At 38.8% G+C, this 144179-nt stretch overlaps 1 protein-coding gene and 2 pseudogenes across 4 annotated transcripts; 1 reads left to right on the top strand and 2 right to left on the bottom strand.

The window, feature by feature from the left end:
- Positions 1-50663: 50663 nt before the first annotated feature.
- On the bottom strand, positions 50664-105086 carry TAB3 (TGF-beta activated kinase 1 (MAP3K7) binding protein 3). Of its 2 annotated transcripts, XM_081043573.1 has the most exons (9): positions 104863-105086; positions 92833-92935; positions 79332-79523; positions 74165-75617; positions 73199-73359; positions 67932-68025; positions 64732-64815; positions 58493-58594; positions 50664-54653 (listed from the first exon to the last, which is right to left on the bottom strand). In XM_081043573.1, exons 3-9 carry the CDS (start codon positions 79431-79433, stop codon positions 54505-54507), a joined length of 2145 nt encoding a protein of 714 aa, XP_080899699.1. In that variant the 5' UTR covers positions 79434-79523; positions 92833-92935; positions 104863-105086; the 3' UTR covers positions 50664-54504. The 2 variants fall into 2 exon arrangements, 1 of the variants encoding a protein (XP_080899699.1); XR_013992979.1 differs by lacking the exons at positions 67932-68025; positions 104863-105086 and having other exon boundaries at positions 51473-54653; positions 92833-92936.
- Positions 105087-115413: 10327 nt separating this feature from the next.
- LOC308494890 (tRNA 2'-phosphotransferase 1-like) lies at positions 115414-116159 on the top strand (annotated as a pseudogene). The gene has a single exon. The product of its transcript is annotated as a tRNA 2'-phosphotransferase 1-like (transcript).
- A 2708-nt stretch (positions 116160-118867) lies between these two features.
- On the bottom strand, positions 118868-119467 carry LOC308495124 (homeobox protein NANOG-like; annotated as a pseudogene). Its single transcript has one exon. The product of its transcript is annotated as a homeobox protein NANOG-like (transcript).
- Positions 119468-144179: the final 24712 nt, after the last annotated feature.

Below are 144179 nucleotides of genomic sequence, written 5' to 3'. Positions count from 1 at the left end.
TCCAGGACCCATCAACTCCATGTCAAGTCGTTGTTTTCATTGTAGTTGTGGAGGGCACAGCTCACTGGACCATGTGGGAATCAAACCGGCGACCATGGTGTTATGAGCACTGTGCTGTAACCACTGAGCAAACTGGCCACCTACTGGAGGCTCAGCTCCAAGCTCAAGTCGTTTCTCACTGGTCCATATGGGAATTGAACCAGCAACCTTGGTGTTAATGAACACTAAGCTCTAACCACTGACCCAACCGGCCACGCACCAGTGGCTCAGCTCCAAGCTCAAGTCGTTGTTTCTCACTGGCCCATGTGGGAATCGAACCTTGGTGTTATGAGCACTGCGCTGTAACCATTGAGTCAACTGGCTGCCCCAAGATGGTAAATTTTTTTTTAAATTGGGGTATAATTGATATATAACTTTAGTTTCAGGTGTACAACATAGTGATTCAATATTTGTATACAGCATGAAATGATCACCACAATAAGTCTAGTTCGCTTTTCTCCCTGTCACTTTATAGTTACAAAATATGCAGTACAATATTATTGACTGTAATCATGCTGTACATTACATCCTCATAACTTTTTTGCCAGTGGAATTTTGATAGGGGTTGCATTAAATCTGTAGATGGCTTTATAAAGTATGAATATTTTGACAATATTAATTCTTTCAATCCATGAACATGAGAAGCTTTCATTTGTTTATCTTCAATTTCTTTCATCAAAGTCTTGTAGTTTTCTTTTTTCTTTTTTTTAATTGAAGTTTATTGGGGTGACAATAGTTAGCAAAGTTACATAGATTTCAGGTGTACAATTCCGTAATACATCATCTATATATCCCATTGTGTGTTCACCACCCAGAGTCAGTTCTCTTTCCATCAGCATATATTTGATCCCCTAAAGTCTTGTAGTTTTCATTGTATAGATCTTTCACTTCCTTGGTTAAATCTATTCCTAAGTATTGTTTTTGGTGCTATTGTGAATGGGATAGTTTTCTTCATTTCTTTTTCAGATGTTTTTTTGTTAGTGTGTAGAAACACACCTGATTTCTTTGTGTTGATTTTTATATCCTGCAACTTCCCTGAATTTTTTGATTAATTCCAACCATTTTTAGTTCTAAGCATTTTTTTTATTGTCTTTGGGATTTTCTATCTTAGCATCTGTAAATAATGACAATTTTTACATCTTACATTCTGATTTGGGTGCCTTTTATTTATTTGTCTTGCCTAATTTCTCTAGCTAGGACTTCCAATACTGTGTTGAATAAGAGTGGTAAAAGTGGGCACCCTTGTTTTGTTCCTAACCTTACAGAGAAAAAGCTTTCAGCTTTTGATTCTTGAATATGTTAGCTGTGGGTTTGTGATATATGTTTATTATGCTGAGTTATGTTCCTTCTATACCCAATTTGTTGAGGGTTTTTGATTATGAAAGAATGTTGTGTTTTGTCAAATGCTTTTTTGGTAACTATTGAGATGATCATGTTTTTACCTTTCATTCTATTAATGTAGTGTGTCACATTTATTGACTTCTGTATGTTGAATCACCCTTGCATCCCAGGGATAAATCCAACTTGGTTGTGGTGTATAGTCTTTTATGTGATGTTAAATTTCGTTTGCTATTATTTTGTTGAGAAGTTTTGCATCTATATTTATCAGGGATATTGGTCCATAGTTTTCTTCTAGTGTCCTTATCTGGCTTTGATATCAACGTAATGCTGGCCTGGTAAATGAGTTTGAAAGTGTTTATTCCTCAGTTTTTTGGAAGAGTTGGAGAAGAATTGGTATTAATTCTTTAAGTGTTTGGTACAAATTGCCAGTGAATCTATCTGTCCTGAGGTTTTCTGTGTTGGGAAGTTTTTGATTACTGATTCAATCTCCTTACTTGTTATTGGTCTGTTCAGATTTTCTATTTCTTCATTAATTCAGTTTTGGTAGATTATGTTTTAGGAATTTATTAATTTCTTTTAGTTTATTTAATTTGTTGGCATATAATTGTTCATGGTAGTCCTTTATGATTCTTTGTATCTCTGTATTATTATTTGTAATATCTTTTATTTCTGATTTTATTCTGCTCTTTTTCTTAGTCTAGCTAAAGGTTTGCCAATTTTATTTTTTTGAAAAACTAGTTTTTAGTTTCATTGATTTCTTTTTTAAAGTTGTTTTTCTGGTCTTTATTTCTTTACTAATAAGTGCTTTCAAAAATGTTTAAAATTTTTATTTTTCAATTACAGTTGACATTCAATATTATTTTATATTAGTTTCAGGGAGTGTTTTCAAAATTTTCAGATAGATAAACAGAAGAGGGATTGCTGGATCATATGGTAGTTCTATTAATTTTTTGAGGACCCTCCATACTGTTTTCCATAGTGGCTGCACCAATTTACATTCATACTAGCTAGTGTATGAAGGTTCCCTTTTCTCCACATTATTTCCAACACTTATTATTTGTCTTGTTGATGATAGCCATTCTAACAGGTGTGAGATGGTATCTCATTGTGGTTTTGATTTGCATTTTCCTAATAGCTAGTGATGTTGACTATCTTTTCATATATCTGTTGGTCATCTGTATGTCTTCTGCCCACTTTTTAATCAGATTTTTGTTGTTGAGTTATGAGTTCTTTATACATTTTGGATATTAGCCTCTTATTGAAAGTATCATTTGCAAATATCTTCTCCCATTCAGTTGGTTACCTTTTTGTTTTGTTCATGGTTTCTTTTGCTGTGCAGAAGCTTTTTAGTTTGATGTAGTTCCATTCATTTATTTTTGCTTTTACTTCCTAGCTATTATTTAAATACGCCTTCTGCCCCCTTTTTCCACCTCTTTTCCTTCTGGAATCCTGATTATTCTAATATTTGTTCTTTTGATGGACTCTCACGGTTCACATTGGCTTTCTTCTTCTCTAAGTGGGTATTTCAAAATTTCTATACATATTCTCACTCATTCTGTCTTCCATTGGCCTTCTCTCCTGCAGATGCTCTCTATTGTATTTTTTCATTTATTCATTTATTTCCTTAGCTCCAGAATTTTTGCTTGATTCTTTTTTAGGATTTCTATCTCTTTGGTAAATATCTCATTTTGAACATGTATTTTTTTCGTGATTTCATTGAATTGTCTGTGTTTTCTGGTAGCTCCTTGAGTTTCTTCAAAACAGCTCTTTCGAAATCTTTACTAGCTAGATAACAAAATTTTGTGACTTTCAGGTTGTGGAATTATCTTTTGTCATGTTTCCTTGATATTTTCATGGTCCTTATAGTTTTGAATCTCTGCTTTTACATTTGAAGCAGCAGATGCCTTCTTAAATCTTTGCTAGGTTGCCTTCTGATGAGGTATTCTGTTCGTTGGTGCTGTTATTTTCTGGGGTTTTCTCTGCTTTTGTATGGGTACACCAGCTCCACTCTTCTTGCTCCCTCTTGTGGCAGAATTCTTAAGCTTTTCTGTCTTTTCTGGATTTTACGATTTACCTGGCTGGCTACTGGAAACCTCTTATTTTCCAGAAGGTGGCGCTACAGTTCAAGTTTGTAGTTTCTCCCTTGCCCACAGACTTGGCCTGTTTTCTGAGCACACTAGTTAACTACCTAGCAGAGCTAGCGCCAGCTGCTGCTGCTGCAGCTGCCAAGGAGCCAGCGGCAGAGTGGGGGAAGGTGTGTGTTTAGCACTCAGGATATTGAGGGTGCCAGCAGATCTGGCAGGGAGTTTCCCGGGTATAGTACCCCCAGAGGCCCTCGGTTGGACTTCCTGCTGAGTGCAGCCAGCAGAACGGTGTCCTTTTAATGCCATTTGATATACTTATCTGCCTCTTTCCTGTTTTCTTCGCTACTCTCAGTCATGGAGTTTCCCGTGTCTGTACCCTGGGTGCTGCTTCAACTGCATCCCGTACTGGTGGAGTAGCTGGGCATTCACTCACTGCTCTCCTTTTCCACTGCAAGAGAGGTTGGCACCACCTGATTGTAAGCCCTGTGCAATGTTGCCTTGGGGAGAGATGGGTGGTGCTCGTTAAGTTCTTATGATCTGCCCTGTGTCCAAACTTTTATATATACTTTTTGCTCCAGTGGCATGCTGGAATCTCCCCTCGGAAAGACCGGACTTCTGCAGTTTCTCTCTCTTCCACGGGTACCTGTCCGGGTCAGCACTCTCCAGGTTTTTTCTCAACTGGGAAGAGAAGAGTTAGGGCAGGTTTGCTGCTCCGCTGGTTCTGCAGCCTGTACTGGGGTCTGTGTGCCTTTACCAGATGCATACGTGGGCAAGACTCCTCCCCAGTCCCTTGGTGTATGGGTGTTGGTTCCTACAACTCCCACAATGTTCTTATAATGTTCTTATAATTTAATAAAAATACATTTTAATGGGAAAATATAATGTATCTATTTATGGTTTTGAGATTATAGGTATTTAGATTAGGTTGAGGTTTAGCGAAGTGTAGGCTCTGGGGTCTGACAGATAAGGTTGAAGATCATCTATACCATTATTTAGTTCTTTGACATTGGACACTGTACTTAACTAACCAAGCTACAGTTTCTTTATAAGGTACATAGCATAATGCCTAAAACAGTAAATACTCACTATGTTTGGCTATTGTATATTAATTAGGCCATTAATAAAGGAAGCTTTAGGATATGAAATTTAGAAAAAAACCTCAGTCTATAAGAATATGTGTTAAGATACTAAAGAGGAGAAAGTATCTACATCTCTATATGATTTCTTTCTTTTGGAGTGAGATGAGTGTATACTTCAGTAATGCACAGGCCTGAGCCCATGACAGGAGCTTACTCTACTTAGAAGACACTCAGATTAAACAGGGTATTGATTTGGTGGGAAAGCTTTTGGTTGTAAGCAACAGAAACTACTGTGTTTCCCTGAAAATAAGACCTAGCCGGACAATCAGCTCTAACGCGTCTTTTGGAGAAAAAATTAATATGTAAGACTGGGTTTTATATTATATTATGTAAGACCCGGTCTTATTTTACTTATATTAATTTTTGCTCCAAAAGATGCATTAGAGCTAATTGTCCGGCTAGGTCTTATTTTCGGGAAAATGCGGTAGCTCTTAGCCAAAGGAAACAAATGCGTTTATTGGATAGACCTTATGGTGTATTTTGGATCCCTAGGACGGGAAGGTAGCCTCAAAGTTAGTTACATTGTAGCCCAAAACTAGATTATCATCAGGTCCCTGCTACTCTTTCATCTCTGCAGGCAAAGATCATTATTTTCTGTCACTGTAGACTAGCATTATCTCTTTCATTATCTGTTTCTTCAGGGTACAGATTATAACTAGCACAACTGCCCAATTTATACTCTACATTTGATGGCCAGTGGGAGACACTGCCTTACTCTTCTTGTCCCTGCTGTGGTGATTGTAGAACCAAGTGTCATGAAGGAGCCACCCTTGGCCAGAGCCCCTGAGGTGACTATTTTGAGCAGAGGCCGTACCGTAAATTTTTGCTGTATTGAGCCACTGAGATTTGGGAGTTATCACAGCATAACCTAACCTATTCTGGCTAATAGAATATGCTTCATGTTCAAGGCCTTTGTAGATTTTCTCCTTATCCCTCAACGACAGAAATACATGGACAGTTATGGGAAAGAGAACTTATACTGAAAACTAATTGGTGTCCTCTATACCAAAGCTTGCTTTCTTAGTTATTTTAATGTTATGAATAGCAAATCTATAAGTAGAGTTAACTAAAAACTGCTAAAAATTATGTCTCCTAGGGAATTAGTTTGCTTGTTGGTTACAGAGTATTACTTTTAGGGCATATTCTTGTCTACTAGTGTAAAACGCAGTATTTAAAAGCTGCATGCAAAATAGTCACTCAGAAGTTTGATTCACTTCCTACAATCAAGATTTGAATAACTTAGGGCCGGCCAGTGGCTCAGGTGGTTGGAACACTGTGCTCCTAACGCGGAGGTTGCCGGTGCGATTCCCACATGGGCCAGTGAGCTGCGCCCTCGCAACTAGAATGAAATCAATGAGCTACCACTCAGCTCCCTAATGGCCGGATGGCTCAGTTTGTTGGACCACGGGCTCTCAACCACAAGATTGTCAGTTCGATTCCTCAAGTCCCACAAGGGATGGTGGCAGCACCCCCTGCAACTAAGATTGAACACGGCACCTTGAGCTGAGCTGTTGCCTAGTTCCTGGATGGCTCAGTTGGTTGGAGTGCATCCTCTCAACCACAAGGTTGCGGGTTCGACTGCCGTAAGGGATGGTGGACTGCGCCCCCTGCAACTAGCAACTGGACCTGGAGCTGAGCTGCACCCTCCACAACTAAGATTGAAAGGACAACAACTTGACTTGGAAAAAAGTCCTGGAAGTACACACTGTTCCCCAATAAAGTCCTGTTCCCCTTCCCCAGTAAAATCTTAAAAAAAAATAAAATTTCGGAATATACTGGAGATGCCAAAAAATGTACACATATTAAGAGATGTTATCTATGTATTACTTTTCGAAGTTGAATTGAATTACAGTAGCAATGTGTAGCATGACGTTTGCTCAAAAGATAGCATTAATCAAATGAATGCTAGCATCATTCATTGTATTACAATTTTAATACAGTTTTTTCCTTTCTTAAAATGTGTATATGTTTTTTTTTGTACCCTCTGTACTTCAATGGTTTTGGTTTACCTGATATCACTCCTGTAGCAAAAACTGAATGTATGGAAGTGATCAGGTTTAGAAGCACTTCGAGGTCAGGCATCTTACTGCTAGTTTCAAAACAATACTCCAGCAAAGCTCTAGTCTAGCAACTTCTCTTTATCTCATTTATCTTTCTTTGAGATACAATAGAAAGTAAAAAATAAAAAATAGAGAGAATGTGATTATAAACAAGAATCATCAGAATACCACATCTGGGCTCAAATCATTAGAATACCAAATCTGGGCTCATGCCCCATGACCATAGAAAAGAGAACAAGAAAATAAAATGTGTTTTTTGTTTTAATCAGAAATTTACCAAGAAGTCTTCTCTATTTCTTTTAATAAATTATCCTTGAATTAAATTTTGTGCGCTAAAAGAGATAAATCTAATTATTAACTAAAAAGCATCGCATACTAGGAAGTTTATTTAATAATGTGCTGAAAAGGTACTTAGCATAAAATGGTATTTGAATCACTCTCAGTTTTTATTATGTGAAATGTATCTGTCTCTGCTACTTTTTAATATAGTTTAAAATTAGTGATTTGGATTCCAGTCAATAGATTTGTCCTTTTTAAAACAGGCAATTTGGCTTTAAAGGGCATTTTAATGATTATTATTTGCATACATTATGCTATCAGTAAGTTAAACTTTGTCCTCTTTGTTGATACAGTGATACAGAGTTTACTTACGGGAAACTTGTTTCATATCCTCCAGACTTTATTGCTTCCAGATTGTGGTTTTCTATTTTTGTGTAACTCTTGGTTTATAAATGACATCATTTCTTCACCACCTACCTAAAGTCATATAAATATTATTTTTTTAATTAGCTTATAACTGTCTTTTTGGTTAAATCAATACATTTTTTGTTCAAGGCATTGTCCCATGTGTTCCAAAAGTACAAATTATGTGTACTCACACATTTAGACATGTTCATATTCTAAGGCTTTTTATCACTGCATTTCTGTAAGCATGAATACTTTTGTTATTAAATGGAAAAGCACTCCTTTCTTTCCAAATAACATTTTAGAAAAAAAATAATGGTGAGGATAGCTATTGGCTGCGACACCATCTTCTGTGGCCAGAATTCCAGAGCACCACTTAAAGCATTTCATGAATATGTTAATTGGGGGTATCATTGCAAAGAGAACAAAGTGCTTTGGGTGGAGGAAAGGTGGAGCAGAAATTTTTCATCTCACGTAACCAACCAGCAGTGGCGCTAGATTCATGGACACAAAAGTTATCAGTGATATCCGCCTGTTTCCCCAACTCCCCATTTCTCTCTCCCCCCATTATCTTTGCTTCTCTCTGCCTGCTGGTCTCATCCTCTCCCACAGCAGAGGCAATTCTCCAGAGAGAGTACCAGACATGGGACATGGAAGGCCCTTGGCATGTGTCTGACCAAGAAAGGAAAGCTTCCTTTCCAGCGGCAATCCAGAAAAGTCTGGGGAAGAGCTTAGGCCCAGCTGGCACTCTTTACCCACACCTCAGACTACTTACTATGTACCAAGGGAAGAAGGGACTTCGGTTGTCAGTTCCAGAATCACTGGGAGGAAGTGAGGGAGGAATAGCTCCTTAAGGCAGATCATTATTCTGGTGAGATAATAAATGTTCTCCAAGTATAGTCTATAATCCAGTTGTGAGCTAAAACACAGCGAATAGAATACAATACAAAAACCTTTACCAAAGATTATTTTAACATCATCAATATATGATAAACAGTGCACAGTTTCAATTTTCCTAGAAGTTTTAACAAATAATAAATTGTATGTACTTAATACAAATGTAGTCCAATATACCGGGGTTCCCCGAAAATAAGACCTAGCTGGACCATCAGCTCTAATGAGTCTTTTGGAGCAAACATTAATATAAGACCCGGTCTTATGTTAGATAAGCCCCGGTCTTATAGTAAAATAAGACCTGGTCTTATATTAATTTTTGCTTTAAAAGACGCATTAGAGCTGATGGTCAGGCTAGGTCTTATTTTCAGGGAAACATGGCTTTATTATATATAGCCAATATATTATATATAATCCAAATATAGAGAGCAAAAATGGACAGAAATACAAGGAGAGACAAATCCACATCTGTAGTGGAAGATATTAACATTCTTCTAGTGTAATATATCAAGAAGATAAAAATCAGTGAGGATACAGACAATCTGAACCACACAATTAATCATATTTGATCTAACAGAAAGAAATACTGCACCCAAGAGTGGCAAAATACATAATTCTTTTTAAACACACAATTTATAAAAATTGGTCTGTAAAACAAATATCAACGTATTCCAAAGAATCAGTATCATACAGATCATGTTTTCTGAGCACATGTAATTCAGCCGGAGTTCCACTTTCCATGTGGACAAATAGTCCCTAATCAACTGACCCTACCACAGGCAACTAAAAACTCTGGACAAAAACCAACTACCTAAAGGATTCAGAGTGTGAACCAAAGCTAGCATATTTGGGATGGGAGTGATTGGAGGAAAGGATTAGCCTACAGTGACTTCACCATTTTTATGTTTCTATTGCTTTAAATTATTTTTTATTGTGATATAATAGACATAATACTGTATTAGTTTCAGTGTACGATATAATAATTCAATATAATTTCAAAATTATTACCACAATAAATTTAGTTATTCTTGCCTCACATAGTTACAAATTTTTTTCCTTGTGATGAGAGCTTTTAAGATGCACCCTGGGCAGACAGGTGGCTCAGTTGGTTAGAGCGCGAGCTCTGGGCAATGGGGCTGCCGGTTCCATTCCCACGTGGGCCAGCGAGCTGCGCCTTCCGCAACTAGAATGAAGTCAATGAGCTGCCGCTCATCTCCCAGGTGGCTAGACGGCTCAGGTGTTTGGAGCATGGGCTCTCAACCACAAGGTTGCTGGTTCCACTCCTTGACTCCCGCAAGGGATGGTGGGCTCCACCCCCTGCAATTAAGATTGAGCTGAGTTGCCACTGAGCTTCTGGATGGCTCAGTTGGTTGGCGAGTGTCCTCTCAACCACAAGGTTGCTGGTTCGACTCCCTCAAGGGATGGTGGGCTGCGCCCCCTGCAACTAACAACGGCAACTAACAACGGCAACTGGACCTGGAGCTGAGCTGCACCCTCCACAACTAAGACTGAAAGGACAACTTGACTTGGAAAAAGTCCTGGAAGTACACACTGTTCCCCAATAAAGTCCTGTTCCCCTTCCCTCAATTAAAAAAAAAAATGTACCCTCTTAGCAACTTTCAAATGTACAATACAATATTGTTAACTGTGTTTACCGTACTGTACATTAGATCCCAGGGCTTATTTATTTTATAACTGGAAGTTTGTACCTTTTGATCACCTTCACCCATTTCATGCTCTTCTCGTCCCCTGCCTCTGGCAAATATCTAAGTTTGTTTGGTTTTGTTTCTTAGATTCCATGGATAAGTGAGATCATACAGTATTTGTCATTTTCTGAATTACTTCACTTGGCATAATGCCCTCCAGGTCCATCCATGTTACTGCAAATGGCAGGATTTCCTTCTTTTTATGGCTGAATAATGTGTGTGTGTGTGTGTGTGTGTGTGTGTGTGTGTGTGTGTGTGTGTGGCCAGATGGCTCAGGTGTTTGGAGCCATCAAGATGTTTGTATTCACATCTTTATCCATTTATCCATCGAGGGACACTTAGGTTGTTTCCATATCTTGGCTGTTGTAAATAATGCTGCAGTGCACATATCTTTTTGAGTTAGTGATTTCATTTTATTTGGATAGATTCCCAGAAGTGGAATTGCTGCATCATGTGGTAGTTTTATTTAATTTTTTGAGGAACCTCCATACTGTTTCCATAGTGGCTGCACCAATTTACATTCCCACCAACAGTATATGAGAGTTCATTTTCTCCACATCTATCTCAGCACTTGTAATTTCTTGCCATTTTGATAATTGCCGTTCTAACAGGTGTGAAGTGATATCTCCTGGTGGTTTTGAGTTGCATTTCCCTGATGATTACTGATGAGCACCTTTTCATGTACCCATTGGCCATTTGTGTGTTTTTGGAAAAATGTCTATTTTGTTCTGCCCATTTTATTTTTTTTTGGGGGGGGAAGGTGAACAGGGTTTTTATTAGGGAACAGTGTGTACTTCCAGGACTTTTTCCAAGTCAAGTTGTTGTCCTTTCAGTCTTAGTTGTGGAGGGCGCAGCTCAGCTCCAGGTCCAGTTGCCATTGTTAGTTGCAGGGGGCGCAGCCCACCATCCCTTGTGGGAGTCGAACTGGCAACCTTGTGGTTGAGAGCTTGTGCTCTAACCAACTGAGCCATCCAGGAGCTCAGAGGCAGCTCAGCTCAAGGTGCCATGCTCAATCTTAGTTGCGGGGGGCACAGCCCACCATCCCTTGCGGGAGTTGAGGAGTTCAGCCGGCAACCTTGTGGTTGAGAGCCCGCACTCCAGCCAAATGAGCCATCTGACACTGGCCCATGTAGGAATCGAACTGGCAGCCTTCGGTGTTAACAGCACAGAGCTCCAACTGCCTGAGTCACGCGGCTGGCCCTGTTCTGCCCATTTTATAATTGGATTGTTGGTTTTTTTGCTAATGAGTTCTTTATGTATTTTGGGTATTAATTCCTTATCAGATATACGGTCTGCAAATATTTTCTACCAGTCTGTAGATTGCTAAACTATTTTCTAAAAAAACTAAACTATGCACAAAAACTTTTGGCAATGATTCTCACTTATTCACAGATTGCTTATGAGAGAAGTTGATTAATTTGAAGTAGAGATTTGCTAACTACTCGGAAAATGTCATTTAATTATGAAAGTATATGCCTAACCTCGTCCCAGCTAAATAATTCCATATAGTTAGCCAACATATGTACATTTTTTCCCATCCCTCTTAAAATCAATTCTGGTCCATGATCCTACTCCTTTGGCTGTGTGAACTCTGAACCCATTCCATCATGATTGTGGTACTGAAACTGAGTAGTCCTAGCTCACTGAGTTACCATCAAAAATTCATTCCAAAAAGGATGCATATTTATACATATAGACATTCTAGAAAGATGACCTAAACCTTCGTGATAGGGAAGTTAGAATTAATTTACTAGGCCTTCCTCCTTCTCTCCTCCTTCCCTATCTTCTTTCAATAAGTTGGTAAGAAATGTAATGCCTTTGAAATCATTCTGTTTAGAATAGTAGCAGGTCACTAAGTCAATGATGGGTTTGTAATTAGGGTAAAGTTCTTTTTATTTGCCCATATTACTTTTTTAACCATGTGTAAAGTCTCAGTAATGAAGTAGAAATCTGGTAAATTGAGGCCATTTAAACTGCATTCATGTGGCTCCTGTGTAACAATTTTGAATGGGAGAGACCCCAAGGACACACCAATACACTTGCTGCGAGTTCAACAAGAAAGTCAATGGGAAATTGGTCAGGGCAGCCAAGAGCTGAATAAGGAGCACGTGAAAACCCAGAAGCTGCTGAGAGAATAGAATATAGTCTGTGTAAAGAACAAAACCTCTTTAAAGAAGTGGAGCTGCTTTTCACTCTTGCATGGAGGAGGTACTCTTGGCACAGGGCCCTTGTAATGAATGAGTCAAGTAAAGGAAATGTTTTTGATTATATGAGGAATTTTTTAAAGAAAGAAAGTAAAGCATATTTATTTATAACTTGTCAGTTATTGTTAGTTTTGTGGCTGTGACTTCTTGTTTGCTGTCAAACAAGCAAGTGAATGTTATTCTGTATCCTGGCGATCTCTCAGTCACCATTCCTCGTGCCGTATTAACAAAAATTAAGTGATTTGTCAGTTAAGCTGATTTTTCTTTCAACACAAATGTTTTTAATTTTTCAAAGTGGGGGATAATTAAATCCATTTGTTGTCTTCAGAAGACATTTTCACTTTGGTTGTAAGCTATTTTTGTTTTAAATTGGGGAATATTGGGGAACAGTGTGTTTTTTCCAGGACCCATTAGGTCTATGTCAAGTCGTTTTCAATCTAGTTGTGGGGGGTGCAGCTCACTGGCCGGTATGGGAATTAAACCAGCAACCTTGGTGTTATGAGCACTGCGCTCTAACCACTGAACAGTCCAGCCGCCGCTGTTGTAAGCTATTAAGAAGATCGAAATCCATAGGAAAATCCATAGAAAACAAGGTGAAGCGGAATCTGATGAGATGTTATTGAGTGGTTCTCTCTTAGGAATGGAATTTCAGTTAATTTTACTTTAATCTTTATACTTTCCTATATTTTTCTACCATGAAGATACATTTTAAAATCAGGAGGAAAAAAAGACATTAGATCAAATATATGGTGATGGAAGGAGAACTGACTCTGGGTAGTGAACACACAATGGGATTTATAGATGATGTATTACAGAATTGTACACCTGAAATCTATGTAATTTCACTAACAATTGTTACCCCAGTAAATTTTTAAAAAAAGACATTAAAATGGAAAACAACTCTGACTAAGGCCATGTTAAAACCAGTGCATTTCTCAGGGCAGGTAGTTCATTTATAATAAACAGCAGATATTTACTAACATCCTTTGTTTATATTTATATCCTCCATAGTTCCTATTAAGGTCACATAACTAAGTGTAAGGCACTAAGCACTGCAAGCTCAAGCTATACTAAGAATTAATATGTAAATACATATAAATAAATAAAAATTATTTATCTTTACAAGGACCTTAAGATGTAAATGGTATCTGTATTTTACAGATTGAAGAAACTGAAACTCAGTAGGTGACTTGCCCAGTCATGTAACCAGGAAGTGGCTGGGCTAGATGGTTGCACTAATGGTTCCCCAAATAAGTACAACTTATATGCATACCCTTTTATCCACACTGACTTTAGGCCATGCAACTTGCTGTGTCCAATGGGACATTGGCAAAGAAGTGCAAAGGCCCTTGGGAAGTAGAAAAATGGGCTTGGAGAGGTAGCTAGGGCCTTGAAGATCATGACTGAAAAGGCTGGATCAAAAAATAAATAAATAAATAAATAAAATAAAAAATTAAAAAAAAAAGAAAAAGAAAAGGCTGGATCAACAGACTAAGAATGGGATTTGATTCAATAGTAAAACAAACAGATGTAGATTTCTAAGCAAAATTCTTGTAAGATGGCTCAAAAAGCAAGCAATCAGAAGTGAGGGGGAAAATTCAGCCATTTAGGGAACATGGAAGGGACGCTCCAGATTTAAAGCCTGCAGAAGCTGAATTATCAGGACTTAGTGATTAAGTAGATGTGAACGGTGAAATCCAGGGAAGAAACATGGGTTGCTAACATTTTGTAAAGTGTATGAAAGGGGAAGTAATTTTTGATACTTGCTGTGTGCTACGCACTTTACATTCAGTGTTTCCCTTAATTTTTACACCAATCCTAAATTAGATGAATATTATTCTTCCCATTGTACAAAAGAGAAAACCGAAGCTTGAAACAGTTTGACAAATGGACCCAATTTAAAGGGGTGGTGAAGTCAGAATTTGAACTCTGGTTGGGTCGGGGAATAGTGGCGTCCTGAACATGGGGCAGGGTAGAGGGAAGAGTTGAGTTGAGCTTGAAACCGCATCTGAAGAGCTGGCAAGCATTCAGGGGTGGATATTCAGCCCCCAGGAGGAATGGGGACTCCTGAGGCTCTTGGGAGAGGCCAGGAAGCAAATTGGGGTCAACTGCGGATGACTTGCCTCAAGCAATATGTACTCATATATACACTGATATTCGTTTAAAACAAATTAAAATTTAATTCTAAGTAAAACCATGCATTTCAGTTTGGAGTCTATGGAAGTTATCCAAAAATTCCATCTAAGCCAACCAAGTCAAATATTTATCACCTTGACCAGAGTGACTCAATTCTCTTTAAACCAAAAATAACTCAACTGTTAGTTGAAGCATTCTTTTTAATGTTTTCAAGGCAACAGTGGCACAAGTGATCAAGGTCTTATATTACTGATGTTGATTTATTGTCTGCTGAATTTTCAGGAAGCCAAAAACCTGAGAATCAGATGCAGGTAAAATATTTGAAGGATATGATGAAATAAGTAAGTCATCTATATTTTATACAAACATTCTTCTTTTCCCCCTTAGATAAGAGGCTGGCAAGGTTTTCCTGTAAAGGACTAGGTGGTAAATATTTTAGGCTTTGTAGGCTATACAGTTTCCGTCACAACTATTCAATTCTGTTGCAACTACTCAACTCTGCCATTGTAGCAGGAAAGCAGCCATAGATTTACAAACAAATGGGTATGTCTGTGTTCCAATAAAACTTTATTTATATCCAGACAATGGGCTACATTTGGCTCACAGGCTACAGTTTGCTAACCTCAGCCTTAAATAATTATGTAAGCTGGTAGTGATATTTTCTGATTTACATGTGCATTCTAAACCTTTTCTTGGAATGGATATTTTTAAAAATTATTTTACATTATCTGTGAATCTGGAATGTTAGAGATTCCAATTTTCAGGGAAGAAACCATTTCTTATTCATCTTTGTATCTCCTGCACCTTGCTCAGTGCATAGAATACATTAAGTGCTCAGTTAGTGCTCTATAAATTGCTGAATTAACTGTATCTAGTCAACCCCCTTGTTTCAGAGGCGAGACTGTGGTACCTTTGAAGTACTCTGTGGCTAGTAGGGGATGCTCAGAACTGGACAGTGAGAAGGTACAAGTTCTAGTTCTGCTTCTGGCCCTAACACTAAGTTGCTACCAGTCACTTCCTATTTCTGGACCTGTCTTCATCATCTGTAAAACGGGGGAGTTGGATTATTGCAGACTGTTGGCTGCCAAGCTGACTGCCATTCCCAACCTCTTCCTTCCTTGTCTTTCTCTCCACAGAGGCTGAAAATGCCAAATCCTCACTTATCTAGCCAACTTTGCAGTCCGAATTGGCTATATGACTCACTTCTGGCCAATGAGATAGACGGGGAATTCTAAGAGGTTCTGGGAAAGACTCCCCTCCCCCCATGAAATGAGCAAGGCATGTTAAATAAGGAAGGCTCCTTTTCCTTTGCCACTTTAGACACACTATCATGTGAGGATATAATGCCTGAGCTGTGGCAGCCACATCGTAACCAGAAGGCCATAAGCCTTTAGGAAGCCATGGACACCTCTAATTCGGTGCTGTTATTTTGTAGCCAATTTCATTTTAACCAATATGATGAACTTGAGAGTATCTTTCAGATCTGTGATGAAAGTCACATATGCAGTTAATCAAAGAACTGAACCTTGAACTCCGTGATCTTAATTCATGTGCTTTTATGAATGTACGAATCTACTTTATTTAATGTTCTGTTTTATATTTCACTCATCCATTCATTAATCTTAACTAAATTTATTGAGGCTAATCTACAATGTAGTCCTTCTCTGAGGCAGATGATGATACCTATAGTCCATAGATGGTGTATTGCATGGATGATCTCAAAAAGGACGTACAATCAACTGATACACGCCTCAATAAATGCTGCGGCATTTGGTTGTTGGGTGTTTTTTTCTTTTCCAGATATGTGATCCAATACAAAATCATAAGTGATTTTTGAAGACTTGAAGTTGGAAAACACTGAGTAGTGTCATTATATATTTGATGAAAACAAAACGGTTCCATTCTAATTAGGCCAAACAGAACACTTCGAGTTTGGCTGAGAAAAAGTTTCTGTGACAACCTTCAGAAACACATACTCTCAGATCACACCAGAAACATTTAGAAGCTATATGATAATCAAAGTTTATTCAATTGCCCTCAATTCAGAATAAATATTTTTCATTAGGTCTTTTCTTTCTTTTTACTATGAAGTCAAAACTACCTGTGTATAATAGTGAAGCATTTGAGACCAAATGCTTAGTGAAGATTCAGTTTATGCAGCCACTGGACCAAAGAGGATTTTAGAAAACTAGGGATAAACTGAGAGCTAGAGGGAAATTAATCAAAATCTGATAATGTGGGTTATTAGTGGGACAGATGTCAATGTCAGGAAATGAGAATATAAAAATGGTATTAAGAGTTAAGCTGTTGCTTACTATTGAATTAATGACAATATGGCATCTTGAAATAATTATATAATTTTCAATTGTAAGAAGTTTATGAAATAGACCAAAAAAATAAAAACAGAAAAAGGAAGTTAACCACTTCATGACTTATGTAGGAGTGACAAGTTAATGTTTGTCCTTTCTAAAGAATAAATTATTTGGGAAGAAATTTATTTTAGCAGAGAAATAAATTTAGAAGATATTTAGAAAATATCTTCACCAGTCGATCTTTCAATAATGACTCAATTTTATGGTTGCAATAATAAGTTTTTACCTGTTTTTAATATCTTAATTTTGTATTACATATTTATTATATGCCAAAATATTTGGGACAGTCATCTCTCATATCATTTATAGTATTATAGCATGTTTCTCTTTGAAATCATGTAACTAACCAAAAGTTATATGGTGGACTGGACTAACATTTGCATTGCCTCTGATATTTAGTCGTATACCTGTGGTCACTGGATATACATAGGACGTTCCTGTTTCAAAATTTAGAATGTGACCTTTTTTTAACTTAAACTTTTTTTCTCCACATTGTTTACCAAAACTCAAGGGTAACTTTTATTATTGGCTTATAAACTTTAACAGTATTAGATGAATACTGTTTAGGCTAGCTAAATTTTAGTCCAGATAATTTTATGTTAGACAATTAAGGTGCATGTGTCTGCAAATTTATTTTATTTTATTTATTATTATTATTATATTTTAAAGATTTTATTGGGGAAGGGGAACAGGACTTTATTGGGGAACAGTGTGTACTTCCAGAATTTTTTTCCAAGTCTTAGTTGTGGAGGGCGCAGCTCAGCTCCAGGTCCAGTTGCCTTTTTCTAGTTGCAGGGGGCACAGCCCACCATCCCTTGCCGGAGTCGAACTGGCAACCTTGTGGTTGAAAGGATGCACTCCAACCAACTGAGCCATCTGGGAGCTCAGCGGCAGCTCAGCTCAAGGTGCCGTGTTCAATCTTAGTTGCAGAGGGCGGAGCCCACCATCCCTTGCGGGACTCGAGGAATTGAACTGGCAACCTTGTGGTTGAGAGCCCACTGGCCCATGTGGGAATCGAACCAGCAGCCTTTGGAGTTAGGAGTACGGAGCTCTAACCACCTGAGCCACCGGGCCGGGCCCCCGATTGTTCTTTTAAGCCAGTAAATTTTGGGGTAGTTTGTTATACAACAATAGCTTACTGATACAATCTGCTTCTAAGGGACTTAAGTACAATATGTTAGTGCATTTTTCACTTTTATATTTCCATTTCTACATGTTTATTCTTTTATAATTTGATGAGCCTTAAAGATCCTGTAAATGATTCTGAAAAAGTTACTTAAATTACAATCTTGGGTATGACAAAAATAGACGTGTGTTGGAGTTTGAGGGAGATCAATAATAACTTTCTGTTAAATCTCCCACTCAAGTTGAAAACCAATTAAGTGACTGGCCCAGGAATAAAGCAGGAGAATAAACTCACTGTAATTACTGGTTAGGCCTGGCCTGGAGGAAATCGCCTGGATTCTGAGCCTGATGTTCCTGAGCTGCAGATTGAGAATTACACAACCACTCATTGAATGACTTCAGGCCACTCTCTGGAGGGAGGGGTGTGGCCACTGTGAAATTTAGGACTGGGGAGGGAGAGGGAGCAGAGTAGAGTAGTATATACCCTTTGTGGGAAGGAAGTGCCTCAGGACAGGGAGAAAAAATTGTCAAGATGGCAAGTTCTTTCTCCCAGATTTGCCAACAGATAAGTCACTGCCCTCGGTAAAAGAGCAGAGAAAGGCCAGGAATATTGCTTTAATGGACTGATTCTCCAAATATAAAGCTCTATCAGCAGAAATGAATAAGTATTCCTGCTTAACACTCTCACAAACTGAAAATGATATGAGGAACCTGAGCATCACTCAGAAGTTAGTAGATTTAAAATTAGAAACCATCTTGAGAAAAGGCAAAATGTTTTTCATAGATAATGATAATAATGATAACGATAATAGTTAATGGTTTTTGAGCATTTACCATATTTTGCTGTGTATAATGTGCATTTTTTTGCCCAAATTTGTGAGGGGAAAAATAAGGATGTACATTATACGTGGGTAGTACTAATTCTGTATCTATATAAATGTTTTTAATTCTTTTACTTATGCTTATGAGTTAAAAGTGTAACTCTAGAAATCAATAACGATATCTGTATGCAAAATAATACCCTGTGATACGATAATTGGTTTTGTTGAACTTACGATGAACTTGCAATGATGAAGAGTTCTTGGCCTTCTATGATGTGTAAATATCGTAAATTTATTACCGGTACATAAAAGTTCTTGTACCTTGTATCTGCTCTTGTGTTTTGTAATTATTTGTTACATAAAATTTCTTGTACCATAATATGTTAAAAAATAAATGCTGAAATTCCTTTTTATAATACAAAAACAAGTGCCTAAATGTAAACAAATACAATTTTGAATTAAACAATTAAAACAAAAGGTTGTTTTCCCCTGAAAGTTTGGGCCAAAAATGCGGGTGTGCATTATACATGGGAGCGCATCATATACGGCAAAATATGGTATTATGGCCAAGCAATATTCCAATGAAAATATTTTCATTTCTTCCTCATATAACCCTATGATATATTTTTGTTATCCCCTATTTACAGATGAGGACAACCTAAGGAACTGGCCCTACAATAAACAAGATGGAATGGAGTTGGGGTCTTTTCTAGATAGTTTCCATCCAAGAGTTAAGTATATTTTGGAAGACAGATAACAAGTGTTGACGAGGATATGGAGAAATTGGAAGCCTCATACATTTCTAATGGGAATATAAAATGTGGTTATTTTATTTCCTTTGGATATAAGCCCAGAAATGGGATTGCTGGATCATATGGGAATTCTATTTTTAATTTTTTGAGAAACCTCCATACTGTTTTCCATAGTAGCTGCACCAATTTACATTCTCACCAACAGTGTACAAGGGTTGCTTTTTCTCCACATCCTTACCAGCACTTATCTCTTTGTAATAATAGACATCCTAACAGGTGAGGGGTTTTGATTTGCATTTCCCTCATGATTAGTGATGCTGAGCACCTTTTCATATTGGCTATTTGTATATCTTCTTTGGAAAAAGGTCTAGTCAAGATCTTTGCCTAGTTTTTAATTGGGTTATTATTATTATTATTTTTTGCTTTTGAGTTATATGAGTTTCTTGTATATTTTAGGTATTGTCTCCTTATCGAATATGTGGTTTGCAAATATTTACTCTTTCTGTAGATTGCCTTTTCATTTTGTTGATGGTTTTCTTTGCTGTGCAGAAGCTTTTAAATTTGATGTAGTCCCACTTATTAGTTTTGCTTTTGTTATCTTTGCTTTTGGTGTCAAATCTGAAATATCATCACCAAAACCAATATCAAGTAGCTTATCCCCTATGTTTTCTTCTAGGAATTTTATAGTTTCAGGTCTTACATTCAAGTCTTTAAGCCACTTTAAGTTGATTTTGTGTATGGTGTAAGATAGTGGTCCAGTTTCGTTCATTTGCATGTAGATATCCAGTTTTCCCAGCACCATTTATTGAAGAGATATTCTTTCCCCATTGTATATTCTTGGCTCCTTTTTCATAAATTAATTGATCATATATACAGAGGTTTACTTTTGGGCTCTGTATTCTATTCCATGGATCTATGTGTCTGTTTTTATGCCAATATCACATTGTTTGATTACTACTATAGTTTTGTAATATAGTTTGAAATCAGAAAATGTGATGCCTCCAGCTGTGTTCTCAAGACTTCAAGACTGCTTTGGCTATTCTGGGTCTTTTGTGGTTCTATACGAATTTTAGGATTACATATTTTTTCTGTTTCTGTGAAAAATGCCATGCGAATTTTGATAGAGATTGCACTGAATCTGTAGGTCGCTTTGGGTAGTACGGATATTTTAACAATATTCTCCCAATGAATGAACACATGTCTTTTTATTTATTTGTGTCTTCTTCGATTTCTTTTGACAGTGTTTTATAATTTTCAGTGTACAGATCTTTTACCACTTTGGTTAAATTTATTCCTGGGTATTGTATTCTTTTTGATGCTATTGTAAATGGGATTGTTTCTTAAGTTTTTCTTTCTAATAGCTCATTGTTAATGTACAGAAATGCAACTGATTTTTGTATCTTGCAACTTTCCTGAATTCATTGATCTAACAGTTTTTTGGTGGAGTCCTCAGGGTTTTCCACATACAATATTTTATCTCTGAACAGAATGTCAACTCTGAACATAGACAGTTTTACTTTTTTTTTTTTTTTGGCTTGGATGTCTTTTATTGCTTTTTCTTGCCTAATTTCTCTCACTTGCACTTCCAGTACTATGTTAAATAAAGTGGTGAGTGGTGAGTGGGTATCATTGTTTTATTCCTTGACTTAGGGGAAAAGCTTTCAGCTTTTCACCACTGAATATGAGGTTATCTGTGGGCTTGTCATACATGGATGGCCTTTATTATGTTCAGGTACATTGCCATTTGTACCTAATTTGTTGGGAGTTTTCATTATGAAAGAATGTTGGATTTTGTCAAATGATTTTTCTAAATCTATTGAGATGATCATATGATTTTTAACATTTAATTGGCTAATGTGGTATATCATTTATTGTTTTGTATATGTGGAAACATTGCTTCCCAGAAATAAATCCCACTTGATCATGGTGTATGATCTTTTTAATGTACTGCTAATATTTTGCTGAGGATTTTTGCATTTATGTTCATCAGGGATATTGACTTGCAATTTTATTTTCTTGTACTCTCCTTGTCTGGCTTTAGTATTAGGGTAGTGCTGGCCTTATAACATGAGTTTGGAAGTGTTTCCTTCCTTTTTGTTTTGGAAGAGTTTGAGAAGGATTGGTTACAGGGGTTGTCACTGGGGAGAACTGGACAGGTGACGAAAGGTGGCGGGGCCAATTTTCATTCTATGCTTTTGTGTAACATTTGGATGATGAGCCTTTCCGTTACATTACCTATTATAAACTATAAATTGGAAAAGGAAAATTTCTAACCATTCTGAAAAGAAGTTAATAATTTCTTCTTTTTACAAGTTTACTTTGACCAAGGAAATCAAAATCAACAATGGCTCATAATTATCAAATCTTATATCTGTAGCATTATCAACATTTTGTTTGAGTACAACTCTTTTTCTCCTTCTTTACGTTTTGTTTCTAAGTCTTTTTTTTTTTTTTTAAAGATTTTTTATTAGGGAAAGGGAGCAGGACTTTATTGGGGAACAGGGTGTACTTCCAGGCCTTTTTTCCCAGTCAAGTTGTTGTCCTTTCAATCTTAGTTGTGGAGGGCGCAGCTCAGCTCCAGGTCCAGTTGCCAATTGCTAGTTGCAGGGGGCGGAGCCCACCATCCCTTGCGGGACTCCAGGAGGTGAACCGGCAATCTTGTGGTTGAGAGCCCACTGGCCCATGTGGGAATCGAACCGGCAGCCTTCGGAGTTAGCACGGAGCTCTAACCGCCTGAGCCACCGGGCCGGCCCTGTTTCTAAGTCTTTTTAATGAAACATTTTACTTTGAGACAACTGTAAATTCACATGCAGTTTTAAGAAATAATACAGAAAGAGCCTGTGTAGCTTTCCCCAGTTTCTTCCCATCTTGTACAACTATAGTACATAGTATATGCAGTATACCATAATTATGTCCCATTGCTACAGCCAAGGTACAGGATATTCCCAACATAACAAGGATCCCTCATTTGCCCTTTTGTAATCACACCCACTTCCTTCCCACCCTCACCACCACTTAACACACCTGTGAGCCCAAGTGTTTAAAATGTATCAGCGCATGTATATTTAATGAGACAAGAATATTTTTAGGAGTGTGTTCCTATGATAAAAGAAGTATAAGAGATCCTTTTCTTTTCCCTCCGTTAATATTACTAAACTGGTTAGAAAGTCTAATTCTGCTTAATACGAAGTGTGACAATTAAATTTGTGAACTTGTTGCAACGATGCTGCTAACCTTTTTTAGATACCAGAGGGATTATTCATTATGAATTTGTACCAACTGGACAAACAATTAAACAAGTTTACTGTTTGGAAGTGCTGAAATGGCTGCGTGAAAAAGTTAGAGGACCTGAACTTTCCACCAACATGGTGCTGTCTGTGAGGGAGTGTTTAGCTAGTAAACAAATCACTATATTGGAACACCCTCCCTACTCACCTGATCTGGCCTCCAATGACTTCTTTTTTTACCCAAATATAAAGGAAATATAGAAAGGAAGACATTTTGATGACTTTCAGGACATCAAGGGTAATACGACGACAGCTCTGATGGCCATTCCAGAAAAAGAGTTCCAAAATTGCTTTGAAGGGTGAACTAGGCACTGGCGTCAGTGCATAGCTTCCCAAGGGGAGTACTTCGAAGGTGACCTTACTGATATTCAGAAATAAGGTATGAGCAATGAACACTTTATCTAGGATGAGTTTGCAAACTTAATTGTCAGACATCGTAAGGTCCTGTGAATGGCAAATATTAATGATCTTCTGGAGCAAAGGCTAGTGGGGTATACTGATTTCCTTAAAAAACACAACTTTTTATTTTGGAATAATTTTAGATTTATAGAAAAGTTGTAAAGATAGTACAGACTTCCGTTATACCTTTCACTCTAATGTTAACATCTTACATATAACCATGATACATTTGTCAAAGCTAAGAAACAAATATTGGTACATTATCATTTACTAAATTCCAGACTTTATTTGGAGTTCACCAGTTTTTTTCACTAATGTCCTTTTTCTGTTCCAGAAGAAACCCTGGATACCACAGTGCGTTTAATTATGGCATTATTTTAATTCTAAGAATTCATCCAGTGTGTGTTTAAAAAAAAATTATACAATTCTGTTTCAGATCCTAAAATACTTGCAGGTTATGATGATATCCAAATCAAGCCATTTAATAAATAATATTGGTTTAACAGTTTTCCTGGAAAATGTGCCCGAGTACCCATAGAAAATATTGAACCAATAAGCTGAGGGGCTATTAGGTATTTCAAAACTGCTTAGGGAATCATGTTCATATTATTTTAATGGTTATTTGCTTGAAAGAAAATTAGAACTGGGATATTTTTAAAAAGCAAAGTTGAATATTCACAAAAACAAGTGCCATTGTTTTTCAACTTATTCCCACTTTCTGGGTGGTGGTAGAAATACAATATGGTAATTTTAGTAGAAGTCTTCTTTCGAGCTTATTCATTATTCATTTAATTGAACATTCTTTCATCAAATATTTGTTGAATGTCTACAATCTGTGGGGAGGAAGAAACTTTCCTTTTCCCTCCTATGTTCTTTTGGCTGGTCTAATGATTAAATCTACACGAGACATAGTAACAAGAGAAAATATCCAAATTTAATTACATACGTACATATGGGAACCTCACATACATGAGTCAGAGACCCTGCATACATTAGAGGTTTGGAGACATAAAGTTAAAATGAAGTATATATGACATTCTGAACTAAGGATGAGGTAAGGTACCTTGGGGCGTCAGAGGGGAGAAAGGTCATCACAGGAAAATAAGAGCAAATGTTCAGTAATTAGAGGTTTGCCCTGCCCCATTGATCGGTCATAAAAAGTTATTTCTGGTGATGACTCTTCTTTTATGGGCAAGGCCCCTAATTAAAATTTTCCTAACTAGTCAAAAGGTGGGGGCAGAAGTTTCTCTTGAGCCCTGGGGTCTCAGTTGCCTTTAGCTCAAAATAGTCCACATAGCACAGTGGCACAACTTGGGGTAACTTGTTTTGAACCTCTACGATGCCAAGTACTATTCTGAACCCTTAGGATTCATCAGTGCATTGTGGACATCCTGATTACGAAGGTTCTCCGTCTCCAACAAACCCCAGTGACTGTCTTAATCACGATAGCTTGTATCGATCCTATTTGCCTCTGCAAATAGATGCATGTCACACTGAAATATTAAGCATTCACTCTCCTCCAATGAGACTATACTTCTGACTGAATCCCCCTTTACAAATAAGCAGTGGTTTCCTTAGCTGCTATGAGAAGGGTTTTATAGCTCACCCTGGCTTTTTTGGTAGGAGAGCACTTCCAGAGTGAGTATGATTTGGAAAGGGACTCCTTATATTCTACTTTTCTTGAGTCTCACCATTAAATGTCCTGTAGGCTACAGCAATCTTAGTTTAAAACTGTCCTGTCCAGAGGCGGCCGGTTAGCACAGTTGGTTAGAGTGCGGTGCTCATAACACCAGGCTTGCTGGTTCGATCCCTGTATGGACCACTGTGAGCTGCGCCCTCCACAACTAGATTGAAACAACTACTTGACTTGGAGCTGATGGGTCCTGGAAAACCACACTTAAAATAAATAAAAAGTTTAAAAGCAAAAACCTGTCCTGTCCACCAGAAACCCCACAAACCATATGATTCCTTTATATCAAGGTCAAACTGGGCAAAACTGATCTATAATGATAAAATAATGGTTATCTTTTGGGGAGAACTAAGGGGCCTTCTTTCTAAGTGCTGGAAATGTTCCATATCTTGATGTTACATGAGTATCTACATACTGTAAAATTTTTCAGGCTGTGTGCTTAAGATTTATATACTTTTATAAAGCATCAATAACTCATGTAGGGAAACAGATCCATATTATCCTCTCTCATTAAAGTAATTCTTTTCTTGCTATCTGTGATATTATGATTGATAATGAGACATATATATTTGATCTTTGTCACTTTCCTGGCACGGAGATACTAAAACCTTTGGAATTAAGTGACAAGAATGATAAAGGTGTTTTTGTTATAATGAAGTGACTTTTGGAAAGCCCCTAGGTCACCTAAGGGTGGGGCTGGTTGCCAGAAGAATCAACCATGTGATTAGAGGGTTGGAACTTGCAGTCTCATCCACAAACCCCTGGGGAGAGGGGAGAGGGGCTGGAGTTTCCTTCAGTCACTAGGGGTCAGTGATTTAGTCAATCATGGCTATGTAATGAAGCCTCCATAAAAACCCAAAAGGAGAGTTTGGGAGTTGGTGAACACATGGAGATGTGGAGAGAGTGGTGCCCTTGGAGAGGTCACGGAAGCTCTGTGCCCCTTCCCCATACCTTACCCCACCCGTGTCTTCCATCTGGCTGCTGCTAAGTTATATCCTTTTGTAACACACTGGTGATCTCGTAAGTAAAATGTTTCTCTGAGTTCTGTGGCTGTTCTAGCAAATGAATCAAACCTGAGGATATGGGTTGAGTTTTCTTTTGTTCTAAGTTGCTCCTGAGCAGTGTGTAAATCAGGGAATGGAATTAGGTGGTAGAAACGTGTTGTTTAAATCTATCTACCAGATTCAAGTTCCAGCCCCAAGTCAGTCAAAATGCTCAGTTACATTTTTTTGTTTGATTTTTATGAGAAAACCTAGAATGTTCCATGTGGAAAGAGTGTCCATTACACAAAGGTAATGTATTTATAGCAGTCCCAATAAGTGGTTATCAGAAAACAAGCCAGAATTCTGAAGCTAAAATTGGAAAATAAGCATCGGGTGGGGGAGGTGGTGATAGAAGGTGAGGGAGAGCACTCTTTTTATTTGACTCTGTTGTCAAAAGGGGCAGGAAAAAATTTTCAGGGGGCGGCCGGTTAGCTCAGTTGGTTAGAGCACAGTGCTCTTAATAAGGTTACTAGTTCAATTCCCACATGGGCCACTCTGAGCTGCAACCTCCACGACTAGATTGAAACAACTACGTGACTTGGAGCTGATGAGTCCTGGAAAAATAAAAATAAAAATAAAATAGGGCAGGCAATAATTTAATAAATTATTAAAAAAATTTTTTTTTCAGAGTTGAAAAAGAGAGTTAATGATGTGAGGGTACTTCAGGACAAATATATCCTGATGACCAAGTCTATGGCTCACTTCCAATGAAGATACACGTAGAAGTCTCATAGGGAAAGAGCCCCAGTCTCACTGTATTGGGAAAATCAAATTGTTGAGACAATAGCTTCATGCACACAGAAGTTCACATATATCACAGAAGTAGGTGGTGTGTCAGGAGAACAAAATCCTAGTGCTTAGACGCTTTCTTTCTTTCTCTCTCTTTTAAAGATTTTTATTGGGGAAGGGGAACAGGACTTTATTGGGAACAGTGTGGGACTTTTCCAATTCAAGTTGCTGTCCTTTCAGTCTTAGTTGTGGAGGGCGCAGCTCAGCTCCAGGTCCAGTTGCCGTTGTTAGTTGCAGGGAGCACAGCCCACCATCCCTTGTGGAAGTCAAACCGGCAACGTTGTTGTTGAGAGCTTGTGCTCTAGCCAACTTAGCCACCCGTCCGCCCTTAGACACTTTCAACAGGCTAGGCTAGTCTAGTGCAGTGGTTCTAATTCTTGGCTGGAGGTTAGAACTACCTATGGAGCTTTGTGAAAATATTGATTCCTGGGCCCTACCATCCATGAATTCTGATTCAGGAAGACTAGGGTGAAATCTGAGCAAGAGCTAATCCTGTACAGCAGCAGTGTGCCTCAGAAGGTTGGGGAGTCAAATATCCGTCATCCATATTCGTTTGAAAAAATAATAAAGGGACTAAAACAACAATCCATTCATCAATGGAAGTTGCATGACTCGAGCAATCTTAGGGGACCCAATCATCAGGTATCATGCTCTAGGCAAACATCCTTAAAGGCCAAATCAAGGACAAAGGTCATCTTCTCAAAGCTGAGGTGTAACAATCTCATCAGTTTTCTAGGGCAGAGACAGTTAAGTTCCACTCCATTGATGGAGATGAGACATGGAGGTCCCTCAGAGGAGACCTAGAGACCAGAAATAAGATCAGCAGATGCTTTTGTCAAAATACCCACTTATGAGTGTTACATCAAACTCAGCAGTATAAAAAAGCAGTTCATTGGAGAGTCCTAACCTCACACAGTTGTAAATTCATCTGCTGCCAATGCTTACCAACCCTCCTTTTGTAAACAATCATAATCACTTGCGGCTTGGTTTTAGAACCTTGGACTTCAGTCATTGTTTAGAATTCTAAACTTAGTTTGTGTGTGTGAAACAATTCAAAAGACCCTAAAAATCAGACACATTTGAAGTGGTAATAACATTTCAAGATACATGTAAACACACACTGACACCTACAATATACGTTGCTTCATTTATTTCATTTCAGTTCCGTGGCAGAGAGTATGTAGAAGAATTAATTTCCAATTGGGGAAGTAAGACATGCTCTATAAGAAATTTTACTGAGGTACGCACTGATTCTGGGAAAAAGTGACAATCTAAGTAGACATGGTCCATCTTTCTTGTCCTATGTTTCTCTATGGATGGACAAAGATTCATATATCAAACAGCACAGGCACATGCAATTTTTCTTTTTACTGAGGTTTAAATTGACATAGAACATTATATTAATTTCTGATGTACAACATAATGATACAATACTTGTCTATTGTGAAGTGATCACATTAAGTTTAGTTAATATCTGTCACTATACATAGTTACAGAATTTTTTTCTTGTGATAAGAACTTTAAGATATACTCTTAGCAATTTTAAAATATACAAACAGTATTATTAACTACATAGTCACCTTGATGTACATTACATCACGATGACTTATAACTGGAAGTTTGTACATTGTGATTACCCATTTGGCTGACCTCTCATGCATACCTCCCCCAACTCTGTCAACCAACAATTTCTTCTCTGTATCTATGAGCATTTTTTTTTTTTAGATTCCACATATAAGTGAGAGATCATACGGTGTTTGTTTTTCTCTGTCTGACTTATTTCACTTAGCATAATGTCCTCAAGGTCCATTCATGTCACAAATTTTTTTCACGGCTGAGTAATATTCCATTATGTATATATACCACATTTTCTTTATCCATTCATTCATTCATTCATTCATTAATGAACACTTAGGTTGTTTCCACATCTTGGCTATTGTGAGTAATGCTGCAGTGAACATGGTGTGCAGACATCTCTTTGAATTAGTGTCTTTTTATAAGAGCCATTCTAATAGGTGTGAGATGATAGGTCATTGTGATTTTGATTTGCATATCTCTGAGTACTAGTGATGTTAAGCATCTTTTCATGTACCTGTTGGCCATCTGTATGTCTTTGGAAAAACATTTTTTCTGATCTACCCATTTTTTTAATTGGATTGTTGTTCTTTTGCTATTGAATTGTATGATTTCTTTATATAGTTTTAATATTAACCGTTATCAGATATGATTTGCAAATATTTTCTGCCATTCTGTAGATTACCTTTTCATTTTGTTGATGGTTTCCTTTGTCGTGTAAAGATTTTTAGGTTGATGTGGTCCCACCTATTTATTTTTGCTTTTGTTACCTTTGCTTTTGGTGTCAAATCCAAAAAATATCACCAAGACTGATGTCAGGGAGAGGACTGCCTATGTATTCTTCTGGGAATTTCATGGTTTCAGGTCTGATGTTCAAGTCTTTAATCCATTTTGAGTTAATTTTTGTGTATAGTATAAGATAGTAGCCCGATTTCATTCTTTTGCATGTGGCTTTTCAGTTTTCCCAACTCCATTCATTGAAGAAACTGTGCTTTCTCCATTGCATAGTCTTGGCTCCTTTGTCGTAAATTAATTGATCATATATACATGGTTTTACTTCTGGGCTCTCTATTATGTTCCATTGATCTATGGGTCTATTTTTATGCCGATACCATACTGTTTGGGTCACTGTAGCTTTGTAATATAGTTTGAAATCAGGATGTGACAAACATTCACACCCTCTATAGCACAAATACATGCAAATTTTAAGACCATAATTTTATTTCTACAAAGTAAATAGTTTTTATTTGTTTATATTTATTTATTTATTTATTTATTTATTTATTTAAAGTTTGTTGGGGTGGCAATGTTAGTAAAGTTACATAGATTTCTGGTGTACAATTCTGTATTCCATCATCTATAAATCCCATTGTGTGTTCACCACCCAGAGTCAGTTATCATTCCATCACCATATATTTGATCCCCTTCATTCTCATATACCACCCCTTTACCCCCTTACCCTCTGGTAACCACTAAATTATTGTCTGTGTCTATGAGTTTTTGTTTCTCATTTGTTTGTCTTGGTCTTTTGTTGTTTTTGGTTTATGTACCACGTATCAGTGAAATCATATGGTTCTCTGCTTTTTCTATCTGACTTATTTCACTTAGCATTATAATCTCAAGATCCAACAATGTTGTCACAGATGGTCCTGTTTCATCTTTTCTTACTGCTGAATAGTATGCCATTATGTATATGTACCACAACTTCTTTATCCATTCATCTATTGAAGGACATTTTGGTTGTGTCCATGGCTTGGCCACCGTAAACAAAGCTGCAATGAACATTGGAGCACACGTGCCTTTATGTATAAATGTTTTCAGATTTTTTGGGTAGATACCCAGGAGAGGGATTGCTGGGTCATATGGTAATTCTATTCGTAATTTTTTGAGGAACCTCCACACTGCCTTCTATAACGGCTGCACCAGTCTGCATTCACACCAACAGTGTATGAGGGTTCCTTTTTCTCCACAGCCTCTCCAACACTTGTTACTATTTGTTTTGTTGATGAAAGCCATTCTGACTGGGGTGAGGTGATATCTCATTGTGGTTTTCATTTGCATTTCTCTGATGATTAGCGATGTTGAGCATTTTTTCATATGTCTATTTGCCATTTGTATGTCCTCTTTGGAGAAATGTCTCTTCAGGTCCTCTACATTTTTCAATTGGGTTGTTTGTTTTTTCGTTGTTGAGTTGCATTAGTTCCTTGTATATTTTGTATATTAGCCCCCTATCAGAGGCACTGTTTGCAAAAATCTTTTTCCATTCAGTTGGTTGCCTCCTGGTCGATAGTTTCTTTTGCTGTGCAGAAGCTTTTAAGTTTGATATAGTCCCATTCATTTATTTTAGCTTTTATTTCCCTTGCCTTTGGAGTCAAATTCATAAAATTCTCTTTGAACGCAAGGTCCATAAGTTTAGTACCTATGTTTTCTTCTATGCAGTTTATTGTGTCAGGTCTTATGCTTAAGTCTTTGATCCATTTTGAGTTAATTTTGGTACATGGTGACAGATAGCAGTCCAGTTTCATTCTTTTGTACTTGGCTATCCAATTCTCCCAGTACCATTTATTGAAGAGGCTGTCTTTCCTCCATTGTATGTTTTTAGCTTCTTTGTCAAAAATTATCTGTCCATATTTATGTGGTTTTATTTCTGAGTTCTCAATTCTATTCCATCAGTCTACGTGTCTGTTTTTCTGCCAATACCATGCTGTTTTGATTAATGTAGCCCTGTAGTACAAGCTAAAGTCAGGCAGTGTGATACCTCCAGCATTGTTCTTTTTTCTTAAGATTGCTTTGGCTATGCAGGGTCTTTTGTGGTTCCAAACAAATGTGATGATTTTTTGTTCTATTTCTTTAAAAAATGCCTTTGGGATTTTGATGGGGATTGCATTAAATCTATATATTGCTTTGGGTAGTATGGCCATTTTAACTATGTTGATTCTTCCAATCCATGAGCACTGAATGTCTTTACGTTTCTTTGTGTCTTCTTCAATTTCTTTTAAAAATGTCTTATAGTTTACAGCATATAGGTCTTTCACATCCTTGGTAAAGTTTATTCCTAGGTATTTTATTCTTTTTGCTGCAATTACAAAAGGAACTGTTTTTTTTGTTTGTTTGTTTCTTTTTCTGTGATTTCATTGTTAGTATATAGGAATGCAATGGACTTTTGTACGTTGCTTTTGTAGCCAGCAACTTTACTGTATCCGTTGATTGTTTCTAACAGCTTTTTGGTGGAGTCTTTAGGGTTTTCTATATATAGCATCATGTCATCTGCAAAGAGTAACAATTTAACTTCTTCATTCCCAATTTGGATGCCTTTTATTTCATTCTCTTGCCTGATTGCTCTGGCAAGGACTTCCAACACTATGATGAAAAGCAGAGGTGATAGGGGACAGCCCTGTTGTGTTCCTGAACGTAGAGCCAAGGGCTTCAGTTTTTCACCATTAATTATGAGATTAGCTGAGGGTTTGTCATAGATGGCCTTTATTATGTTAAGGTATTTTCCTTCTATGACTATTTTATTAAGTGTTTTGATCATAAATGGATGTTGTATCTTGTCAAATGCTTTTTCTGCATCAATTGATATAATCATATGATTCTTGCCCTTTATTTTGTTTATGTGATGTATCACATTGATGGATTTGCGGGTGTTGAACGATCCTTGTGCCCAGGGGATGAACCCAACTTGGTCGTGGTGAATAATGTTTTTAATGCATTGTTCTATTCTATTTGCTAGAATTTTGTTTAGGTTTGCATGTTTTGTTTAGGTTTGCTAGAATTTTGTTTAGGAATGCATCTGTATTCATCAGAAAAATTGGTCTGTAGTTTTCTTTTTTTGTGTTATCCTTACCTGGTTTTGGTATCAGGGTAATGTTGGCCTCATAAAATGAGTTAGGGAGTACTGTCTCTTCATCAATTTTTTGGAAGAGTTTGAGCAGGATTGGTATTAGATCCTGTTTGAAGGTTTGGTAGAATTCACTAGTGAAGCCATCTGGTCCTGGACTTTTGCTTTTGGGAAGGTTTTGGTTGACTGATTCAATTTTGTTATTGGTGATCAGTCTGTTTAGAGTTTCCAGTTCTTCATGGTTCAGCCTTGGTAGGCTATATGTTTCTAAGAACTTGTCCATTTCTTCTAGGTTATTGAATTTGGTGGCATATAGTCCTTCATAGTATTCTTGCATGATCCTTTGTATTTCTGTGGTGTCCATGATAACTTCCCCCTTTTCATTTCTGATTTTGTTAATTAGTGTCTTCTCTCTTCTTATCTTAGTGAATCTAGCCAAGGTTGTGTCAATTTTGTTAATCTTTTCAAAGAACCAGCTCTTTATCACATTAATTTTTTCTATTGTCTTTTTGTTCTCTATTTCATTTAGTTCTGCTCTGATTTTTGTTATTTCCTTTCTTCTGCTGACCTTGGGTTTCGCTTGTTCTTCTTTTTCTAGTTTTTTAAGGTGTAACATGAGGTTATTTATTTGGGATTTTTCTTGTTTCTTGAGATAGGCCTGTAATGATATAAATTTCCCTCTTAAAACTGCTTTCGCGGCATCCCAAAAATTTTGGTAGGATGTATTTTCATTGTCATTTGTTTCTATGTATCTTTTGATCTCTCCACTAATTTCTTCTTTGACCCAGTCGTTCTTTAAAAGTATGTTGTTTAATTTCCATGTATTTGTGTTTTTTCCTGCTTTCTTTTTGCAGTTGATATCCAATTTCAAAGCTTTGTGATCAGAGAATATGCTTGGTATGATTTCAATCTTCTTAAATTTGCTGAGGCTGATTTTGTGTCCCAATATATGGTCTATCCTTGAGAATGTTCCATGTACACTAGAAAAGAATGTATAGTCTGATGTTTTAGGATGAAGTGCTCTATATATGTCAATTATGTCCAATTCATCTAATGTGTCATTTAGGGCTGCGATTTCGTTATTTATCTTCTGTTTGGATGATCTATCCATAGCTGTCAATGATGTATTTAAGTCCCCTAGTATAATTGTGTTTTGGTCAATTTCTCCCTTTAGTTCTGTTAGTAGTTGCTTGGTATATTTCGGTGCTCCCTGATTGGGGGCATAAATATTGATGACTGTTATGTCTTCTTGTTGTATAGTCCCCTTTACCATTATGAACTGTCCATCTTTGTCTCTTGTTATCTTTTTCACCCTGAAGTCTGTTTCATCGGAAATCATTATGGCTACACCTGATTTTCTCTGGGTACCATTTGCTTGGAGTGTCAATTTCCACCCTTTCACTTTGAGTCTATGCTTGTCCTTGTAGCTGAGATGTGTCTCTTGGAGAAAGCATATGGTTGGGGTTATTTTTTTGATCCGATCTGCTACTCTGTGACTTTTTTTTGGTGAGTTGTGTCCATTTACATTTAGGGTGATTATTGATACGTGAGGATTTCCTGTCATTCTATGTTTAGTTTTCTGGTAAGGCTGTGTCTCCATTGTTTCTTTGCCTTTTTGTTGCTGTCTATTATTTCTGTGTGGTGGTATTCTGATGATGTTTCCCTCTGTTTCTTTTCTACAGTATATATTTGAGTTCTGGATTTTTTTTGAGTGGTTACCTTTAAGTTTATGTAAAAGAAAGTTTGATATTTAGAGTATTTCATTTTCTTTAACACGCTTACTTTCTCCCTTCCCATATTCCGGTTCAGGCCTTTACTCTCCCCCTTTTTATGTTGCCACAAATTTTCCCTGTTGATGGTGGTCGAATAGTCTTCTTTAGTATTTCTTGTAGTGCAGGTCGTATATTAGAAAATTCCCTCAGCTTCTGGATGTCTGGAAAGGTCTTTATTCCTCCTTCATATCTAAAGGATATCTTTGCTGGATATATTATTCTTGGCTCATACTTGCTCTCTTTCAATAGTTTGAATATTTGGTTCCACTCCCTCCTGGCTTGTAGAGTTTCTGCTGAAAAATCTGCTGATAATCTAATGGGCTTTCCTTTGTAGGTTACCATCTTCTTTTCCCTGGCTGCCTTGAGGATTCTTTCTTTGACGTTGATTTTAGACAGCTTCAATACAGTGTGCCTTGGAAAAGGCCTGTTGGGAGTGAGGTAATTAGGTGTTCTATTTGCTTCTTGGATTCGAGGATCCAGTTCTGTCCACAAGTTTGGGAAGTTCTCATCAACAATTTGTTTGAATATATTCTCTGTTCCCTTCCCTCTTTCTTCTCCTTCTGGTATGCCTATTATTCTTATATTGCTCTTTCTGATAGAGTCAGAATGTTGTGGTAGAGTTCTTTCATTTCTTTTAAGTCTCAAGTCTCTTTCTTCTTCCATCTGTGTCATTTCCAGGTTTCTATCTTTGATGTCACTGATTCTCTCCTCCATCTGGTCAACTCTATAAGCTGGTTATTTCATTCTTAATTTCTTCTATTGAGTTCTTAATCTCCAGAAATTCCATTTGGTTCTTTTTTTAAATTTCACTCTCTTTCGTAAAAGCTCATGTTGTTCTTTGATTGCGTTTCTGAGTTCATTAAATTGCCTTTCTGTGTTTTCTTGCATCTCATTGAGTTTTTTCAGAACTGTAATCTTGAATTCTCTGTCATTTTAAGTCACATATTTCCATATCTTTAAGTTCTTTTTCTGGAGACTTTTCACTTTCTTTCTGAGCTGTCTTGTTGTCTTGGTTATTCATGGCAATTACTGATTTATTATTTCTCTTCCTAGGCATCTATAGGAGTGGCTTCTTCGACAGGTTGATAGGAAGAGGTCTTTCTTTCGTTTTCCAGTACTTGTTGGTAGAATGTTTTATTTTCTCTCCGACTGCAGCCTTTTTTTTCCTGTCTCACTCAGTAGTGCTATGTTTTCTCTGCACTATTCCAGCTTCTCACACAATGGGAGGATTCCCTGGGAGACAGGCTTCTCCTCTGTTAATAGTTTGCCTGGGTCACAGGGCGCAGTGTTTGTGTGGGGGTGCGGAGAGCTTTTGAAGTTCCAAAGCTCTTTCTGCACCAGATTTAGAGCCCGTATGTTTCAACAGTTCTGTTTACTCCTGCAGGGATCTGCCCAGATAGGTGGGGCCAGGGGCGGGGTGAGTTGTGAGAGGTGGCCCAGAGCAATGGCAGCGACCACCACCACAGCCGTTCCCGCTTCCACAGCTCCCTCCCCTTTGCCGGAACTAGTTGGGCTGCGAATCTGTGTCTTTGGTCCACAGTTCTCAGAACAGCAAATATTCTGTTCTTTTGATCTGACACTGTTACTGTTCCTTTTCTAGCACCTGGTGGGGGGGGTCGGGCAAGCTCTGGGAGGGTATGGAGGAGGCGGGTAGTCTCAGTGCCTAAGGTTTCCGTTCTCTGTTCGGCAGTGAGGGCTTAAACCACCGATTTCAGCCTTCTTCCCTCAGTCTTTACTCCGAGGTCTCTGTCATGAGCGTTGGGTTCAGCTGTGTTATATGCTGCCCCCTCAGCCCTGTGGGCCGTAAGCGGAGCCCTAGCAGTCCGAGTCCTTCCCTCTCCCGCAGCGCCGGTAGTCCCGGGATGCAGCGGGCTCCGAGCACTGAGCTAGGTCTGCGTCCTGTACCCGCGCGGCTCCGTCTCCGCGCTTCTCCCTTCCCTTCTCCCCCGCTCGCGCCATTCTCCCACTTTTAGGTGAATTCAGTAGTGGGCCTCTTCGTCTTGCCTGTCTGCTGTGCAGGGAGTCCTTTGTGGAGTTATTGTTGTCCGATTCGTTGTAAATTCCAGGGGAGTGCTACAGAGGCTCACTTCATGCCGCCATTTTTTTTTAAACATTTTTAATTATGGAACGGGGGACAGGACTTTATTGGGGAACAGTGTGTACTTCCAGGACTTTTATTCCAAGTCAAGTTGTTGTCCTTTCAATCTTAGTTGCAGGGGGCGCAGGCCACCATCCGTTGTGGGAGTCGAACCGGCAACCTTGTGGTTGAGAGGACGTGCTCCAACCAACTGAGCCATCCGGGAGCTCAGTGGCAGCTCAGCTCAAAGTACTGTGTTCAATCTTATTTGTAGGAGGCGCTGCCCACATCCCTTGCAGGAGTCTAGGAGTCGAACTGGCAACCTTGTGGTTGAGAGCCCGCGCTCCAACCAACTGAGCCATCTGCCATTGGCCTATGTGGGAATCCAACAGGCAGCTTTCGGCATTAGGAGCACAGAGCTCCAACTGCCTGAGCCACTGGGCTGGCTCCATCTGCTTTAAATTTAACACAGTGCATCATGGCTAGCTGATCAAGTTTTGTTTTTTCGAAATTCATATGTCCTCACAATTGTAGTTGAACGTTTTCTATATTCAGTTGCTTGTAATTAATGTGACACTTCTTAAGTCACAGTGTAAGGTATTCAATTCTGTAGAATAAAGTTTGTTATTCTAAGAAATGATATGGCAGTTTAAAACCTAATGGTACTCCTATACATTAATGTGTCTATAAATAATCATTATATTCACTACTTAATAACTGTATAACTGAAGTATATATAAATATTTTGGCAAAGCAGCCCATCCATGTGGATGGATGAACAGAGCTAAAATTTCCAGTATCTTACTTTAGGTTAATAGTCTATTCTGTAGGCATCTTAAGTTTGCCTTCCATGTGGAGGCATGCTGAGACCTCAGTGACACAGATTAGCAAAGTGGAAGAGAAGCTGAGAACTGTCAAGGAAGGCCAAGACCCAAAGAACGAATTTGATCACATACCTCTTCCTAGTGAGGTATATTTTGCATTTTTAAAGCACAACATTTTCCATTACTGAAGCTTTGAATATGTTGGTATGATCTGTGCATCTGTTTTTCAAGAGGAGGAAGAACATAATATTTTGCAGGAAAAGTTCCCAATTCAGAGCCTATCATTTGCTTTACCTTTTGTATCCAAAACAAGGATTAATAATTCCAACCACTTTTTTTTTAAAATGTGAGAACATAGTTTTTTAATGTTTCATTCTTTTTTGGCTAGAAGTTATAGCATTAACCTGAAGTAAGGAAAAATGATTAAATATCCCAAAACATTGTGGGGCACCAGGCTGTTAAAGTTTGTGTTGTTAGTAGTTAACCCGAGTAAGTTCCGCATTCATGTGATCATTTTCATGTTTCACCCAAGTGATGGGAAAAGGAATATTGTACTATGTAGTCAACCTTATTTTGTCTCACTAAAAGGACACTTGATGTAGGTACCCATTTGGTGATAATCCAGTTGGTGGAAAGTATAAGAATTTTAGATAAAACAATCTTAATATTAGAAATATTCTGTATTGGTTATCTTTTTCTTTAAAAAAATTTTTTTGGAATATTGGGGAATAGTGTGTTTCTCCAGGGCCCATCAGCTCCACGTCGTTGTCCTTCAATCTAGTTGTGGAGGGCGCCGCTCACTGGCCCATGTGGGAGTTGAACCGGCAACCTTGTTGTTCAGAGCTCGCACTCTAAGCAACTGAGGCATCCGGCCGCCCCTATATTGATTTTCTTATATTCTTCTTGAATACTGAATATATTGAGGGAGAAACAGGAAAAGGAGAGAAGCAGGTATCTTTCTTGCTTGACCATATTCCTTTTCCATTAATGAAAAGTATGTTATTTGAAGTGTTTAATAAAATGGGATCTTGACATAAATGTTAGGGGAAAGGGTGACTATGAGAAATGAGTCAGTACAATGAAAGGGTAATTGATGGATAAGGCAAGAAAAAAATGGGGATAAAGAAATATGAATAATTCTTTGTGCATTCCCTGTTTTGTCAGTTTTACTATAGCCACAAGTAGTCCTTAAACCATGGGGAAGGAGAAAAAGGGAGGTTAGAGGAGCAAAGGGAAAAGGAGTGAGGGAGGTTAAAGGGGGAAAAGATGGGGAGAAATGGCTGCCTTGTGTACTAGGGCCATTTCTGTCACAGCCCTGGAGTTGTGTATTGGGACGGCCTTAAGGGGTTAAGGTCTGGAGATTCTGCCTGTGGCTTAGCTGCCGGGGAGTGCTGATTCAGGCTAAAGATTTGTTTGGTCCCCATCTTTTGGAATAATTTTTAAAATGTTGCCCTTTCTAAATTTTATTTGATTTATTTTAATTTAATGTTATTGTTCCTGTTCTTCTTACCCTAGTTAAGGCTCTAAGGAAAATTGTTTGGGGCTAGTTCTGCTTCTTTGGCCAGTGAGGTGATTGAGAGATTAGTTGCTGAACAGACTTTTCTTCACTGGCTTTTCCTTTTCATTTTATAATTGTATATTCTGCTAATTTAGAGCGAGTTGTCTTTGAAAGAAGAATGTCACCAGGGTTATCATTCTGTGACGTGTAAGCCAAAGATGGGAGGCAGCAAAAGGTCAGGTAGACAGGGAGTTGTGTCCAGGCTTTGCAGCCCATTATTTGTGCGACCTTACCTGTAAAATGGTGGTAATGATAAGACTAGTGTGAGGATTTCCTTGAGGTAATCTAATCACAAAGCATGGTATTTTGCATATCGTGAGCACTCAATAAATAAGAGCTTACAGTATAAAGCGTGGATTGACTTGGATGGCTTCAGATAAAATACTGTGTTTCCCTGAAAATAAGACCTAGCTGGACAATCAGCTCTAATGCGTCTTTTGGAGCAAAAATTAATATAAGACCTGCTATTATATTATATTATATTACATTACATTATATTATATTATATTAACCAGGTCTTATATAAGACCCGGTCTTATATTATGGTAAAATAATACCGGGTCTTATATTAATTTTTGCTCCAAAAGACACATTAGAGCTGATTGCCCGGCTAGGTCTTATTTAGCGGGAAACACAGTAGCAAATTTTTTTTATTTTTTTATTATTATTATTTTTTTTTATTAGTTTCAGGTGTACAAGACAAGGTAATACTTAGACCACAGTAGTAAATTGGGTATAAGTTGCCTTTGGTTCTCTGCTTGCCGCCCTTATTCAAATCCCTTTTCTTACCTCAAGTATTATCCCCTTTAGTTTATTCGTTTTAGAAAAAGCTGGGGTTTGGGGTTCAGAATCTATAGAGGAGATAGACTGTCACATTGCATCCTTGCTTTAGAGTCCTAGTGAGACCGTGAGGAATTACTTGACGTAATCCTGCTAGCTCTACCCTCCTCCAACCATATTTTTAAGAAATAATCTTGGGTGGCCAGGTGGCTCAGTTGGTTAGAGCGCGAGCTCTGAACAACAGGGTTGCTGGTTCGATTCCCACATGGACCGGTGAGCTGCGCCCTTCACAACTAGGTTGAAGACAGCGAGCTGCGGCTAAGCTGCCGGTGGGACAGCTGGATGGCTCAGTTGGTTAGAGTGCGAGCTCTGGACAACAAAGTTGCTGGTTCAATTCCCACATGGGATGGTGGGCTGCGCCCCCTGCAACTAAAGATTGAAGGTTAACTACTTGGAGCTGATGGATCCTGGAGAAACACACTGTTCCCCAATAAAAAGAAATAATCTTTATATGGGAGCATTTGCATTGAGCTGATCTCAGCATCTTTGGGACAGTGGTGTGCCAACTGATCTGGCTGGAACTTGGGACATAGTCTGGCTCAAGTAAAAAATGTTTTTAAAGGATGGGGGAAATCTATTTGTTCTGTAAAGAAATCATGATGTTGATTTTGGGGGGACTATCGAAGTTCATATACATAACATTCCTTAGCATTTTGAAATATAGCAACTGGTAAATTTATTACTAGACGTAATAACTTGGATTTTCCAGGAAAGGAAGAAATGCCAGATGATGCAAGTTTAAGTCATCTGAAGTGGGTATTCCAGAAATTGTAGCAGTGCAGTTGGAAATAGAAACCACTAGTTACGCCAGCAGAAAGTTATTTCGTACAGGGAATTCGATGCTCACACGATCACAGTCATTGGGAAGGCTGGAGGAGTAGAAGTTTGGGGGGGTCCGCCATCGTCTTTCAAATCGCACTGATGGAACTGAGATGTAGAATGAGGCAAGTCCAGGAAACTCTAGATAAGCATCTAGTTTCCACACCCTTCTCCAAAAGCTGGTGACTAAATAGTGATGATGTGTGGGATCTGGTCACTGTCAAAATTCATATCTGTTACAAACTGTCAGCTCCCCCTGCTGCAAGATCCTTTGTCTCTCCTCAGTCATCCAAATCTCACATGAATTGACTGAACTTAAATGGCACCCAGTGCCTTAGTGGAAGGCTGCCGGGGAAATTTTCACGTCCTTGTAATAGAAGGAGGAATAGAGAAGGGATGAGAAAAAGCCAAGTGCTAATTGACAACATATGGGACAGAAGTGATAGGCATTTACAAATACCATATGTGTATATGTTATATGGTTCAGCGTGTCCCAAAGAGTATTTCATGGAACGTTCATTCTGCAGGTATCAATCAGGAAGAAATAGGACTCGTGATCAAAAGCATTTAGACAGCCCTGCATTCCCAAAGTCCTCTTCCTTTCTGGAGAGCACACAATATGCTACAACAGTGGTGGTCTCTGGGAAGTGGAAATAGGGCATCAAAGCACTGTTCCTTGCCACTTTCCACCCTTCTGAACAAACAGAATTTGATACAATGGTAAGAAATTGTCATCTTTGATAAAAGCTTTCCTTCCACCTAAGGTTCAAATAAGAATTTTAGGTGTTAAGATCTCCATAAAGGAAGGGGCTCATGTGATACTTAAAACACAGGAACATTACCAGTGCTTTTCAAAGAGAGCTCTTTGCATTCCCTGTAACAGAATCCTGTGGGGGGAGAAGAGTAGCTTATTCAAATGAAGATTCTGAGCCCCTCTTGAGTTCTACTGAATCAGAACTCCTGAGGGTGGGACCTGATTATTTGCATTTATGAAAGAGGTCCCATATATATATTTTTCCATTCTTTTTTTTATTATGGTAAAATAGATACAACAAAATTTGCCATGTTCACCATTTTTAAGTGTATAAATCAGTGGCATTAATTATATTCACAATGTTGTGCAACCATCCCACTCTCTGTTTCCAAAACTTTTTCATCACTCCAAACAGAAACTCTGTAATCATTAAGCAATTGCTCCCATTTTCTCCTTCCCCCAGCCCCTAGTAACCTCTAATCTACTTTCTTAATTTCTTAACTTGCCTATTCTAGATATTTGATATAAGTGGAATCATCCAATATTTGTCTTTTTGCATTTGGCTTATTTGATTTAGCATAATATTTTCAAGTTTCATCTATGTTGTAGCATGTATAAGAACTTTATTCCTTTTTTAAAAAATTTTATTGGGGAATATTGGGGAACAGTGTGTTTCTCCAGTGCCCATCAGCTCCAAGTCATTGTCCTTCAATCTAGTTGTGGAGGGCGCCGCTCAGCTCCAAGTCCAGTCACCCTTTTCAATTTTTAGTTGCAGGGGGCGCGGCCCACCATCCCATGGGGGAGTTGAATCGACAGCCCTGTTGTTAAGAGCCCGTACTGTAACCAACTGAGCCATCTGGCCACCCCCATTTCTTTTTTTTTTTTTTTTTAAGAAAACGGCTGAATAATCCATTGTATGTATGCACCACATTTTATTTATCCATTACTCTGCTGATGAACACTTCTGTTGTTTCCGCCTTTTGGCCATTGTGAATAATTCTACAGTGAACATTGATGTCAAAGTATCTGTCTGAGCCCATTTTCAGTTCTTTTGGGTATATATACACCCAGGAGCAGAGTTGCTGGATTGTTTGGTAGTTTAATATTTAGCTTTTTGAGGAACCACCAAATTGTATTCCATAGCAGGTGCACCATTTTACATTCCCGCTAGCAATATCTCCATATCCTTGCAAACATTTGTTATTTTCTGTTTGTTTTGTTTTTTTTTTTGTTTTCAGTTTTTAATAGCCATTCTAATAGGTTTGAAGTGGTATCGATTTGCATTTCTCTAGTGACCAGTGATGTTGAGCATCTTTTCGTGCGCTTATTGGCTACTTGTATATCTTCTTTGTAGAAAGACTCTATTCAAGTCCTTTGCCCATTTTCGAATTAGCGTTTTTGTTGTTGATTATAGGAATTCTTTGTATAGTCTAGATATTAAACAGTTATCAGATATATGATTTGCAGATATTTTCCCCCATTCTGTAGATTGTCTTTTTGCTTTCTTGATAATGTCCTTTGATGCATGAAAGTTTTTAATTTTGATGTTCACTTTATTATTTTTATTGCTCATATTTTTGGTGTCACATCTAAGAATTAATTGCCAAATCTGTATGTTTTCTTTTAAGAGTTTTATGGATTTTATGGTTTGGGCTCTTATACTGGGGATATCAAAAAAAGTGTATACCAAAAAAAAAAAATGTACACAAGTGGACACTTTGGTCAACATCGCTCCAACAGTAGTTCTCCATAATCAGAAGTTTCTGGATGCTGATGGTAACCACTTTGAGCACCTAATTGCAGAAGTCAAACGTGACTTGTGTTCATCTTTTGTTATCAGTATATATTGAGTATTACAATTTTAATACAGTTTTCCTTTCTTAAAATGTGTATACAGTTTTTGGCACCCTCTGTATTTAGGTGTGGGGTAGGAGTCCAAATTCACTCTTTTACTGTGGAAATCCAGTTGCTCTGGCATCATCTGTTGAAGAGACTGTTCTTTCCCTCCAGTTGAATGGATGTGGCATCCTGGTTAAAAATCAATTTACCATAGACACATGGATATATTTCTAGACTCTCAATTCTATTTAATTGATCTAATTGTCTAAACTTATGCCATTACCAGTCTGTGTTTGTTACTCTAGCTTTGTAGTAAATTTTGAAATAGAGAAGTTGGGTCCTCCAACTTTGTTCTTTTTCAAGATTGTTTTGACTATTCAGGCCCCTTGAAATGAAATATGAATTTTAGGATCAGTTTTTGCATTTCTGCAAAAAAAAAAAAAAGAGAGAGAAAGAAAGAAAGAGGAAAAAAAAGCTATTGGAATTTTGATAGGGATTGCATTGAATCTGTAGGTCACTTTGGGTAGTATTGACATGTTAACAATGGTAAGTCTCCTTATTAATGAACACAGGATGTCTTTCCATTTATATAGGTCTTTAACTTCTTTCAGCAATGTTTTGTATAGTTTACAGTGTGCAAGTCTTTCACTTCCTTGGTTAAACTTATTCCAAGGCATTTTATTCTTTTAGATGCTATTGTAAATGAAATAACTTTCTTAATTTCCTTTTCAGATTGTTCATTGTTAGGATATATAGAACCACAGTTGATTTTTGTGTGTGTGCTGTTCCTGTACCCAGCAACTTTGCTGAGTTTGTTTAGTAGCTTTGGTTGCTTTCATGTCTTTGGGATTTTCCACATTTGGGATTATGTTTTCTGAGAATAGAGGTAGTTTTACTTCTTCCTTTTCAATATGGATGTTGTTTTTTCTTGTCTATTGCTCTGGTTAGAACTTCCAGTACAATGTCGAATAGCATTGATCAAAGCAGGCATCCTTATCTCGTTCCTGAGCTTGGGGGGAAAGCTTTTAGTCTCCCCACTGAGTATGATGTTAGCTATGGGTTTTTTCACAAATGTCCTTTATTGTGCCGAAGAAGTTCCCTTTCAAGCATAGTTTCCTGAGTGGTTTTATCATAAAAAGGTGTTGTTGATTTTGTCAAATGCTTTCTCTGCATCAATTGAGATGATCAGGTAGGTTCCCCCCTTTGTTCTATTTATGTGATGTATTACACTGATTGTTTTAGTGAACTACTCTTGCATTCCTGGGAGAAATCCCACTTGGTTATGGAGTATAATCCTTTTAACGTGATATTGGATTCGGTTTGCTGGTATTTTGTGGAGGATTTTCACATCTGTTGCATAAAGGATATTGTCTGTAATTTTCTTGTGATGTCTTTATCTGGCATCAGTGTGATGGCAGCGTCATAGAATAAGTTAGGACGTGTTCCCTCCATTTCTGTTTTTGGAAAGGACTTGAAAACAATTGGTGTTGATTTTTCTTTAAAGGTTTGGTAGAATTCACCAGTGAAGCCATTTGGTTTTGGACTTTTCCTTTTTGGAAGGTTTTTGATAACAGACGTATAGCAAGTGACGACATTGTATCAGTTAAGATTTTCAGTTTCTTCTTAAACCAGTCAGGGAACTTGTGTGTGTCTAGGAATTTGTCCATTTCATTTAGGTTATGTAATTTATGGATGTGCAGTCATTCATAGTATGCTTTTATAATTCTTTTAATTCCTATAACGTCAGTAATATCCCCACTTTTATTTTTTAATTTAGGTATCTGTATCCATTCTTTTTTTCATTGTCAATCTAGCTAAAGGTTTGTCAATTATGTGTTTCTTTTCAAAGATGCAGCTTTTGGTTTCATTGTTTGTTATTTTTCTATTCTCCACTTTATTTATCTCTGCTCTGGTTTTTATTATTTCCTTCCCTCTGCTAGCTTTTGGTTTAGTTTGCTCTTTTTCTGGTTCCTCAAATTGTTACTGACTTGAGATCTCTGTGTGTGTGTTTAATATAGGCATTTTTAGCTTTAAAATTCCCTCTGAGCACTGTCTTCACTGCATCCTAAAAGTTTTGGTATGTTGTTTTCTTTTTCATTTATTTCCAAGTGTTTTCTAATTTCCCTTGTGATTTCTACTTTAATCCATTGGTTGTTTAAGAGTGTGTTAATTTCTACATATTTGTGAATTTTCCAGCTTTCCTTCTTTTATTGATTTCTAATTTCATTCTATTGTGGTTGAAGAAGATACTCTGTAAGATTTAATTTTTTAAAATTGATTGAGACTTGTTGTGTGGCCTAACAGACGGTTTGTCTTGGAGGATGTTCCATGAGCACTTGAGAAGAAGAAAGTGCATTCTGCTCTTGTTGATGGAGTGGTGTATGAGTATGTTAGGAATAGATGGTTTATGGTGTTGTTCTAGTTCTCTTTTTATTGATCTTCTGATGGATGTTTCATCCATTATTTAAAGTGTTATATTGAAGTCTCCAACTGTTTTAGAACTATTTCTTCCTTCAATTGTCACTTTGCTTTATATATTTTGTGATAATAGTTATAATTTTTAAATAATAACATGATGATAATAGATAACGGCTTTTTTTTAATGTGAACTTTTTAAAAATTTTTATTGGGGAATATTGGGGGACAGTGTGTTTCTCCAGGGCCCATCAGCTCCAAGTCAGTGTCCTTCAATCTAATTGTGGAGGGCGCAGCTCAGCTCCAAGTCCAGTCGTCATTTTCAATCTTAGTTGTAGGGGGCGCAGCCCACCATCCCATGTGGGAATTGAAATGGCAACCTTGTTGTTGAGAGCTCCCGCTCTAAAAAAATAAAAAATAAGCCATCCGGCCACCCCGCTAACAGCTTTTGAGCATTTAGAACATGCCAGGAACTATTCTGTGTGCTTCAAATATAATTCATTTGTTTTTCACAACAACCCAATAAGATAGAGTGCTGTTGTCCACATTTCACAGATGAGTGACTGAGAGAAATAAAGCAATTTGTAGAAGATCACACACGTTGGTTGTAGGTAGGACAGGTAGTCCCCCTCCACAACTAGTATCCTTAACCATTAATAGTCTAGGCACTTCTCACTCCTAAAATGAAAACAAAACACTGTCATAAGAATTCATGTGACATTAAAAAAAAAAGCTGTATGTATATGTGTTTGTAATTGAAGGAATATGTTTATTTTCGAAGAGTGAACACAAGTGGAAGAGTTAAGATAGTGCTTCATTCACTGGGGCTATTCAGATGGTAAACTTTTGATTCTTTGTATCTAAGCATTCATCCAGAGAGTACTCCATATGTGCCATTGAAAACTAGCATGCTAATGGGGTAGAAAGACACATTTATTCTTTTATTTATTTTTACTCTAGTACCAATTTTTCTAAAAATGAAAATATTCTGTGATACAACAGCACAGATTCTAAAATTTATGTCTTGCCCCCTAAAAGCTTCTGTATAAGAAATTTTAAAAATATGAATAAAATTGACAAGACTTGATAAGCTAGGAAAGCTACAATCTTCTTGATTATCTGTGTAGATCCTATAATTGTCTCTCTCAGATTTCTAATTCAAGATGTTTTCATACAGCATTACCTCTTCATTGTTCCTGAGACTTCTTGACACTGTATTTGTGATTGATTTGTTTCAGTAATTTTGAGATTTAATGTATTGCAATCAGAAACATGTCACCTGTATAATTGTTTTAAAAATTGAGGTTTTCTTGATTTTGTTTTGTTTTGGTTCTTTTTGTAAATGTTTGGGACATTTGAAAGAACATTTAGTTCATGAGAGATACAAAATTGTATTATGGAGATTTAACCAAGCTGATTATAATATTCACAATTTTGTCTGTTTCGCAGGTCAAAATCAGCAAGTTGTTTTCAGGTTTTACACAAAGATGTAGGAAAATTCTGATGTCAAAAAATTGTGTGGTTTTTTCTTTTTCTTTTTTTTTAAGAGTTTATTGGGGAAGGGGACAGGACTTTAGTGGGAACAGTGTGTACTCCAGGACTTTTTTCCAAGTGAAGTTGTTGTCCTTTCAATCTTAGTTGTGGAGGGTGCTGTTCAGCTTCAAGCTGTTGTCCTTTCAGTCTTAGTTGTGGAGGGTGCAGCTCAGCTCCAGGTCCAGTCGCCTTTGCTAGTTGCAGGGGGCGCAGCCCACCATCCCTTGAGGGAGTCAAACTGGCAACTTTGTGGTTGAGAGGATGCGCTCCAACCAATTGAGCCATCCAGGAGCTCAGCGGCAGCTCAGCTCAAGGTGCCCTGTTCAATCTTAGTTGCAGGGGGCGCTGCCCACCATCCCTTGCAGGGACTTGCGGAATTGAACTGGCAACCATGTGGTTGAGAGCCCACTGGCCCATGTGGGAATCGAACCGGCAGCCTTCGGAGTTAGGAGCACGGAGCTCTAACCGCCTGAGCCCTAACCGCCTGAGCCACCGGGCCAGCCCTAGAATTCACATTTCTTATGTGTTAACTCTTCATTTCTTTGTCCATTTCCTCTGAATTTTGGAATAATTTTTCTATTGACTCAGTTTTCTAAAGTTTCACTACCTGTGTTTGTAGTTTAGAATTTCGTAAAAGTTAATTTTCATTTGAAAGCACCCATTCCTGATCTGATTGCTCCTTTTTGAGAGATATAACATTAGTGTAAATCTTGTTTGTAATTAAAATTAGAAATTAAAGTTTTTGCTTCTGCTCCAATTCTGTAGAATTAGGTCCTTCTTTCAGAATACTCTTTCCAAATGTTCAATGTTTTTAAAGGAATTTGTAAAAAGATTATTGGAGCACTGCTCAAATGTTTTAATCCGTCACGAAAAAGAAAGCATAAAAGTTTTATTTTCGGGGCCGGCTGGGTGGCTCAGGCGGTTCCGCGCTCCTAACTCCGAAGGCTGCCAGTTCGATTCCCACATGGGCCAGTGGGCTCTCAATCACAAGGCTGCCGGTTCAATTCCTCAAGTCCCGCAAGGGATGGTGGGCTGCGGCCCCCCCCCCCCCCCCCCCCCCCCCCGCAACTAACAATGGCAAGTGGACCTGGAGCTGAGCTGCGCCCTCCACAACTAAGACTGAAAGGACAAGTTGACTTGGAAAAAAGGCCTGGAAGTACAAACTGTTCCCCAATAAAGTCCTGTTCCCCTTCCCCAATAAAATCTTAAAAAAAAAAAAAAAGTTTTCTTTCCTCCTCTGGCTTAATTTTTTTTTATTAGAAATTCCTGGTTTACAGAGTAAAGACCGGGAAGTTCAGTCTGTTGCTAAGCATTTGTTTTTAGCCACTCAATAAGCAAGCACCAGTGGATGCTGCGTTTTTAGGTCTTTTACTGTGCGGAGTTGAAAAATGCTCCCTGGAATCCTCCGCTAGGCCAAGCCAGGTTTTCCTCCAGGTTCTCTGTGACTGGTGCACCCCATCCTTTGTCTGTGTGGCCAAACCACTCCCAAGTGCCTTCCTCAGTTAGTGAGCTGTGGTGCAAGTGAGACAGAAAGCAAATGCTGTAATCTCTGTGCTTCCTGTCCAGCACACAGATCCTTCCAGTTGCCTGCTGCTCAGAGTTTGGGGGTCTTCATGGGCTCTGCTGGGGATCGTGTGGACCTTCTTTTGCAGATTGACTTTCACTGTTGGCTGGAATTGTGGGCTGGCTGACACTGGTAGCTACTGCCCTCCATGCACCCCCATCTGCCTTCTGTCTTTCCTGTTCTCCAACCCTTAAAAATGTTTTCATTAGTTATTTCAGTAGAATTGGGGAAGAGAAACTCAAATTGTCATCTTGCAATAGGAGTCCCCCTGCCACAAATGACCATTTGACTCACTGTCAACAATGTATAGGGTTTGCAAGCTATTTCAATGTTATACCAATTTTCTCCCCAGCCCCAAATGCCTTTCAAATAAAGATTTTTTTTTTTAAATCATGCACACCCAAAGCAGACTATTCGTAGTGATTTAAAATAAATCAGAATTGAGGGATGGGATTTAGAAAAGGCTGTAAATGTTAGTGGTTCTCAATCAAGGGAGCAGAACTACCTGAAAACAGCCTTGAGAAAATGCACAAATACAGCAAAACAAAAAAGTATGTAATATAGACTATAGCAATTACTGTTTCCCTGAAAATAAGACCTAGCTGGGCCATCAGCTCTATATATTATATTATTGTTATATATTATTAGTAAAATAAGACCAGGTCTTATATTAATTTTTGCTGCAAAAGATGCATTAGAGCTGGTAGTCCGGCTAGGTCTAATTTTCGGGCAAACATGATAGCATTTTGTTCCCAGATCACAGTGCAAACCTTTGGGAAGCTAGAGCTACATAACCTGACTTTTCCCACATTCTAGTTCTCTTAATACTGGAATGTCATGAAGGGTCGTCAAAAGCACACCCATCACCACTGTTCAAGGACAAATGACATGGTTTGACCGCTCTGAGAATCTGGAACTGGCAAACCAAAATCTCACCCACATATTACTTACCCTATTAAAATCTTTGAAACCTCCAAGGGAAACATCACCTGGGCAGTGTCCTAGAAAAAGGCCAACAGGCCAAAGTCAAGTCAGGAAGTCTTTGGAGAAAAGGCAGGTGGGAGACAAACACTGGGCGTCCTGCACCGGTCAGCCCTACAGTAGTGTGTGGAAAACAGCTAATCAACACCTAGAAAAATCATGCAGGTAGTGGGATTACAGATGATGTAGTTCTCACAGATGCCTCTCTAATTACCAAAATGAGCACCATAATGACTCACTATTGTGGTAACAAAATAGATTTGAATTTCCTATTTCAAAATAAATCAGTTGTTTAAAAGGGACAACCCAGGATGTGGGAAATGATGAGATGGGGATGAGGGGGGAATAAGAAAAATACTTCATGTACTATTTTTAAAGTTATCTTTGTCATTTCTATGCATTACTTGGCTGTAAGATGTGGTAGAGGGTAACCAGATAGCTGATGAGGGGAAGTTTCCTTATGATTTCTGACAGGGAATATATACAGAGGGTACCAAAAAAATGTATACACATTTTAAGGAAAAAAGCTATTAAAATTGTAATAGTCAATATATATACTGACAACAAAATACAAATACAAGTCACGTTTGACTTCTTCAATTACAAGAGATGCTCAAAGTGGTTACCATCAGCATAATTTTAAGTTTTTTTTCCTTTGTCAAAATGTGTATACATTTTTTTTTGGTGCCTTGTGTGTGTATGTGTGTATATGCAGATTATAGATGTAAGAGACAATTTTAAGTGTTCTATTTAGATGTGCTTGTACATTTGTGAGACGGGAAATTTAACACTAGAATCTGGTAATTATTTTTTAAGATGTGATCTGAGTATATGGTGCTTATGTTTAAAAAGTTTATTTACAGAATGACTTGCTATGATGTCTGAGATTTGTTTCAAAATAGGGTGGTGGTGGATGAGACTATAGATAAACTAAGATTGCTTATATATGGATAATTTTGGAAGTTGGGTAATGAGCAATTGGGGGCTCATTATACAGTTCTTCTATACTTGTCTATGTTAGCAAATTTTCACAGAGTAAACAGTGTAGTGGACATTATTTTGACTTTAAATATGCTTAATCACTGAAAAGGCTATCTACTATAATTCATCTGTGGTGCAAAAGTAGGGAAGGTTGACTACAGACCCTAGCAAAATCACGTTCAGGGCCTCTGATATTTGCCTTTGAAAAACTACAAATGATATAAAGGTGAAAAAAAGAAAATTACTTTCTTTTGTAAGTTAACATATTGAAGTGGAATAGAAAGTCATAAATTTCTAACATTCCACCTTTTATTATAAAACTTGCTTATACATACTTTAACCCAATTTTAAAATTAGAGTAATGCATGCTTAATACCTCAAATTTAACATTACTACATGTTCTAATAGGGGAACAGAAATGTGATGAAAGATTATGTTTCTGACAGCCTATATGAGTCCAGAAATATGAGTGTTGGAACTAGGACAAGTTGGATACTGTAAACCATTTCTAACAACACAGAAAAGATGCAGAATGTAATGTTTGCTTTTAGTTTATTAATTTATTTTGGAGGAATCGTTGACTTTCCAAATATGTACTGTTTGGAGGTACGATGCATGCATAGCCTTTGAAAATGCCTTTGTACAATTTCACCTCAAAATAATTTGATTCACAGCATACACAGAAATCTAAGAGAAATGATATTTACAAGATTTAATAAGTTTTTGCTGTTTTAATGAAGAAACTGATCAATTCTTTTACAGTAGGGAAACATGGACATTGGGTGTCATTATAAATAAGAAGTCAGAATTGCTCAGTCTCAAAGCAACTTTTCATGGCTTTAAAAATTAAAATTGTGTCATCGTTCTATTAATCTCTGAATGCCCAAGCCATGCAAAATCTACTTGTTTTAAATATTTGGGGATGCAAATAATACAGAAGAAAAAAAAAGTATGTCTGGTGAATGTGAAAACGTCATCATAATTAACTTTTACAATAAGAAAATACTGTTAATTCTTTCAAGAAGATACAGTAGTGGTGCAACACAGACAGTGCCTAAAGTAACATTTCAATTGTCATTTGTCTTTGTCTACAGATAATACAGACGCACACTGTAACATGTAACATGAACTCACTCAAAGTCTGAACAATGGTTACAATATTAAAATAAATCAATTTCAACTATAAAGGGACATCTTCACATTCCAGGATACATCATTGATATCTTCAAAGGACAATTTTTTTCTATGCCTTATACTCTCACTTTTTGTTTATACTGTCAAAGACATTACAATTATCTTTTAAAATACTATATAAAACTTGAGTTGCCACAGAAAGTTGGATATGAACCCTAGATAACTGAACCGGGACAAAGCAATGACAAAATAATTAAGTACTAAAATTGAGACCAGCTCCTTAAAAATTATTAAACTGTTCATCACTCATCCCATTTCTTTCAGGGAAATAAACAAATTAGCAACACTTTCCCCACCATCCTTAATCTGCTCTAAAACTACCTTTTTTTTTTTTTTTTTTACAATGCATTTCTTTGTTTCTTTAAAACTCCCTGCCTCTACACTCTCCCAAACAAGGTTATCATCAATTTGAAACATCTTACAATGCTTCCTAGAAAAGTTTCAGGCTCCTCTATTACCGCTTTAAACTTTTAAGACCTACTCCAAAATTTAAGGGGCCGTGGACTATAACAAAATGGTAAATGTGCTTTCTTCTAAAGACCCAGTTTACAAAACAGTGAATTAATTTAAAATGTATAGTCAGGTCTGTGTGTTACCAGATACATCAAACTAACATTTTAAGAAGAAAATAAGAAAACTTTTTACTAGAAAAAAGAACTGCACCAACTGATCCAAAGAGCACAGGCCCCTCAGGAGGTAGGCACCATCCATTTGTATCCCACACTTATATTGCCAATTGTCTGCACATGGCAGTGTGACTAGGAGCTCCTTTTGAAAAGGCACCTTGCAAGTTGACTGAATTCTTGTTCAAACTGGTCACAGACAAAAGTAGTTGATATGATACAATTGTCAGCCCAATAAACTTTAATTGAAAATACAAGGTAGTTGATATGAGACGCAGTTAAACATATCAAATAATTCTGCTTATTTTAAAAATGGGATACAGCCTATATTGGCATATGAAACTTGTGCACAAGCAGAAATGAACACACACAAAAAAACTTCCTTAAAATCAATCTCTGATGTCTCATACCCCACCCTCTCTACACCTATCAAATAGACTGGTTTCTCACTTTCCCTGGCAGGTGAAAACAATGATTGACTAGATATATCACCGAAGAACTGGAACCATGCGTTTAATGTGTAACAGCTTAGTAACCTGGATGTGTATGTTCATGCAGTAGTTTTAAAGTCATCTACGTGGTTTTCATAAAGCATCAAACTGTTTTCATACATGCTACTTTCATTCTCAACTGACAACTGCCAAGTTAATTGCTGCCACTTCAGCATATCACTAAGAAAACTGGTAAACCTTTAGCTGGAATACCCAGCAGTGTATGTTTTCCACCTGAATTGTTACTTAGTACCAAGTGGGGTGGACCATCGCGAAAGAGATCCGAAAGCACACAAAGGCAAAGGCATTGGCGTGTTACAGGACAGTAGGACTGATAGGCTGTTATTGGAGACTGACGGACACCAGTGTTACAGAAGCCTTTAAAGAATGCTGTTTTCAGGTCAGTGCTTTTAAGTCCAAGTACTGTTTTCTCACCAGTATTTTCACAGTTGTACTAGAGATGTTTTATCAGTGTAATTACATAGCCATGCTTACTTTGTGAGACAAGTGGATATTTGTAGGGAATTTTCCATGTGAAAAAAATGTTTTCAAAGTTGTAGGTAGAGTGTGAAAGTATGATTTTGATGGAAAACTAGGATGAGTTATTATGCCTTTGGTTTCATTATGTTATCAAGTGCAACCTATTTTTCTATAGGTCTGCCAGATTACTGCCAAATTAGAATGACAGCTTGAAGTGTGTGTGTACGTGTGTGTGTGTGTACGTGTGTGTATGCATTGATGTGGGAGAGTGGGTATTCCTAAAGTTATAACTGCAGGTGAAATCTTTAACGATTAGAAAACTTAGCGATTTTATTGCTATTTATATTCACTCAAATAAGGGGAAGATTTCCAAAATCCAATTCTCAGCAATGGTAGAGACCTTAATTAAATGTCCTATTACTAATTTTTCAGTGGTGCATTCTACTGAATCACACGATTTTCTATCTCTTCAGTTATTCACACCCTAAAGTTCTGGTTTCCTAAATAAAGGAGTGCTTTAGTATCACCTGAACTACCTGAACAAACTCAGTGTTATAAGTTCTTAGTTTTGAAGTCCTTTGTATTTACCTTTCTCTTAATCAAATCTCTTGACTAGCCTTCTCTTTTTCCCTAAATAACGCAGTGTGCAACTTTATAACATTGGCCAACTGTAATTTCCCTCACACTGGTTTGTTAACATGTGTGCAAATAAATATTTATTGAACAACTAATATTGATATTTTTTCATCTAAGTTAGGATTATGGCACAAAATATTATCTGTGCTGTAAACATGAATTCGTCACAAAATTGGAAAGAAAAAAAAAAGGCCCTCTGTAAATATTTCCTGTAGAAGCACAGCTGAGATCAGGACTTCCAGATGGATTTTGGAATGGATTTACATTTGGCATACAACCACTGTGCTGTTGGCAAAGCGCAGTTTTACAAGAAGGTCATTCATACAATCCTACTTTGCAAGGACTTGTTATTTTGAAAACCAAGGACCTAATAAAAGCATGCAGTAACTTAATAGATTTTATGTGGCATAATTAGGTCTTAGTTACCAGTGCTGATAATAGCTTGGTGAATCACTGTATAAGCAAAAGGGATCTTCTCCCCTCTGATTGTACTTTTGAACAAAGGGCACAATATGACTAATTCCTGACTGCTACAAATCACATTTTAAAACATCTTGTTTGTGTGTTGGAAATTACCCCTGAAAAAAGCAGCAATTACAAATACCCTTATTATTTTGCTCCCCAAATCATATTCTGGGTGCTTTTTCCTGTTCTTCTTTTTAATAGGAAGCAACGGGAAGAAGCATGGGGAGCCTTGGTTTTCCAGAGAGCTGTGACCAGGTAAGTCTGCTCTGGGAATTCACAGTTTGTCTGCATAAACTGTAACATGTCACGCTACGATTCAAAGTTCTAGTTTATAAAATAAGGGCCACTCAGCAGTAACTTGAACAATTGGGATTCCAGAGAAGAGCTCTTCAATTCTGTGTACATTCTTTTAGGAGTGAATCCTTTCTCTGTTTCAAGTATCCCTTTCGGTCTCTCATTTTGTATGTAATGAGTTAAGGGAAAAAACCACAAACCTCCCCATTTTTCTTTTTAGTGAGCTCACGCAGCCTCCGCGTCATTCCTCCTCCCCCCTGTGTAATCTGAAATGAAGAGGCTGGGCAGATGAAAATTCCCACGGTTTCCTTTTCTTCTTATGGGTGCGCGAAGTCTTTTCACTCTCCCCGCGGTGCGGACTCCTGTGCACTCAGGTGTACCGCTCAGGTGTACCGTGGCATCTCACACTGCTCACAGCGATTGAGTGCTGGGTGGTTCAGAAAAGTGCAGCTGTCACAATTCCACGGGGCCCCTTCGTAGTCCTCGTCTCGGGCTTGTGTCCGAGGACTCTGTTTGGAGCCAGGAAGATGCTCTGAGGGAAGTTGGGATTGAAAGAAAGACTGAGTTTTTTCCAAGTATAATCCAAAGGGCAATTGAAAACAACCCCCCCGAAGCAAGGGAGGGTTGCTTTTATCACAGAGCGACAAAATTTAAGATGTGACACCCTTCATATGTGACCTTCCACCTCACCTAATGTGAAAGCTACTGGAAATGCACAGCCAAACAAAGCTGATGATGTGTATTTGATGATATACCGGGGCTGCCAAAAAATTGTACACACATTTTAAGTGATGTTATCTTAAAGTGCGTATACATTTTTGGGGCACCTTCTGCATTTTTTGGGTGCCCTCTGTATGTTCTACTTTGTTCTAAACAATTTGTTAGGTCCAGCATAGACTACTTCCTGGTTCATTACCCACACATAGTAGATAGTTATGCTATATTCCAGACAAATTTTAAAAATGAGAATTGTTATATAGCACGTTCAATGAATTCTGCCATTTTCAGCCTGCCGTGACCCCCCCACCCCCACCCCGTGCCCACAGTACCAGCCCCACTGTATTTAAACATCTGATTAAATGTGTGCCTTCTTCCAGGAGACTTTCAGTGCCACAATAGGCACGTGTTTTATCATGAAAGGTTCTTGTATTCTCAGATTCTTTCCTACCTTTTTCGCATTACATTGTCCTTCAGATATTAGTTTAAAATGGCTATACCTGGCAATATAAAATGCTGGCAACCTTAGGTTGGTCTTTGGGATTTTATTAAAGCAACAACAACAGCAAAAACACCTTGAAACTTCTCCTCCTAGGTCCTCATTCTGTGGCGTTGTGCTCTCAAAGACTCTTTGCTTCTATAGTTTGTAAATCCTGCCTTTTAGGAACAGTCCCTACTGAAAGTGGGATCAGTGGCTAGAAGGCGAAAAACCTCCAGATGGAACTCACCCTGGAATCTGAAGGTCAGGAGGCTGCGAAAATCTACTTGTAAACATTGGGAAATCTTCCCTTTGAGCTGGACATGAGATTATGATCTAAGGTAAGCAGCCTCCTATAAGCAGGTAACAAAACAAACAGATCTGGGAAAGTTTTAATCAGTTACCATTCGGGGTTAAGAATATTTTCTGTTGTGGCTGCTCGCTCTCGGGTCGGGAAGGAATTCACCAGGCGGGTAGAGACAGAGAAGGTAGATTTATTAAAGGAAGAGGAGGGTCGGCTGGGAAGAGTCTGCTGGAGACTACTGCGTTGAGTCTGTTTTGCCTTGTTTTATATTTTCCAAAACTTTCTCTAACCAGGATGTAAATTTCTTTGGCTTGTAGTGGAATTTTCTATTGAGTTCGGCTTTGTCCATGGGGTGGGGTGCAGTTAAGGTGCTTGTTGCAACCTTTGTATGTTATGTAGACTTAAGGTCGGCGCCAGGAGGGGATCCCACACAGATGCAAAACCTCTCCGTTTCCGGGCCTGGCGAGCAAGGCCGGAAGTAAATAGAAACATTAAAACTGGTCTGCATAGTAAATACAGGGGTGCCAAAAAAAATGTATACACAGGACTTGTATTCATCTTTTGTTACCGGTATATATTATTACAATTTTAATAGTTGTTTTCCTTTCTTAAAATGTGCATCCATTTTTTTGGCACCCTCTGTATATAGTAAACATAGTCATTAAGATCTGATGGAAAGGAGGCAAAGAAAAGAAAGTTCCAAGCTCAATTACACTTGTTAAATCGAATTATACCAGAAGTCCAAATCTCTAAAGAGAAGATTTAGTGCCACCATTACAATTCCTCCGTCCTATCAAGCACCTTGTTAAAACCTTTTAAAAGAACAAAATGCCCCCCAAACCAAACACTGACAATACTTCTCTAGGGCAGATGACTTTTTATTTCATGAAGTATTTATCACAGAGTGACAAAATTTAAGATGTGAAACCCTTAATATGTTACCTTCCATCTTTCTATGCTAATTCCAAAAGTAGCCTTAAATTTTAGATTGTGGCAGTACAAATGTTTAACATGAAAAGGTTTTTCAAACTCCTCTTTTTTTGAAACTACATAACTGAAAAACCTCTTTTAACCTAATTAATTCAGAATACTTGGGAACTCTCTTCACTATTTAGTACTGTAAGTGAGGAAAACAAGTCTACCCTTCTGAGTTATTAGCTGAGGCCCCCTTGTAATAAAAGACAGATTAACAGGAGAAAAACAAGTTCAATAAACATGGATTATCGCCTGTGAACAAGGGTGAGACCCAGGAAAACTGCATAACTCCCGGAAAAGGCCTGAGGTTCTTCCATAAATACCATCTCCAGGTAAAGACAAAAGAAAGATGTTGGGGGGAACCGGTTATGGAAGGCTACCACGAAAAGCCCAGGAAATGAGGGTAAGGCTTGTTATGTAGATTTAACTAGCTGCCTTTCTCCATTGCTAAAATTCTTAGATTTAGTCACAAGACTCTTCTCAGGTACGAAGAGACACCCTTACAAATGGAGATTGCCTTATACATGTAAATGTCTCTTACAAAAGGGGAACTTCTACTTTGTTTTCAGAGCTGCTCTTGCACCTGCAGTTTCTCAAAATAGGCACATTTTGGAGTGGCACATTCTTCTACCCCTCAGTACTACAACAATTTAATTTGGAAAAAGAAATTATTCTGAAGTAACTTATCAAAAAAGATATTTAAAAGGTACCTAATTTAAATTATTGTTGGTCCTAAAAAAAGACTGCTCATTTCATCCTAGGAAAGTACTGTTTAAATAGAAGAATCTATTTTCATTTGATTTATAGGTGTGAAATCTTTTTAATGGAATATTTCACAAAGTTAAGATTTTCAGGCCTCATGGAAAATAAAAACAAAAGGCAATGTATAGTTATATGTAAATAAAAGCTGAAGTAAATAGGTTTTTCCTTTAATAGGTTAAATTTCCATAAAAATGACCATCCTCATAAATGTCACTTATCAATTTAATCAATATTGTTTATATTTATAGTAATTAAACTACAGAAGACAAAATGCTCAAAAGAATGCAACTAAAATTTTCAAAAATTCTAAGTATTTTCTAAGTTTCCAATAGAGCTGTTATTTTTCCAATAATAGGAAATATGCCAATGGTAAAGCAAGAAGAATTTTTCAACTATACAAAGTGTAATGTAGTTTCATGCTTGGTTTGCTCTGAGAGAAAGAGACTCAGACAGACTTAGAGTAGCAGACAGAGAAAGAGATACCCCAAAAAACAGACTCGAACAGAGAGAGACTCAGGGAGGGAGAGCTACTTGGTTTGTTCTTATAACTGGGTGTAAAGATCCCAGCCTAAGAAATATCAAGTAGAATACTTGCACAAACTCAAATATGTACAATATTTCTAAAAACCTTATTTTAACTGAATCACACGATAAACTTCAACAAGCATTAGAAAACTTCAGTGAAAAGTTATAAAGTCCAGAGCTTTCCAGTTATTTCATTTACTTGGCCTTGCTTTCTAGATACTATTATCTTAATCTGTTCACCATGGTGTCCACTTGAATTGTGGCCACTCTGAATTGAGATGTGCTGTTAAGTGTAAAACATACACCAGGTTTCAAAGATTTAGTATGAAATAAAGAATGGAAACTATCTCACAATAATTTTGTATCAATTTCATATTGCAATACCACCGTGTATATAGTAGATTAAGAAAATATATTAAAATTCACTTGCTTCACTGTTTAAAATGTGGGTTACTAGAATATATTAAATTATGTGTGTGGCTCACATTATATTTCTGTTGGACAGTGCAGCCTTAGAAACTCCGTAGAGAGAGTAATTTTTTAAAGTAAAAAGTCGGTCTTATAACTCTATGTGGGTTAACGTGTCTTTAAAGGACACACGAGTACAAACCATCTGCAGATGCTGCCTGGGTGTCGTGGATGTCCACCTGTACTCTGGACGTCACACTGATTCTTCGGGCTTTCCTCTCAATTGTGCAGGGGTCTGATGAGTCTGCAGAAGATGAGACGCCAGGAAAAAGGGATCAAGCCATTCATTTAGAACAGTGGACAGGCTCACAAAAATCGCTCCTGGGATGCGCACAGGTATTTACCCCTTCTAATACTCGATGTTACCTTTAATTTTCCTGTGGGGGCAAGTGCCATATTTAACACTGCTTTCACAACCTATACAGAGCAGTGGCTCTTTTCCCATCCTCTCCAATTGCTTGGAATAAATGCCTTATTTCACCAGTTTTCCACTTTATAGTGGGTTAGGGGTACAAATTCAGCAATTAAATGTCTATGTGAAAGCAAAATTTGGGAGATTACACTTTAGCAATTCCCTAATTAAGCAATAGTTATTTGAAAATTATGGGTTAGAAGTACACTACCCATATAAGGCTAACAAAAGAACCCATTTACAATAATGGTAACATTAAAGAACAAAAACAGTACTTAAAATCAGAACCAACTCAGAATAATCTATGTACTGGTAACATATGCTCCCCAATCATTTCATAAAGTCCAGTTACCTACCTGTGCAAAAGCCCAGGAGACACTTTTCAACAGACTACAAGCATCCCAATTTCTTACTAGAATATTGTGTCTATTAATTTATAGGTTATTAGTAAGTAGTCCTTTGTATTAAGTAAAAACAAAAAGTGGCAGACTTCATATTATTTGCCCTTAAGAACCAATAAAAGATCCTACATTTTGTAATCAGTTCTAAGTCCATAAGCAGCCCCTTAGTACAATCCACCTTTGGAAATCAGTGCTTAGGCACTAAAGCACTCCTTTATCAGACAGAGGAAACCAAAGCAGAGTTAAATGTTTCCTTAGGCTCCTAAGAGACTGTGGTAAAGTTCCTATTTCTTAGATTTGTAAAGTACTTTATAGCATCACATACCTCTTCTCATTGTCCCTTCTTACTTAGCTTGTGTATTTTATAGGGCTGATGACCTCGCTGGTGCACAGACTGGATCTGAACAAGGTCAGGTGGTGAAGACCAGCAGGACCAGCGCTCAACTCCTGGGACACCCAGGTCAGTGCTCTCAACGTAATGGCAGGGTTGAGGGTGGGGTGTGGGTCTGACAGCGCAAAAAGCTTTCTCTGTCTCCCTTCCTCTCTCTCCTTCTCTCTTTAATTATGGCACTTATTATTCAGATAAACATCCTGATTCCACTTGGATTTCTAGCATGTAACTGTAACAACCCCAAGACATTTATTCTAGCTGATAAAACAATTTTACCCATTATTTACATTTTATTTGCTTTTTAAATTTAAGTGGTACTGACAAACTTTCAGGAAAGGCCAATTTAGTTTTATTAAAACTTTACATTTAAAATTTTTAAAAAGCTTTAAATTTTTTGTGTTTAAAAGAAAACAAAATTGATTTCATACAGAAAACCAATTTAATACATCTGTTATTAGTTTTAGCAAATTTTATTAGAATTAAAAGTGCCATGGGGAAAAGAGCCTTTTTAGTGTAAAGGTACTTGTACAGAACTAGATGAAGCTTGTTATTAATGGCACATTAATGCTAGCCTTGCATAATTCCCAGCTGAGAACTATGCCAAACAAACAGGAACCTCCCACCTCAAATACCGTGTTTCCCCGAAAATAAGACCTAGCTGGACAATCAGCTCTAATGCGTCTTTGGGAGCAAACATTAATATAAGACCAGGTATTATATCATATTGTAATAAAATAAGACCAGGTTTTATATTAATTTTTGCTCCCAAAGACGCATTATGGTGGTTCCTCCTCGCTGCCCAGTCCTGCTGCTCTCATGTGTGCAGACAGGGCTCAGGCCGTTATTTAAAAAAAAAAAAAAAAAAAAAAAAAAAAGGACGCATTAGAGCTGACTGTCCAGCTAGGCCTTATTTTTGGGGAAACACGGTACATAGCGTTGGTCTCAAAGACAGAAGGCAGAATGACATATCTGCAACACTGTATCGCCACTGCAAGAAAACTGAGTACATGGGTTCCAGGCAGCTGATCTATCACATTACCTCAAGAAATTTCCTCTTTTAAATGTATCATTTTATGAGTTTTAGCAAATGCATATACCCCTCAATATTCCAAGTCCCTACCAACTTAGAATACTACCATCAGCCCAGAAAACCTACCCCTGCCCTTTCCCACTTAATCCCCAACCTCAACTTCCAGAGACATTTTTTTAATCATATTAATTTAGCTTGTTCTAGAATTTCATATAAACTGAATCGCAGTATGTATTGTATTTGATTTCTTTCATCTGGCTCTATGTGGTTGAGATTCATGTATCAGTAGTTCAGTCTTATTGCTGAGCAGTATTCCATGATATGAATAGATCACAGTCTGTTTATCCATTAACCTGCTGATGGACACCTGGGCTATGTACAGTTTTTGGTTATTATGAATAAAAGTGGTATGAATCTTCTAACATGTCATTTTGAGCCATACTGTAGATTCTCTTGATGGGCTATTAGGGCAGGTGAATGGTTTTTATAAGAAATGGCCAGGACATTATTTTAGCCATTCTGGTAGGTGTGAGATGGTATCCCAGGATTTTAATTTGCACTTCCCTAATGTCTGCTCAAGTTGAGCATTTTCATGTGTTTATTGGCCATTTATATACATTCCTTTGTGAAGTGTCTGCTCACATATTTTGCCCTTTTTTTCCACTGTGTTGTGTGTCATAGAAGTTCTTTATATAGTTGTGGTATCAGTTCTTTACCAGACACATGTTTTGCAGATATTTTCTCCCAGTCTGTGGCTTGCTTTTGTCACTTAATAGTGTTCAATGGAGGCTAATTTACCAATTTTTCTTTCATTGCTTCCTATGTCCTATCTAAAAATCTTTATCTACATCTAAGTTGCAAAGATATTCTATATTTTGAAAGCTTTGTAAGTTTAGCTCTTACACTTAGGTGTGTATGACCTTTCTCAAATTTTTGTGTATAGTTTGAAGTAAGGCTCAAAATTTGTTTTTGTTTTTTTCATATGGATATCCAGTTCTTCTGGCACTGGTTGTGGGAAAGACTTCCCTTTCTCCATTGGTACTTTTGTCAAAAATCAGCTGGCAGTGTAAGTGAGGGTTTACATCTGGGCTCTCTCTATTCTTTTCCAATTATCCATTTCTTTGAATCCCTATGCCAGTACCATACTGATTACTGTAGCTTTATAGTAAGTGCTAAAGTTGATTAGCATAAGACTTTCAACTTCACTCTTCGTTTTTGAGATTGTTTTGGATATTTTGTCTTCTGTGTTTCCCGTCAATTTCAGAAACAGCTTATTAATTTCTACCAAAAAAAGGAAAGCCTAGTGGAGTTACAATTGGTATTGCATTATAGCTACAAATCAACATGGGAAGACTAGGTAGCGTAACAATATTGATTTAATCACGAATATGGTATATTACTCTTTGTTTAGGTCTTCTTTAGTTTCCAGTGTACGTATCTGGTTAAATTTATTCATGAATCGTATTTTTTTGATGGTATCTTTTACTTCATTTTCAAATTGCTAGCTAATATGGTATAAAAATGTTTTTTTGTATACTGACCTTACATCCCAAGACCTTGTTAAATTCACTTACTAGTTCCAATAGTTGTTTTTCAGTACCTTTAGATTTTCTTGGCAAATAATGATACCATCTAGAATGGCTGTTGAATTTTGTCAGATGCTCTTTTGTCAACTGAATCTAGTGAAACGATCATATGCTTTTTCTCCTTTACTTGAATACTGCATTCCTGAGATAAGTCCAACTTAGTCATGACTAAATATTTTATGAAGGATTTCTTTGCTTTTATGTTAATGAGTGGTATTGATCTGTAGGGGTGGGTAGGTAATGTCTTTATTGGGTTTTGGAATCACGGTTCTGCTGACTCCATTAAAAAAAAGGGAAGCTTTCCCTCCTCTGTTTTCTCAGAGTTTGTGTAAGACTTATTATCTTTTCCTTAAATGTTTGCTAGAATTTACCCACTAGTGAAACCATCTGGGTCTAGAATTTTCTTTGTGGGAAAATTTTTGATAATAGACTCAATTTCTTTAATAGATATATAGCTAGTACTACCGTGTTTCCCCGAAAAAAAGACTTAGCACCAGGTCTTATATTAATCTTTGTTCCAAAAGACGCATGAGAGCTGATTGTCCGGCTAGGTCTTACCAGGTCTTATATTAATTTTTGCTCCAAAAGATGCAATAGAGCTGATTGTCTGGCTAGGTCTTAATTTTGGGGAAACACAGTATTTCCTATTTCATCTTGTTTTTCAGTTTTGGTAGGTTACATTTTTCAAGGAATGTGACCATTTCATCTAAGGTGTTGAGTTTATTGGCATATAGCTGTTCATCACATTCTCTTGTTATTTTAATGGATAACCCATCTTTCATTTCTCATTTTGGTAATTTGTGTTCTTTTTTTCCTAGATCAGTTGATATTAGAGCTTATTGATTTTTGTTTATCTTTGACTTTTCTTACCTTTACTCTCTTAAGGTGGAATTTTAGGTCATTGATTTGAGATCTTCTTGTCTTATACTAGCATTTGAAGCTGTAAATTTCCTTCTAAGGAGTAGCTTCAACTATCAGGTAGCAAAGAATTTGACCTTGCCCAAAGAGGTCCAGCTTTGTCCCCAGCTCCTGGGAGACAAATTTCAAGACTTCAAATCTTGAAATTTCCCAAGTGATAGAAATGTCTTTGTTATTTATGGTGGGCCCTTCAGACCATACATGAGAGTTTATGCTAATGAGGTAGCTAATGGTAGACATAGTGTCCACCATTTCTTATCAATTTGGTAAGGCACTCCCTTAAATAGGGTGGTTCCTCCATGATAGCCCTCGAATCACTTAACTGAAGTTTATCTGTTGGATTGCCAACAGGTACTAATGCTTCCTTAGTAGACACTATGTGTAAAGACTCATATATTAATCCAAGTGGATAAAGTGATCAGTGATATATAATCCAGTGACTTTCAGCTTGAAACTATATATAATGTTGCCTCAGCACCAAATCAGGTATTTGGTAGTCATCCACTAAGATTTTTCTTTGTACCATTTTTAGAAATCAGTAGGCTATTTTAAATGCAGATCAGATGAAATATTCATGGTAGTATTGAACAATAAAAAGAACAGATTGACATAGACAATAATAGTTTAGGGGTTACCAGAGGGTAAAGGGACGGGGGGGCTCTAGAAGAGGGACAACGGGGTCTAATATATGGTGATGGAAAGAGAACTGACTCTAGGTGGTGAACACAATGTGAGATATATAGATGATGTATTACAGAATTGTACACCTGAAATCTATGTAACTTTACTAACAATTGTCACCCCAATAAACTTTAATTAAAAAAAAGAACAGATACTGTGTTGCAACTTGTAAAAGAATGTACTTTAAAGCTCCGTACAGAGTATTTTACGTAATTTAACTTAGGTCAGGTAACATTATGTAGACAGAATTTATACATTCCCTCATTAATAATGATGAGATTTCTAACATGTTACACCCTAATGTTTTTTCAAGTAAGACATTCTTCCCTGCTGTATGTGTTCAGAGGTGTTATTAGCACCATGCTCTAAACAACTGAGTTAACCGGCCATCTGATGATCGATCTATTTTGAGTTGCTTAAATCCTAAGGATTAAGATCTGAAATGCATGCTTTAGCTCAGTCTTGAGAATTAAGATTGGGGCACAAAAAGTTTAAATTCAAATAAGAGCTTTGATACCTTTAATATTACATAGGAATAATTTACAATTATCCAACAGCAATTCCTCCAAATCTTGGGTTTATGTAGGATCTAATGGTTATGCTCACCTGTTGAGTACACAAGGGCTTTTTTGTAGCTTCTGAATTAACTAATAATCTTAGATCTACTGCAGATCAAATTTTCCATTCTTACATAATACTTTTAGGATTATAGCTTTTACAGTGCTGGCTAAATTTATAATAACTATATAATACACTTTTTCAACTTAAAAATAAATTGTATATCCCATTTAATTACTTTTGACAATAATTCCAGGAGCTATTAATTTTAGTGCTTTTTAGAAGTTTGGAGGCATTATGGTAACTTTTTGTATGCTGAACAAGTTAATAGATATTTCTTCAGCTATAACTGAACTCCCAAAGAACTTTCATATTTATGATGTTTGTGACATTTCCCTACTCACCTTTTTTAGATGGCTTGGGTGGTACCACTGGCCCAGGTTCTATGTTGTCATAAAAGTTATTCATGGCTTTTGGATCAAAGTTTCCTATAAAGAAAATAAAATTACCAGGCAGTTAGGGCTCTTTCTGTTATTTGAATTTTTTTGTTAAGGAAAAATAGGGAAATAAAGTTTTCCAGGGTTTCAAAACTCATTATACCCTCTTCCCACTGAAATTGTTTTCTTTATCATTGTGAGAAAAGACTCAAGCAAACTACCACACGTGTGTCTGTCTACAATGTTCACCTAAAGGAATGTTTTTCTAACTGTAAAGCTAGTCCCCTTTGGGCATGATTAAATATGTGGCGCATTCAGGGAGGTAAATGGAGGAGAGAAATGAAAAGATGGCTGAACTGTTTTCTCTGTTTGTTTTGATTTTAATAAACAAACCATGAGAAAGAAGATTTAAATAGTGAAAGCTCACTTTCATGTGTTTCATAATTTACCTTAAAATTTTATCGTAAATTCAACTGTGGAAGAACCCAAATATATAAATTTACAAAGATTTATCAAGTTGTTATATCAGCAGCTCATGGATTCGTATCGTCAAGACAAGGAGAATCTTAAGTGTCACCTACAGATTTATCAATGATAAAAGATGATACGGTGCCAATTTCAGAATAATAGAACAATCCCTGAGAATTCTGTCTTGCCACAAAACTTTCACTTCTCTTAAAGTGTTCACTCCCTGATCTAGTTAGTGTCTTCCCTGATATAGTGTCTGTTTCAACCCCATCTCTTGCCATGACTCCTCCAACGTCAGTTTTGATCCAGTACCAGCTTTGGGTCCTATACTCACGTCTGTGAACCTATCACTGTAACCTGCTTGTTCTACGCAATTCCAGTTAAGCTTCATAGCTGTACCCACACTATTTACAGAGGATGCTATATGGTACTGATAGTTCCAGACTTAATTTTTTTCCCAATAACAGTTTTCCTCACAATAACCAACATTAAAGCTGCTTTTTATCAAATCACGCACTGATTTACATCCAGTGTAAATGTCCCCGAAAATGTTTAGATTCCTTCTCTTGCTTAAAAGTTTAGATTGGAAATTCATATAAAATTTTTCCAGAGCATGGAACAGTAGAGTTTAGTATAAAATGGATACATTTGGACTCCTTATGAAAGTAGATTTAGAAATCCTTACGCACCAGCTTTTTGTTGCCCCATGGAGACCAAAAACAGCTCCTTGCTTATAAAATCTTAATCATGGTTTCCCTTGCAGGTCCTCTTACAAATGCTTTTACCCATTTGGATATGCTATTTTAAGATGACTTTCTGAAAATAATTCCTATGATGGCTCATGAAAACCACAATGCTATCTGATATATTAATTGGATCTTTTTATGCTTTAAGATGCTGCATATGTTTTTCTTCAATTACTTAAGTTATAGCTGATGATGTAATTTCTAGACCCATAAGGCTTACTATAAATATCCTAACCAAATGTTTGTGTTTCTTGTTTTGCTTCAAAGAACACAAGCAAAAAAAATTGATGCACTCTTTCTCCTAATACAGCAGCAGCAATAGTTTGTATAACACCCCACATTATGCATGGTAATTCTTTCTACAGCCTACTAGCTTTAAGCAATGAAAGAATTACTATGACTAGGCTTCTGGAAATATTTTTAAGGGCACCTGACTAGGTTGTTCAACTTTCACATTCAAATGTACTTCTATTATTCAGACAGTTCCATATCTTTTGGGTTCCCCTGCTTCTACTATTTAACCTTGCCTAAAACTGGCAGTGGAGTATTTTTATATACTCTTAAAATACAGTAGAAACTCTCTTAGCTTTCATAATTAAGGACAGTAAAAAAGGAGGGAAGATCATTTATAAAATGGAATTGTTTAGAAAAATTACATGTCAACTTTACTGTAGCAAAACATAGAAACATAGCAGTATGTGTCTGTTGACTGACGAATCTATATTGTGTTCTTTATATAAACTACACCCGTGATGACCTAAAGTGGGTGGGCAAACTTTTTCTGTAAATGTCCAGATAAACATTTTAGGCATTGTGGATAATACAGCCTCTGTTGCAAGCCCGGATTTAACTGTAGTGTTGAAGCACAAAAGCAGCCTAACAATATGTAAACACTATGTAAACAAATGGGCAATATGTAAACAAATGGGCGTGGCTATGTTCCACTAAAACTTAACTTTGCAAAACGAAGCAGGCTAGTTTGCAGAAAACCCTGATCTATAACATAATTTCCTGTTTTGACTTTGTTAGAATGGAGCAAGAAAGCTACTTTAAGAACACTTAATTTGAGGACAGAATCTTTTTAGATTTTTATGATTTCCCCCCCTTAACTCTTCAGTTATTTTCACTCTAGCTAATTTAGTCCCTATTTGATTTGCCTGAGTCTTGAAAAAGCATTTGCCTTTGGTTTTTATTTCTCCTGCATTCATGTCAGTTTAAGAAACATTAAATTTCAGAAGTATAGTAACTGGCATAAAAGGGTCTAGGAACAGGCACAACTGACTTTTGGTAAGCAGACAATTCCACTGATGGGAACAATAAATAGTATACGGACATGCCAGAATACAGCCTCTTATCATGAGTGTGCAGCAGCTGTGGACTCGGTCAGTATATTTTGCATCGGAAATGAAGAGCGTCTCTAACCTGGTGAGCTGAGTCAATGAAAGTCAGTTAAGAGAGCTTCTACTGTAATAGTTAGTGCATTTCTATAACAAAGGCAAAACAACAACAACAAAAAACCCAGAAAAGATAAATTAAAAATGGCATATGAAATTTACTTTCAAACAGAAATTTAATATTCTGATTTGGGATCCCTGTTTTTTACAAGTATTTTAGATGACTACCATATAATATGAACCTACTAAGTTTTAGAATTAAAACCCATCAACTTGTAAAATATTTACAGTAAATGACTAAAAGAGGATAAACACAGAGTAACAACATAGAACAGTCTAATGATAAGAACTTGATGAAATTGCCAAAGTAAAACTATTTTTTGATCCCCCAAATCTGATCTTTGACCCTGGATGGGGTGGAGAGATCTTTTTACCAGGACTATCATCTTACAATGGATAAAAACTACCTCTTAAATCTTTAAAACCAAAATGATCGCTATTTAAGCAGCTTAAAACACCACACTATTACTTATGGTTTACCAAATAATCAAGTCTATACCTCTAGATTGAAGGAGGTCAACTTCTTTCAGTGTACAGTCAACATTTATCTGGAGTTGTCTGTTCATGCTTCTCAATCTTGTCATTTCCTCAGGCTAGTAAGAAAGGACCCAAAATAGCAATTGTGGGAAAGTCATTATCAAGCCCAACATTTAAGAACTGCTATTCATGTTAATTGTTCTGATTGGTTATTACCAAGAATATGGCCTTAGTCCATAAGAGGGCATGTTTAAGAAGTCCTATATGTTATACTTTCAAGGAGTAATCAGGTAAAATGGGGACATCAGTACGGCCACATACAAACAAAATCTGCACATAACGTGGCAGGCTACAATACTAGACTGTAAAATACTACCATTTTAATCACAGAGCACTGAGAATATTTTATTTCTATGTTTTTATGGTAAGGGAGACTATACGTATCAACCTTTTAAATAAGCAACATCCATGATTTTAACTTGTTCAGGCTGGTAAAAATTACAACAGTACTGATTTTAATTAACATTTACTGAGTGGCAGGTACTGTGTTCACCAGAATTCTCTCATTCCTTCCTCAAAACAATTTCTCAAGTACTACTATCACCTTGAATTTATACAGGAGGAAGCTGAGACACGGGTTATGTAATTTCCCCAAGGTTATAAAAGCTAGTAATCAGTAGAACCAGAATTTATATAGAACTCTTCTATATAAACTTACATAGAAATCTTTTTCCTAGGTCAAAAGAAGCAATTAATGTAGGTCATGAAATTTTCAGGAACAAAGGGACTCCATTCTTCCCCCAATTTTGCCTTGACCTTTCCAGCTCAGCCTACACTTTAGGCCTTTCAGGGGCATATATGAGGCACTGAAATGTGCAGAGAGACCTATTCTTCAGTTAAATAAAGCTTTTTGGAAGCCTTAGCTTCCCTGACATATATGTACAGTAAAAAATAAAATTAGGGTTTAGACTCCAGAGGCATGGGTAGTAAAGCTTTCAGCACAGTCTAGGTATTAATTAAGTTTCTAAGGTGATATATAAAGTAAAAGATAAAAATCTGCTAGGATAGGAAGACAGAATAAAATTCTATTCTGTTAAAAACATGTATTTTGCTAAAAATTAAGTGTGTAAGAATGTAGAAAAATGGGCAAAAAGGGTTATTTTAATTCACAATAATGCAAGATCTTATGCTGTTAGGAAGTATTACCAGAATAACTGGGAATTCCCACTAAATTAGTAGGTATCAAGTTGAAAATAAGTGCTATTACAGGCAGAATATATATAAGAGCTATAATCCATTAGAATGCTAGGGGAACACAAAAGTCATTTAGAACTATTTATGAGGGATTGCTTTTCTTTTCTCATTCCTATGGGTAAACCATATGACATTAACATGTAAAATGCTTATACCATGTCTACTAGGCAATAGTAAAAGAGTTCAAAACATATCTGAACATTATATTAAAGATAAAGCTCTTGTTCAGGGGTTTCAAAGAGTGATGCTATCTTCCTAGGAACATGTGAAAGAACCTATTTTATTCATAGAATCTTATCAGGAAAGTCAAGTACCTGAAGGAGCTGATCCTTCCTAGATGTTGATGGTGGTGGTGGTTTCAACTACGGTGGCCCTGAATAGTGGAGCTCTGTAACTAACTATTATGATACTTGACTGTAGTTTAATACGCATCATGGTCAAGAGGCTACTGCAAATTTGCTTATAACAACAAAAAGCTCTCGTCAACAGGCTCATTTCCAAAGACAGTAGAACCACTGGAACTCACTAACCTAACAGTTTATCTGTAAGATTCCTCTGCCCTTTTCATAGCTTCTAATTAAATTGAGAGGAAAAAGCTTTCTGAAAAGTTACTACCATGTCTCAAAAAGTAGTTTTGCGTGGAGAAGGGGTTTCAAGACTGGTTTTCATTTATAGTAGTTTGTAAAATACATTTCGAAGTAAAAAATTCTAAGCTTTTTTCCCAAAGGTAGCAGAAACACCTTAAGTCAACTGTTTCAGCACTTGAAGCAACTGTTTCACAGAGACCAGGGTGGAAGAACGCTGATGTTCTTTGGTGACTTGGCCCCAGTGATGCATCTGGGACTCAAAGCTGTTAGTCCAAACACCCAATTAGAACAAGATGAATGGGAGAAAAACCTTATAGTAAAATAAGACCGGGTCTTATATTAATTTTTGCTCCAAAAGCCGCATTGGAGCTGATTGTCTGGCTAGGTCTTATTTTCAGGGAAACAGGGTAGATTGAGAAAAATGACGGCAATCATGCATCTTGCACTTTTGCCCTCCTTAGGAAGATTGTGTCACTGTTCCTGTAAGTTTCTGCAACTGCACACAGAGCTGTTCACAAATGTGCATTCCAGTCTCATTAGGCACACACATTTCTAAGCAATTTTTTTAATACACTGCTTGATAAGAAATTAATTTGTTTGAAAACACGAAGATAGCAATATGTACTTAGAGCAAAAAAAAGTCAATTTTATATTGGGTAATCCTAGAAGCATGGGACACAATGATAGGGATAGCCATTTACTGAGCACCTAAGACAAGCCAGGCATTTTACATGCATGACAACAATATTAAAATGTACTTGTTATAATTCCCTTTTCTGGATAGGGAAAATCAACTGCAGAAAAGTCCGTGAGTGCCAGGGCTATTCTGGCTCCAGAGCCTATGTGGGCACTCTTTCAACTACGGCACGGTGCTCTATGAACAAAAAGGGAATTCTGGCTACATGCTTTATTTTCTGATTAATTCCCTACATATAATACACCCTTGTGTTATGCATGTTCCTAAAGTTTAAAAGAAATCATTTCTATAAAATGCTTTAGATTTCTGTATCTCAAGCAGATTTTTCCAGTATCTTGCAACTAACCTTTACTTTATAAGAATATTTACTATTTGTTGGGCATTACATAAATTGTTTATTATTTAATCCAAACAAAAATCCCATGAGATGGGTACTCACACATATTACAGATAAGAAAACAGGCATAGAGAAGGTTACTTATCCAAGGGTGTATGAGTGACACATGAGGAACAGAAGCACGATGCAAATTCGCACCTGAATCGAGAGTTCACTATCTTAACCACAATTGTCCTGATAGTCCTCCATTTTACTCTAGGCCTGGCAGCAGAAACACACGGGAATCACACACTCAAATTTCTCATCTCTCAAATATTACCACATGAACTACCAATTTCTGAAGCTGGATGATGGCTACGTGGGGGTTCATTATACTATTCCACCCATTTTACGTTACCTTTGAAAGTCTCTGTAAGTACAGCCTAGGGCAGCAGTTTCACCAACTTCCCTCTTTTTCTACAGAAGTCTCATCAATAAAAGCTTTCATTTAAAATCGGGGTTTTTCTGAAGCACTAACCCATGCTACGTTAGCTAGTTCTCTACTTCCAGCAACAACAGAAAAACCAACAGGGCTTGAATTTGGCAGGGATCGTCACACACCAAGAGGTTGCTAATCAAAGCTTGTATGGTTATGTTAGAGAAAATGACTTCTATGCTAAGAAACTTTGCTTATGCTCCACAAGTACCTAAGGACTCCAAAGTGCTCAACCACCATAGGTGGTTTCCTATGAGTTACTTCTTCAATATCTCCCCTCAGGGAATTCAATTAAGATTTCGAGTGAGAAAAAAATGAGGCTGAAATACCACCTTTCAGTTAAAAACAGCTTTGTAATTTCCATTAATACCCTCCCTCCTCACTTCCAATATTGAATATACTTAGGAATTTAGTCAATATTAGAAAAATATCATTAAATATGCCTGTTTCCCAATAGCACCCACTGGTTCTCAATGACCAGTAGAAGTTCAAACACCTCAACCTAGTGATCAAGGTCTAAGCACCACTGTACCCATGCACATTAACCCGTTAAGACATCAGAAGTCTCAGCTTCGCTGAGGGAACTATTAATTGCTGCCTCCTGAAAGTCTGTCTTGACTTCAAGCCTTCATTACCTCAGGTTATTTTTCCTTCTAAAATCCCTTCCCTTTTCCTCTCTGCCGATACAGCAATAGTATACACCGTTTAGGGCAGTGGTTCCTCCCCTTTTTCCTTTAATAACTTTATGAAAATCAGAGGAAAGCTATAGACCTGCTTCCCACATAAACACACATTTGAAACTGCATATAATTTCAGGGATTCATACATCTCCTTTGAAGCCAAGAACCTCAGTTAAAAACTTTTCTATGAGGCATAGCTGTAGACAGGCTGTCTGCAACAGGCCTGACATACATACATGCCCACTTCTCTAAACCTGTAAACTCAGAGAGAGAGATTACCCTTCGTTTAGAGAGGGTAAGAAAATGAGCAATGGCTCTGTGGAAAAAGCAGAGATTGAGTTGAGCCCTGAAGAACGGACAGGATTTTCACATCCAGAGCATTCCAGCAGGAGGAATGTGAGAGCAGAGAAGTGCACTGAGTGTATACAGAAACTAGTTGATGTATGAGTCCTCTCGGTAACCGTCAGCAAACGGAGCACTTACCCCACGGTATTACAGTTACCTGTTGATGGATCTATTGCTCCCACTAGCAGGCATGCACTAAACACCTAGTATGGGACCACGTTTATAAACTGTGGAACAGGCTCGTTGACTGAATGAGTGTTAAAAGGTGAAATGATAGGCTGGATCAGAGAAAGCTTGTGATGTCCTAAGATTTTAGAGACTTCTCATAAACATTAACCAACATGTTAAAAATACATTATCCAAATCCTTTCATTAGAGCAGCTCCTGTTAGGACTGTTGTCAATGCTGTTATCTCAGTTTGTACAATTATTTACACTTAACAAAACTGCTCTGCCTTCAAAGAGTCTATAGTCAACACTCCCAAAATTCATACTGATCTCACTGTAGCTCGTTTAAATTAACGGACTTAGAAAAATAATTTTTAAATGTTTGGGAAAGTATACAATATACTTAGGAGAATAAATTGATACGTGAGAACAATTTATGAAATATTTGGTCAGGGTGCACTTTTCGATTTTGACAAAAAGGAATTTATTGTACATGGGATGCTATAGCTTGATTATAACTGTCAGTATCTGAAAATACTGATGAGCCTATGGAATTCCTACACGTGAGAAAAATGAAGTAACAAATTATTTTGACGAGCACTGTTGAAGGCAAAGGTCCTTCAACCATTGTTTTAAAAGCAAAAACAAAAAAACTGCCAGAAACAGAACCTAAAAGAAAAACAAATGTCCTGGATAGCCAGCCAGTGTCCCCACTTTCCTAGCCACACATCCCCACAGATCACTTACCGTTGGGATCGAAGTGGTACAGCTGACCCTTCTGAGTCGTCTCTGCATCAGGTCATGCTCCATCCTGTTCACTTCAGCCTTCAACCGCTCTAGCTCCTCTTTCTCAAGTTTCAATTGCTTTGCTAACCTCTCCATCCTTGCTCGCTGATGTAACAGCAAGGCTATAGCATTACAGACAAAGTCATTGCAGAGAATAACATCGAACAAGTGACGGGGAAATTCCTATATGCTTTGCTAATGTATAAAACACCTGTAAGCAACCCTGTCATCCAACTTGAGTTGGCATTTACTCTCACGTCTTTCTAATGCTATTCTGCCTCCATATCTGCTTTAATTTAGCTCTTGTAACTGCTGCCAAAATATCATCTATCCGTCCCTCTTGTTCCATCGTCCTTAGTTTCCCTAAGATTTTCTTTAACTACACCTGTGAATTTTAAACAGGCTCAATACCAGGCACATTGAATTACAATCATAATTAACCTCCCTTCTTATCCACTGAAAGAACACTACATTCTCAGATATCTTGAAACAATCTAAATCGACTTTTAAAAAACTATTCTCCTTTATATTTACTTAGGTCCATTATTAACTAACAATGCTCTTCATTACCAATCCCACTTCTTATAAATATCATTATATCCTTCAGGCCATCCTCTTTAGAAAACATTTAAATTCTTGCACCTTGATGAACTACCCTCAATGAATCTCTTTTTCCCACTCTGTAGTTTGTGTTTTTGACAATACCAATTTCACTTTTCTATATTTTTCTCCCAATGAATGTTCTTCCTAGAAACAGTCTTATTAAGTCACTATTGCATGCCAACATTTTCATATTTTAAAAGAAAGTCTGTAGATGACTCTCAAGCACTAACCCTACTCTTAATAGCTAATATAAGTTATTTTATTTTGAGTAGGAGATTGCCACCCCATTACAAAGATGAAATTCAATAAAAGGGCTAGAATTACCTTGTGTATAGGCGTAGTCATCTGATCCAGAACTAGAAGTCCTCTGGTATTTATGGCTTCCCTTTTCTCCCCCAGAGCCTGGAATCACTGAAATTGGCTGAATAGGTTCTGGGGCTGCAGAACGTTCTTCTTGGTCCACTAAATTTAAAAGATTTTCAGTCGTTGCTCGGCCTACGGTAATTTTAAAAACTGTTGTTGGGTTTGGTATCATCCGAGGAGCTGGGGATGGAGCACATGAAGGTCCAGCTGGCTGTGTATACGTAATATACACAGGATTAACATTAAATGGAGGTTTTGGTTGACTGGACAAGCCCCTTGAAGGAGAACTTGAAGGTGGAGTGGTGGCTGTGTACAGTGAATGCTGATTCCGTGGAGACGGCTGATTACTGATAGGTGACGGACTCCTATTCATTGCTGTCCCAGGTCTTTGAGAGGGTTCCACTGTAATTTCTATCTTCTTCATGGATCCTTTGGGTAAGCTAGATGTTGCGTAGGGGAGATAGGCGACTGAATGGCTTCCCTGTTTCTGATAGGGAGAGCCTGGCTGATATAGATGGGGTGGAGTAGTCGAAGGACTGGGTGGCATGAAGACATGGGTGCTCGGGTGGCCCAACTGGGAAGGCTGCACTTGATGCTGTGGAGAGCTGAAGGGTGAAGGACACTGGGAAGGAGGTGGCGAATGGTAAGCAGGTTGAGGGATCTGTTGTTTGGGAGAATACTGAGAAGGTTGATAGTTCTGCTGATGGGAATAAACAGGCAAAGGACATTGGCTATAAAGAGGCACTGGGCCCTGAGGTGAGGACTGCCACGGTGTATTCTGCGGAGTTTGTCTTCCTGATGAACTCTGAGATGTCTGTCTGATATAAATAGAACCAGGAGACCCATAGAGATTGCTTGGAATTTGTGGAAGAATTTGTAAAGCTCTTGGTACAGTCTGTCCAGAAGGGAGGTTTTGGGATACTGTAACAGTGATTGGATTTGTACTATACCGAGGTATGTGCATGTAAGAAGGAGGTGCTGGTGGCGAAGGCCCTTGCATAGCAGATGGATTCATTCCGGTTTGCATGGAAGATGGCTGTTGAGGTGGCTGGGAAGGAGGAGTAGCTGCACTTCTGTTCTGTTCACTCATAAAAAATGGATTGTAGTTGGGAGTAGCAGCCACAATAGCTGGAGCTGAGTGTGGTTCCTGAACTAAACATATCAGCTGTTTCCCTGCGGCTGCATGCTGAGGATCAATGTGTCCGTCACTTGAGCTATGTACCAGGGTCCGACCACCATTTAGTTGCACACCATCTCCTGGGTGGTAGCTACTAGGAGAATGGATACCCAGGTTAATATGCAAAAGGCGATTTCTATTCATTCTGCTGTCATCTGGACTATGGTATTCCATATATAAGTACTTGCTACTCTCCTGGGAAAGGGCTCGGCAACAGGCTTCAAGATTGTTGTTATTCTAGGGGAAAAATATGGTAAAAGTAACATTGGAAAAATTAACAAATCCTAATAGTTTTGCCAGAGTTATGCATATGTGACCGTTCTAGAATAAGCAGAGAACAGTATTTTAAGCACAAAAAGCTTCATGCTCATCTCTCCTGAAAAGCAGATCTCAAATGATTCGTATTGTCTTACAGACATTTAGCTCACACGACTCGTACTACTGCTACTGCTACAGAAATATAAAGTCCCTACTAATGAACACTGACTCATCCCAAGTTTTGACTCCAAATCAAGGACTCATTTCATACTTGTTGATCTGAACAAATTAAAATGTCGGGCTAATCTTGGATTCACCACAACTGCTGCAATATACAAGTAGTAAGTAATAGACATCATTAATCATGAAGATACTAACGCTTTAGTTTTTCAAAAGGCACTGAAACAACAAAAGGAGGAATGATAAAATCCCTAGTCACAAAAGTAAAAATTTTAAAGCAGCCTTCACTTTTAACCAGTTATCCCTACATAACTTCAACTGTTATCATTATGAAAGTTTTTTTCAAAAGTCCACTTTTTCAATTAGGGATCCATGACTTTGCCTAAGTTACGCTAATTTAACATAAAACCAGGTCTCCACTGCCTTAATGAAATTCATTCACACTCCTAGTCTCAAGTTTTTACCCAATGAAAGGCAGCTTGGTAAACTTTCAAAATGACTTAAGGATCTGAATTTGTTGAGTGACATACACATACACAAAGATGGTAATAACAAACTGACATTTTAGATGTTCCAGTCAACAGTAAGCAAACTAATAACAGGTTCCCTCTTTTTAAAATGTTAAGATATAATAAGGTAGTTTTCCATTAAAATACAGAATTCGTAATTATTTTATCAGCCTAAAACACTGTTATTATTGCCTTTGAAATAATCTATTAACGTTTCTCAATTCTCATGACCTCTGCAGTTCCTAGATACATACAGATATGCACATACATACATGTTGCCATTTATTTATTTTAAGGAAAAGTACATTTTATATTAAAAAAATGAAACACTGCACTTCTGTCGAGAGCCAAATAAGGTTAAACCCAAAACACCACATACAATACCACAGTTTTAGAGCTGGGAGAACTTTTAGAGTTCATCTACTCCAACACAACTCATTTACAGATAAGGAAAAAGACACCTGTGAATTTACATGGCTTGCACTTAAGCGATTAACTGAAGAGCCAGGTCTAGATTCTTGGTCTCCTGACTTCTAGTGCTCTTTTCACTAGAACAGGAATTTCAAGGGAGAGGATGTTAGGCCCAAAATACATTTACTATACTGAAAGTTTTAGGAAGTAAAAGAAGATTCAGTCAAGCAAACCTTTGCAAAATGAATTCTCAGGAATTTAAAGAATTGGTATTATCAAAACTCAACTCCATAGATAACTTTCATTCTTTTCCTTTTCCTTATATAAAGCTTTTGATCCTCAAATTCAAATAGTTTAAGAAATACTTTCTGAGGCATAGAAAAAACTATACTATTGAAATTTAAGAAGAACATACTTAGAACTCAAAGACTGGTTTTTTTCTTATCCTTCTTGGAAATCATGTTGATTAAGGGAGAGAAGCTAGATATATTAAGCAAATTTGGAGCCAAAAGATTCAAATTGATTGCTAAGTAGAAAATGTCACTGACAGATATCTGATGGAAAAGAATATGGAAAGTGAAAATAAAGTATCTCTTCAAGTATTTTATTAACCTATGGATTAAGGAGAGAACGAAAACTAGAGTTTTATTTGAAACCTAAAGCAGTTATGGACACTTTACTATTTGACATTTTTATTAATGATCCTGAAATTTCATGTTTTCTACATTGAATTAAGTAGCCTAACTACTAGTATGGTTGCAAAAAGGATCCAAATTCAAAATGATACAAAGATGGATTTGTCAGCCTATTTCAAATGAATGTTTATAGTAACAAGCTGAGTAAATTTTCATGAAGAAAAATTTAAGACCACAAATACAAGATATTTAAGTATTATCTTTGTGGAAGTATTTTTAAAAGAATACCACCAGAATAGATTCAAATATCATATTTGACCTGCTAAATGTCTTTAAAAAAGTAGTTAAAAAAATTGATCAAACAGTAAATATGAAGAATAAAGAAATCAAAATTGTTTAGTTAAAGAAGAGGTTAGAATTTCTATGAAGACAACATATATGAACACTCTTGAAAGGACTGAGGCAGAAAAAAAGCATCATACTCCTAAAAAGTGATCCTAAATTGAGGAATGATGTAAGACTTCTGTATTAAATGCAAACTACTGAGTCTCATACATTTTAATGCAAACAGAGAACACCCAGTAGGTGGTAAATTCCATACCGGAAAATCTCTGAATCCCAAAGGAACAAACAAGTAAAAGACTAAGGACAATGTAAATTATCAACAAATGTTCACTGAGTTGAATTTACAGTTTCGTGCCTTCAGTTTAGTAAGTGAGATGAAGACACGAAGCCATGAAAAAATACAGGTCAAACAAAGTGCTAAATAAAATAATATTTTAAAAGAAAAGGTCAGAGTGAGGTGGTGCCCTAGGATGGGTTAGAAAGGTGATTGCTAGGAAGTGGTTTAAACCATAGCCTTGCTTATGCTTGGTTTCACTCAGTGGGAAGTACCTTTGCTCTACCAGAGACCAAAATAGGGGGCTGAAGAGCAGAATTTCAGACGGAGAATGCATGTTAGCAAAGACAAAGACAAGCTATAACAACGAGTCATAGGCCCAAAGGCCTAGACTTAGTAAAGGGCTTGCAAACAAAGGAAGCACCTCTGTTACCACCACTGTTCTGAGCGTCTCTATTTGTAATTAACCTCACATGGGTTTAGGTTACCCCCTGAGCTGCTCACACTGCAGTCAGGCAGAGCTTGCAGATTATGCAGTAAGGTGCAGTCCGAACGGATTGTGTGAAGTCCAGTAGGCAACATAGAAGTGCTGCTGCTCCCCAAAGTCAACCAAACAGGGAAATGCTATAACCCCAAACACACTGAGCTCCTGGGGAGGATGATGTAAAACTCTAGAGGCGAAGTGTTAGGCGTCTTTCTCGGCTGTCTCTTGAGTGGGAAGAGTCGTTATAGAAGACAACAAAAGGAACGTGAATAAAGTAAAAGTGGCCTTACACTTAAAATTAGACGTGTTAGTAAGCATTGATCAACTAGAAAAACTAGTAAGAAAGAGTATACTCCAAAAACTTTTACAAATAGGTTGTAAAGCATAGTCTAACAAGTTATAACAATAAATTTGAGATTTTCAAAATTCCGTTCTAAGGATTTGGGGACAGATGACACAACCCAAACAATGTAAGAAGTGAAATGTGAGGAGCATCTTTTCCCTGTTTGCCCTAAATCAGTGGTTCTCCATGGGATACATTTTGCCTCCCATGGGACATTTGGCAATGTCTGGAGACATTTTTGGCTGTCACCCGTGCGGGGATACTATTGGCGTCTAGTGGGTACAGGCCAGGATGCTGCTAAACATCCTACAAGGCACAAGGCAGACCCCCACAACAAAGCCCAAAATGCTGACAGCACCAAGGCTGAGAAACAAACCCTCCTCTAAAAGCCGCCACCCCACCCCCCACCATACACAAGAGAATGTAACCAAGTTCTAGTCACCATAGCACAAAGCCAGCTCTAAGAAGGAAACACTGGAACTTAATGTCACTATCTTTGGTGGGTAACTTACCTGTAACATGCATTGAGACACCACTCCCTCTGGAATCTCGGGGAAACGTTGTCGGAGGTCGTGAAGAACCTGCACATCAAGCTGCGAACTGCTTTGCGCCATGCCAGAGTCAACGGTGGTCAAGTTTTGCTCAGAAAATGGATGCTAACCGGCCTTCCAGTAGTAACGATCTTCCAACACCACAGTCATTTTCTATTAAAGACATTAATTACCTATTTCACTTTATTCGAATAGAAGCTATTAGTGAACTAAAATAAGAATATCTGATTCCAAAGTCGGGAAATTGACAAATACAACTTAGCCTGACTTTTCCTGATGTAACACAGCTAATCACTGGTTTAAAAACAAACAAAAAAAGCCACCCCATCCCCCAGACTTCAGTTTCATTTTAATGCTTAAAAAAAATAAGTGGCAGCTAGAGGAAAAATGCAGAGTATTATTTGGCAACCGTATTTTTCTAGCCTTGAGAAATACTACTTATGTATAATCACTCATGTTTTCCCAAGGGCTATCCCATCACTCCTCCAAAGCAGAGCAATTACTTTGATATCTGAAATAATAAAATAAGGACTTGATAATATCAACACCACAAAGCGCCCTTGTCGTGTCTGTCTTACATTCTCCCTGTACTTTGAAGCCAAAATGTTTGAATTTGAAGTCTAAGTATAGGAAACCCAATGTCTAAATGAAACAACTGGGCAAATAAAAAAGGAAATGTGGAATCCTTTGTTTTCAAAGATGACGCTGGTGGCCCATCATTATTAGCCAGACCTGTCTAGCTAGTTCTGATGCAACTGGCACAGGTGCTGAGATGACAGGATGTGGGAGCACGGTTTGAGCAATGGAAACTGACCCCCAATCTTACTGGCAGTAGTCAAGTTAAGCACCCATGTAAATAAGGCAACCGGTACAGTAATAATGAAATCATAAATTAGCTAGTAGTATTAAGGATCAATAACTGATCCACTTTTTAATCAGCACTTCTCATTTCTTTTTTCCTTTTCTTTCTTTCTTTCTTTTTTTTTTTTTTTTTTAACTTTTTAAGTGTTTTTCCAGGACCCAGCACCTCCAAGTCAAGTAGTTGTTTCAATCTAGTTGTGGAGGGCGCAGGTCACAGTGGCCCGTGTGGGGATCGAACAGGAAACCTTGTTGTTACTAAGAGCACCGCGCTCTAACCCACTGAGCAAACCGGCCGCCCCCACTTCTCATTTTTAAAAGGGGGAAAAACATACAGTGTATACCATACAATCTTATATTTCTGCTGTGTTCACTCACTATACGGTCAAAAGACTCTTTAAGAGTGAGAAGTAAATACCTGCATCTTTACAGCATTTATGGAAACCATCAGATACAAGTCTAAACCACACACAGAAGGGAGGGTCATCCCACACCAAATCTTCTGCTTCTTGCAAATAGGCCCCGGAACTTTAAATCATACCATTACTTGAGGCAATGCAGAGAACTAAAGAGACTATTTTTAAAACAAGAAGTATTTAAGGAAAATATTCAATTAGTTTTGCTGGTTTATAATTAAGCAGATAATTTAAAAATACCATGGAATCTCTAATTTGACTTTCGTTATAGGAACGGAATTTCACTTTGCATGCAACCTGCTGACGTTTACTGGGCATCTAGTTGTCTCTCTTCTCCCTTCCAAGCCAAGACTGCCGAGAGTTATTTATGTACTCTGTGTGTACAAGGTGGCCACAAAGCCCCTGTCTGTAAGACTAGGCCTAAGCATGGGTAAAAAGAGCTATTAGGGACTGCTTTAACGTCTCCCAACCATCCACACCGAAGGTATCTAAAAAAACATGAGGAAAAAAATAGAACGTGGGTGAAGAATACAGAGAACTTCCAATGAGCGCGTATATGGGTCTTCTGGCCACCCTGTACTACTACTATTCTCTTGGCAATTCATTCCTTAGTCTACTCTGTCTGGCTCATCTCACCGTTCCACTGACACACCCTCTCCCATCATCTCTCTGCTCCTAAATCCAGATGATCTATCTTTTGGCCCCTGTGCCCTCGACCTCTGAAGTATCTGACACTACTGATATTCCTTCCTTTTTTCAGCCTCCGTGGCATCACAGTAGCCTGGTTTCTTCCCACCTCTCTCGTCACATTAACGTTTCCCCGGGTTTTTCCCTAAACTGCCTCTTATCATTCTATCCCTTTTTGCCCAGTGATCACACCCTAAGTGATCACTACTAAGGTTTCGATAACATGTAAAGGTTGATGATTCCCATATCGGTCTATCAAGCCTCAGACTCAAACTCCAGGCACACACAGCCAGCTGTCCACTACACAGCACCGTAAGGGTCTGCCCAAAGACATGTCAACATGTCCCGAAAGCAGCTCCTTACCACAGTCCTTCCCCAAATGCTGTTCTCTCCATGAGTGCTACCACGCAGTTAACAAAACTAGAAACCGTGGTGTGATCCTGGACTTCGGGACTTGCACAACCAACTAAACAGTGTGAAATCAAGTGAGTCATGGTCTGCACCCTGGTTCTGCCATTTAATAGTCTCTAGGAAAGATACTCAATCCTTACGCCTTTGAAGCTTCATCTGTAAAACGAAAATAATAGTAGGGCTGTAGTACAATTTATTTTTTATTTTTGGCTCGATCTTTTAATATAAAACTTTTTTTATAGAATTTACATGGAGAACAGTGATTAAGTCAGGAAGCATTAGTTACTATTATTCAGGGCATGTCTGAATATTGTTCTCGTCAACTTCCTACTGCTCTCCCTGCCCCTGGTCTTGCCTTCCTCCACATCAGAGCCAGATGCAAATCTGATCACTCTGTATCCCAACCAAACAGCCATGTGCGATTGATCCTTTGCATGGATGTTCCGTGCCACCTTTTCTCGGGCCATTAGCCCATGGTCATCTATCTGCTTGAGACACTTTTCTACCTTTCTCCCTCCCCCTGCTTCTCCATGCCATACTGATCCCATACATGTCAGTACTGGTGGCACCACCCACTGACACCTCCCCCCGTCAGTCCTGCTGCCATGCCTCTCCTTCTACATTGGGCCAGAGGGCTCTCCACTGTGGTACCACAGCAGGCTGTGCTTATCACAGCAGAAGCAAACACACTATACTGAAAGCCACCCGTGTATCTGAAGGGTCTCTCCTATAAAACTATAGCTCCACCTGGAGCATGCTGTGATGCCAGAGTGAGGGAGTACTTAAAATGTGATGGGAGCTTGTCATGAGGACCTGTGAGTCAGCTTGAAGAGTCTCCCACTGGCCACATCTGTGCCAATTTTGAGCACCAAAATAATTAAGGCCAGTAATGAATTATAGGCCTGTAGAAAAGAACCCATGACTCCATATCAGTAATAAATAGTTAAAGACATAAATAAAGACACATACATAAATGGAGGAGAAGGGAGGGCTTTCGCTTATAGTAGAATCCAACTGGTAAACTTGCAGGGAGTGCTAGAGCTGGGGAAATCACTGTATGCAGATTGCTTCAAGTAAGAATCAATGGATGCTAAATCTAGGGGGAAATTTGAATGAAGAGTAGGATATATAAATGGTCTTAAAGTGTCTCCCTGAAGACTTGCTTATTATTTACAAAGGGGAAAAATTTAACAATAAATGGATAAATGGAACAACATCTTGACTGGGTGATCAAAATAAACATCACCAATGAGGGGTAGACAGCGTGCACCTCCAGATGTGATGGTATCACTTTGTACTATTCCACTCAGGAATGCATAATACCTGAAACTACTCATGAGGAAACCAGACAAACTCCAAATGAGAAATGTTCTATTAAAAAAAAAAAAAAGCAGGGAGTTAGGGGGGCAGAGGGGTTGAGAATGTCATCTTAAAAATGCCACTGTCATAAAAGACTACGGCTAGAAAAATGTCACAGATTAAAGGAGACAGAGCCTTGACAACTAAATCCTAGATTGGATCCTATACTAAATGGGAGAAATATTATAAAAGAAACGAACTGGTAGATTAGGAAAAGTGTTCTATCAATGTGAAATTTATCGAATTTACTAAGTTTACTGACTTGATAACTGCTGTGGTTATATATGAGAATATCTGTTTTTAGGAATTAGGCAATAAAACATTTAGGCGTAAAGGGCATGATGTATGCAACTTACTCTCAAATGGTTCAGGAAAAAATACATATATATATGAATATGTGTGCATACACAAACACACATGCACACACATACACAGAGAGGAAACAAATTACAAACAGGAAAAATGTTAACAATAGGTGAATCTAGGTAAAGGTATTCTTTGTACTGTATAAGATATTCTTTGTACTGTTTTTATTCTTGCAATAGAATTTTGCAAACTTTCTGTAAGCAAACAGGAAGTCGTGGTTCTATTCAGGTGTTAAGCCTTCTTCATCCCTGCATTTACATAGTACCTGCTCAAATGTTTGTTAAATGACGAAGAATCAATTTTACTATAATAAATCAATCTAGCTAGTAAGGTTAAAATATAAACATATATAGAGGGTGCCAAAAAAAATGTATACCCATTTTAAGAAAGGAAAAAACTATTAAAATTGTAATACTCAATATATACCGATAACAGAAGATGAATACAAGTCACGTTTGACTTCTGCAATGACAAGAGGTGCTCAAAGTGGTTACCATCAGCGTCCAGACACTTCTGATGACGGCGAAATACTGCTTGAGCAATGTTGACCAAAGTGTCCACTTGTGTACATTTTTTTGGCACCCCTGGTGGGGGTTTGTGTATGTGTATGAAACTTTAGATGAAGTTTATCCCCTACCGCCTGCGTACACACACACCCACCCACAATAAAATTTGGGGATCACCTATGTAGAATGATTTGTAAATGCTTAGGAAAAAAGAAAAATAGGTTTAGGCTACTGAATCAATGGGTATATTTTTCCAGTTTGCCTCTTTTAAAATATCTCAAATCTGAAATGCTAAGAGATTCTACCAGGTTAACAAGCTAGGCTTTAATTTAAAATGTAAATTATGTGAAAGTCCTTAGTGTTAATTTTTTCTCTGAAACAGCGTTTGAATTATCTAACTTTTTGATCAACACAAACATTACCTGCCATTTTCACAGTCAGTCGATCTATAATTTAGACTAGTCACAGGAGTCCTAACTAGAGGAGTTACTTTGCCACTTCACTGAAGCTCTAAGGCAGCACTGTCCAACACGAATGCAAGTCATTTGAAATATTGTAGTATCCACATTAAGAAAGTACAAAGAAACAGGTAAAATTCACTTCGTAAATAGTATGTTTCATTTAACCTAATATATAAAAAATACTATTAACATGTAATCAATATAAAAATCACAGATAAACTAGTTAACACATTTTTTTCAGACTAAGTCCTTGAAATCCAGTGTGTATTTCATACTTACAGAACATCTCAATTCAGACCGGCCACATTTCACGTGCTCAGCAGCCATGTTATTGACTGTGGCTACTTTACTGGACAGCACAGCTCTAAGGCCTTAGGACAGGTGTCTAAGACCTACAACTCTTAGATTCCCTAATTCAGTATCTCCTGTGAGGGCATACAATTAACTAGGCAAAGGGCCTAGCACAGACTAGGTGTTTAAGGATTATTTGTCAGGTGAAATGAAAAAAAGTGAAATTCATTGAATTTAATGATAGGAATGATCTTAGGTAATCAAATCTTTTATTTACAAAAATGATAACAGGAAATGATTCCTTTATATTTGCGGGTCTAACCACATTCAGAACACTTGATGGCTATTTAATCATCATTAAATAAAGAGCTTCTGAAGCCACCAGAGGCTTAACTCAAGGTTTCCTACTGGCTTCAAAGAACAGTTTTATTCATTTCTGAACCCTAATTTCAAGTCTTTAAAATATAAGGGCAATAGAGTTGCCTTTTTATTAGAAGGAAAAAAGGTGACAAGGATCAACAAGAAGAAAGATGTTTCAGGTGCCAAGAGCTTAGGCTCCGCACATTCAGAGCTCTTAGCAACTACTGGCCCTCAGCTAGCTTTCTCTGCCTTCAGAATCTTGGGAGCTACACAAACTTACCATTAATTTATCACTATTAGTATCAGCTACCATTTACTGAATACCTATGCCCTGAAAGGTAGCTATGATCATCTCCTTTTCACAAAGAAGAAAACAAACTCAGAGAATGGGTGTATGGCAGAATCGTGACTCAAATACAAGCCTGCCTTTTCCAAAATCTGAGTTCTTTCTACTATGTCATTGGCAGGTATCAAGGTCATTCCCAGTCGAGTGATGATGTGTGTGCCCTTCTTTGGCTGGGAAAAAAGGGCAGCAAACCCTCAACAGTGTATCATCCAAATAGGGGGTTCCAGGTATGTGGTAGGTTAGATGGAGGGCTCAGAGGGGAATAATAAATCCTTGTACAAATAGCTGTTTTAGGACATACAAGAAGCAGAGGTAAAGGGAAGAAACTGCCGTTTTTAAAAAAATGGTTAAAATAACTTGCCTTTGAAAAAACATTAAATAGCATCTTTAAAATTGAAGCCAACAACTTACCCACAAAAATGGCTACCATTTGAAAAGATGATTAACAGCAGATCTACTTTTCACTATAAGTAGGAGTCTAAACTGATTGAAAAACATCTTTTCCTTAAGGGATTATGTATGTAATCTTAATAGTGATTAGCACTCTGCCCCGTATACACAGTCACTCATATAAGCACTAACTGACAGGGAGAATCATTAAGTATTTCACAGTATGGAACACTCTCAAATAAATTTAATTTCTTGATTATTATAAAATATTAAAATACTTCTTTTAACAAAGCAATTTCCTTTCTGTTCATTGGGAGGTTAAGCAAATAGAAAATATTCCAGCCAATAAGATATACAGTAAAGTACTACAGTGTATTTCTGTATTTAATCCCATAGAATACAACTTACAGATTTGGATACGCTGCAGATCAAAACATAAAATCTATTCTTGTGCATACACAATTGACCCTCGAACAATACGGGTTTGAACTGCGCAAGTCCATAAACATAGGACTGGCCCTCTGTGTCCCTTGTATCCCCGAGTTTCACATCTGTGAATTCAACCAAGAGTGTTTTTTTTTTAATTTATTGGGTGACAATTGTTAGTAAAATTACATAGGTTTCAGGTGTACAATTCTGTATGACATCATCTATAAATCCCATTGTGTGCTCACCACCCACAGTCAGTTCTCCTTCCATCACCATATATTTGAAACCAAGAGTATTTGTGATCCTTGGCTGGGAATCCACAGATGCAAACGGCCGGCTGTATGCACTGTTCTATGCCATTGTATGTAGGGACTTCAGCAGCTGCGGGTTTTGGTATCCACAGAGGGTTCTAGAACTAATTCCCCACAGATAATGAGGGACAACTGCAATTAAGTTTTTGGGGAGTCAAAAGTTTTACACGGATATTCAACTGCTTGGGGGTTAGCAACCTTCTGCCTTGTTCAAGGGTCAACTGGATATCAATATATGCAATAACTGTGCAAAATACATATGGACTTTGTCTCTTAACATTATAATGACATGCTAATTTTTACACTAAAATATTGAAGTGATGAGTGATGCTTTGACACCTTAAAACCAGACAGAGGACTCAAGCAATATCTAAACTGTACTGGCTAGGCTAGGATGTGACCAGACTCCTGGGACACCCCCACTAAAGCACAGATGGCCACAGCTGTGGATTGTTGAGCTGTATATGTAGGCAGTAACCCTACATCAAGAAAGAAGAAATAGTGAAGGCATATATCACACAGTTCCAGAGTCACAAAAACCGGGAGATTCTGTAGGGTGGAGCCTTTACTGCCTGTCAGTTTTGAAGGGACTCCTAACTTCTTCTCAAGGCAGGATGAAGACGGGGGAGTCTGGGATGGTGTGCTTCCCTGTGGGATCACTCTGAGGCTTCCTCCATTGATGCAGCTCCCCCCACCCCCACCCCCACCCCCGATTCAGGAGTGCAGGTAGGTACAAGGCACAGCAGTTGCTGGGATTTCTCCCAACAGAATTCCTCCTCCCAAACGGAGAGCAAGCTCCCCCAGAGCTCTGCTCTGATGCCACAATTCTCCACACTCTAGAAACTGTACAAAATGACCACGACACCGAGTGCTTTCTTTCCACAACCTTTTCTGAGCTCGGCTAATATGGACAGTGCTGTTATGGCCCTGACTGTTTACTTCTGCCAGAATTTTAGCTCACCTCTTCAAATAATTATATCACAGGTTACAAACCAATGGTCTGTGAGCCGAATCCAGCCCATCCGTCTACTTTGGCAGTGTTTAAAAAAAAAAAAAAAGTTGAGCCACACTTTAAAGCAGGGAAATCTTACGTTAAAATTTGGATATCTAGCTTTCCTCTGAAACAATACAGGATCTAGCGACAGTAGGCAACAACTGATTGAAGCATCACTCTCCCATTTAGAAAGGACATACACCCTGCAGGTTTAGTTTCTATATTCCCTAGGGTGTCCCAGGCACTGAGGCCTGGCCTTGTTTCACTCATTGACATATTTGCTGGATCTGTGACACCCGAAATGTGTTTGAAAGAGAGGTTTAAAGATACACTGTAAGTAGCAGTCTAGTATAGTCTGTGGTATGCTATTGATGTGGTAGTTTGGGACACAATAATTCTTCATCGTGTAAGCCTGTTCCAGGTGTTACAAGGTCTTTAGCACCCTTCCCTTCCTGTAAAACCCCAGAAACACCCCCAAGTGGCCCCTAGAGAGGCAACAGGATCTCAGGCTGACAACCATTGTTAACATGTTAAGTCTGAGGTGAGCATTTCCCAGGTTTGAAGAACAGTTAGCCTTGTCTTGAGAGGACTTAAGATTAAAAAATAAAGGAATCATTCTTTTTTTTCTGATTGGTCTGGTCCAAATAACATCTGTTGAACAAAAACATGTATACGAGTATATACCTTTGGAACTTGCATCCATTTTCTTGCTGCTTTTCAGGTTTTGATTTTAGATCATATTTATTGAGCCATATCTGTGTACCAGGCACTGTGCTACGTGCTTTATCTCATTTTATCTCTACTATCATCCAATAGAAGAGGTAATGTCATCCACATTTATAAACGGGGAAATGTGAGGCTCAGAGAGGGTAAATAATTTGCCTGTGGGTCACACAGGCAAGGCTAGGATACAAACTTGAAGTCTGTGCTTTTACCATAATTCTCCTGTACTGTTGGCTACAAGGTAAGACTAAGATTTCCGTTACGGTGGAAACCATTCAGAAGATGGTCACACATCTATCTCATATTCTCTTATATTCTCAAGAGATAAACTATGGACCAAAATAATATTCATATTAAAAGAATCACTAAAAGCATTGTCCAATTAAATATAGCCCCCGGAAAGAAACAGAAGCATATTCAGATTAAATTTAAACTGAATACCCCTCCCCTGAAGTGCATATTTGCCAGCCACCACCAACACAGGACTTACCAGACAAGCCACTCCCTGCCTTCTCCCACCACCCTCTCCTCAAAGTAAAAATAAAGGTACTTGGGATGTCTTCCCAGTTCTGAGGTTTGTAACAAGGAGGTAAAATATTAAAAAACAAACAAAGTTTAGTGACCTTATATAATGGTACATGAAAAAAGAAATGGGAAAGCCGTCTTATTTAATTGGAAATATTTCGTTTAATTAAGAATATTATGGCGGTCTTCCTCCCAAAAAAACTCACCCCCAGTCTAATCATGAGAAAAATATCAGACAAATCCCAACTGAGGAACATTCTACAAAATACCTGGTCAGTTTCCTCAAAACTGACAAGGTCATCAAAACAAGGAAAGTCTGAGAAACTGCCTAAGGTGACATGACAACTAAATGTAAAATGGTATTCTGGTGGGATCCTGAAACAGAAAAAAAACATTAGGTAGAAACTAAGAAAATCTGAATAAAGTATGGACTTTAGTTAATAACAATGTTTCAATATTGGTTAATTTTCATAAATGTATTATGTTAATGTAAGCTGTTAATAGAGGAAACTGGGTGCCGAGTATATGGGAACATCCTGCATTATCTTCTCAATTTTTCTGTAAAATCAAAACTGTTCTGGTTAGCTCAGTTGGTTAGAGCGTGGTGCTGATAACACCAAGATTGCCAGTTCAATCCCCACATGGGCCACTGTGAGCTGAGCCCTCCTAAAAAAAAAAAAACAAAACTCCTCTAAAAAATAAAATCTATGTGAAAAGATTTTTTTAAGATGGTTTATGAGCCCTGGCAGAGGAGTTGTATTTACATCTCCAGCTCTGAAAGCATCTTCTTTTCAGTAGTCTGGAAACCTGACAAAATGAGGAGTTATCCTTTTGCTAACTTCCCAACTCAATATGTAAAAATGACAAAAACCCATAGACTTCTGGTGCCTTAAAGTAACAGCAGACAAGTAACAGCAGACAAAATGTTAGACCACACTTTTAGGGCACGTGGTTCTTTCCCAACTATCATCACAAGCTGAATCTTCCTCTTTTCCTTTAGGTCACAAATATCTTCTACAGTAATTAAATGCTACATTCCCTCACAGAAGACAGAAGTTCAGAACGACAAAAAGACAGTCCACTGCTTGTTTTCTTAAAGTTTTTGCCATGTACCTGGCAGTTACTGAGCCTCCCCATTCTATTTAGAGAAGAAAGGATGAGCCCAGGCCTAGGAAGCCCGTATAAAATTTTGGATTGCATACCCAAAACAGCATACAACTTTTTAAAAAATGCTATTATGTAACCCATTTCTGTTCCATGAAGAGCAATTTATATATAGAATAGTAGCTTTATTGGCTTATTCTGACAAATGAGCATTCTCTCTCCCATCATTTAGAAGCTCTCTTCAATCCCGGTAAACCTAGTAAATTCAACGTAAACTTTATCATTTTAGGGCAAATGCTGACTTAACATCAGAACCATCATGCATACATTTCTAATTAATCTCCTGACTCAACCTCATTTTATAACCACAGCAGAGCTAAAATAACATACACTGTTTATATCATATAAATTCAACACTTTACCATACTTACTGTTTATCTTAAACATTACCCAAAAAATGAACTCCAAGTATGAGCAAGTACAGTGCACCTACATGAATGCTATTTTCTACCACGTGTAATAGCTTTTTCCAATCTCCAGTATGACAATGCAAAATCCACCCCACATTCATGTTGACTTTCTCCCATCGACTTCAATTAGCACAGCCTTCTCTCCTTCCTAAATGTCGTTGTGTGTTTATTACCACTTTCAGCACTTGAAATAATGTTTATTAACTTTATTCTCAACGTTTTATTGCTATGAATCTAGAGAACGAAAATCAAACATGCTCGGGGTGGCCAGTTAGCTCAGTTGGTTGGAGCGGGTGCTGGTAGCACCAAGGTTGCCGGTCTGACCCCCACATGGGCCACTGTGAGCTGCGCCCTCCTTAAAAAAACAAAGAAAAAAAACCCCAAACATGCTCTTTTAGTTACAGTGCCTTGTACACACTAAAAATGCAGTTGTTTTAAATAATTGGAAAAAACAATGTGCTCTGGTTGAGGTGCTCCAAGGTCTTTATTGGGTCAATTCTTAAATGGCATTATTTAAAAAGAAAGACAGGACAACCTATTGGTAATATGTGCCAGAGGCAGATCATCTCCACATTTTATTACTTAAAGAGATTACTTAGAACAGTGTTTTTCAAATGGAGTGTGACCTATTAGTGAATTAGGTAATAAATTTACTGGGAGATGACAACAATTTAAGAAAAAAGGAAACATAATAAGAAAATAGAGTGCTTCACACATAGTAATCGTACATATATCGATTCACAGAACTTGTCTGAGGGGCGTGTGTGTACTAGATCATGATCAAAATGTCTCACTGTGGGTTGCTTTGAGAAATACTGACTTAGAATATAGTGAGGTATTCCAGGTTATGTAAGAAATACGTACCACCTTTCCTTTTTACTTTAATCTGAATAGATGGCAGTTTTCTAATTAACAAAGTGGAGTTATTTGAGAAACGTCTGCATATGAAAGCTGAAGCAACTCTTTATGTCATAAATGTTTGTGACTTTTTCTCCAATGCAGCCTCAATGTGTTTTGTGTAGCTCCCTCATGTACTACTGGAGGCTCCTGCCCTCTGAAGGATTTTTAAAGAAATGAGTTATCAGTCTCATTAACCCAGAAATTCAAAATCACAGACTGTCGGAATTTCCTACTGAAAGGATTTGAAAGATTAACAAAAATGCCATTTATAATCACTTATTTTCCAATGTCTAGCCAGACAATACTCCTGAATCCCTTGTTCATTCAGTTAATAAAACTTGAGAACTCAACTTGGAGATACAGAAGGCTTCATGCCCTCAAACTGAGAGAAACACACAGTTATAACAGAGTGGGGGTAAATCCTACAATAACTAGTCAGAAAAAGAAACGATTAAGGTAGGACAAGGAAAAGGAACGCCAAGGAAAGCTTCATGGAAGAGATGAGATTTAAGATGGGGTGCAAAGAAAAATAGGATTAAAAAACTAAAAATAATAAAATTATAAAGCTAGAAGAAATTCTACACATCTTCTAACCCACTGGTTCTCAACTGGGGACGATTTTGCCCTACAAGGCACATTTGTCCATGTCTGGTGACATTTTTTGGTTATACTGGGGAGGGGTGCTATTGACACGTGGAGGGCAGAGGTCAGGGACAGTATCTTACAGTGCACAGGACATCCCCTGACAACAAAAAATCATCTGGCCCAAATGTCAATAGTGCCAAGGCTAACAGACCCTGACTCAGCCTAACTTCAGTATAATAACCTTGTTTTACACAAGAAGGTAACTGAAGGCCGGAGGGATATTAAAACTTGCTAAAAAGCCAAGATTAGAAAACAGGACTCATACATAACATCTTGTCCAGTGTTTAAGTCGTAACACACACCCATGTATGTTGTTATGCTAGAAAACATGTTAAAAAGAGCGGAAATGTTTATAAGTATTGTTAAGCAGACTTTCTTGATACAGATCTACAAACGGCTCAAAGCAAGAATTATGCACAACTTGAAAACTTATTCTGATTTGTCCATACGACTAGACTTCTCATCTATACAACTGTTATTGAACACAGATCTGAGAGTCAGAAGAATTACAATAAAAACTAGGAAGTCTGAAGCTCAGAATACGCATGCACACCCAGTTACTCCTCGGGGCAGGTCTTGCATGCTCCACCAGTTCCTACCACTGAGGGTGTGGGACCTGGGGAGGAGTCGCCCCTTTTATTAAAAATCAACTGCTAAATCTCCCTTTCACTTGCTAGTAAGCTTTCTAATAACAAATGAATTGTACAAAGAACTTGCTTAGGGTCCTGACTTAGGGCTTAAATCTAAACATGAAATCACCTGGACATATTCTCCTTGATTTTAAATGCACAAAAAGGATGGGGGTAAAGGGGATGGGGTGATAGTAACAGCCACATGGATTAGTTTTCAAAAAACTTTTTTGCTCTAATATAATTACAGGAATACACAGACACAGATATCCATTCCTTACCTCCAACTTGTCAATTTGTGGAACTTCAACTATGATGCCTTGTCCAGTTTGACACGTGGCAATTCACAATCAAAACCTTGAAGAAAAGTCTGAAGATACTGTCCTAAAACAAAGACCAATGAGGTAAGATTCAAACAGTAACAGGTTTAAAGACAGCATGAACAAGTGATCCAGTGTACAAATAAAAGGTCAGCAAAAAAGCAGCCATTTGTACCTTTTACTGCTACCTGAAATTACAGTGAATGACGGTAATGTTCCACAGATACTAACAGAGTTCCCCTGACTGCCTAAGCCCCCCTGCGCCCCTGCCCAGTCAGTCACCTCTATTGCCTAAGGCAGAGCTGACAACAGCAGAGGGGAAGGCCAAAGCTTTTCTGAGGTTTTAGCTTCAGAGAAACTAGCAAGAGAAACTTTAGTTGCATTCCTGGCAAACCATCAGGGGGCCCTATGGCTCCCCATGATATATTAAATGTTAAATGGGTTTGATTACAAAACTGTGCTGAGGCCCTTAAAGAATTCAGAGAGGTGAGCCCAGCAATCCAGAAGAAACTAGAGGTTAAACTGTATCTGACAGCCTGATAGGCTAAGAGGGACAAAAGGAAAATCCTCTTCCCTCATCTTCAGATTAGAAACCTAAAGGGCTGCACAGTGGAAATAAGGGTGAACCAGAAATTAATCAGGCCATACACTGAATGCAACTTGGCCTTGAGTCATGTGGTGGACCCAGAAAAATCTTAAAAGCTGAGGTTAGACTAGCATAAGTAATCCTGGATTCCCTCAAGCAGAGGCCACCAAAAAAATCCTTTCTGGAAGATATCATCCTTAGTCTCAAATGATTTCTCTGACAATTGTTCAAATCCAAAACCCAGCATACAATTGAAGACAGCCAGGCATACAAGGAGATGAGAACAAGATCAAAAGCCGTAGAAACAACAAACAACAAAAACAGATTCAACAGGGGCTCCAAATATTAGATTATCAAATACAGATTTTAAATTATGTTTACTATGTTCAAGGAGATGAAAACCAAACTTAATGATCTCAGCAATGAAATAGAAACCACTAAAAGTGACAAAGCAGATTTTTAAAAGAAGCAAAGAGTAATTCTGTAACTGAAAAATACAAAACTGAAATTAAGAATTCATTGAACAGGTTTAAAAGCCAATAGACAGTTGAAGCAATAAATCAAGGGAAAAGGCTCAGAATGAAGACAGGGTAGGAAACATGAGCATATAGTGAGGAGTCTAACATCCAACACAGTTCATTGGAATCTCAGAAAGAAAAGAAAGAGTATGGGGCAGAAACAATATTTGAACGGCTGAAATTTTCCAAAAATAATAAAAGATGTCAAACAACAAATTTAAGAATCTCAATGAATTCCTAGTTGAAAATCCACAAAGAAAAACTTAAGCATGGGAGGGGGATTACTTTTAAAGAAGCAACAGTTAGACAGATAGCTTAATTCTCAACAACAAAAATGGAAGCTAAAAGACTGTGTAATGGTATCTCTAAGGAGGCCAAAGAAAAACAACTTGCCAACCTAGTACTGTACTGCAGAGAAAATACCCATCAAGAATGAAAATGAAATATTCTCAAATAATAAACGGGGTTCATATCCAGCACATCCCCCACTAAGAAATCATAAAGCAAGAGAAAACTGACACAACATGGAGTAAGGTCACAGATGCAAAAAGGAATGAAGAACCATGAAAATGTAGGTAAGCATGTGAAAAACTTAATGGAACACTGACTGTGTAAAACAATAATATAATGTCTTATGGGATTTAAAATATGAACAGAAATTTATCTCCAAACTCATTAAGTTACATATATTATTAATAGTTTATATATATAAAATATGTACAGCTTTTTGTAAAAATATATGTGTATATAGAAAATTAAATTACAGGATGACAGCACGTATGTCAGGTGAGTAAATGGAACTAAGGTGTTTTTAATGTTCTTGTTTGTTCTGTTTCTGTGAAAAATACCATTGGAATTTTGATAGGAATTGCAATGAGTATGTAGATTGCTTTGGGTAGTATGGAGTTTTAACAATAATACTTCCAATCCATCAGCACAGAATATCTTTCCATTTATTTGTGTCTTTTTCAATTTCTTTCATCAGTGTTTTGCACTATTCTACATGTAGGTCTTTGACCTCCTTAGTTAAGTTTATTCCTAGATATTTTCTTCTTTCTGATGCAATTGTAAATAGGATTGTTTTCTTAATTGCTTTCTGATAGTTGAATTTTTGAGTATTAATTTTGTATCCTGAAACATTTACCGATTTTTTTTTTTTTTAGTTCTAACAGTTTTTTTTTGGTGGCTTGCCCTTTGTAACAACATGGATAGACCTGGAGAGCATTACGCTAAGTGAAAAAAAGAAAACGAGAGAGAGAGAGAGAGAGAGAGAGAGAGAGAGAGAGAGAGAGAGAGAGAGAGAGGGAGAGACAGACAAATACCATATGGTCTATTATATGTAGAATCTAAAAAAGAAAGTTCATAGATACAGAGAACAGATTGGTAGTTGTCAGAGGTAAGGAGTGGGGGATGGAGAAAGAAATGGATGAACTTTTTTTTTTAGTTTAGATAAATTGAATTTAAAAAAACCTTTTATAAAGAAACAACAGGTACATTTCTTAACTCATTTTACAAGGCCACCGAAACCTACCTAACAATGACAGTACCAGAAAACAAAATAAAGGTCAATCTCACTCAAGAACAAAGATCCAAAATTCCTAAGTAAAATAAAAGGAAAATATGATAATGATCAAACTGAGTTTATCCCTGGAAGGCAAAGTTGATTTAGCATTAGGAAATCAACCAATGTAATTTGATTCAAGGAGCAACAGTAGGAAAAGTATTTGATAAAATCCAGTATCATTCATGATATAAGCTCTTACCAAACCAAGAACAGAATGAAACTTCCTTACTCGACCAATAGACTAACTAGGAAAAAATTAAAGCAAATATCATACTTAGTGGATAAATGTTCAAAGTTTTCCCTTCGAGAAAGGGAACAAGTCATAGATATACAGAACAGACAGTACCTTCTATTACCTCTTCTATTCAGTATTATAATCTAAGCACTAGTCAGCACAGTAAGAAATAAAAGTATAACAATTTAAAAGGAACAAAAAAGACTGAAGATAAATTACTACAAGTAATAAATATTTTACACAATTGCTAGATACAAAATTGATACACCAATGTCAGTTGTATTTTTAAAAACAAAATGAAGTCTATAAAAATTTACAATATGAAAACATATCAAATATCTATGAATACAATCTCAAAAGTTGTGAATGACTTTCTGGAGAAAATTATAAACATTGAGAGAAATCAAAGAGTACCTAAATAAATATCATGTTCATGAATTAGAAAACAGTACGATATAATTGCTCTATAGATTCCATGCAAATCCAATCCAAATCCCCAACAGGTTTTCTGCAGGTATGTGTGGCATGTGGAAAGTGACAAGATGATACTAAATTTCATATAAATGTGCAAAGGACCAAGAATAGCCAAAATTCTCTCAAAAGACAACAAGGTAGAAGAACTTGTTCTACTAAAACATTGAGACTTATGATAAAGCTATAGTAAAAAAGACAGTGTGGTATCAGTGCAAAGACTAATGGAACAGAACAGACAGCCTAGAAACACAACCACAGATAAAGGGCTATTGGATTCCTGATAGTAGTAGGTAAGACAGTATGCTGGTAAAATTAGCTATCCATGTGGATAAAAAAGAATACTGTCCCCTTCCTCACAGGATGTTCCGAAATCAATTTCAGCTAGATGCGAGACCTATACATTAAAGCCAAAACAAAGCTTTTGGAGGATGAGAGAGAGTATCTTTTAAGACTCTGGGACAGGGAAGGCTACTTTAAACTGAACCCAATGTCTAGTTTAAACAGGAAGGAAAACTGATAAATCAGACTACACTAAAATTAAGAACTTTGGTTTATCAAAAGACATTAAAATGAAAAAGCATGCAAGGGCTCATTTCTGTCATGTAATAAAGAACTACAAATCAGAAAGTCAAAATAGGCAAGGAAATACTTGACACATTTTTTGAAGGAATTCAAAAGTTACGAAAGCCCAAACCTGAGTTACCTAGAAGATTTAGTTTTAAATACTGACCCTTTCCCTGAGATTTACAGAGTAAAAGATTTCACTATGTTAACATTAAAAAAATGTTTTTAGATGCCCATGTTAAAATAAACCAGTTCTCTCATTCTTTCTCTAGTGAGAACTCTAAATCAATACTTGATCATTGAAAAAATCCTGTTTCAGAAATCTTTGCCCATGCCAAGGTCACAAAGATATTCTCCAAACACAGACCTACCTACATATCCATCAGCAACAGAATGATATATAGTTATATATTCACACAACGGAACATATAGAAACGAGAAGGAATAGTCTGCAACTACACACAACATAAATAAATCTCACATTCATAATGCTGCACAAGGGAGTACAGTAGGATTCCATTTATATAAAGTACAAAAGGAGGCAAAACTAATCTGTGATATTAAAAGTCAGGATGATGGTTGGGAGACAGGGTGATAAGTGACCAGAAGGGCAAACAAAGGGGCTTCTAGTGGCTGGTAACGTTCACTTTCTTGATCTGGGGAGTGGTACACAAGTATGCTCGGTTGGTGAATATTCACTGGACAATTCACTACTGATGTGCACTCTCTGCATATATGGGGGGTGGGGGGGTTGCCAAAAAAATGTATACAAGTGGACACTTGCTTCAGCTCAAAGCACAGAACTCAAATAACAAAAACTAAAAAAAAAGCAGACATTAAACAACATACTAATTACCAAAAAATATTCATAGAGGTGCAAAACCAACTAATGACTCTCAAATTTACAGTAACATTGGTTTGAAACAAAATAAAAAAACCCAAAATAAATTGATTTATATCTAGATTTAGTGACTAGTGTTGATTCGTAAAAGTCTAAGACAAGCAACCTGGTCTTACAGGTTTTTGCTAAATTATTGAATAAGAGAGTCTTTCAAACCTCAGAAATGAACTAACAGATTCACATATGTAGTCAAATCTCCTAATTCCACAAATGAAGAAACCAAGGTCCTTTGAAGTTGGGTGATTTGTCCAAGGTCATAAACAGCTCTTGATAAGTAGAAACAACTGAAGTCATTTAATTAAGTTCACCCCTCTACCAATTTTCTGAAAGTTCTAGGGGATTTCCACCCACCAAGAGAGTTTGTTTACTGGAAGTGCCCCTCAAAACATACCCTATTTAATTGAAACATTTTCATCCAAATGTTACCAATTCAAAATTAATTTCATTGCCATCCATGACTAATAGCCAAAAGTTATTTCTGGGGCAGAAAAGATAAGACTTTCTAAAACTGAAGTTCATGATGTGCAACCTAACAGATAACTTTCTGTTTATGTTAAATGACAACTATGACATCAAACTTAGGCATATGTGATAATTTAGAATGACAATGGAACTTACAGCCTATGGTACCCCTGAAAAAGACTTGAAAAAAATCAATCATGACCACAAACTGAAACCAGTACATACAGACTAACAAATGTGCTAATTAGTGACAATAAATTATTGTATTAACAGTATTAATTTTCTTATTAAGTCAATCAATTATAAATACTAAAAAAGTAATTTCTCCAATTCATTCCAATTAGCTTCTACATCCAGTATGAAGTATGCTTTCTATTTAACTTTAACATTTTTTTTTTTTATTTAAAGATCTAATTGATTTTATTCAACATTCACGAATTGGGCAGTATCGGATCTAGCAAATAGAAAGGAGCTTGTCATTTAGAAGCTAAATCCATCAAAAGTGAACAGTACATAAAACCTATTTAGTCCTGTGAAAACATATTTTTAAATTATAAAAACGCTTTAGTCTTCACTCCATCTCCATAGCATTCTTCCTTCTATCATAGGACTGGCTCCTTTTACTTCAAACTGTGAAGTTCAGTGCCAAGATGAATCCTTAGAGTTGCCATCCCCAGGGAAAGCTGTAAAACTATTTCTCAGTGGAAAGGAAGGAGAACGATCCTATTTAAGTACAATAGATAGGGGCAGTGGACTGCCAAGTAGAGAGAGGTATTCTAGAGTTCCTAAAACAGTAAAGCTTAATAGTAAATATGTAACATGAGTCCTATGCACTCACCTATGGGCCAGGTGCTGTTTAAAGTACTTTATATATAGTATTAGCACATTTAACCCTCCCAAGAACTTTGTAAGGTAGGCAGAACTTACAGTGAGAAATCTGTAAGTGATGGAACAGAGACTTAAGGGCAACCACTGTACGATACAGCCTTCTGAGGAGCAAAGCCAGGAAAACGCTCCTGTCTTCTGGAGGCCATGTCACAGGGCTCACACCGCTCAGCCTCCACTAGGGAAGAAAGAAGTCCCTTGCCCAAAGCTGGGGAGTCCTTGCTAAAATGGGGAAGGAATGTGACTCTACCACTCCTTCTGTAAGATTGTGTTCTTTATCTTTCAGTACCTCATGTACTCAGTGCGGATTTTTGTTGAGACACTGATATACACAGAAGCTAGTTTTGACAGTATTATCAGTTTTCAAATTCAGATATGTTGGGCTGGCCTGGGAATCTGAAGGCCATAAGTGACATTATTTCTGTGGGAAAATGGTGCTGATTTTCAAAAAGGAAGTCTTATAAACGGACCATTCAGAAATTGAGAATCTCTCTACAGAGACTCTGGCCTCATAGATGCCAAGGTAATTAAACAAACTTTAATAAAGACACCGCCGCTACCCAAAACAATCAAGTTTTGCTCCTACATTAAAGCGGCACAGATCCTTATACCTAAAATAATAGGAATGGTTTACTGAAAAAAATCAACTTAATATTTTGTGGATTTCCTTCACTATGGCCAACTTGGGATGTATCCAGCAGTTAATATACTTCTCTCCCTACCTCCTCCATAAACTTTACAGTAAAAAATTACTACCAAATAAATAAATGTTTCACACACACTCCCAAAACAGAAGGGGTGTCATCGCAGAAGGTAGCCAAAGTAGTAATAATAGTAGCAGTAATGATGACGATGACAAAGTAATAATAACAAAGAGAAGAACTATTTCAGTATTCACCATTGCTAGGCATGTTCAAAGTATTATATATACACTGGTTCCTTTAAACCTCATACAAATCCTGTGAGGTAGACATTACACTATCCCAATTTCAAAAATGAGGAAACAGGTCAGAGATTAAGCAACTTGCCCAAAATCACCAAGCTAATTAGTGTCAAAAGTAAGATTTGAATATTTGAGCATGATACTCTTAGAAAGCATGTTTTTAACCATTCTATGTGTAGTTAAATAATTTGGTTAACCCTCAAACACAGGGTGCTTACTCAAATTCATTTTAAAAACAAAAGTAGTTTGGAGACCAAAAAAAAAGAACCACTTGCCTTTTATTAGGAATATGTGCTTCAACCAAGCTAAACTGAACACATTATGGAGAACAAATTTAAGGTGTATTTTGCTCTGCTTTTATCACTTTGCAATCCTTCACTTAATTGAATACTACAGTGTTAACAGCATATAACTTCAACAGACTAATAAAACTTTATTTTAAAATTTCAGGTAAAATAAACACACTGTCCATGCTTATCACTAAGTAAACTATAGTAAAATAACTGCAAGAGTTCCAATACCCTTGAAAAGTTTCAAAACAGCAGCAAGATATAGCGGGGAACAAGATATTCCTTTTATGACAAAGAAAAACTGTTCTTTCCACAACATTGTAACATCTGCTTTAATGACAAACATGATCCTGGGATGGACCAAACTTCAATTGTTGTTTCAAACCGTGAGCCTAAATTCAGAAATTCTTCAGAATTACAATCTAAAAAGGCTAGCAGTTTCTATCCCAGAAGAGCCATCTGGTCCACATAACAGCAGAATTTTGGAGAGCTAAAGGTGTGCCCCCATCATCCCACTGAATAATTAACAAAGAACCCAGCAACTTCTTTCTGGAGCACAAGCTGATTTTCTGAATCATCTATTTGAACTTCAGAACTCACCTTCCCAGGAACCAAAGGTCTATGTGCCAGGTTTCTGAGCCAGCTCACAGAAACTTAAACATCCATAAGGTTACAGAAATATAGTAAAATACCAAACGTGCATGGGCAATGTTTCTATAGGAAAATCCTTTTAGCGTTCAACTTAGAATAAAAGTAACTACCCAGGCCCCACTCAGCCCTGGAAATAGAAAAGAATTCTTCCCTCCCCTAACTGGGAATCTGGGCTCCCCAGGACCACAGGCCCAGGATTTCATGATCAAGGCATGAAAGAGGGCGGTTGGCATAGCATTGGGCTTCAGAGTTAGAAGGACAAAAAAGCAGAACCACCTTGGTGGGCGGAGATCCTAGGATGAGGAAAGCAAGACGTACTTGGGAGAGCGGCTAAAAGCAAGGGAAAAGTACGGGGGTCAGGGTGGGCTGCAGGAGAGGAGGGAACAATGCCTGCTCTTGCAGCAGATGGACTTCTGCAGACTTTCCTCCTTAACGCTTAGGAGAAGGAAGGAAAAGAAAAAGAGAAACTGGCAAGGGTCTTGACATTGCCTTCGTTACTCTGGCTACTCGGCTTTTCAAAAAAGAAGAGTGGTTAAGGGGTCTTGTCCAGATCGCTCTTGAACTCCTAGAGCATAGGGATTCAGAGGAGAGTGGATTTCGAGGAGTTTCGTTGCTCTCCTTGTCCACTCTGCCAAAGACTTTAGTGTTGTCAACTGAGAAGTAAGGGAAGGGTCCAGGTACCAGCAGGAACAGTGTCAGAAAGAGAGGAAAGTAAGGGGAGAAATTTGAAGCAGGAGGGAAGTGGGATACTGGAGGGTAGAGCTGCCAATGAATTAAACTATAATACCTGTTCTTAAATATTTAGGATTAATTCATTTTGACAGTTCCAAATATTTCATCAGGTCCATTTCACTTTTAGAAAAATACTTGTGGCCATGGTAAAAAATTGAAATTTATCACGTAGAAAGGTATGAAAATAACCTGCTAACTACATGAGACAATTTGAGACAATTTCCTGGTGTCTTTACATAGAGGCAATATAAATCATTTCAGAAGGCTTTTTTCTTTACTTGAGTACTTACTTACATTATCATTTGTTGATTTTTTTCGCCCCAATAACCCAAATACCAATTATCTTCACAAATAAGTATACTTAATTCTTGGGAGTATAACTATAAAGAAAAACTTGCTCATTCAGACCAAACATTGCCCATCAGGACTCCAAGGTATCATTTCAAGAAAGCAAAGCTCCAAACTCCATTATTTCTCTCTCCTCCACTCTCCTCTCCTCTTCTCTCTCTCTCTCTCTCTCTCTCTCTCTCTCTCTCTCTCTCTCTCTCCCCTCCACTCTCCTCTCCTCTCTCTCTCTCTCTCTCTCTCAGCGGCGTCCTGAGGAGCGCACTTCTTTTTCTTGTGCCTCCAATGCCCATGTTTTTGTGAGACATGGCTACTTAACTGAAGGTCCCCAATTTACTTCTTAAAAGACGGAGCAGCAAATCCCAAATTCCAGGGATAATTAATTCCACAGGTAAACCTAACCAAAGAACTTGCTGGAGAATAAGTGCCAGCACAGCACCTAGTATCCTTTCCCACTCCCCACCCTGTTTCTTTAATTTCAGCTGCTACTCTTCCAGTTGAACTGTCCAGCAGACAGACGGCCAGGATGGCAAGCTCAGCAGCTTATCGCAGATGCAAGAGCAGAGACCAGTGAGGGACAAAAGTGACCAATGGCCATGCACTGGAAAGATGTTCCTGCTGTTTCACAGAATTCTAAGATATTGCCTGGGAACCTAGAAGGTCTTTCACTCCCTAACTCCGCAGAAGATTATGCTGGATCCCAGACTAGCTACCATATTTTCTGCAAACCACAAACTGGGTCTAAAACTTCTGTACTATGTTAAAAAGAAGAAAAACAGCGTCTGTTATCAAGTAGTCCATTTGGTGGAGAAGGTAGGTGGGTGGCTGGGTAGGTGGGTGGATGTGGGTGTGTGTATACATCTAAGCTATGATACAGCAAATTCAAACCCTTATATATAGTTGATATTTTATTTTAGTAATATAATTTGAAAAGGCATTCAAGACCAGAATAAACAAAATATTTGGTCTTCGAAGTATCTTGGGCATGCTGAAACTGGAGGCAAAGTTAATGAAAACATGAATTTCAGATAGGTCACTACTAAGAATCTTTACCAATCATCAGACCTGCGAAAATGTTACCTCTGGCTAGAAAATGAAGGCATCTGAAAACAAAACAACAACAACAAAAACCACTTGAGATTATCTTCAGCCAAGAACACTGAAAGCTTTTAAGATTACCAACAGAATTGAAAGGTTTCTTTGTGAGAAAAAATTCCGTTTTCACAAAATTTGTATCGGTCAGCACATAAACTTATGCAGAGCATAGTAGAAAAAGCACATATTCTAGAATCAGACTCACATGAGTTTGAGTTCTAGCTCTGCAACTCACCAGCTATATGACGTCCTCAGGAAAGTTACTGAGGAGTACTGGAGGTGTCGTTTCTGTGCAACATGGATGTTATCTTTAGCACAGGGTGGCTATGAGGATTAAATAGAAACATACATAATTCACCAAGTCCAGTGCTTGAACGTACTCAATGTTAGCTCCCTTTGTTCCAACACAAACTGTACAGAGTGTGGTATCTGTAATTGAGAAGACTGTGTCAAATAAACATGTGGAAGAGAATTCAGAATGCTAGCACACAGATTATGTTCTGTGAAATGTAAAGATGAAAATCACATTTAATGTTTAACTTCACTGAAGTCTTTCCCTTGAGTAAGCCAGTTGTAGGAAAAGGGAAGGGCTAAAGCTGAAAAACTTCATTATCACACACTGACTTAAAATGATGTATGTGTATATGTGCTTGCAATATTCCGGTGTTCATAAACAGACACCATCATAAAATTACCATGGGTGATGATGCTCTTTAAAATGTAATACTGTGAAAAATTAAACTCGCATCTCAAAATCCCTTTCTTGATCTAAATGTTTCTTTCTCCTTATAAATGTTCCTGTATACTAATGCAAAGCAACGAAAAAAAGTAAACTCCCTTATCCTTCCAAACTTTTATAAAAAAGTCTGCAAAAAAGGCTGTTTCTCAAATTGTCCCTTCCCATTCATTCTTGTTCTTTTACAAACCAGAAGTAAATACATCACATGCTAAAACTGTCTGACAAATGTCACTGTAGAACACATGGAATCGACAAGCACTGTCTGGACCAAAGGTGACAAGTTTTCTTAAGCAATTTTTGAAAATTACGTTTCAGTAAGAAATGCTTTCCATCAACAGTATCAACTTTTCACTTTATATGCAAGTTAGTTTATAACGCACCTTGTCTCCCATCACCCCCCAAAATCCGGCTTTTATACACTTTAATGGGCTGGCACACAGTACTAAAATACAGAACTCCATTGGTAATAACTTATCTGTTGTTGGACCTCAGAGGGCTGCTAGATTGTGTTATCTTTAAATGGACGTAGACGATGTTTTCTCCTGACTCCACACTTACAATTATTTGCAAACCTCTTTGAAAACGATTACTACTAACCTTCCCCACGTTTCCCAACACCCTCAACAATCCCAACCTTGGCGCTGCTAGTTCCCATCCCCAAACGCCTTGCTAGGGCTTGAAGCCCGCCCATAGAGGTTCACTCTTGTCAAAGTCCAGGGTCCGGCGAGAAAGGACATCATCCCCTGTGTCTGAGAGGCGAGGGCCGTCACAGGCTCCCAGCCACTCCCTCTCTCGGCCTCCCGGGGCGTCCCAGGCGGGCGCACCAGGCCGTGCGCAGACCTCCGGCAGCCCCTCCGCCCCAGGCCGAGCCGAAACCCCGGGATACCCGCAGTCGCACACGCCCACCACCCGGGCGCTGGGTCACCGGGACGACCCCGGGGACAACCCCGGGGCCACCCCCGACGCCCCGGTCCGAGCAGGTGCCGGGCCTCCTCACGGACACTCACCGGCAGCCGCCGCTCCCCGTCCGCCGCTGCCTCGCCCTCACTCCCGCCGCCAGTTCCCGCGGGGGGTCCGGGCCGGCGCAGCTTCTCCGCCCGACCCCCCCTCGGGTGCACGCCGCGCGAGGCCCGGATACGGTGAGAGCCGCCGCCGCCCCCTTTCCTCCCTCCTCCCTCAGTGCGTCCCTCCCACCGAGACCCGCCTCGTATTTCCTGGATCCGGTCTCCGCGAGAGCTTGGCAAGCGAACCGCGGGCTTCAGGGCTCCCGTCGGGTGCAGTCGCTCGCCAGGCACAAAGGTGGCACTGTCGGGGACTGCCGAAAGTAATCTCGCGAGGTTTCCCCCACAGCAACCGGAGGGCGGGGGCCCACAGGAAAGGTGGTCAATTAGAGTAGTCTGAGCTTCTGAGAGAAAGCTCCCCCTTATCCGCAAGCGGTAGTACCGTGACAGCGAAAGTTATTGCGCCTGCGCAAGGGCGGGCGCGCGGGCCATGACGCATGCCCAGAACAGCCCTTGAAATAGCACCGAAGTGCTCCGTTTTACCTGTTTCCTCTAGAACCGTGGGGCAGAGGAGGGAGCAGAAGAACCGGGAATGAAACGCGGGAAAGGGCTGGGCCGGACCCGGCAGCGAAGTGAAAGGCGTCCCTTAAGGTTGGGTTATCCCTCTAGAGCCCAAAGGGCCAACACACTTGGGGATGCCCAGGAGTCCTCCAGCCTTTTCCTTCTCCTTACCTTCCCTGTCACCAAGTATTCTTTGCAAAGTCTCAGCTGCCCCGTCGTCCTGTTGTTGACTTGTGTTATTTATTGACAGCTTGCTGTGTGCTCGGAGCTGGGCTCGCAGCTGGCAGCCCCAGCCCTCCTGTTTCTCACATCACCCTCTAACTTTCTCTTTCATCTTGACGCTGTGTGAGCCTTCCAAATCTCATCCTATTAACTGCTTCTGTTCCTGTTTTATTTTTCCTCCTTCATTCATTTATTCATTCAAACGTGTGTAGTTCAGTTTCCTATGTGCCAGGTGATGAGGGAACAGATGTACTCTGACCTCAGAGAGCTATTGGCCTGAGATAGAGATGGATGGGAAAGAGAAAAAAAATGACAGTTCAGCACAGTAAATTCTGTCCTAAAAATGAGTAGATACTGGGGGGTGGGGTGTCATGAAATATATCAGAGACAATTATTGAGGAGAGTCTCACAGGCATATAACGCAGAGATAGCAACCACAGGAAGCAGCTACTACATCTAGAGCTCAGGGGGACAAAGGGGAGAGGTTGGGATTATTACAATTTAGATATTTAGAGGAGGGGACTTGTGCAGCTGAAACTCAGACCTATAAGGAGGGAGCAGCATCTGCTGGAGCTGGTGTCTCTGAGGGGGGGTTTCAACACGCAGTGTCTGCAAGTGTGGGCAAAACTGCAAACTGGCTCCAACCGCTGCTGTGGGAAGGAACTGCCACTGTCCTGAGAGCTTCTAATCGCCCTCCAGCCTGGTGATAAGAATGAGATGTATAGAGCAGAGCTGAACTTGACCCACATCCTGAAGCAGAGCAGCTCTGATGCTGAGAGCCACTCATTTTGGAAGCTGGATGTGGTCAGAAAGGGGGCCTTTCACTCCTGTTGCACATCCCAGGTAGTGCAGTCCATCATGTTACAACATTGTAGAAAACCTATTTCAAGTTCAGGGTTTCATACCAAGCAGCTGCCGCCCCAAACAACTCACAAACCCATGAGTGGAAAATAAGTGTGCACTGTAGTATGGCACTGAGACTTATGCTTATTACATGGCAAAAGTGGGTTAATACAGCAGCTCTGTTCCACAGAGTGAGCAGGAGTGAGTCTCCTTCTGCCTTCTTGCTTCACCATTCCTAGAGGGTTGTCCTAGTATATTTATTTGGTCCAGAATGTCTCAGTACCACATCACATTCCAGTCATCAGGAAGGGGGAAGGTCTACCCATTTCCTTTAAGGGCACAACCCAGAAGTTGTTAATATGTTAATTGAGTTCACAGTCCATTGGCAACAACTTAATCATATTACTATATTTACCTGCAAGGGACACTGGGAAATGTGATCTTATTCTAAGCAGTCTTCTACCTAGCTAAAAATTCTATGACTTTAGAAAAAAGGTTGGGGGGACAGCCAGCAACCCCACACAATAATCAAAACTCAGAACTTGATTTAAAATTATATCTTGTCCTCTCTCAACAGTGAAGAGATTAAAGTTAAAGAAGCAGGTATAATCTTACTCTTTCTCTTCCGTAGTCTTCTACTTCTCCTCCCTGATTTTGCTAACTAGTTTCTTCTCCTTTAGGGATGAAGAGGGTGGGAATGGAGGCGAGCAAGTTATTGCTTTACAGGTACAATCATAACATGGCTTTGTCCCCTCTGCACTTGGCAGATGCCTAAAATTGGCTCTTTCTCTTTTGATTTCATTTGGGGTTCTTCTTAGGCTCCCACTGGGAAGATTTGATAACAGATCTGAGGACGCAGATGATGCTTTTTCCTCTGTCTGGACTCTTTCCTCAGCCCCTGGTCTATTTTACTTTTTTTTTTTTTAAAAGAAGAAATATATATACATATGTTTTAAACTTTTATTTATTTTAAGTGTGTTTTTCCAGGACCCATCAGCTCCAAGTCAAGTAGTTGTTTCAATCTAGTTGTGGAGGGCGCAGCTCACAGTGGCCCGTGTGGGGATCGAACTGGCAACCTTGTTGTTAAGAGCACCGCGCTCTAACCAACTGAGCTGACCGGCCGCCCCTCTTTTACTTTTTGATGCTGCTATTAACATAAGTCCTCTCTTGGTTGTCAGTGCCTTCTATGTGACTGGCACCCAAATGCTGGTTCTCTCATGGGCTGAGCGTGATTCTTCAGCACCCTCCTCATGGCACAATTCTTTGATATGGACTCACCCTTTTCTAACTTCTTCTCAGGCCCTGCCTCTTGTGGAAGACCCACAGGTGCTTATTGCCAGGATCCCCTCACCCACTGGCAGGACACAAGCAAGAGGCTCCAGCTTGTTTGCTTTCTGTGACATTCACTTGATCCATGGGAAACTCACATGTCCTCGCCATGTTGAACAACAGGCATGCTGCCCTGTCTTGCTGCTCCCACAAGCTTCCGGTCTTCAGAATTCTTCTGGCAAGAGGCAGGCAGCAGTGTCTGCTGACTCCGGTCTCCAAACTCCAAGGATATATGGACAGCTGTCCCTAAAATTCTCACCTGGGATGGACCTATAGATAACTGCTGTGCAGTGACCAAGCAGCTGGAAGGTAATACATCTTTACACTCCTCAATCAGCGCTCCACAGCCCCCTCACTTGGCTTTGCCCTCCCTAATGGGAGAGACCATCTACAACACTCCCTCAAAGATGGTAAGTAATAAAAATCTCCCTTCTAGTCTTCTCTTATTCAGGCTGGGGAGCTGTTTGGGTGATAGTCATAGAACCGGTTTTGCTACCTTTTGGTGAGCTTTTAGGGAAGGGCCTACAAGCTCTCTTTAGAATGTGATAGAATTTAGCATGTATTTTCTTCAGCTGTATCTCATACACCTTCTGTACCATTTCAGATATTTTTGGCTTCATTTATTTTATCAATAATATATCACTATATAACAAACCACTCTAAGACATAATAGTCTAAAATAATAACCATTTTATTTCATGGTGCAATAGGTCCACAATTTCGGTTGGGCTCAGCCGGGCAGCCCTTTTCTGATCTCACCCAGGGTCACTCATGGTGACAAGAATAGAGGCTGCTCATGAGACCAACAAGGGCCCCCTTTCACCAAGTCACCCCAACTCCACAGGGTATGGTCTAAAAGCTAGCAAATTAGCTGAGCCTTTAGTGTGCCATTTCGTTAGGCTGTCTGCTTTTGAGTGATGAGGTGTATGATGAGATAGATATGTGATGAGACCGGTGGTTCTCATGGCCATGTGCAACTCCTTTGCAGTAACATGGATCCTTTGGTTTTAGGCAATACTGTATGAGATACCACATGAATAGATGACCATTTTGTAAACTCTTGAATGGTGGTGTTCCTGGGGGAACTGTGGATAGGAAAGGCAAACTCATAGTGAGAGTTTGAATCGCTTCTGAAAAGAATGAATTGCTGCCCCGCAGTCACACACACCCCATGTAGAAGGAATCCAAAGTAATCAATTTGCCCAAATAGCTTCTGGTTTCCTTGAGAAATTGTGCCATACGATGGCAGTGTTGGTTTCTACAGGTGGTAGGTTGGGCCAGTAGTAGCTAAATTGAGCTTTGGTGAGAGGGAGCCCTTGTTGGGTCTGAAGAGTGAGCCTGAGTTCCACTGACAGGATCCCATGCTTTCCCTTCTTGTAGAGCAAGCCTACGAGGAAACTTGTCAGTGATGGAGTACTCGGGATGCTTGGTGCCAGGCAATCTTGATGTAGGGTGCCAGCTGTTTAGAGTTTGGTGTCATGGGCTTTTAGCATGAGTGATGCCATTTTGAGCCTGTAGTTTTCTCTTTAACAATACCTTTAATGTTCTAGAAACTATGGATCTGGAGAGAGTGTTTGGGAGAGTGGGGATTGGGAAAAGTTATGGGAAGGAGACGTTTTTCTGGGGAAATTGTTTCCAAAGCGGTCATGTGTAAACTCATAATGAAATTGAGTAAAAATATTTTCAATTATTATAAGTGAAATGATAAACATTCAAAATTGAAGTTCATCATTGTTTCAATTTTAGCGAAGAGAAATTATGTAGAGAATTTTTAAAAACTTTTCCTTTTGGTACCTAAAAAGATCATTTGTTTACTATCAAATCTCATGCACCCAATCGAAGAGTAGTGACAACACAAGAATTCTTTCTAAACTTCTCATTCTATAGTCTTCTGACGCATTGTCATGAACCTAGAGATGTGAGAGGGAAAAGCTGGGAGACGGTAAATCAGGTTGCCTAATAGTGGGTCCTTGTGATATTGTGATTTATAATAAGAAATATATATTTGGTCTTTGTCTGCATTCCTGGCACAGAGCTCATAAAACTGCTGAAATTCCCTAAGTGATATGAGCTATAAAAGTGCCTTTTGTTAGTCATAACAAGCCCCTTTCAACCATACCTGAGTTTATGTTAATGAGGTGACTTTTGGAAAGCCCCTAAAGATGGGGGCTGGTTGCCAAGGAAGCCTGTGATTAGAGGGTTGGAATGTTTAGCCCCACCTTCCAACCTCTGTAGAGGGGAGATGGCCTGGAGGTTGGATTAATCACCAATGGCCAATGATTTAATCAATCATGTTTACTTACCCTTCATAAAAATCCAAAAGGGGTTTAGAGCACTTCTGGGTTGGTGAACGCATGGAGGTGCCAGGAACATGAATTGTCAGAGAAAGCATGGGTGCTCTACCCCCCATACCTAGCCCGCGGCATTTCTTTCATCTGGCTGTTCCTGAGTTATATCCTTTTATAATAAACCAGTAATCTAATAAGTAAACTGTTCACCTAAATTCTGTGAGCTGCTCTAGCAAATGAATCAAGCCCAAGGAGAGAGTCATAGGAACCTCTGATTTATAGCCAGTTGATCAGAAGCACAGGTGACAAACTGCACTTGCAATTGGCGTCTAAAGTGAGGCAGGAGGGGGCAGTTCTGCAGGACGGAGCCCTTCACCTGTGGAACCTGATATTATCTCCAGGTAGATAGTGTCATTGATTAGAACTTAGTCCCACGACTGCATCTAACTTCATATGCCCAGGAAATGGGTTAGAATGGATTTTGGTAGACAGCTAGCAGACTCCACCACAACAGTGTGCGTAAAAATTTTTGTAGATTTTTACTTTCCTTATCATATAAAACATTTTCCATGTTTCTTTATAGTCTTCATTATGGTGGTATATTTTATTATTGTTGAAAATCTTTGTGCCCCTCTCTGGCGCTATCTCTATATTGCCAATTGCTGGTGGGCCTCCCTGTAGAAGCAGTATTTGCTCCCTTGGTATCAAGCTTGGTCATATGACTTGCTTTCGCCATTGGAATTTGAGCAGAAATTACATATCCCACATCTGAGCAGAAATGACATATCCCACATCTGAGCCTGCGCTGTAAGGGCTATTGTCTTATTCTGTCCTTGCTCTTCTCCCACTGCCTAGAGACCAACATGGGACTTCCAACTGGGTCCTAGGATGAAGCAGAGTTATAGCTAACCTGCAAGGATCGATAACTGAGTGAGAAATAAAATCTGTGATAAATCAGAGATTTGGGAATCAGCCGTTACTGTAGTATAATCTAGCAAAAGCTGACTGATAAAATAATTGTTATGGCTGCATTTAATTCCATTGTGTTACGTACCCCCAATTTTTTGTCCATTCTCCTAATATTGAACATTAGTTTCCAATTTTCTGCTATTACAAATAATGCTGAAAAGGACATCTATGTACAAATTTTTTGTTGTTGTTTCTGTTCAATTATTTCCTTAAGGTACATTTTTAAGGGTAGAAAACTGGGTCAACATGTATGATCATCATTACTGCTTTTATTCCCCAAAGGGGTGGATTGTCTGTATATTAAGTCAGGTTCCAGCAAAAACCTCAGAAACCATTCTAGTACTTTTAACAGAGGGAAAATAAGACAGGAAATTGATGTTAAAAGTAATAGAGAAGCTGAGAAGTCATTGATGAAAGAACTCAGTGATTGGCAATAGCAGAAAGGCGCTGTTGGCCCTCGGGATGGGGGGACACTTGGATGAGGTGGTATTATCAAAGCCCAGAAACCAGGGCCATATGAAGGGAACTAGAACCATGACTGGGTCTGCTAGGTCAGAACTGGCTAGTAGTATCTGGGACCATTAAAGGAGGTTTGGTCTGGCAAAAGCTGGATCCATGGAAGAGATGTTGTAAGAAGCAGAAAGAGTAGGGGTGGCTGGTTCGCTCGGTTGGTTAGAGCATGGTGCTGGGAGCACCCAGGTGACCGGTTCGATCCCCACGTGGGCCACTGTGAGCTGCACCTCCTTAAAAAATAAAGGGCTGGCCCGGTGGCTTAGGTGGTTGGAGCTCAGCGCTGCTAGCGCTGAGGTCGCCAGTTTGATTCCCACGTGGGCCAGTGAGCTGCGCCCTCTACAGCTAAGATTGTGAACAATGGCTCTCCCTGGAGCTGGGCTGCCGTGAGCAGCCGGAGGTCGGTGTGAGCTGCCGTAGGCTACTGTGTGCCACCAGGAGCTGCCGGTGGCCAGCGTGAGCGGCTGGCAGCCTGTGAGAGCTGCCATGAGCTGCTGTGAGCAGCCGACAGGCGACCGACTGCCTCAGCCAGGGGAGCGCAAGGCTCATAATACCAGCATGGGCCAGGGAGCTGTGTCCTCCACAACTGGACTGAGAAACAAGGGCTTGAACCGGAGTGGGCGGGGGAGGGAGGTGGAAGAAGGCGAAAAAAAGTGAAGAAAGGAAGGAAGGAAGGAAGGAAGGAAGGAAGGAAGGAAGGAAGGAAGGAAGGAAGAAAGGAAGAAAGGAAGAAAGGAAGAAAGAAAGAAAGAGAAAGAAAAGCAGAAAGAGAGAGGGAGAAAAGTACTTTGAACTCTTTCTTTGTGGCTGTCAAATCTTATTTTTTTTCTTTCTTTTTTTTAAATTAAAGTTTATTGGGGTGACTTACATAGTTACTAAGTAAACTTACATAGGTTTCAGGTGTACAATTCTCTATTACATCATCTATAAATCCCATTGTGTGTTCACCTCCCAGTCATTTTGGTTGTTTCCATGTCTTGGCCACCGTAAACAAAGCTGCAATGAACATTGGAGCACACGTGTCTTTATGGATAAATGCTTTCAGATTTTTTGGGTAGATACCCAGGAGAGGGATTGCTGGGTCATATGGTAATTCTGTTCGTAATTTTTTGAGGAACCTCCACACTGCCTTCCATAGCGGCTGCACCAGTCTGCATTCCCACCAACAGTGTATGAGGTCTCCTTTTTCTCCACAGCCTCTCCAACACTTGTTACTATTTGTCTTGCTGATGATAGCCATTCTGACTGGGGTGAGGTGACATCTCATTGTGGTTTTTCTTTGCATTTCTCTGATGGTTAGTGATGCTGAGCATTTTTCATATGTCTATTTGCCATTTGTATGTCCTCTTGCTGTCAAATCTTATGCAAGTAGTATATCCATTGGTCAAAAGTACCCACAAGACAGAGAACAAAGGAACCTAGAAAATGTAGTTTTCTATGATAGAGAGCAAAGCCAGAGAAGGGCAGTGAGGTATCTGAGAGCAAACTGGACAGTAATGAAAGAGTAAATCACTTTACTAATCTTTCCAGCATTGTATGTTACCTATAAATGTTATTCTTTTGGCGTGGAAGCCAATATGGTTTAGTAGTTGAGAGTACTGAGTCAATTCACACACTCTGGGTTTGAAATCCTGCTCTGAGCACTTTCGAATTATGTGATCTTGGGTGATTTGCTTAAACTCTTTACGTTTCAGTTTCTCATATATAAAATGTTGTAAAGATTAAATGATATACAACATTTAGCATAGTGCCTAACATGAAATAGGTAGGTCCTCAATAAGCATTCGCTAATGTAATTATTCCGTGTAACGTAAAATTCCTAGGTTAGTTTAATTTGACTCCTTTGATATCTATATAGGATAAACATTTTCCAAGTGATTTTCCTTTACCATATGTATTTCCTCAAGACTCAACTGACTTTTTATTGTCTTAACTACACGTTTTAGGCGTCTTTCTTGTAAATTTGCTATTTTGAGATTTAAACTTCTAGTGTAATTAGATTTTACCGTGTGGTTTAGCTTGGGACTTTTTGAAAGTTTTTTTCTTTTCTTTGTTCCTCTCCTGCCAAATCTTAATGATTCTGTTTACTATGCATTTACTATGCATATCAGTTTCAATGGTTCTGTTTACTCCAAACCAGTTTCACCCCAACCCCCAAACCCTTTTTCTTTGTTTGCCTCTTCTTACAGGCCTATACAACCTTTTGGCCATGCTGGGGGTGGAAGGCTGTGTGTGTGTGTGTGTGTGTGTGTGTGTGTGTGTTTGTGTGTGTGTGTGTGTGTGTGTGTGTGTGTGTGTGTGGTGGAAATGGCTTCTGGACGGGAGTCCACCATCCTCCCAGAATGCCAGCATTTTGAATAAATCTGCTTTTCTTTCCACCATTTTGAATAAGCCTGCTTTTCTTTCCATCAACCTTGTCTCTCAAGTTTTGACTTTCCTACAGCGAGCAGCACAGGAACAATATCGTATAGTTATTAAACTTTTGTTTATCACATTTTACATTTCACATTTCTTGAAGCTAAAGAAGTCATTCTTAAACAGCTGAAAAATACTCTGTTTTCTTCTGAGTTTCTAAAATTACATTATGGTATATAATTGCATATTAATTATGCTAGAAGTTTGTGTATAACTGACAGATAAAATATTTCCTCTAAAAGTCTAGGTTAATATGCTGCTCTGTAGTGTCAGAAAACCAGGCTACTTCTATTTTGTTCTGCCATCATAGAATGCTGCCATGGTCTATTGATTCTAGATGGCTCTCTACCACCTCCATATTCTAACTAGTGGGAAGTAAGGAAAGACATGTGCCTTCTCTTTAAGGGCGTAGCCTGGACGTTTCACACATCACTTCCTCTCACATGCCATCGTCCAGGATCTGTGGTCCTATGACCACACCTAAGTATAAGGGAGACTGGGAAATAAAGTTTTTATCTTAGGTGGCCACATACTCAGTTCATAATTCTATTATGATAGAAGAAGGGGCAAACAGATATTAGGGAAAAACGATTAGCCTTTGCCATTCTGCTCTTCTGGCCACACAAACATCTATGTGTGTCCATGTTTCCACACATAGAATATACTTGTTGCCAAGGGAGAGAACTCCCGAAGTACAATTCCATTACTACTGGAAGGGAGCAGAATTTGCCACCCCGAAAATCTGCCTCTTTGGCATATTGGTCACCTTGAGCTGCTTATTTTTAAGAAACAGCAAGCACAGGAGAAGCTCTGAAACCGCGGAGAAGAGTAGAGGTTCCTCTTTTGTAAGAGACATTTACATGTATAAGGAAAATCTCCATCTGTAAGGGTGTCTTCCCCTCCCTACTAGGAAGCGAATGACTAAATCTCTAGAAAGTTTTATCAATGGCAAAGGCGAGAACTTCAATCTGCATAACAACCTTGCCCTCCATCACTGTGCTTTCCTGGTAACCTCCTCTCATAACTGGCCTCCCCCCATGCTCAACATCTTTTGTCTTTAGTTGAAAGCATTTAGTTCACAGCTGGGACCATTTTAGGGAGTTACTCAGTTTTCTGGGTATCTCCCAATTACAGGAGGTATACATGTTATTGAACTTCTGTTTGTTTTCCCCCTGTCAATCTGTATTTTATTACAGGGGGGTTCTCAGCCAACAACCCAGAAGAATAGAGGGAAAATTATTTTTCCTTCTCTTCACAGTCTCTAATCTTCATAGACATTTGCAAGCTAGATTTTTGGTTTCGTAGGCTTTCAGACTCCCTCTAACATTTAATAGGTTTCTAGTCTATTTTCCTCTTGTCAATTACTTGTAGAAGTACCCATCTTGTAGGGTGAGCTGGCAGACAGTGGGAGTCTGTCTTGGCCATGAACTCCTCTGGAAGAAGGAGGCAGGCAGCAGCGATGCCCAGGGGTAGAAGGGCTCACAGACCCCAGGCACTTGACCAAGATGTGCAGCTGTCCAAGACTCTGCCCTATACCTTGCACCACGGGCCCTGAAGCTAGGGCTTCCCATGGGGCCAACAGCTTCATGCTTCTGGGCGCCCTCCTGGAGCTGCCCAGTTCTGCACATTCTCGGCTGAAGATGTTCAGTGTATGGTGGACGCCGATGGGAAGCAGTAGTTTGCCCTGCAACAGGGGGACCCCAGCGCTGGCCCTCTTATCCAGGCCCCTCAGAGTCACTCCCTGCAGAAAACCGAGGTGGAGCTGATGCCCGTGAAGACCCCAGAGGCCCTGTCCCTGATGCTTATCCATGGCATATTCTGGCAGCACTGGCCACCCATCTTGCTCAAGGTCCTGTCCTATCCGGGAAGAATGCACATCCACCTGGCCCCAGGACTGCATGGGGACCCTAGTGTTATCAGTGACATGAGGCCAAATTGCGAAGTGGCTGTGTTATCAGTGGGCCCCTGGCATCCCCTTCTGCTCTGCCCATGGGGTGATCCTTTCTCCAGGGAATGCTCATAGCTTCCTGCTTCCCAAGTCCTTCAAAGAAACCCTACAGCAATGCCATACTGGACAGGCCCTCTCCTTGGGTGACAACAAAGAGACGAGAGTATGAGAGTGGTCCCAAGCACAGCTCCAGAGGAGGAAATATGATCCAACAATAAGATTTCTTTTTTTTTTTTGATGTAAAAAGATAACAAAAAAATTCTAGTTTGAAAAGAAAAAAAAAGGGTAACGGTAGCCCACAATCTCTTCCAGACAAATTCTCTTGCTCTTTCGCTGTTCTCTGTGCTGACTAATCTTCCTCTCATTCAACTTGATCATTGCTTCCTTAAGCTCTTCTTAATAGGTTTGGGTGGGAGGTTGACGTTCTTTTTTTTTTTTTTTTTTTTTAATTTTTATTGGGGAACAGTGTGTTTTTCCAGGACCCATCAGCTCCAAGTCAAGTCGTTGTTTTTCAATCTAGTGGAGAGCGCAGCTCGGCTTCCAAATTAAGTCGTTGTCTTCAATGTAGTTGTGGAGGGTGCAGCTCACTGGCCTATGTGGGAATCGAATTGGCGACCTGGGTGTCGTGAGCACAGCGCTCTAACTGAGCGCTCCAACTGAGCCAACCAGATGCCCGAGGCTGACGTTCTTAATATGCTCTTTACCTCTGCTCTAGCTCTCATTTACTGGTCAAGAAGGAAGGTGCATGAGGAGCCCAATATTATTTCTTGGCAAGTCTTCCCTTTTTTGTAACCTCTGTAAACTGCTACACTGTGGAGTTGCAGAAAGCAGTTGGCTTTTCAGTTATGTGGGGCTCTGAAATCCCAGGCCACAGGCAAAGAATGACTCTTGACAGAGCTATGTTCTCTTCCATTTTTGGTTGCTGTCTAGCTAGTTCTGACTGGGGTCCATCCCTCTGTAGGATGTTGCTAAAAGTAGCAAGAAGCAGCAGACTCTGCTCAACGTTATAAATCTTTCTTATTTACCACAATGCCATTGCTTCTGATGCCTGTGAGCTGCTTTCCAAGATCTTGCTGACCTTTATTAATGCTGTGCCTAGCTAAAATTTCTATGTCCTTAGAAGAAAGAGAAAATAGATGTTGGAGGAAAACTAGCACTCTCTGATACAAATGCCTATTGATTCAGACAGGTTCTTAATTCCACTCCATAAAGTGAGTCAGCAACTTGTTAGAAGGCATGAGGCCAGTGGAATAGAAAACTGGCACCCGCAGATTGCCATATCATACAGTATCGAAGGACTCACTTTGCAAAAGGAAACCCAGACAGCTCCCCCCGCCACCAACAAAATTGCAGCTGAACTTTTGCTAGTTTTGATATGATTTATATAAATGCTCAAAGATGATCTCATAACTAACAATGAAGCTGACTTTCTGGGCCCTGTCAAAAATTTGATTTTGAAAATCTAGTAAAGTGCCTACACAGTGACTTGAAAAGCTGTAAAGATGAGAAAACCCATGCACTGTTATAATTTTTCAATATGGTTGTCAGATTGCTGAAGTTACTTCTAAAATTCTTTTATTCACTTTTAAATATACTTGGATCCTGTAATGTAGTCTAAATATCTCTTGATGTTTCCTCCCTGCTTGCATTATAAAATAAACCTTTAAAGAGAAAAAAAAATAATGATTGTCACAAAGAGATTTTTCTTTCTTTTCTCAGCATACTCATTTTCTTTATTATATGTCATTTTCTTGGTGTTCATTTCGTCTGATAAACTCCAGATTCATCTCTAGCACTAAAAGATACCTTCATTAATTTGCATTGTCAAAATACAAATTAAATACCAACTTTATTTGAGAATGGAGACAGTGACCATTCTAAACAGAAGTTCTGGAACAAAATCAACAGACTTTGAGAAGTTTATATTATTATAGTTATTTATACTGGTATGAAATAGAAGGGACTTGAGTCTGTTTTGTTCACTGCTATATACCTGGTTCCTAGAAGAGTACTTGCTAGACACTCAATAAATATTTATTGGGTTAATGAATTAATGGATTTTTCTTTCTTTTTTTTTTAAATAGACGTTTTATTTATTTGTACTTAAACTTATAAACCAACCAGCCAAACTGGTACTTTTATCATGATACACCAAAGTACAAAAACATCTTTTACAAATACTTAAGTAATTAACAAATCAGGGGCTGTAGTAAAACAGCAAAAGGGGCAGAGGAAATCAATGAAGCACATTATAGCTCATTAACCTCTCACCTGAGTTGAGGTTTTTAAACAAGCCTTCCAACCCCAGAATATGTGAATAATCCTTCATCACACATCTTTATACTTTTACTTTCTATTCTCGAGATAAGATTCTAGGTCATAAAGATATCCCAAATATTATTATATCTAGTTATCTATAGCCAGAGACATCTTTCATCCTCATTTTGTCTAGAGCAGCAAGGCTACAGAAAGCTCTTTGATTAGACTCCAGTCATACCCCACACTCCCACCCCTCCAAATTGACACAATAGGCATAATGAGAAAGAAGCAAGACATCAAGGCAGAGATACATAGAAAAATCCTAGAAGGGATACAGGCACTGCCCAAATTGATTACATAATATACTCATCGTCACACATCATCAGGCTGTATGTTCATGGAATAATTTGGGAATAAATCCATGATTTGGTGTGTACTACAATCCTTAGGGGTTTGCTGTATCACATCATAGCTTTCCCCAGCAGTTTCCAAGGTGGCCTCCAAATCACTGACAGGTCGATTTTGCTGGAGCTGGGTCTAGGGTGGCAGGGCTTCCTCCCCATAAGAACTGATTGCTCCAGGCCTAGTTGTTCCAAGACTGGTTATTCCAGGCTTGAGGGCGCCAGGTCTGACTGTTCCAGGAATGGTAGCTCCAAGATTGGCTGTTTCAGGAATGGTTGTTCCAAGTTGGGTTATTGTAGGCCTGGTTGCTCCACATTGAAATGTTTCCAGAAGTGTTCAGGAGGCATCCCTGGTGAGAGGAAGACAGGCCTGGGTTCTCTGCAGTTGCTGACCCTTCCGAGTCCTATAGTTGCTGTTCTTTGGCCAGTTGTATTTCTGCCACCTCTTACATTTCATTCTCTGGTTGTGGAACCAGGTCTTAATCTGTTTGTAGCTAAGGTTCAGAATGTTGGAAAGTTCTTGCATCTTCTGGAGGCTGAGATATTTGTCTCTGAAGTCTCTCATTGAGTACACAGAGCTGGGTCTGTGAGAAGACGGTTCTGATCTTCTGGTTCTTGACCTGGACCTTCTCTTCCTTCTTCACTGTGTTTTCTACGGAAGTGGGTAGTCTTACGCTGGCACTGGTGGAAGAATCAGGGCTGTTCTGAATAAGCAGATCCATGGAGAAAGGAAGAGTTGAGACATTCTCCATGTGGAGTGTCTCAGCAGATGACATTTGCGAGGATGCATAATTTTCCGCCTGGGTCACATGGCGGATGTCACTGCGAGGACTTGCCACGTCGGTGGCCGGGCGGAAAAGCTGCATGCATTTTACAGAGTTGTGATATTTGGGGATTTTCCAGAGATCTTTCTATTATGGATTTCTAATTTAATTCCATTGTGGTCATATAACACACTTTGTATAGATTGAATCCTTTTAAATTGATTGAGGTTTGCTTTATGGCCCAGAGTATCGTCTGTTTTGGTAAATAGTCCATGTATACTTGAGAACAATGCGTATTCTGCTCCTGGTGGATAGAATATTTTATAAATGTTCATTAAGTCACATCAGTTGATAGTGTTGTCCAAGTCTCCTATACACTTGCTGATTTTCTGTTTACTTGTTCTATTAATGATCGAGAAAAGCGTATTTAACTATGTGACTGTAATTATGGAGTTATCTACTTCACTTTTCAGTTCTATCAGTTTTTACTTCAAGTGTTTTGAAGCTCTGTTATTAAGTTCATAAACATTATGATTATTATATAATCTTGATGAATTGACTCCTTTATTCTTACAAAGTGATCCTTTTTATCCCTGGTATTATTTTCTGCTCTGAGATTATCTTTGATATTAATATAATCACTCCAGCTTTATTTTGATTAGTGTTAGTGTGGTGTATGTTTTCCCATGCTTTTAACCTATTTCCATGTTTAAATTCAAAGTGGGTTTCTTATAGGCAGCATATGGGGATCTTGATTTTTTTCATCCAATCTGATGATCTCAAAAATTATTAGAAGTTGGTCAAATATATGGTGATGGAAGGAGAACTGACTCTGGGTGGTGAACATACAAAGTGATATATAGATGATGTATGACAGAATTGTACACCTGAAACCTATGTAATGTTACTAACCATTGTCACCTCAATACATTTTAATTAAAAAATAAATTATTAGAAGTTCTACAGAGGGTGCCAAAGAAATGTATGCCCATTTTAAGAAAGGAAAAAACTATTAAAATTGTAATACTCGATATACACTGATAACAAAAGATGAATGCAAGTCACGTGTGACTTCTGCAATTACAAGAGGTGCTCAAAGTGGTTACCATCAGTGTCCAGACACTTTACATTACGGAAAACTACTGCTTGAGCAACGTTGACCAAAGTGTCCACTTGTGTGCATATTTTTGGCACTGTGGGTATATATATTTAGTTTGTATTTCACACTTAAAAAAATTATGTATGTTGGCACATGTACATATTTTATAAATATAGGTATGTATATATGTTGGAGAGTGTGATGAAAAATATGTTATTGATGAGGCAAACAATCAGGAAAGTATGGAGACATTGGCTGTAAGGACATTGTGAACAACTGTCTAATCCGCACATTAGGTGAACAGAAATGGAACTGGACGGTGAGACAAGGCGTAGACATCACACAACTCTAGTTGAGTGGCACCGCTTGGATCATGAATGTGAATGATGCTCCCAAGAATTGTTAAGCAATGGCTTTTTTGGTAGATAATCCATTCGGAGGGAAGAATTTGAGTCATGTGTAAAGAAGTCTGTGAGGAAGTCTGTTCCCAAGAGGACACAAGGCCCAGCAAACTCTCCCAATGCTCATCATTGCCCATGTAGGAGAGGAAAAATAATCAGCCTCAAATAATCAATATGTCAAAGAGGCATATTTTGGGGTGGCCAATTCTGTTTCCCTTCACCCACGAGTCCAGAAAGATCATTCAGTGGAGGAAGATGTGTATGCTGGGCAAGGTACTAGAGAGGAGGTGAAGGAGGAATATGTTTCTGTGAGTCCCCAAATGATGCAGGGGACTTTGGAGTGAGTGCCAGGATCGTGTCTCTCGTGACACCGAAGAATGGAAACACGGACCCAGGAGAGGCAAAGAGTTTTAAAAAGAGGATAGTGTATTGAAAGCAAAGGGTCAGAGCTCCCGAGTGGGAGGGGGTCCCGAATGGAGGTGCCCAGTGACTGAGGCAAAAGCTCTTACTTTTATACCTTCCCTTGCCTGTTTGGGGAAAGGGAGCTGGCGCTTTTTAATGAAATTTGTCTATCCATGTTTGTTCTGCTTGCCCATCCTGCAGGAGTTAGCAAAATAATCCAATCTTATCTATCAGATCCGCTCCGTTTGTGAGTCCAAAAGGAATTTTATGATCAACCTACAGGCGTTGTTACATTTTGTCCTGGAGTGAAAGAGTGATTTCAAAACCTGGAGTTTCAGGATATGGCTGTCTTTGTTTGTTCCACCCGGGACCTCCCTGGCTACCTAGCAACACACTAACTAACCTGTCTCAGAGGGAGTAGACAGAAAAGGTCCACAAACCTGTATAGGGTCCTTTTGAGGTCTGTGACTGAATACTAAGCTGTGCATGTGCAGGGGTTAAATACTCTGTGTGCTGAAAAGTGGTGAAGGCCTCTGAAAAGGAGAGATATTTCTAAAAGCTAAGGCTTATAAAACACGCTATTCAAACAGTTTACTTGGGTAAACAAGTCCATTCTGCTGAAGAATATTGGTAATCATCTATTTTAAAACGATGGTTTTAAAGATTAAATGTGTGTGTCGACTGTCTAAAGATAACCTCACTCAATTGCAGTCTTCTTGAATTTATTTTGTGAACTTTGCAAAGCAATCTAAAGCCTGATAATTTCTGAGTTGTGAATTGAAGGTGTGAATGTCCCTCAGCCCTGGTAGGGAAGCACTTTCGAATTCATTTCCCTGACATGAGATTGCTCTCCCCAAAGCAATTTTAGAGGGAACATTAAGTGCTATAGAACTAGAATTGGAGAAATGGGCCCAAGAAAATGTTTTTAATCAGGACTGTGTGGGCGCCCATTTAATCACTGTGTAATAGAAGATGTTAAAGGAATAACACGTTGTTTTAGGGACTTATTGACTGAGAAGTTCATTTAAACTGGGTCTTCTGTTCTTTGGCTTCCCATTTTGCAACTGTGTGGCCAAGACTGAACTCAGTATTTCTGTTCGGTAGCTATTCTGCAGCCTACCCTACTACTCACCGCCAGCATCCTCACCCTTTGTACTGTAAATGGAAATTCACATGTGTTGGGTTTTGTCCTTGCAAGTTATAGTTGTCTCTGACAATTTCCTTTTCGTTTGAGAAAAGCCAGAGTGGTGCTGTGTATTTTCAGTCATAGTCTCTCCGGTATCAAATGTCACAGCTGGGTTGCAGGAAGCTTTATTTGCCTTATAATAGCATTTCCTTTAGATCTTTAGGGGCCTCTATCTCTAAAATCACTTGTCTACAGGAACTTCAGGGAGAATAATTTGACCTTTGTAAAAATAAACTTTCCAACTGAATGTCTCCCTCTGGATCTAGGTTCAGATGGTTCTGTGTGTGCGCACATGTGACTTGAACTTTTAGGTTACTGGAGATTCTGACTTTTAAAGTGCTATAGTGTCTTTGATTTCCCAAACAGAGAGATCTTTTGTTGACCATGATGATGAGTAAACTATAAGTACTATTGTGGCGGGATGTTTCTCTGAGGGTGACAAGGAGAAAATTCTGAGATGTCCCAAATGAAATTACAACAGGCCAGAGGGTGGAGGAAGAGACAGAAAGGGGTTATCAGTTAACTGCAGTGCAAAACCAATAAAAGACTGCTCACACTCCTTCGTATATGTTGGAATTATTAAATAAACTCCCACGCAGCTATTTCCGAGATTATCTGAAAAGAGAATAGCCAGGTGCCTTTGAACCGCTTCTTGTGCGTGAAGGACTTTACTGTACCTCTTGCAGAACTAGCCCATCCTTTGTCTAGAGCTAATATAGATCCTTCCAGAACATCTTTCTCCCCCCTACTTGATGTGTAAAAACCCTTGCAAAACTATGGGATGATGAATGTGTTGTCTTTCCTAACTAGTCCTGCGGCTGGTGGTTTAGACTCCATGCCCCAAACCGGTCTTCATTTTTTTTTTTTGCTAACCGTGGCTTAATAAACTCTTTCTTTCATTCATTCATTCATTTATTTGTTTGTTTGTTTGTTTGTTTCTTTATTCATTCATTCATTTCAAGGAGGGCACAGCTCACAGTGGCCCATGCCGGGATCCAACCGGCAACCTTGGTATTGTTAGCACTGCACTCTAACCAACTGAGATAACCGGTCACCCCATAAAGTGTTTCTTTTAAAAAGACTTTCAGCCGCAGAAGTTTTTTGTTTAAGAAGGGCATAATGTATGTTCTTCTCTTCCCCACCCCATTCCAGAAAGTTAGTCTAAATTTATATTATATTTGTAGGCAGAAAGGTGACCAACGGTCCCAGTTTTACCCAGGACTTGGGAAGGGAGAGTTCGTGGAGCACAAACCTTTCAGTACAAAGAATTGGCAAAGTCGTGGGCACACTGGGACAAGTTGGTCACCCTCGGGTGAAGTGATGTACAAACACCTCCCATCCTGGAATTTTTTTCTAAATCCTGAGTTCACTGAAGAGAAGTGTACCTAAGGACAAAAGGAAAGCAGGATACCTACCATATTAATGTAAACTTTTAATTGAAATATAACACATATAATGCGCAAATACTAAGTGTGTATCTTTACAAAATTTCAACAAGTAAACACATGCGTAACTAGTACCCAGATCAAGAAAGAATATTTCCAGAATTCCTGAAGCCTCCTTCTGCATCCTTTCAGTCATGACCCCTTGAATAACCATGTAAGAGAGGAAAAATAATTTTCACTCTAGCCTTCTGAGCTCTTGGCTGAGATCCCCTATAATAAAAGATAGATTAACAGGAGGAAAAAAAAAACAATTTTAATAACATACAGACCTCCCATACACATGGGAGATACCCAGGAAATCTGAGTAAAACTCTGAAATGACCTGAGACACATTAAATACCATGTTCAGCTAAAGACAAAGGAAGATGTTGGGATGGGGGAAGGAGTCCATTTATGGGACAATGTCAGGAAAACACAGTTTGTTTTGCAAATTTCAATTCTCACCTTCTCCATTGATAAGAGTTTCTTGTGATTTAAAGTCACCTGTTCTCTTTCTGGTAGAGAGAGGGAGACAGACACCCTTACAAATGGAGATGAACATTATAAGTATGTGTAAATTTCCCTCACGAAAGGGTAAATTTCCACTTTGTTTTTAGAGTTCTCCTTGTGTCCACTTTTTCTCAAAAATATGCCACCTCAAAATAATCCTTATGCCAAAGAGGCCTATTTTGGGTTGTCATATTCTGTTACTCTTCAACTGTTATTATCCTTATTTAAAATACTTCCCATTCGTTTTAGCTGTTTTTAAAATTTATATCAGTGGAACCGTACAGTTTGTACTCTTGTTTTTAGTTTCTTTCATTCAACATTAAGTTTGTGAACTTCATTCATGTCACTGTATGTCATTTAGTTTGTTCATTCTTGTTGCTGTCTGATATCCCATTGCATGACTATACCGGAATATACTTATCCATTCTACTTTTTTTTTTTTTTTTTTAAGATTTTATTGGGGAAGGGGAACAGAACTTTATTGGGGAACACTGTGTATTTCCAGGACTGTTTCTTTTCTCCAAGTCAAGTTGTTGTCCTTTCAGTCTTAGTTGTGCAGGGCTCAGCTCAGCTCCAGGTCCAGTTGCAGTTACTAGTTGCAGGGGGCACAGCCCACCATCCCTTGCGGGAGTTGAACCGGCAACCTTGTGGTTGAGAGGACGCGCTCCAACCGACTGAGCCATTTGGGAGGCAGCTCAGCTCAAGGTGCCGTGTTCAATCATAGTTACAGGGGGCACTCCCCACCATCCCTTGCGGGACTCGAGGAATTGAACTGGCAACCTTGTGGTTGAGAGCCCACTGGCCCATGTGGGAATCGAACCGGCAGCCTTCGGAATTAGGAGCACAGAGCTCCAACCCCCTGAGCCAGCTGGCTGGCCTCTATCCATTCTACTTTTGATGGACCTTCGGATTATTTCCAGTTTGGGGCCATAATGAACAGTGTTACTATGGATACTTTTAATGGTAAGGAGATACAGGGGACAGTGATTTGGCAGAATCTCAGGGAGGCAGCAACACTCAAAGGGGTTGGTGCAAAATGGACATAGACCCTAGCCATGAGGGTTCTCACCTCTGCAAATTCTGTGACATGCAGGGCACAAAAGCAGATGATTGCTATACCTCAAGAGAAACTCAGTCTTTGACAACAGAATAATTGAATAGATGAAATGAAGGTTAAGGACCCAAACAGAGTTAGCCAAACTCCAGACTGCCAAGTCTGCCCAAGAATTCTGACACCAACTACTAATGCACGGGTTTCTTTTTTTTCCTTCAGTTTTATTGAGATATAATTGACATACAGTACTATGTAAGTGTAAGGTGTACAGTATAATGACTTGACATACATATATTGTGAAATGATTACCACAATAAGTTTAATTAATATCCATTACATCATATAGTTACAAAAGAAAAAGAATTTTTCCTTGTGATGAGAACTTTAGGATTTACTCTCTTAATGTACCATGCAGTAGTGTTAACTATAGTCATTATGTTGTACGTTATATTTCAGTACTTCTTTATCTTATAACTTGAATTTTTTATCTTTCGACCACCTTCACCCAAACTCACTACCCCCACCTCTGGTAACCACAAATCTGATCTCTTTCTATGCGTTTTTTTTTTTTTTTTTAAAGATTCCATGTATAAATGAGATCATACAGTGTTAGTCTTTCTCTATCTGACTTATTTCACTTAGCATAATGCCCTCACAGTCTACTCATGTCATAAATGGCAGAATTTTCTTTTTTATGACTGCGTAATATTTCATTATATATACTATAGTCCTCCTTATCTGTGGTTTCACTTTTCACACATAAGGGGAGGACTACTGTGTGTGTGTGTGTGTGTGTGTGTGTGTGTGTGTGTGTATCATCCATTCATCCACTGATGGACACTTAGGTTATTTCCATGTCTTGGCTATTGTAAATAATGCTGCAGTGAACATGGGAATGCATATATCTCTTCAAAATAGTGATTATTTCTTTTAGATATATACCCAGAGTTGGAATTGCTGGATTATCTGGTAATTCTATTTTTAATTTTTTTAAATATTCTCCTATGTTCTTTTTCTTTTTTAATTTTTTTATTGGGGAATATTGGGGAATAGAGTGTTTCTCCAGGGCCCATCAGCTCCAAGTCCTTGTCCTTCAATCTAGTTGTGGAGGGCGCAGCTCAGCTCCAAGTCCAGTTGCCATTTTCAATCTTTAGTTGCAGGGGGCGCAGCCCACCATCCCACGTGGGAATCGAACTGGCAACCCTTTTGTTCAGAGCTCGTGCTCTAACCAACTGAGCCATCTGGCCACTCCTATTTTTAATTTTTTGAAGAACCTCCATACTGTTTTCCCTAGTGGCTGTACCAGCTTAACATTCCCACCAGCAGTGCACAAGCAGGGGTTACTCAAAGCCACCTTCAGATTGGAAATTTCCTGGAAAGACTCACAGAACTCACTGAAACCTAGTAGCCTCACAGTTACATATATTATAGGAAAAGGATACATTGAGCTCAGCCAAAGATGCGTGCGTGGGCGTAGTCTGGGAGGGCTCCACAAGGTTCCAACCTCAAAGCTTCCTTTGTCCTCAGGAGGCATTACCCTCCTGAGATCGAAGTGTAATGCACACAGAATATTGCCAACAATATTCCATGCATGTTATTAATCCAGGAAGCTCACCCAACGGTGGTGTCCAGAGTTTTTTGGGGGGCTTTATTATGTAGTAGGATTGATTAAATTGTGGTTGAATTGAATCTCTAGCCCCCACCTCCCATCACATGGTTAGTCTTTCTAGAGAACCCATCTAGTGTGGGTGGCTCCACTCTGAGTTATCTCATTAAGGTAAACTATCAGGTAGAGTCCAAGGAGCTTACTGTGAATAACAAAGACACTCCTATCACATGGGAATTCCCAAGTGTTTAGAAGTTACCTCCAGGAGCCACGACAAAGGTCACACCACTCTTTTAGCAAAGCCAAATTTCTTAGTAAGTAGGGCCCTTTCCTCTTTTCTCTATGAGACTCCTGGATTCTGATGTAACAGTGAGAGAGCAGTTGTCTCAATAATGATTGAGATCATTTGTGCAGTGCGAATGGAGACTCAAAACAGAATTTAAGGTGATTTACAAAAAACAAAGTGATGCCATATTTCCTGTAGCAGAGTACGATTTTGAAATGTAAACCACAGGTAGCCGGTTAGCTCAGTTGGTTAGAGCGTAGTGCTAATAATACCAAGATTGCCGGTTCGATCCCCACTGTGAGCTGCGTGCTCCTTAAAAAAAAGAAATGTAAACCAATGTCTTTTCCATTGTTGGTAACCCCTTTATACGCCACATCTCTTCCCTTATTAAAATGAGCAGAAAAAGAGAAAAGATAATCATTTACTTTTGTGCTACAAAAATATGCTTTTGAAGCTCTTTGCAGAATTATTTATGAGAGGAAAGGTTTTTGGATCGCAAGAGCCTGCATGGTTTGCCTATCAAAAGCCAACTCCCTGAAGGCTTCAGGGTTGACACAGAAAGATCTGGAAGAAGATCAGATCAATCAGAACTACCTAAAGCTATATAAAGTCTTCCCAGGATTAGTAGAGGGAAGAGTCAGAGGAGGAAAATAAACTTATAAATATGTTCCTGAGAAGAGGCTTTATACTCTGCCTACATTCTCTCCACCCCCACGTAGGCAAAGAGAATGAAAAGGCAGAGACGTAGTCACAAGTTGGCTTGTAGCCGACACTCTCAGTGCCCTGCCCATCTCATCTCATGGCCTGCCCATCTTAATCATTTCACTGCTCTCCCTCTCCCTCTCCCTCTCCCTCTCCCTCTCCCTCTCCCTCTCCCTCTCCCTCTCCCTCTCCCTCTCCCTCTCCCTCTCCCTCTCCCTCTCCCTCTCCCTCTCCCTCTCCCTCTCCCTCTCCCTCTCCCTCTCCCTCTCCCTCTCCCTCTCCCTCTCCCTCTCCCTCTCCCTCTCCCTCTCCCTCTCCCTCTCCCTCTCCCTCTCCCTCTCCCTCTCTCTCTCTCACTTTCACTGGCCAGTAGCTACGTCTCTGTGTGTAAAGTTTTTCTCCTGGAACTACTGTGCAGCAGGGCAGCAAGTGTGTCAGGAATTCAACTCTGAGAAGAGCCCTCAGCCCAAACTCTCATTATAATAATTATTCTCCATTATAAATTATATCTCATTACTAATACCCTAACTCTGGTCCTGCCCCTTGGGTGGGATAATTCGGAGATGTGTGTTTTATACCATTTCACTAGAGTTGCCCCATGTTGTTAAGCTCCAGGTGCCCACCATAGCAGTTGGGTTAGTAATGCACCTTATCTGCCTGGCCTTCCCTGCGTCACTCCCCACCCCAAGCTCATTTCTGTCCAGCCCAAATGGACTACTTGCAGTTGAATCCTTGTCTCAGATTTGGATTCTGGGGATGCCCAAACTAAGGCACAACTCTTTCTGTTGCTTAAAGAGGCAAATGTTCCCTTTTTTAAAAAAAAAAATTTTTATTTGGGAGTATTGGGGAACAGTGCGTTTTTCCAGGACCCCTCAGCTCCAAGTCAAGTCAAGTGGTTGTCCTTCAATCTAGTTGTGGAGGGTGCAGCTCAGCTTCAAGTCGCCTTTTTCAATCTTAGTTGCAGGGGGCGCAGCCCACCATCCCATGGCAGGAATTGAACTGGCAACCTTGTTGTTAAGAGCTCGCGTTCTAACCAACTGAGCCATCCGGCCGCCCCTCTGGAAGCTCAGTGGCAGCTCATTGTCTTCAATCTAGTTGTGGAGGGCGCAGCTCACTGGCCCATGTCGAAATCGAACTGACAACCCTGTTGTTCAGAGCTCGTACTCTAACCACCTGAGCCACCCGGCCCTCCTGCAAATGTTCCTTTTTAATAGGCTCGTTAAGAGTAAGGGACAAGGAGAGGATGGTTCCCCTATACCTATTAGATTTCTTTGTAGTTTCTTGCAATGAATTCTCTCATGAATAGCATCATTCAGGGAATATAGGGCAGAGTGTCCTCACGTGCTTTGTAATTTTTGTGCTACCAGCTCATTTTCATTGGGTATTTTCTTCCACGAGAGTCCTCTCTGTGTCCTGGTTTGAGGAGGTGTCTCAGTTGGATGGTTTATCATTTCCCTCTTCTCTGGTCTTGCAAAATTCATAGAGTTAAGATCAGTTTCTCAGCAGAGGAAACTCATAGTCTAAGTTAGTGCAAACTTGTACTCGCCTCAGGCGGCGATCAGGCTTGGGTTCTACTTTCTTACACTAGCTCTATTTTTTCCAGTGGCTTACGGTGGGTACCGTGCTTGTGTACATTTTACTACTACTTTCTGCCTAAGGACAAGGAAACCTTTCCTAGCGCCCGTCTTTCTTTTGAGAGCCTAGGTCTGGTTTCCTGGTTTGCCTTGTTCCTGTAGACTGGAGTCCAGTCCTGTTCTTGTGTCAGTAGCGCAGCCCCTGAGTTTTGTCTCCAGGGCCAATACTCCAAAAGTTGCCTGGCATCAATTCATCCTCACTGATTTGATTCTAATATCCCTGTTCTTCTGACACCTGGATTTCCTTGTGAGCTCCACTACATTTTAAAAATATTTGTTTCATATCTCATCCAGCATTTCGTGTGTTAGGAATAGAAGAAGGGACTCCAGTATCTTGCCAGGCAATAGTAGTTACCATGATGCAAAGCAGCATAAACTCCCAGCGTGTCACCCTCCCCACAATGAAGACAATTTTTTGCATTGTACAGAGTAGATTAGCTCTTCATAGTCCATTCTGGAATAGAATCTTGGCTTTCCATTTATGTATCCCAAAGGCTTCCCAAAGCAAAAGAGCCCTTAAAGAGGAATTTAAGCCTTTGCTTTAAGCATTTAGGCTTTGTTTCAAGATTTCAAGAATCTCAGGAACATTTTTTATTCAGATCTCATGATCAGTGTACCTGAGCTATTCCTTTCCCCAGAAATCTCCGCAAGAGGAAAGCTGTTCTCAAACACCTGGCCTAAGATAGGGGCCTATCTTTGACATGAGCAGAAATAAGCAGCAAAAGATAGGTCTCTCAGTTCTAGAGAAAATTAACTTCAGGGGCCACAGTTCTTTTTCTGTTCCAATATATATCGGCATGTCCATCTTGAAAGGTCATCTAGTCTAGGGAAAGACCGAGGACTTTGGAGTCAAACATTATGGTGTCAAAGAGTGATTTTCAAAAGTTAAAAACATGGCTCTAATGCAAATATAGAATGGACATATGTCAAAGATTTTATTCAGCTCATTAATGAGGAGATCAATAAGATGGTAATACTGGGTCAAAGAGCATTTTGAGGACTAGTACATTTATAGTCTACCGGGAAAGGCAGTTTGAAATAAATTTACTAAGAGACAAAACTGGTTAATGTCCAAAAGGCAATGAAACTGTGTAACTTTGGGGCCATATATATATATATATATATATATATGTATATATATATATATATATATATTTAAAATATTTTTGCTGTGTTTTTTTTTAATTTTTTTTAAATTTGGGAATATTGGGGAACACTGTGTTTCTCCAGGGCCCATTGGCTCCAAGTCGTTGTCCTTCAGTCTAGTTGTGGAGGGCACAGCTCAGCTCCAAGTCCAGTCACCGTGTTCAATCTTTAGTTGCAGGGGGCGCAGCCCACCATCCCATGTGGGAATTGAACCAGCAACCCCGTTGCTGAGAGCTCGTGCTGTAACCAACTGAACCATCCAGCCGCCCTATAATATTTTAATTATAAAAAATGCTGTACTTTACAAATCCCATAACTACATATATATATATTATATATATACATATATATTACATATGTAATATATATGTATATATATTATATATATGTATATATAATATATATAATATATGGTGCAAAAAAGTATACACATTTTAACACAGGAAAAAAAACATTAAAATTGTAATACTCAATATATACTGATAGCAGAAGATGAATACAAGTTACGTTTGACATCTGCAATTACAAGAGGTGCTCAAAGTGGTTCCCATCAGCGTCCAGACACTTCTGATTAGAGCAAACTACTGCTTGAGCAACGCTGACCAAAGTGTCCACTTGTATACATTTTTTGGCACCCCCAGTGTGTGTGTGTGTGTGTGTGTGTGTGTGTGTGTGTGTGTGTATTTAATTATAGTTGACATTCAATATTATTCCACATCAGCTTCAGGTGTACAGCACAGTGGTCAGGCCTCTACACAGTCTATGAAGTGATCCCCCTGATAAGTCCAGTGCCCATCTGACACCCTATATAATCTTTACAAGATTATTAATTATATTCCCCATACTGTATTTGACATACCTATGATTATTTTGTAACAGCCAATTTTTACTGTCTAATCCCTTCACCTTCTGACCTATCCCCCAACCCCCTTCCCAACTAGCAACCATCAGATTTTTTTCTGTATCTCTATTTTGTGTGCTTGTTTATTCTGTTCTTTAGATTCCACATATAAGTGAGATCATATGGTATTTGTCTTTCTCTGTCTGACTTATTTCACTTAGCATAATGTTCTCTAGGTCCATCCATGTTGTTGCAAATGGTAAGATTTCTTTTTTTTTTTATGGCAGAGTAATACTCCACTGTATAAATATACCACAATTTCTTTATCCAATCATCTATTGGTGGGTATTTCGGTTGTTTCCATATCTTGGCTATTGTGAATAGTGCTGCAATAAACATAGGGGTGCTTATATTTTTTCAAATTAGTGTTTTGGATTTCTTTGGATAAATATCCAGGAGTGGAATTGCTGGGTCACAAGGGGGCTATATTTTTTATTGCACAGAAAAATCACCATATAACTTCGGGGTCTAAGCCCTTAACTAATAGTAAGTAGCAGTTGCACGCATATATGTCCCCTAGATAATTAAATAATTGTTGGGTGATCCTGTCAACATCCCAAGATTGCGTTGAATTTTCCACTTATTTTTCAAATTTTAAATAATGCCTTTTAATAATAGCTAGAATACGTAGCTATGCAATATACTAGCTTTCAAACAATTATCTAAATTCTCTGGGACTCAGTTTCTACATCTGTAAAGTTGGTGTAATAATATCTATCTTGTCTGATTATTTTATGTTTTCTTTCTCCCTAACTAACAGAGACCAAGCAGGGATGACCCCTAGGTAGAGGGAAGATGGAGTTGGGTACCTTTTACACTTGTGACTGGGAGCAGAGATGACGGTACCAGGGTATGAGTCAGGAAATAGAGCAAAATCTAGATCACTGTATCTGAGGGATGGAAGCCTAGAAGGGAAACCAAGTGAACATGAGCAGCAACTCTAAGAAGTAGTCACAAGGAGAAGAAACCCAGAGATAAAGCCAGAAATATGTGTCAGCCAAAGTCACACACAAGTTTGGAGTTCAAAAAATAAAATGGTTGGAGAAAGGGGACCAGAGTGAATCTGAACCTGAGTCAGGGAAGGTGGCAGCTTTTGTTCTATTCAGTTTTGCCAATAGGATGGGATGACTTAGCCTTGGAGATTAGAATTACTCTGGGACAATGAATGGTATAAAGGTTAAAGAGACTGTCCACCAAATACCTTGTTTAGTATCGAAAAATAGCAGGTGCTTAATAAACGGTAGTGATTATACTTTTAATTTACTTTTCTCTCCAGGGAGGTTGTAGGTGAGGTAGTTTTCTTTTAAAAAGAACCATGAGAATAAAAGTCTCTATGACTGACTTGTTCAGCATGCAAAGTGTTCATATTACTGATGAAAATGAGGTGGACGTCGGTTAATTTTGCCTGCTATGGCAAACAAGAAGATATGCTATTTGCATCTTCCTTCGAGAAAGAACTTGTTGACCAGCTGCCAGAAGTGCAGTTAGTGGACAGCCTCCCACTGCAGTGTGTTCAGAATCTGCTTCAGCACGTAATTGTGAGGCCTGGCTTTTCCAGGCAAGGCCTAACCAATGACTGAGCCATACTGTGCTTCTAAAGGTCCTGCCTTTTCTGCTCAACACAAGGATTCACTAACGGCAATCTTTGTTCAGCTCCTCACTGGGTTGGCACTGCAGTCTGAGGCTCTCTCTGCCCCATTCTACTTTCTCCTCCATTTTCTCCATAGGTGTCAGAACTACATCGGGGTGTGAAGGCTTTCTCTGTTGCTTCTCTTTCCTCTCCATTTATCCCGTGTTACACTCCCCCAATATACTTCTTACACTACTTACTCTGTCTCCCTGTTTGCTACCCAGAGGACCTGAACTGACACAGTTGATACTTGAAGTGGTCTGAGAGAGCAGGAGAAAAGATGGGGATTGGTGACCGGTCCACTCACCCCACCCCCTGCCTGGCAATGAGGCCTTCATCCCCCGTAGTGTGTAGGATATGGAGAGTCCCTGGGTTAATGTTGCATCTAATAGCTAAAACTGAACACTGGTGCTAATTTGGGAGGAGGTTCTGATGGAGGGGGAAGGTTCTGGCTGGTGCAAGGATTCGAAAAGTCCGGAGGTGGGATGGGGGAGGGGAGGAGATGTTAATGCCAAATATAAGAACAATGAAATTGTCTGGATGCTATTAAGTTTCAGTGACACCCTACAGAGAGATAATGAAAAACTGAGGGGAGTTAATAAACAATTGAAAAAACAGGTGTGAAGGCCAGAAGGCTTATTTGGTAGTTTCCAAACAGGCCCTTATCTCCTGCAGTGGGAGAACAGAAAAAGCTGAAGACTAAACTCAAGATTTAATAGTTACACTCACTGGCCTTCAAAGATGATTGAATCTGCTCAGCTGAGGCTGTCTGTTATGTCAGGTCAGAGCCCTGTTTCAGGCAACGTGGGACTCTATCCATGGGATGAGGATACGTGGGCTGATACCCCTGAAGAGTCTGACTTCCCAGTGGTAAAGACACCAGATCAGGACCAAGAATGAGTCACTCATGCTAAGCTCCATAGCAGCACACCAAAACTTTACCAAGTTTCTGTGCTCAGCGAGCCCAGAAAAGAAGGCCTAGGTCAACCAATCAGCACTTGCCTGCTTAGCACAAGTTACCTGACCCTGCTCCAAGACTTCCCCTTTCTGCATAGAAGGAAAAGAACCCTGCTTGTATCAGTTAGCAAATGCCCAGCATAACGTCCTTGTTCCTGTTTACTTTAGCCTACAAATCCCTCCTGAATTATACAGCTCTTTGGAGCTCCTTTCTATCTGCTAGATTGGATGCTACCTGATTCGTGAATTGTTGAATAAAACCAATAAGATCTTTAACATTTACTCAGTTGCATTTTATTCTTTAACACCAGACTCCAAGGGGCCTTAACTAGAAGAGAATTGTGAAGAAGGTTAAAAACCTACAGCTCCCTAGGGGCAAAACTGATGGGCGTACAACAAGGGTGCTGCTTAATATATATAATCAAAAGGAGATAAATGTGGATGTGCAGAAAGCTTAGAGATGTTGCTCCAATAAAAAGCCATGACCCGACAGAAAAAGCAGAGAACCCTATGATTTCACTGATATGTGGTATATAAACCAAAAACAAGACAAACAAATGAGAAACAAAAACTCATAGACACAGACAATAGTTTAGTGGTTACCAGAGGGTAAGGGGGGTGGGGGGAGGGAGATGAGGGTAAGGGGGATCAAATGTATGGTGATGGAAGGAGAACTGACTCTGGGTGGTGAACACACAATGGGATTTATAGATGGTGTAATACAGAATTGTACACCTGAAATTATGTAATTTCATTAACAATTGTCACCCCAATAAATAAATTTAAAAAAAAAGACAGCTGTAAAAAAAAGAAAAAGCAGAATAGACACCATTTAAGTCTAACTGTGTAAATAAAGAGACATACATTAGAAAAAAAAAAGAAAGAAAAAAGCCATGACCCATTGCCCATTTCCTGGACCTGATCCAGGTTTTAGAACTGGAATCCACTGAATGAAGAGGTGGCCTGGCAGCCGTGTCCTCAGGTCCCCAGGTGGAAGGAACGTGCAACACTATGGCAAGTGGAGACCACAACGATTCCCCCAGTGCTTTCCCAAAGGAACCAGCTGTCATTTACTCAGGTGATGTACCCTTGGGAAAGGGAAATATGCAGGCATTTTGAGGACAATGGACATAGTCTCTGAGTTGATCTTGATATACAGAGACTCAGAGCATCATCATGGCTCCTTGTTAGAGCAGAGGCACGTGGGAACCAAAGTCCAGCTTACAGTATCTCTACTGGTTTTATGGAATCACGTGGTAGTCATTTTCCTAGTCCTTGAATCTATAATTGGGATTGACATGGTTGGCAATTGACTTAACCCCCACTTTTGTGCTTGGCCTGTGTGTAGGTTAAGACGTCTCATAGTGGGGAAGACTAAGTGGATGAAACACAACCCTCCTTCTACACTCTATTCCAACCCCAACCCCCAGCAGCCAAGGTAGTAACTCAAAAACAATATTGTATCGCAGGGAATGGTGGAGATTAATGCTACCCTTAAAGGTGTAAAAGGATCTCACGAATCCTTTAATTTGCTAGTCTGTCCCCTACAGAAACTGGATGGATCCTGGGGAATGGTCATGGACCACCGCATGACAGGCCCATCTACGGCTGCCATGTGGGACACAGCATCTATGTTAGAGTGGATGACCATGGTCTCAGGTGCATGATATGTAGCCATTGATTTGGCAAATGTGTTCTTTTCTATCTCAGTTAGTAAAGAAGATCAGAAACAGTTCTCATTTACCTGGAATGGATGAACATATGCATTTACAGTTTTGCCACAAGGCTGTGTTAACTTGTCCTCTGTCATCCCATAGTCCAACGAGATCTGGACAGTCCCACAGAATATCACATCACGTCGATCCATTATATTGGTGACATTATGCTGATTGGGAAGGATGAGGAAGAAAGTGGCTAGTAAGCTGGAGGCCAAGGTAAAACTCCAAAGTGTGGGAGATAAAGCTACACTTCAGTATATGAGACAGAAATAAACTTCAATTGAGTTTAAGCTAATGTTTTCTGAGTTGCTGTCACTCACAGAGAACCCTAATTGTAATACAGGATCATTTGCCCAAAATAATGGTGTTTTTTGTTGTTGTTGTTGTTTTTTAAGATTTTATTGGGGAAGGGGAACAGGACTTTATTGGGGAACAGTGTGTACTTCCAGGCCTTTTTTCCAAGTCAAGTTGTTGTCCTTTCAGTCTTAGTTGTGGAGGGTGCAGCTCAGCTCCAGGTCCAGTTGCGGTTACTAGTTGCAGGGGGCGCAGCCCTCCATCCCTTGCAGGGAGTCGAACTGGCAACCTTGTGGTTGAGAGCCCACTGGCCCATGTGGGAATCGAACCGGCAGCCTTCGGAGTTAGGAGCACGGAGCTCTAACCGCCTGAGCCACCGGGCCGGCCCAATAATGGTGTTTTAAAGTAATTAATCTTAAGGAGTATTTCTGATGATAATTCGATAACAGGACTAATTGCCTATCAATATTGCTACAAGTTCATGTCAATAGAGAAGCATACTGATCTTTCTAGTCTGCATTGGGAGTTAAAGTGAGAGGGTATGATTCTAGGTTATCTAAAAGAGGCTTGCAAATAGTCACCATACAAAGTGAGGGGAGAGGGGTGGAACGCGGCCCTATATTATACTTAAAATCACTGACTCATCTAACAGGAAGCCGTTTGGACAGACTCTAACTCTTACAGTGTTGCTGAGACAGGGGCTCTTATTAAGTATGAATAATCAGAGGTCCATATTGAGATCACTGAGTTGCCATCCATATTTGATAGTCAATGATTAAGGAACAGTCAAGTAAATTAAAATTGGGAATAACTTGTTATTCTTTTTTTTTTTAATGATTTTTAAAAAACTTTTATTTAAGTGTGTTTTTCCAGGACCCATCAGCTCCAAGTCAAGTAGTTGATTCAATCTAGTTGTGGAGGGCGCAGCTCACAGTGGCCCATGTGGGGATCGAACTGGCAACCTTGTTGTTAAGAGCACCACTCTCTAATGAACTGAGCTATCCGGCCGCCCCAACAACTTGTTATTCTTTACAGATGTCACCAAAAGTTATAAAAGAGTGTATCAGTAGTTACTCATACTCCTATATTGTCTGAACAATCTCACATATGAAGCCTGTCAAGTAGGAACAGATACTAAATTTAAATTGAGTGATCAGCAGTGCAGTAGGTCTGTAGATTGGAGTGAATTAGAGGATTGCCCATAAAAATAACTTGATAGTATATGAAGAAACCCTATCAGGAACACAGTTTAAGAGAGCTTAATAAAATTTTAGGCAGTTGTCCTTGGATTATAAAAGTTGAACCAAGGGAACTTTCTAGGTGTCAACTGAGATCTGAGCATGCTTCTTCAATCTCATTCACTAGATTCAAAACATGAATTTATTAGGTTCTCTAAACTACATTCATTTGTACTAACAGAGGCCTAAACTAGGGTCATGGTGTAATATAACAAGGCTATATTTTACGTATGCTATTTTTTCTTAACTTAAAACATTTTAAAACTTATTTTAGTTTAACAATTTCTTAGGCAGGAAGAAGTGTATAATAAAGGTTAACTTTAATAAGATCTTCTGTGGTGACCTCTTCTGTATCTTGTTTTACATGACACCACAATAGCCTGGTTAAGGTTTTGTTTTGTCTTGTTGCATCCCAACGAGGACTTGTCAAACCAGAAACTGGAAGGGTGAGGCCGACATTTACCAAAACCAGGAACACGATTTTAGTTTTCATTGGTCTGTTGTTAGAAACGAAAGAGGAAGTGTCACTGGGGCACTCGGGGCAATTTCAAGAAACAGCAGGAAATTACCAATGGAATAAAAGCAAACAAACAAAAAAAAGCCTTGCTCTGGATTACTTTTCTCAACCTTTTAATCTCCCCATCCAGTTAGATTAGTTAGATTTCCAGACAGGTTAAGTCGTCAGTTGAAGTGAAAGAGAACTATACACTTTCTACAGAGTTTAGAATACCTATAGTAAAATCTATAACACTGGACTCAAGGGTAGAGACAATGTTTTCCCAAGATATTGCACATTTCCTATGACTCAGCAAAATGCAATTTATTGTTGTAGGCAGTTTGTTGAGAAATGTTCCATTTAAGCAAACACATCTCTCTTAGGAAAACTAACTTATGGAGAAACGGCCCTCGCTGCCCTCTGTCAGTTGGGAAGTTTAGGTTTTCAAAGATCCAGAAATACAGATTATTCAAATTAGTAAAGACTAAAATAGAGCAAAACAAAATCTCATACACACTTGAAGTGAAAATTGGAATATATTTTTCTGAAGGGCAACTTGGCAATATATATTGAAGCTATACAAAGTGCATTTCTTTTACCTAAACATCTTCACTTTAAAATTTTTTTATAAGAATGTAAGCACATAATTGAAGAAAGACATTTGCAAAATAATACCTATTATAGTTTTGAAATATTGGAAACAAATATCTGACAATACAGGATTGATTAAAAATTACGATACAAATGTATAATGAAATATAAGCCATTGACATATTTTAAATATATGTTCATTAACATAAAAGATATTCATGATGCTATGCAGTGAAAATAGTAACAAAGTACTGTGACCCCTGTGAGCTCCATATTGTTTGTGACCTAAATTTATATACTTGCAAAAAATGTATTTATGCGTGGAAGATATCTGGAAGTTTACAGTAGAAAATGTTAACTATTGCTAGGTGCTAGAAATATTGTATTATGAAATATTGCAAGCACGCAAAGTTATGGAAAAAAATAACAAATACTTGTGTACCTGATACTTGGCTTTATCAAATGTCAACATTTTATCATATATGCGTCAGATATGTTCTAAGTAATGAAACATTTCAGAGACAGATGAAACCCTCTGTGTTGACCCATACAACCCATTCCTCTTTCTCCCTCCTCAAGTTCACCACTATCCTGAATTTGCTAAAATGTTATATTTGCCAGAAATATAATATAATATAATATATAATATAATATAATATAATATAACTCCATATATGTATAAACTTAAAAACATAGGTATTATATATTATACATATATAATATATGGTATAGCTTGTGTTTTTAAAACTTTATATAAGTGTTATTATGAAATACAGGCTGTACAACATCTTTTTTCTATTAATAGTGTATTTTTAAGATTTATACATATTGATATATGTTGCTCTGGATCATTTAAACAGTTAGTATAATATTCTACTTCTTTATGTTTTTTGCTTTTTTGTTTTTTTTTGTTTTTTAAGGAGGGTGCAACTCACAATGGCCCACGAGGGGATCGAACCGGCAACCTTGGTGTTACTAGCACCACGCTCTAACCAACTGAGCTAACTGGCCACCCAACATTCTACTTCTTGATGTACCACAAATTATCTATTCATTCAACTACTGATGTACATATAGGTTGTTTCTAATTTTGTGCCTCTACAAACAGTGCAATTCAAATCACAGATAAAAATTCTTTTGCATCTCTTCATAACCATCCGAGTAATGATATCTTTACACCATATTCCTAAAAGTGGAATTGCTGAGTCTATTTCTGTCCCAGTGTCTCAATTTTATAGTTTATATAGCTTTATAATAAGGAGGGATACTTCTTTAAAATGCCTTTGGCAACATTTGGTACTGTGTACTGCCAAGAATTTTAGAATCAGCTTTACAGGTCTGCAAAAAGAAAACAGATGAGAGAAACAAAAGCTAAATCAATCAATCAACCATTAATCAATCAAATACACCCCCTCCCCCGTCCCCCCAGAACAGCAATAAACCTGCTGGGAATGTTTTGGAATTGCATCAAACTAATCACTTTATTTTGGAAGAATTGACATCTTTCCAGTGTAAAGTTTCATATCTGTGGTATATCACATGATTACTCAAAATATTCACCTCCCTTTTCTGGAAGAGCATCATATATCTATGTCCATCTGAGGTAAGGTTGGGCCATATGACTTGCTTTAACCAAATTGATGTGAGAAGTAACCTGGACCACTTTTTTTTTTTATTAGTTTCAGGTGTACAAAACAATGTAATAGTTAGACATTTATCATTTATATCCCTCACACAGTGATAACCCCCCTACCCCAGTCTACTACCCCTCTGACATCGCATACAGCCATTACATTTCCACTGTCTCTATTCCTAATGCTATATAGCCACTATGGAAAACAGTATGGAGGTATCTCAAAAAACTGAAAATGGAACTATCTTATGACCCAGCAATTGCACTCCTAGGTATCTATCCAGGGAAATTTCAAACTGTAATTCAAAAAAATTTATGCACCCCTATGTTTATTGCAGCACTATACACAATAGCCAAGACGTGGAAACAACCGAAATGCCCATCGGTGGATGACTGGATTAAGAAAGTGTGGTACATTTATGCAATGGAGTATTACGCAGCCATAAAGAAGAATGAAATATGACCTGGACCACTTTTAAACAGAGCTTGAAGAGTCATCACATGTCTCTTTTCTCTCTGCTAGGAGAGCACCAATGCCCCAGGTAAAGGCCGCCCCTTCAGCCAGCATGACAAAATAAAGACAAACTTGAGCACAGCCACAACAGCTATCCTGTGATAGAAATGTCACAAAAGCAAAAAGTCAACTTTGTTCTTCTAAGGCAGTGAGCTTTTTGGGTGTCATGGGTCACTGCTTTATAACTAAGCCTAAGCTGACTAAAGGAGATAATTAGTACTACAAGTGGGGTGCTACCGTAAAAATACATAAAACTATGTGGCTTTGGCTTTGAAGTTAAGTGGTTTGGAAAAGAAATAGTTATGAAAGCCTAGGAAGAAGGCAATCATATTATGAAGTGGTGAACATTTGGTAAAAACATCACTAGTGATAGCTCGGAAAGGCGGAACTGTGCTGAATGAGCCTGTGAGTTTAGGGAAAGAGGGCAGGAAACAATATTAGTAACCTCCCTTCACTATCGGCTGCATTTGAGGAGATACTATAAGTAAGAGAGAAAGCCTAGCCAAGGTTCAGCTACTTTGCAAGCAAGAATGAGAGGAAGTAGCTGAGGCCTGAATTCAGGGACTTTGCAGGAACAGAAAAAGCAACAGATGATTAACTCCAAAGCCGGCACAATTTAGCCTAAGCTTACCGATGCACCATCCATGAACACCATATTTCTCTTGTTTTCTTTAGATAGTCTTTTGTGTCCTTGAATAACGGTTAAACTTACTTGTAGGTACCCAAGCATTTTTGTGATTGTTGCAAATGAGATCTCTCTTGTGAAATACTTCCTAGTTTTATGGGTACAAGAATATATAATTTTTTTCTACATACAGCAGGTCATCAAATTTTCCAAAATATTAATGATTCCCATGATCACTGTTGTTTTTCTTTTCCTACTTCTTCCCTGTAGTTTTATTTTCTTGTTGCTGAAGTTTTCTTTGAATATTTATTTTAGGGACAGTCTGTGAGTCGGTGTTACGCTGTCCCTCACTCTTTAATTATAGGTTTGCAGTGTGTTGTCAGACTGTCATTTTGATATAGATGATCTGTGTGTTTGTTTTTTCCTCTTTTAAGTGCACTAACCCCACTTATGAGGGCTCCTCCCTCATGACCTGGTCACCCCTCAAAGTCTCCACCTTATAGTACGATCACCTCTGGAGATTAGGATTCAACATATGAATTCGGGGGAAACACATTCAGACCATAGCAGTAGCTTAATCAGAAAGGAGCATTAACTTGTAGAGTAACAGGATGTTAACCTGGGCCTCAGGAACATCTGGAACCAGGGGTGGGATTGCCAATATTTTTTCTCTCTGAATCTTGTCTTTGCTTCTCTCATTGATTTTACTGGATTTTCTCTCATTGCAGATCAGTTCCCTTCCTCTTCCTCATCCTGATGGCTAATTTTATTTAGCTTCGATAACATTCTAATTGCTTTACATGGAATATTTTGTTTTATGCTCAATCAACGTCATGAGTTAGATGTGCTTGTTATATTTTATCTGTGTGGGTAAGAGCGTGGGTAAGTCACTTAACGTCTCTGCGTCTTATTTTTCTCATTTATAAAATGGAGATAATGAGACTACCTACATCATGGAGTTGTTGTGAAGATTGAACTGGATAAGGTCAATGCAGGATCTCGCACAGTGCCGTGCCCATGGTAAGTGCTCAATAAATATTAGCTACTATTATTATTATAGGGTGTCATCATCAAAGTAAAGCCCTTCTCCCTTCCATGCAGTTTCATTAGGATAACACTTTTTTTCCCTTTAAGACTGCATCTGAGTTTTAAAAATGAGAGTGTATCAGGGTCAAATTGTTCAATGTACAGGGAAGAAGCCTAACATATCAAGCATTCTGGGTCTGTTAGGTAGAAGTTAGAAAATGTAGGAGCAGGAGGAGGGGTGGGAGGGGGTCCATAGTGCCTACAGAAAAAGCTCATAACTAGCTTTGATGAACGCCTCCAGCCAAGTATCTGTATTTACAGCAGATGACAAGGGGTGGTCTGGCAAACTGTAAGTCCTCAGGATAAGGTCTCTCTCTCTCTCTCTCACCTCGGCTAGGCCCGTTCTCTTCCCTGGGAATGTATCACTAATAGCGGGGACCTAGGCTTCTCTCTCTCTCTCTCCTTCTCTCTCTCTCTCTCTCTCTCTCTCTGTCTCTGTCTCTGTGTCTCTCTGTCTCTGTGTCTCTCTCTCTCTCTGTCTCTCTCTCTGTCTCTCTCTCTCTGTCTCTCTCTCTCTGTCTCTCTCTCTCTCTCTCTCTCTCTCTCTCTCCCCCTCTCCCGACCTCTGCTAGCCCCGTCCTCTTTCCTGAGAGTGTATCAATAATACCGGGAGCCTATGCTTCTCTCTCTTACCTCGATTAGGCCCCTTCTCTTCCCTGAGAACGTATCACTAATAAACCCTGCTTGCGTATTAATCAGCTTGCTGACCTTTGATTCTTCACTGCGTCGGCAAGAAGAACCAAGACTCCCAAACAGGTCCAGCCGTCCTAGGGATAGCTTGATATATGATCAAGAGTGAGAAAGGATGATGAAAAGGTCCTCCAACTTGTAGAATCCCTCTGCTACTTTCTGGACACCTTATTTCTGATTTCAAGTTGAATGTCACCCATTTTCCTCTTCATTTTGATTCAAGACCATGGACTATTTGGGCTGACTGTGACCTGAATATGTTAATAGGGTGGTCAGTGTTTTTGAGGAAGTCATCCTATAATTAATTGTGTGTGACACAAGAAGAAAAATGAATCCTAAAACTAGTTTTGATGCCTAGGAGAAAAATCAGCTACTTTTATAGCTAATGCAAATTTCTGCAAAAGGAAATCATGTCCTAGGGAAATAAGGCATGTTCTTAAAGAACATCATGTCCAAACAACTTTATAAATTCAGATTTTAAGATCATCAATTGTGAACTGCTTTGTTTTTCTTTTTCCCCCCAAAAGTTTGAAGAAATGCTAAGTTCAAACTAAGAAGATATGATCCATTATGAAGACACTGGTTGCAGTGTCACCTTATATGTTTAAAGAGCTTTAGAGATTTCAAAGAGCACCTTTTCCCCATTTCACTCTTTATGACTTCCTAAGTGAAGCAGAACATGAGGATTATTCATACATAACAAAATGAGTAAGAATGCATGATGATGTAGAGTCATTTCTGCCCTAGACCAGGTAAAGATTCCACTAGGGTGAAAAAGGAGTGAAATTCAGAGGGGAAACAAGAGTCAGAGATCAGTGAATGTCCCAAGAGAGTACTGAGGCCTGGCGCCCACTCTCTGGGTTGGGTCTGGAGTGGGAGGGGGTGATGCAAGCCTCAGATGGGATCTCAGGATGGAAGGAAGTGTGCCACACATCTCAGGTATAGCCAGGAGAAAGCAAGCCTCTCAGAGAAGCCTCTCATTTAGCAAGAC

The sequence above is a fragment of the Rhinolophus hipposideros genome, assembly GCF_964194185.1.
Source record: "Rhinolophus hipposideros genome assembly, chromosome: X".
Lineage (NCBI taxonomy): Eukaryota > Metazoa > Chordata > Mammalia > Chiroptera > Rhinolophidae > Rhinolophus > Rhinolophus hipposideros.
The sequence above is the reverse complement of the archived record's forward strand: the minus strand, read 5'-3'. Positions and strand labels throughout refer to the sequence as shown.

Excerpts from the sequence above, each read along its gene's own strand:
- TAB3 (XM_081043573.1), bottom strand. The coding sequence starts at position 79,433 with ATGGCGCAAAGCAGTTCGCAGCTTGATGTGCAGGTTCTTCACGACCTC. Across the intron at positions 75,618-79,331 it reads TGTCTCAATGCATGTTACAG|AATAACAACAATCTTGAAGC; the intron begins GTAAGTTACCCA and ends TTTTTCCCCTAG. Across the intron at positions 64,816-67,931 it reads TGACCTCCTTCAATCTAGAG|GAAACTTTGATCCAAAAGCC; the intron begins GTATAGACTTGA and ends TTTTCTTTATAG.